At 36.4% G+C, this 140894-nt stretch overlaps 4 protein-coding genes across 8 annotated transcripts; 1 reads left to right on the top strand and 3 right to left on the bottom strand.

The window, feature by feature from the left end:
* Nucleotides 1-20590: 20590 nt before the first annotated feature.
* Nucleotides 20591-35667, bottom strand: LOC129257788 (uncharacterized). 2 transcript variants are annotated; one of them, XM_054896185.2, is made up of 11 exons: nucleotides 35222-35667; nucleotides 32509-32637; nucleotides 29512-29640; nucleotides 28923-29129; nucleotides 28337-28436; nucleotides 27097-27254; nucleotides 26238-26393; nucleotides 24728-24904; nucleotides 24285-24332; nucleotides 23917-23967; nucleotides 20591-22568 (listed from the first exon to the last, which is right to left on the bottom strand). In XM_054896185.2, exons 2-11 carry the CDS (start codon nucleotides 32635-32637, stop codon nucleotides 22476-22478), a joined length of 1248 nt encoding a protein of 415 aa, XP_054752160.2. In that variant the 5' UTR covers nucleotides 35222-35667; the 3' UTR covers nucleotides 20591-22475. The 2 variants fall into 2 exon arrangements, with proteins under 2 accessions (XP_054752160.2, XP_063952502.1); XM_064096432.1 differs by having other exon boundaries at nucleotides 20591-23225; nucleotides 35222-35630.
* Nucleotides 35668-38953: 3286 nt separating this feature from the next.
* On the bottom strand, nucleotides 38954-51265 carry LOC129257789 (carnosine N-methyltransferase-like). The gene is made up of 8 exons (XM_054896188.2): nucleotides 51063-51265; nucleotides 47737-47932; nucleotides 47042-47208; nucleotides 45794-45934; nucleotides 44779-44957; nucleotides 43289-43402; nucleotides 42300-42403; nucleotides 38954-41375 (listed from the first exon to the last, which is right to left on the bottom strand). Exons 1-8 carry the CDS (start codon nucleotides 51155-51157, stop codon nucleotides 41244-41246), a joined length of 1128 nt encoding a protein of 375 aa, XP_054752163.2. The 5' UTR covers nucleotides 51158-51265; the 3' UTR covers nucleotides 38954-41243.
* Nucleotides 51266-52539: 1274 nt separating this feature from the next.
* On the bottom strand, nucleotides 52540-57436 carry LOC129256519 (transmembrane protein 267-like). 4 transcript variants are annotated; one of them, XM_054894701.2, is made up of 3 exons: nucleotides 57355-57436; nucleotides 56293-56633; nucleotides 52540-55415 (listed from the first exon to the last, which is right to left on the bottom strand). In XM_054894701.2, the coding sequence occupies exons 2-3, from the start codon at nucleotides 56620-56622 to the stop codon at nucleotides 55065-55067; spliced, it is 681 nt and encodes a 226-aa protein (XP_054750676.1). In that variant the 5' UTR covers nucleotides 56623-56633; nucleotides 57355-57436; the 3' UTR covers nucleotides 52540-55064. The 4 variants fall into 4 exon arrangements, with proteins under 4 accessions (XP_054750676.1, XP_054750675.1, XP_063952500.1 ...); XM_054894700.2 differs by having other exon boundaries at nucleotides 57359-57435; XM_064096430.1 differs by lacking the exon at nucleotides 57355-57436 and adding an exon at nucleotides 57050-57267.
* A 1688-nt stretch (nucleotides 57437-59124) lies between these two features.
* On the top strand, nucleotides 59125-80502 carry LOC129257790 (protein adenylyltransferase SelO, mitochondrial-like). Its single transcript, XM_054896189.2, has 13 exons — nucleotides 59125-59207; nucleotides 62496-62933; nucleotides 63966-64138; nucleotides 65238-65349; nucleotides 66276-66399; nucleotides 67205-67320; nucleotides 68382-68485; nucleotides 70154-70358; nucleotides 70894-71094; nucleotides 72877-72997; nucleotides 73974-74201; nucleotides 75334-75436; nucleotides 77453-80502. The coding sequence occupies exons 2-13, from the start codon at nucleotides 62608-62610 to the stop codon at nucleotides 77566-77568; spliced, it is 1929 nt and encodes a 642-aa protein (XP_054752164.2). The 5' UTR covers nucleotides 59125-59207; nucleotides 62496-62607; the 3' UTR covers nucleotides 77569-80502.
* Nucleotides 80503-140894: the final 60392 nt, after the last annotated feature.

Genomic DNA, 140894 nt, shown 5'->3' with positions numbered 1-140894 from the left:
AAAAGGTATGTCTTAAGGGAAGATTTGAAGCCAAGAATACTGGAAGCATTTCTTATTCGAAGAGGGATGGCAATCATGGCATTCCAAGTCTTGGCAGCTGCTACAGCAAAACGTTTTTCGGCAGAGGAGAGTTTCGACAAAGGAATGCAAAGTAGAGACGTGCAGTGAAGCTTTTCAACGTCATCTGGTCATGATGACGTCATCTACATGTAGGCGCCATTTTGTAAAATTTGATCATATATCTACATAATAGTAGACCGGCCAAACGTCAAAAAGGGCTCTAGATAAGGATTCAACGGCAAGTTGCAGCGGCACTTGAAAGCTCGTGAACTTGTAAGCTAGTGAAAACTTTTTGCGAGAGTGATCACGAATTTCCTAGAAAGCTAGTGAACACTTTTTGCGAGAATGATCACAAATTTCCTTGTTGACCATAGTAGATTGCGAGACAAATGAATACCCTCTAGCGATTATTTCAGTCCGCAATAATGAACCTATTTAGTATTAATAATAATAATAATAGGCATTTATATTGCACCATCTATCTAGAAATAATCTATTCCGAGGCGCACAATTATTATTACCCCAGCTTGAGCTCGAGCTGCCTCTCAGCACTCAGTGTATTCAAGGAATTTTAATCCCACCAGCTACCCATTTACCTCACCTGGGTTGAATGCAGCACATTGAGGGAAAATACGGCTGAGAGAAAACATGCCATGGCTGGGATTCAAACTCACATCCCTCTGATTAAAAGACGAGATTCATAACCACTAGACCACGACGCCCCCAAAACATATTCCAAACTCACTACGTCCATCACAAGTAATTCTGTACAAATACTCCAATATCAAATGCATCCACATAATAAAACCAATTGCTAAGCTCTGTTTAAATAGATAGCTCAATCAGTAGAGAGGGGGTTGAGAAAATCCGGTGACCCAGGTTCAATTTCCAAGGGGTGCGCTAGTGCCCTTTGGTAAGGCATTTATCCTCATTGGGCCTACCAGGTCCCTCGGAGAGGACCTTAAGACGTCAATCCCCTAGTTGCTTGCTCACAGGCATTCGTGCTTTCTTATAGCAGTCAGGTAAAAAACCTTGGTATAAAATAAATTCCGTTTACCCTCAAACCCCATACACAGAACATAGGCCTATCCACTCATCAATAGAACTGCCCACCCCCCCCCAACCCATATATTATACTCCCCATACACATTAACATAACAGAGTCATTATCAATAAACAGATGGACATTTTATTAAATCAACATTACTTCACGCCTAAGGAAAAATGAATAATGAAGGGTTGCTCTATGTTATTGTGGAGCTATCACTAGACGTACCAACCAGTGTATACATTATGTATTGCCTTTCACACACCAGTAATCAAGCATTAAAGTGATAACGCCCTCTAATGTTTCAAAATTAATCAATTTACCATAACTTTCTTGTTTCTGTTTATTCACATCTCAAACTTGCAGAGATTGTTCACGTATCAGTGTATACATTATGTACTTGCCTTTCCCACATCAGTAACCATGCATTAAAGAGATACTACCCTCTAATGTTCCAAAATTGATAAATTTGCCAAACCTTTCTTATATTTTCAGATATTGCTTGTGGACTTATTGTCCGATAATAAGCTGCATTTCATGCATGAGTAATATTAGTTATATTAATAGCGCTCCGTTATGTTTCAACATTGCTTATCTTTATTATTTCTATTCATTCGCATTCATATTTTAAAGGATTGCTTATTTGAAAAATTTCCACTTCTGAGCCAAATTTCACATACGAGTAAATCTCTCTTATATAAATAGCGCCCTCTAATGTTTAACACTTGCTTGTTTTTATAAACTTGCCATAACTTTGGTGTTTCTATGCATTCGCATTACATATTTTCAAGTCGATATTGATTATTGCTTGTTGAGTGCAAAACCTAAGAAATCACAAGCGTCAATGCATGCACATCGTTCTGATACGATCGCAGTTTTAGTTACTACTTGCTGTCATTTCATATTTAAAATGTAACAAGGAAATTTTTGTAGGCCTATATAATACTAAATTATATTCCTTTACCCTTTCCTAGACAAGATTTTAAACTTGTAGGATGTGCAAATAATCATAACTAGATCTAAATCTTCAGTTAAATCTAGATCACTACGCACAAATCATAGATTTTGCATAACTCAAATCCCCTAACAACACTCGCGACTAACGCACAGCGCCCTAACAGTATGGTAGTGGATCGTATTACCAAACACTTTTCATGAATTCAATCATATCAAACACATTATTCTTATGAAATTCACCAAACTTTCACCATAAATACGCAATTACCTACAAAATAAAGATATATGTAAAAATTTTGCCGAAATCGTTTTTCTTTTTTATGATATTAGCTTCCAATCAGTACCCCTCTTCGCATGTGAAATATTTTGGTCACTCGAAAAAGGTATCGTATTACCGAACGTGCGTTTTCTATGGGAAAATTTGAGAAAACAGCAAAATCACTGATGAGCTACTTTGAACATTTTTTATTATTTCTAGAATATTAATACTTTGAAAATGTGTTTCTGACCATTTTTCATCATCTTTCTTTTCAAGTTCCCTTTGGAGGATTTTGCAAAGTTTTGAGCATATGAAATTATTTTCTGATGCGTACGATGCGCCCGTTCGGTAATAAAAGGCCGGTCAATAATACAATCACTCGCTATACTTTCTGTGCCTTTTGAGTGGTCATTCTACCCATGTTGTTAGGGGCTGATTTGTTATTGAATAATGGTATACAGATTGTGATGTCAAGCATTGATCCCAGATGTAAATAATGCATTAGGCCTACTTTGACATTAGCCATCGCGGCGACATTTACCGGTTGTCATGGTTGTACTAAAGAGGGCCCTTTGGCTTTGTAAGCGCATGTTACGCTAAAACTGCGTTTCTGTGTGGCCAATACTGGTCTATTGCGTTTGCCTTGATGTTGGGTATATTAAAAGTCTGAAAGAGCCTAACAGTGTTTAACACTGTTTTTGTGTTAGGCTCTTAAGCTCGAGACTCTACACGATGAGGTTCACAGCCCGGGGGGGTCACTCTCCACATGGCCTGCTACGCACATGCGTCCAGAAAAAGCGTAGAAAAGGGTCCCGTTTCAGGCACTCGGGCTGCATCGACGTCTTTGGCAAAAAGGGTTGCATTTCAGCACCATTCGCTCATAAATCGCCGATAAGGGTAGCCTTTTCTTTCTCTCTTCACGCCATTTAGGGTTGCTAATTTGGTTATGAAAATTACGACATTTAGGGGTGCAAATTTGGGCAAATTTGAGGAGACCCGGGAGCAGACCTAAGCTATAAACACCATGAAAGGCAATTTACAAAACAATCCTCCCACACACCGGCGCGGCCAGCGCAGCACTTATGAGAGCATGGACCTACATGTATGTATTAGGTCCATGATGAGAGTTACCCCCGTACAGTTCTAGCTAGTCTCTTACACCTGGCTATATAAAACTACTACTAGTACTAGGCAGCATGCACAGGTATCACATTGGAGACCTTTCGTTTTCAGTGACGAGCCATGTGGACGTACGAGATTAAGGAATTTTGGGAGCGCTGCGCATGCGCGAAGTAATCTGTGACGAGCCTTCTCGTTCACTGCCCAAATCTGTGATTCGTATTTGAGGGTTTTGACGTTCGGTGTCATAGATAGTGCTCGAACGAGAGCTAGTTCGTATATGATGACGTCATCCAAGCTTAGCAAAAACGAATGAAGCCGCATCAACATTCGTGTTTCGTTGATTTAGCAGGGCTGGTAAACTGCAAATTACTGCTTGTTACCAGCTTTTCCATTACATTTAGTGTGTAGGATGGGGGGTCGGGTGTCCGGACAGTTTATCTTTTTGAAGCCTTCTTTTTTGTCTTTGTATTACACTATAAATATGAATTCAATACTTGTAATCATCTTCTATTTTGTTCTTTATAATATTTCCTAACATTTTGTACTAAAAATTGATGAAACTTCGCTTGTAATTTTTTCCAAATGACTTTCTAAAATTGATCGTCCGGAAACACAAGCTGTCCGGTCACACAACAACTGGGTATACTGACTTACTGTATTCGGACACTACATATCCGATAGGTAATTGATGTTCTATTTCCAAACAATTTTTTTTCCAGCTTTTTGCGCAAGAGTGCAAATGTTGCACCCACATTCGCCCCACTGGTTCGTAGCGTGATGCTACGCCTGATTCTCTGGCCGAGCATCGGCCCACGGCCCACTCGCTATCACGCTGGTATATGCTGGGGCCTGGTACGGGTACGTCAACTTAAAATCGAAACTGTTTTCATCAATGTACGAACGTGATACTGAATTGAACGAGCGGTGTCACCACTTCCAGTGAACTAGGTCTAGGAGTCTAGGACTACGTTGCAGTCGCAGACAATCGAAAGCTCCTTATTAATTGATTTCGATGTTTACGCCACTTAAGTTAGTCTTACTCTTAGCCTTAGGCTAATCAAGACTGGATTTCCCTGTTCACGCCACTTAGCCTTAGGGTGGGTTTTCTCATGGGTTACGCCGTTTAGGGTTGCAAATTTACATGTCATTACGCCGTTTAGGGTGCATTTCTGAGGTTGTCGGACACGGGTGGGTAGCAGTCCATGACCATGTGGAGAGTGACCCTCCCGGATCCCGGGGTTCACAGATCAGGGGTGGTATTCTGAAAACGTTCTTATCTTTGTTCTTATCTTTGTTCTTATCTCATTGAGATAAGAAGACGCTAAAATCATTGCAAATCGGTATTCTGAAAATCTTCTTAACGCGTTCTTATCTCTGTAAGGACTGCCTCCTTCTTATCTTCAACACGCCCATTTTTAGGATATTACCAATCAAAATGCGCTTTATATTGGCAGTTTAACCAATAGAAGCGTTCCTTATGTCAAGAGAATATCATGGACACTGCGCGTACACTGATTCTGGCGCATTGCGCGAAATAGGCATTTTATACGCAACAACGACTGATTATTATTTCGAGACACGTGCACAAAATAAAGAAAGAAAGTAAAGAAAAAGGTAAAGAAAGCAATTACGAATAAAGAATAAAACAGGAAGAAAGACAGTAAGTAGGTAAGTAAGAAGACAGAAAAGGGTCAGAATGAAGCAGAAATTAAAAAAATAAAAGGAACAGAGCGGAAAACAATGAAAGAAAGAAAAGGTAAACGAAAGAAAGCAAGCAAAAAGAACTTAAAAGAAAATATAAAAATCTAAAGAAATAAAAAAGGAAAGAATACAAGAAAGAAAAAGGAGGAATGAATAGAATGATAATCAATGATAAAAAGAGGAATAAAAAATTGAAGGAAAAATAAAGAAGGAAAAGGAAAGACACTTGAAGAATAAAGAAAAAGATTTTTAAAACTTAATAGAAAAAAGAGTAAAGAACAAACGAAATAAGAATGAGCGAAAAATAGAATAAAGAAAGAAATAAAGAAAAAAGAAAGTAGGCCTAAATGAGGCACACGTTTAGTGTGATAAAGCAGAAATTAAAAAAAAATGAAAGAAAGAGCAAACGAACGAGCGAATAAAAAGAACCAAAAAATAAAATGAAAGAAATTAGAAGAGAAAGAAAACAAAAAAGAATGAGGGTAAAATTTAAAAAAATTGAGTGAAAGAGGAAAGAAAGAAAAAAAGGAACAAAGAAAATTAACAAAAAAATATATAAAAACGAAAGAATGAAAGAAATAAAAAGATTGCAAAAAATAAAGTGAAGGGAGAAAGGAAAAGAAAGAAAGAGAGAAAAGGAAAAGAAAGAAAGAGAGAAAAGGGGAAAGAAAAAAAAAAAGGGAAAAATTTAAAAGGGAAAATAAAAAAAGGAAGAAAAGTAAAGAATAAATAAAATAACGCAAAAAATAAGGAAGAAGTTAAAAGATTTAAATGAAGAATGAAAGAAAGGAAGAAAGACAAACAGATAAAAATAAAGAAAAAGAGAAAATAAATAAATGAAATAAAGAAGACAGAACGAAAGGAAGAATGAAGAAAGAAACAAAGAAACAAAGAAACAAAGAAACAAAGACAAAAAAGAAAGAAAGAAAAAAGGGATAGAAAAAAGAGATGGGCAAAATAAAGGGTGAATGAAAGAAAGGGTGGGAGGAATACTTGTTACCGTACGCTGCCCAATCGTCGCTCAGTTTACGTATTTTCCTTTATGTTTCATTCAATTAGCTATGATACCCTTACTTCTATATGTCGACTGAAAGAGAAAATACTGGAAAATTGTTTCATAGGATAATAATTATATGTCTTCAAAGCACCGCTGTGTAATTCGCCGTTTTCGGCACCCCTTGCGCCTGTCCCATTCGCCGCTCACCACTGCCCTAACTCCGCTCACTTAGCGCGCGCATTCATACATGTAGTTTATAAGGCCTGATACATACCATTACCATGCATTCAAATGAACTTATATCCATGCAGAACACTCTGTTGTTTTCGATATTTAATTCAAATGAGTTGGTCAAACCTATATAGATTTTGGCATTTTCATTGTCATTTTACACCATTCATCTTTTCCCACCATAATGTTGATTTATGATGGCAATTCAATAAATGCCCCCAACGTACATGGCCAAAGTTCATTGACCTTAAATTACCTTTGACCGTGGCACGACCTGAAACTCACTATAGGATTTTCATTGACTCCCTTCTAAGTTTCATGATAGCTATAAAAACCTGTAGGCCTATTTCAAACTTATGATTACATTTCACAAACTTATCCTGTTTTAAGATTTCAATGTTTACGACGCCGCCCGCGCGGCGCCGTCGGAAAAAGCGGCGCCCTGTCTCTGCAGGCAATAAAGACAATTGTATTTTTCTGCGAGAAAGATAAGCCGTTACCATGGCAATGGATCTTTTGCAAATACTTTGATGACTTGATAGGCCTATATCTAGAAATTGAATTTGGAAGGCTTAAGAATGATAGATTGGACCATTTCAGGGTAATATGCCATATATATAGGCTCAATATGTTATTTTTTAAAAACATATTAATCAGTTGCCATGGCAACGGTGGAAGGAGGCATTTATGAAACTGGCAACAAGCGGATTAATGTTCAGCACCATCAAAATAGAGGAAATGACACAAAAAATCATATTCTAAAGAAAAGTCTACTTGAAAAATTACGACAATTCCGTTTAGGCCCATATACATACAATGATTATCATTATATACTACAATCAGGGTGAGCGGAGTTAGGGCAGGCTGCTATCTCAAGGTATGCCCTCGCTAATTCATTCACACAACAAATATTCATTCTAGAAAAATTTGTCATGACGACATATCAGGACCTCCCGCACCTGCGACTCTCACATTTTCATTCATCATATAAGAATATAACATTTTTCACTGTTTTTAGGAGTTTTTAAAGTGATTGAAAAAAACCGTAATTTGGTGCAGTTGCGGTACAGTTGATCGAAGTTCAAACAGTTATCGGGTTACTTTACATTTAAAGCAGTATTTCACGATGATTTATTAAGGGATTGATTTTATTTTTCCACACTTTGTTTTTCCATGTAATGGTCTCCTCTTGGGTGCTTAATTATGCGAGTATACTAAACCAAGGCTCGACATTAGCGGTGGCCCGGTGGCCCGGGGCCACCAGAAATTCACCTCGGGCAACCATTATTGAAAAAATATTAAGTTTTGGTGGCCCGAATCGGGCAACCATTAATTTTCAGAATAGCGCAATTTTTCTCCCCATTTTGCACGCATTTATCAACTTTTACAGTTCAAATTGCAAGCCAGTTCGTCATGCGCCCTTTTTGTTGATCTACACACAAACACACACACAAAATTGGCCTACCGCTATAGCATTAAGTAGCTTTTATCCAGCCGGCCGCGCCGGCCGGCTGGCGTGAGCTTTGCATGCTTCAAGCAGCTGTGAGTCAGCAGCCTATATATTCAGACTCAGGGAGCTGCAATACGAAATGTTGCAGCTAAGAAATCTTCCACAGAACTGTGAAAATCCAAGTCAAAGTCACATTTTACACCAATGAAAAGCCCTTCTACAGACCTTTTTGCCAAAATCTGGTGTATCCTGATTATTTTCAAGCATTTAAAAGAGGAATCATGACCTCTCTTTTGACTCAAAAAGACCGATTTCCAAATGAAAATAATGCACATAAAAACACATAGGTGAGTACATCACAGTCCCACGTGTGCATTTGTATGTATGTTGTTACTTGGTTTCTTTCGAAGCTGTGTCTTTTCCGGTCTTTTCTAGCCAAAAATAAACAGACAGTTACTTTCTTTCTTGTTTATAAATGACTTCTTAAACAACTCTTGAGAAAGTACATACTTTGGGAAGGCATTTCATTAATATGAAATGTGAATTTTTCCAACATTTTGGCAAATATAGAGAAGGAATTTTCTCACCCTTTTTTTTGCCGTTTTATTATTTTCTTTCATTTTTTTGACAGTGGTTAAAAAACCATTTATACCCATTTATTAATTTTCAATGTTTTTCTTTATATTTTTCGGGCCACCAAACTTTATTATCGGGCCACCAAAAAAAATTATTTGAAGGTTTTGGTGGCCCGAACGGGCCACCACCAAAAAAAGTTAATGTGGAGCCTTGACTAAACAATAAGGAATTTGGGAAGAATTTAAAATGATAATCATAATAAGCAGCGTGCGCATCGCGCTTGTGAGGGTGAGCGAGAATTGGGCAGCGTACTACGGTACTACCAGTGGCCATCGATTTTTAGCAAGAAAGAATGGGTAGAATGCGGACATCGTAAGATGTGATAACCCTCTAGCTATCTTAAATATTATCATAAATATCATAAAAAGATAATAAAGATAAAAGATAAGAACGTTTTCAGAATACCACTTATCTTTATTTTGTTCTTATCTTTTAGCGCGCTTTTGACTTTTGTATCATATGCGCGAATTATAAATTTACGCGCTCAGCATCGATGGAAAGCAAGATAAGAAAAAGATAAGAACAAAAGATAAGAAAAAGATAAGAACGTTTTCAGAATACCAATTTGAGAACGTGACGTAGATAAGAACAAAATTAAGATAACGTTTTCAGAATACCGCCCCAGAGCTCCGCCGCGCCGAAGACTAGAGGCTGCAGCTTGCATGGCAGACAGCAGAGCATGAGCTTTCCCGCCGACGGCTAGGGCCTAGCGGCTATGCCTATGCTGGGTCCGGTCGTCTGATGAAAAGCAGCCAGAATCAATTTCGACTCAAAAGAAATCTAACGTTAGTTACCGCTGATCTATACCGCATCGACAAAATGATAAAAAAATTCCATAAACTTACAGACTTACAGTTCAATTTTGCCATTGTTAAGTGATGATCAAATTCGAATCGAATGTCAATTCAGAACGAAAATATAGTTTTATAACAGTCGGCACACGCAAACAGCTGATCCATCCCGACTTTGAATGGGGCCGCGACGGGGGGATATGGATCGGAGAAGGGGGGGGGGGGTGGAATGTAGTGGGGGCGTTTCACAACTACATGTAGCTGTAGCTATTCTAGCTGCGTCCGTACACTTAAAAAAACCGTGATTTTACAGAAAAAAATAAGATTTTGCAGAAATCAGAATCATTCTGTAAGCCTAGTAAATTCATGAAACAGGAATTTTTCTGCAATTTATGTACCTATACCATATATCTCAGAAGCGGATCCAGGATTTTTCGAAAGGGGGGGGGGCACATTTTCCCGAGGAAAATTTTGACGAGCAAAAAAAAAGGGGGGGTTTTAACCAAAAATTCAGGGCATATATCGTCCACGAAAAAATTTGACAAGCAAAAAAAAAAAATTAGGTCTATCACTTTCAAGGGGGGGGGGGCACACTTCTGTTTTGACGGCATTTTTACATTACAAATTTTAATTGTGCCTCTCAAAAGGATGGGCACGGGCGGGCTGTGCCCCCCCCCCCTCCTGGATCAGCCAGTGATATATAGGGTGAAAGGGAGTTTGTATCTAAGGGAATTAGAAAATATATAAAGGAAAGCATGATCAACATGCATGCAGCCCAGTTTACATTTTGAAAAAGTCCTGGGGGGTTGAAAAGAACATGGGGATAATCTTCCAGTATATACATTGTCTTATTGACAGAATGTTATACTTGTATGAGCATCGTTCATTTTTGTACAGCGGCTCGCAGAAATCGGTTTGCGCAGCTCATTTTCTCCCCATTACTTCTCAGTTCTCACGCTGTGTCAAGGAAAACCCAACCGGCGAAAACAAACGTTTGTGCTTTACAATTTCTCATATTTTTCTTCTGCATTTTCATTTTCAGCCAACCAAATACATTTTAACATTTCGTAACAACTTTGCCACCCATTAAACCCATATAACACAAAGCACATTTATTTGTGCCAGCTGGATCTGAGGAGAGTTTATTTCAGACAGTGGCGTACCGTGTGTCATGGCATTGCCCGAGGCCGGGGCACCAGCAAAAATTTTGAGTCACTTTGTGAGCGCGCGAAGCGCGGTCAATTTCCAGCCAGGTATACTGACCGAAGAGAGACCTTTTAAGGACTGGACGTGCCATTAAACGAATATGCTTCTCACTTGTTTCGCCGGCGAAGCTGAACATTTTTGATATCATATGGACTTTATAAGCAATTTTTTTTAATGATATACGTCTGACAAAACAAACAATGCGAGCGCGAAGCGCGAGCTGAATTTTTTTGTGAATATTGACCACAAACAGGGAAATTTTTTAGGAATTCATGAAGAGCATATACATATCTCACCATAAATATCTAATGCAAGCGCCAAGCGCTTGCTAATTTTGTTAGAATTACATCTAAACACACGAAGCACTTTTTGTAGTCATTATGAACATATGATCAGTATCTCACTAATCAAATATCGCGAGCGCGAAGCGCGAGCTGAAAATTTTTGAAATTCAGACAAGAAGAAGGACATTCTAAGGCTGCAGGAATTCAATAAAAACCATACGTATTTCACTAATCAAATAATGCGAGGGCGAAGCGCGAGCTGAAAATTTTTGATATTCAGACAAGAAAAACTGTATTTAGGAATTCGTGAAGGGCAGACATATCTCACCAGTCCACTAATGCGAACGGAGGCAAGGACTGGAAATGTTTTATATTCAGACCTTAAAAGGGGGCAAATCACTTAAGTCACGAAAAAAAGCATATATCACTGTACATAAAACAATAATAAGTCGAAGTGCGAGGAAATATATTTGCTAGCTGTATATTGACTTGAAAACGGGATGTTAGTACAACATGATTATCTCATTAATCAGACGATGCGAGCACTGCGAATGATTTGATTTGATTTGATTTATTTATTTTCACATTCCAATAACAAAAGTATATACAAGTGTAATCATTTTTTTTCTTAGCATAACATAATAAGCAAATGACATAATTAATAACATATGCATATATATACAATCTAATTGAAATAAATTTATACCTGATAAATTTCTTTTTTTATATTATAAACACAAATCGGAAAAAAAATTATATATATTCATATACCGACATAATACATTTTGAAATGTGGGAGACCTTCATCTTAAGCTTAGAGCTTGAAATTGATAAAGGCCTCAAAGGAAAGGGGAAGGAAAATCAGACAAACAGTGCAATAAAAGAGACTTATCTTTTATTGCACAAAATAGGAATATTACCAAAAAAGTAGATAGGGAAAGAAAAATTAAAATGAGGAAGTTATAATCATGTTTATAAAAGTGAAAGTGCAAGTGCGTGGGGGGGGGGGGGGGTTGTAATATCGGTTGGTACGAAACACACAGAGATATTAGGTATTATATTTTAACAGTGTATTTCTCTTCAAAACAGCCTTGAATTAATAAAGTGTAGAGCACAAGTTAATGTCAGGAGATAAATTATTCCATAAATCTGCACCGTAATGTCTATAATTGATATGTGTGCTATTATTAGTTTTGGATTTGTCAGATGAAATTTGTCAGAGTTTCGTGTTGGATAAGAGTGGATGGTGTTGTTGATTGTGAACATATTTTGAAAAGAAGGGGGAAGTATCCCCTTTTTGTATTTGAACATGAAGATAGCAGCTTGATATGTATTTATATCTGAAATGATGATCACATAGACTCTATATAGGCCCTAAGCAAATCATGTTTCATAGAGTAATGTAAAAATATTTCTTATGTAATACAATATAATAAATGATATATTATAACATAATGTAATATACAATAATTTTGTCTAATTCCCCCACTACGTTTCTCTTTCTTTCTCCCCTTTTCTCCCCCAACCCCCGTTTTTTGCCAGTCGATTGGGGGTAGGGCACGTGCCCCCGTCCCCCGTAGTTACACCACTGATTTCAGACATTTCCAGCATTTTTTAAAACATTTTTTATTTTACTATTTTTTATCATTTGGCTTAACATTTCATTTAATTCTTGTTTCTCCAAACTTTTCTCCCAAGTATATGCCATTTTATATGAATCACAGCTCCGTGTAAAGCAGATAATTATCATCACGAGGCCTCGATCGTATGTGTGTGTGTGAAGTGTTCTGGGGAAGGAAACAAGCTAAAAAGGTAAAAGATATCTCCAAATCAATCCGTTCTTATCTGAAATCCAATGGTTATCATGATTAACTTAATCTTTACTTCTACTCTATTTTCAAGCCCTGCCTGCCCAAATCATTTTTCACGGACTATTCAAAAGTAAGTGGTGCTCACTGAAGTGGGGGGGGGGGGGGGGGGGGGGTCGACAGTAAAGCCAGCTAAATCGTCAATCGATTTAAGAGATCTTTGCCAATGTAATTTTCTTTCAGGAGTGGGTGTATGTGGAATAATTTGCTGTAGGTACAAATAAAACCATTTTCAAGTTTCGACGAAAAGGCTTACAAATGTATTATTCTATATGTATTATTTAGTAAGTGAAAACGTATAATTCAATCAAAGAAAGCATATAATGACGTTGCCCTCTATCATGGCAGCCGCTTGGCCGCCCAATTTGTTCATTGTATTCGCCATAATTAGATGGGATTGATTTAATGACATGGCTGATGCAATTAATATTGTTTTAATTTAGATAGTTGTTTCCATGTGACAAAAGAGGAATATTGACCTGAAAGAAGGCATGAATTTCACTCATCTAACAATATTTTGTTAAACTGACATGAATAGCGAAAGACTATTTGTCACACTTTCATTTTGCTTAATTTTCTTCCTCAAGTCCTCAACTACTCATACCTAGCCAGTTTCCTGACCCACAATGCTAGTGTAGTCTTGTAATATAGACCCACTTGAATGATGTTAATTAACCACTCACTACATTTATACCGCAATAATTATGTTACCAAGTAGCAAAACATGTACAATTACTTTTAATTCCTCTCAAAACATTTTAGTTTCTCTATACAAACACAATAAATATTATAGGTCAATGTATTTTCTGTAGTATAAATTAGTAGATATCTGAAAACGTATATTTTAAGACTATTTATTAACACACATTCAGTGAGAGACCACACACAGTTGACATATGCTATAATGAGAACCAAGAAATTATTTTACTAGTACTTTCCCTTATTTCACCTCAGCGACCTCAGCGCATCTGCTCCCTTATCCAAATTGGCCGCTAAACGCTGCACGAAAAGACCGAAACTGCACTTCCAAATACCAATCAAGACTAAAAGGAGCAATAACAGCACTGTAAATATCATTTTAAATATTCAGATCTCTTTAACAAACTTTTTACTCTTTATTTGCATGGATTCCACCCTAATTTAGATTTTGGTGCGTGACCTTCGAAAAAGTGCATCGTATACTCAGTCATGCCGATAAATACTGTTATTCCAACTTTTTCCAAGGTAATCGTCTGAAACCAGAAGTTCCACTCTATTTCTCTTTAATTCATATTACAAATTCTTCTTCATTGTCGGTTGATCCCACCATGGACCTATTTGTAATATGTCCATGATCCCACCCCGTGAAAATAGGAGGAACAAATTGATTGCACTACACATTAAAAAAATTATACAACGCTGTTTACTATATGAACATTACAGTAATTGTTTAAACAGTTTAAACAAGTGTTTAAATCTTAAGCAAAAAAGTTTAATTTTCAATATCTAATCTTCAATAAATTATTAAACATGATTGTTTAAACTGTTAAACAAATACTGTAAGGTTCATAGTAAACAGTGTTTAACAATCTTAAACAGCGTTTTTACTGTGGTTAGATTATTATGTTGTGCTGAATAAAATTCATTAAGTGAGATACGTATCATGTTCATAAATTTCTGCAAATAGTTCTTTAAAATGTCATTTTATTTGGGCCATTATCTGAAAAAGATTAGATCGCTCTTCGCGCTCAAATTATGTTCATAAATTTCTGCGAATATTCCAGCTCGCGCATCGCATTGGCATTATTTTTATTTTCAAAAGAGATATGTCCAAATTACATAATTCATAATGACGCTTCACTGCTGGTTCGTATTATTCATTTAGTGAGATACATCATAATGTTCATCGATTTCGAATAATACCGCTATATAATATATACCACTTTCAAATTCCTTTCACCGGGCCTGTATCAGCATAATTAATTTAGATAAAGTTGAATATAAACTCATTTTCAATTTATCATGCCCTATAAGTTTGACAATAATCGTTTATCAAGTACAGTGCAGACCAGAAATATGTATAGATGGTTGTTTTACCTACTTGAATAGACAGCTGACTTTCTGGGAACTCGGTCAAGTTTGATGACTGGGTTAGCTCGATCTCTACAAACTCAGGAGTTATCAATGGTGAATAAGAGCAATGAACTTGACTGGCATGCCGAACCGGTCTGATCGTGATCTCACGATGCACTTACTCTTTATACTGAATCGTTGAGTGTGGATGCACACCATAGAGATGAGATGCACACTCACCGAATTCCCAATAACGGCTTGTGGTATTCATCCGCAATTATAGAGAAATCATAGAGATAATGTAGGCTTATTAGACGGGTCAATATACGACCAAAAATAGCCTTACCCGGAACAAATTGCAACAAATGATTTTTCGACGGTATTTCGTACTATTTGACCTCAGGAATAACATACTAAAAATCTACCAAAATCCGCATCCGGGAAAGTGGTTATTTTCAAGATGGCGTCCAAGATGGCCGCCATTCACTGAAAATGGATACAACTGACACATTATCCACCCTAGAATACTATTTCGGTTCATATTCCATGGTCTGGGGTGCAAAAATTTATTTTGGCTAGAATGCATTATAAGCCCTCCAGTGTACCAGGCAAATCCAAGGTGGCGCCCAAAATGGCTGCCGTAGGCTGAAAATCCACAATTCATCTAAATTTGTTTTTTATTCAATGGTTTTAAGGGTGAAATAGTACATTGAAACAAGTTACAAGGACAGCCAGTGGTCTGGTGTGTCAGATGGCTTCCAAAAATAGAGTTTAAAATGGCTGGTGATAATTAAAATTGGACATAGTTCATTTCATATCCGCCTGGGACATAATGATTTTGGTGTCTAGACCATGATTTCAATGGTCAAATAAGACATTGGGATAAGTTACAAGGGCAGTCAGTGGTCCAGTATGTTCGAAAATCCAAGATGGCTTCCAAAAATCGAGTCGAAAATTGCTGTTGCTACTTAAAAAAACCGACATAGTTTGCTCAATGTCCAGAAATATGATTTTTGTGTCTATACCATGGTTAAATGGGTCAAATAATACATTGGGACAAGTTACAAGGAAAGTCAGTGGTCTGGTATGTGCAAAAATCCTCGATGGATTATAAAAATTGATTCTGAAACGGCTGCTAATACTTAAAGCGGACAAAGCTCATTTCATTTTGGTCTGGGATATGTGATTTTGATGTCTAAACCACTGGTTTCAAGGGTCAAATAATATATATTAGGATAAGTTACAAGGACAGTCAATGGTAAAGTATGTCCAAAAATCGAAGATGGCATCCAAAAATTGGTATTAAAAATATGCTGCTGATACTTAAAGCGGACAAAGCTCCTTTCATATCGGCCTGGAAATGTGATTTTGGTGTCTAAACCACTAGTTTCAAGGATCAATTAATACATTAGGGCAAGTTACAAGGACAGTCAGTGGCCTGGTCGGTCAAAAAATCTAAGTTGGCTTCCAAAAATTGATTCTAAATTGACTGCTGCTACTTAAAGCGGACATAGCTTATTTCATATCGGCATGGGAGATGCAATTTTGGTGTCTAAACCACTGGTTTAAGGGCCAAAATAATACATTAGGACATGTTTTAAGGCCAGTCAGTGGTCTGGTATGACCAAAAATCCAATGTGGCTTCCAAAACTTGATTCTTAAATGGCTGTTGATACTTAAAAGTGGCATAGCTCATTTTCAATCCGCTGTGAGATATGATTTCGGTGTCTAAACTATGGTTTCAAGGGTCAAATTATATAATAGGACAAGACAATGGCAGTCAGTGGTCTAGTATGTCAAAAATTACAAGATGGCTTCCAAAAATGGAGTAAAAATATGTCTGATGTTACTTATAAAAGGACATAGTTTGTTTAATATCTGTCTGGGGAATATGAGTTTGGTGTTAAAAGCATGGTTTTAAAGGGTCAAGTAATACACTAGGGTAAGTTACAAGACCAGTCAGTTGTCTGTATGTTAAAAAATCCAAGATTACTTCAAAAAATGGGGTGTAAACTGACTGTTGCTACTTAAAAGTATGCATAGTTTATTATAAATTCACCTTGGAGGTATGATTTTGCTGTTTATACTAGAGTTTACAGGGTCAAGCAATACATTGGGTTAAGTTGAAAGGACAGTCAGGTGTCAGGTATGTCCAAAAATCAAAGATGGCTTTAAAAATAGGGGTCTTAAATGACTGCTGTTACTTAAAAGTGGATGTAGAACATTATAAATACACCATGGGGATATTATTTTGGTGTCTACACTAGGTTTCAAGGGCCAAACAATACTTTGGGACTGGTTACCATATGCAGCTATCCATTTTGCCTTAAAATCCAAGTTGGCTTAAAAACGGGTTCTAAAGTGACTACTGTTACATAAAATATCTACCTGTTAGAAATAATCTTGGTGCCTACACTTAAATGCATGGGGACAAGTTATCATATTGTTTCATGAGTTGGTAACAGCACCCATTTTGATGAAATTTTAGAATCCATCATGGATTATTTGACAAAATGGAGTACTAACCATCCTATTTACTTGTCCGAATGTATCATTTGACCCTTCATACCACAATTTGGACACCAACATTATTTCTTGCAGATGAATATTGTAGAACTCTGACCACTATTGAATGATATGAGTCGTTTTAGATTCCTTTAAAAAAAAACCTCTTGTGTTTTAGGCGAACTGGACAACTGCATATCAATGTAACCAGTCCAAACGTATTATTTTAACCATGAAACCATAGTGTGGACACCGAAATCATATCTCCTAGGTGGATTTTAAATGAACTATGTCCATTTTAAAAGTAACAGCTGTCATTTTAGACTCCGATTTTTGGAAGCGATCTTGGATTTTCGACATACTGGACCACTGACTGTCCTTGTAACTAATTTTCTGCCTTTTGAAACCATGATATAGGCAACAAAATCATATGCCCTTGAAGGAGAAAACATGAACTATGTCCATTTTTAAATACCATTGCGGCTAATTGATACTATTTTTTAAGCCACCGTGGACTTTTGTACATACTTGACCACCAATCGTCCTTGTAACATATCCCAATTTATTATTTGACCCATTTAACCATGGTATAGGCACAAAAAATCATATTCCCGGATATTGAACAAACTATGTTGGGGTTTTTTAAAGTAGCAACAGCATTTTGCTCCATTTTTGGAAGCCATCTTGGATTTTTGAACATACCGGACCACTGACTGTCCTTGTAACTTGTCCCAATGTATTATTTGACCATTGAAACCATGGTCTAGACACCAAAATCATATCTCTCAGGTGGATGTAATATGAGCTACGTCCATTTTAAGGATTAACAGCAATTTTAAACTCAATTTTTGGAAGCCATCTTGAATTTTTGGACACACCAGACCACTGGCTGTCCTTGTAACTTGTCCCGACATACTACTTCATCATTAAAACAATCGGAAGGAAACCAAATTAAAGCCACTTAAGTAATAGATGAATTGTGGATTTTTTAGACTACGGCAGCCATTTTGGGCGCCATCTTGGATTTTCCTGGTACCCTGGAGTGCTAATATTCACTCTAACTTGTATAAATAAATTATTTTACCCATTGGACCATGGAATATGAACCCAAATAGGATTCTAGGGTGGATAATGAGTGAGTTATATCATTTTTTAGTGAATGGCGGCCATCTTGGATGCCATCTTGAAAATAACCACTTTCCCGGATGCGGATTTTGGTAGATTTTTAGTATGTTATTCCTGAGGTCAAATAGTACAAACTACCGTTGAAAAATTATTTGTTGCAATTTGTTCCGGGTCAAACCATATATTGACCCGTCTATATATAGTGCGTCCCACCAAAAAAAAAAACGAAACCGAGATTTAGCGATGATTTATCATAACTTAATCACAAATACAATAGACACGCATGCAGGAGTGAGTAAAAACAATTTGAAGAAAGGATACCAAAAAGTCATTTGGCGGGGGTATCTGCATTTCAAAAGAAAATCTTATGCGGCAACTCAGCTCTTTAATTTGATACCTCAATCACAGAAAATGGTCAAGAAATTATTTCTCTTCCTTCGAAACAATGCTTGTATTTCCACAATTTCATTAAACAAATGTGTTTTCACGGGTTTCACACCGAGCTATCGCACAGTTGACTTAAAGGGATGGTCCGCGGGCTGAAAGTATTTAAAGCTTAATAAATAGAGTAGAATTCACTGAGCAAAATGCCAAAAATTTTATCAAAATCGGATAACAAATAACAAAGTTATTGAATTTTAAAGTTTAGCAATATTTTGTGAAAACAGTCATCATGAATATTCATTAGGTGGGCTGATGATGTCACATCCCCACTTGTTCTTTTGTATTTTATTATATGAAATTATGTTTATTCAATTTTTTTCCTCCAAGAACTAGAAAAATTGGATTGACAACTGATTTAGTGCATTAAATATTTATGGTACAACTTAATTCATTATAAGGGAGACATATTATTCACACAAGTATGAAATAATGAAAAAATTATGATTTTATGTAATAACATAAGAAAACGGAAAGTGGAGATGTGACATCATCAGCTCACCTAATGAATATTCATGACGACTGTTTTCACAAAATGTTGCTAAACTTTAAACTTCAATAACTTTATTATTTGTTATCCGATTTTGATAAAATTTTCGATATTTTGCTCAGTGAATTCTACTCTATGTATTAAGATATAAATATTTTCAGCCCGGACCATCCCTTTAACACATGGCTGATCGTCAACAAAACGGAGTGCCGAGTACGTGAGTCAGTCTAAAAGCTCGCATGAAATTATCGAAATTCAATCCTTATTTCAAATAAAGAGAACTTTGTCATTTCTTTGCAATTTTCTGTGATTGAGATATCATTTTAAAGAGCAGATATTGAATTTTTAAAATATGTGATTTTCTTTTTGAAATCCAGATATCGCCCGCCAAGTGACTTTTTGGTATCCTTTCTTCAAATCGTTTTTGCTCACTCATGCGTAAATTAGAAATCTTTTATTAGGTGAAGCTTCCCAATGACGGTCATGTATTTGTTATGACTTAATTATTTTTATAGGTTATTATGATAAACCATTCATAAATCTCGGTTTCGTTTTTTGTGGGACGCACTTGATAGTAGGTTCTTAATGATAAATAAATAGATAAATAAATAAATAGAATTATATACATCAAACATTCACCTCACACATACTCCTGCACACACCCCTCACACATATACTTTCTAAGTTATGTTTGCCCTATCTAACCATACTGAGGGAATCGCTTGTAAACAATTTATTGATCACAAGTGAGTCCTCCGCAGAGGTAAGTGTAAACACAGGGAAGTTGAAAGTGGGGGGGGGGGGGGGAGGGTGCACAGGGAAAAGGGAACTTTTTCTTTCACCACAAATTTTAGGTCGTTTCCTACCCGAAAAAAAATTACAAGATAAAAAAAGGTCTTCAATTGTTTTTAAGGGAGGTTTGAATGTAAAAAAAATTAAGAGGGGGGTTGAACCCCTGTAACCACCCCCTGCGTACGCTACTGATTATTATCAATATATATTATCATTCAACACTAAAAAATGAAATGTTTAAATCAACATTTAAAAGGTTGGAGAAGTAACAACCTTTCTTAAATGTTACAATAAGCACTTATACATGGTTCGACCCAACACTTAAAAAGTTGGATTCAGCTTTATGCAAGGTTGGATGTAACATTTTGGAAGAGGTTGTCACTCCTCCAGCCTTTAAAATGGGTTTAACGTTTCATTTTTTAGAGTGAACTGATCAATCAGACAATGCAATCAACCAAGCAGGCGATCAATGATCTACACAATCAATAAATCCACCGATAAATCTATCACTCCGCGCCTTTCGATTAATCTTCATTCACCTAGCCGGCAACAACAATATCAGTCGGTGAGTAAAATTTATCATACTCTAAAATTATTAATCTTTAATAAAAAGAAATCATTCCATTTTTCTTGCATAAGATACGACGTATATATTTTTTCTGAAAATATCATCTAAACTAGATGAGTCTATAATCTATAGATATTCAAAACGTAAATAAGTTTAATGTTTACGCTCACAGTAGAGTAGAAAAATCAAATCAATGTTCGCTAAACTGATTTGAAAACAGTCATTAAAAACAAAATAGGTTGCTGAAACGATCACGCACGCAAATCCATTCATCGCGTGTATACAGCTTAATGAGAATGTAAATTATTGTGAGTTTCATACCTCTGCAAAGAAAATAATCATTGTCTAAAATTATTCTTTGTAAACCATTCCCAATATAGGTTCATTTTGAGGTTAGAACAAAAATAGTTTGTTACAAATTTATAGCTTTCAAAATGGATCACTTAGAAGTTGTAATTTTTCGAATGACCATCGCAGTGACGAAATTGTTACCGTAAAAAGAACATGAATTAAGATTTTTAAAAATTAGATTATCCTTTCTAAGCAAGTATTATATGATAATAAATTGCAATTTCAACTGCAATTAAAATATTCAAATCTTAAAAGCAAAAAAATTTAAAAACAACGCAGCAGTGTTGAATACTTAAAAATCATCACGTGTGCTCCAATCTACTTATTTCAAACCCTGCGTAACAATGTATAAAATAGTAATTATAAACATACACAAGTTTAGAAATATGTTGTTGAGTCATGTCCATTGATCTTCAATACATCGGCATATAAATAATCTATGCATAAAATGTACAATTTTCAATAAAAACACTATAAGATGATATCTATATCTATAAGATGAATCTAATAAGCTTTAGTATCTATGATATAAACATAACATTTCTGTCGAATATACAGGTATAATCACTATAATGAAATTCTGTTCCCAAAACATCCATTCATTCACAAAGCCTCTTTAACCATATTTCTTCAGAGGTATAAGCCTTCCTGTCATATACTTCAAACTAAACGAATACATACAAATGATCTCAAAATAACTTGGCATTAAACTAAATGCCACAAGCCATGCAAATCATGTGTACGGGCGATGACTAATGAATATCTTTTCCACATTGTAATGGATTGTGCTTTACAATGATAAAACACAACATTTTCAACCAATGTAAACGAACACAACGACCGAGCCTTTTCACTTTTGCATCCGATTTGTCAATAATATTCAAAATAAACTTGTAACCCAAATTGGACGTCTAAAAGCAGGGGCAAGGGGGGGGGGGGGTTGGGAAATCAGCGCGAGACTCAATCGTATCACAGTTTTATTTTACTCTACAGTATATAAATGCTCTTAAAATTATACCTTCATGGCATTTCAACCAGGTGCTATCCGGCATATAAAGATGCCATCACCATCACCCTCATAATCATGATCACCCATGATCATTATCCTCATCGTCATCCAATGCATACCTATTTTCCCTTAAAAATAAAGAACGCTGGCCCGTCTCCCTTTTTCAGAAATTAGTTCACTTTGCACTATCATTGGTGTAAAAAAAAGAACTAGAAAGAACTCACGATCATAATTATAAAACTGACATCTATATAGTAGAAGGAAGAAAAAAGAACATGTATTTCATGTCACATCACTTTGATGAAAGAAGAGAGTGGATGGTATGGACAATATACAAATTAAAAAAAAACTATACTATCTTGGTCACGTGACCAACAAGTTACATTTCAGGCAGCTCCTCCCTGTCTCGCTATTACTACATATAACTCATAACCCTAATGAAATAATAATTTGTAAGAGTGCCCTGTCTATAATAACAAGCATCTACTGATGTCATGTGTTTATATTTTTTTGAAAGCATTTGGCGCGGGATTTAAACCTGGTCATAACGGCCTCTCTCTTGGACTGTGTCAGGGTTCGACAGGGGAGCTCTCTCTTCTTGGATGCTCATTTCACCCATCGTACCCTATTATACATTGTTATAAAGATAGATGAAGAGAGAGAGAGAGATGAGGAGAAAGAAAGAGGGGTGGGAACAGAGAGAAAAGGGGAGAGGAAGAGAGGGGGCGGAATGAAGGAAGAAGAGAGATTAAGAAAGGGGGATGACGAGAGAAGAAGAAAGGGAGATGAAGAGAGAAGGGAAGAGAAAATAGAAGGAGAGGAAGTAAGAGAGAGAAGAACGATATAGGAAGGAAGAGGGGGGCGGGAATGAAAAGGAGGGACGGAAAGAGTTGCGGCAGATAGGATTAAATCACAACAGATAAAACGAATGTAGATGGGGGTAAAGATCAAGAGAAAAAAGCAAAATACAAAAGAAATACAAGAAATTAAAGATTGGCAAGAAAGACAGATTGAAAAAACAGTGAAAATTAAAACAGAAAGAAAAAACACACAGAATTTTGTTAATAAGGTTTAAAAGATTTTAATAATGCTTAAAAGGTGAAAAGCAAAGCATGCCACTTGAAATACATGCTTAGAAAATACGTCGATTGCGTTTTTTTTTTCAAATACAGTTTCGCTAACTGTGGCATCTTCGTTTGGACTCCATGTTTGAAGTGTCTTGGACGGAAAGAAAACATTACTGTCGTCCTTTTTACGGATGAGCTCACTTTAGCGGCTCTACCTGTGTGATGGTAAAGGATAGTATAATGAAAACAGAAAGGACGGGAAAATGGAAACAAATGAGAAGATGACAGAATGTGAAGAACATGCAAAAAGTTTAGCAAATGAAAGTTATTGATGAATATTAATGAGAGGGGAAATGGAGAAGGAAATATAAAAAAAAAAAATTAACGGTGTTATAATCACAATGCTTATAAAATTAATGGTTGGCTATGTCACAACAAAATAAGTATATATAAGGTAAATGTATGATGCTAAATTGAAGGATTTGTATAAAAATGCTGTGTTCAGGGCGGGATCCTTGCGTTGGGGTGTGAGGAAAAAGTGGGAGGGTGACTGGAGGAGGGTGCATTTATGGGAGTTGTGAGGGGAGGGGGGAACAAAATAATAAATCTCAGAAAAGAAATATCAGGTTGTTTAACATAATAACCTATACCAACTGTTGTTTCTAATGAGTTGACGAAAGGTTTTCTCCCTTTTTTAAATATCTTTTTAAAAGACTTAACTGAAATCTCGTGCTAATAAGATTGCTTTTAAATCAGTGTCCCATGGAGGTACAAGGCTCATACATGTTTCGGTTTCATTTAACCATGAGAATAAACCCTTTTGATTTGCAAACATAACGTGCACTTCCAGGGAGCAATGGTGCGGATTGAGTAATATCTTTCATTTAATTACGACTATATACCTACCTTGTAGTTTCTGCCTCGTCCTTTGGTCGCCTTAATCTCATCACAAAGGTCCTATTAATAAAAAAATGATAATTGTTTGTGTATATTAAAACCATCAATTATATTCCTTTCGCAAGAACTACGCAGCCAACCGATAAGCTTTTCAATTCAGAGATTTTAAAAAGTCTATCGGTAGGCTCCCTTGTCCTGAACAAACTAGCATAAAATAGTGAGATACATTTATAATTTGCTTTTAATTTTACATACGATATACTAATCTTCAAAATAGGATTTCAAATATAAATGCATCTTGAAATTATAAGAATACTAATATCTGAAAAGACAGAAATTTAAGAAAAAAGTCTTTGAAATAAACGGACAATACTTACATTGTATTTGTTGGTAGCTTCTTGCATCTGGGATCCAACTTTATGAGACTGAAGGGAAAAATAAAAGAACATAGGTAAAAATTATGTTAATTACTAATTAATTCTATATTAATTCTGTATGTATAATTATGCATTTCATCATTTTTACTTCCCTTTTTGCTTGAAGCACTGTTAATGTTTTTCATTGACGCAATGACAGCGCAATGACACAACCCATAGTCGATCCACTAGAGCAAGAATGCGATCGGAAAAGACGGCCTCTCGTGTTGGCTGGTGGAATCACCAAAAGGCAGAACCACAGAACTATATCCCATTACATAGTAAATTTCAGTGGAAAGGAATCTACTTTGCGACAACGAGGTAAATTCAATCAAAAATATCCAGTGGGGCCTGATATTATTGAATGATAAGAAATATCAAAAGACTGAGGGCGCACTACTCACCTTCCAACAAGCGACTACGATGAAAATAAAGTTGAGAAGGACGGTGAGACCGCCCAGGAAACAGAGAGAGGGTAGATCAAACTGCTCCCATACTTTATCAAGTGGAAACAAAGAAGCTACAGCATTTTGGATGACAACCCCACACAGGAACGTCATACACCAGAGAACGTAGTAATCCTATATATAGGTAATGATCATAGTATTTAAAATTTTAGTGGTAATACAATTTTGATATTATTTATAATAAAAAACAAAGTATAAAAAATAAAACAAGAGAAAACAGAATCGATAGCAATGACAATAGAGAGTAAGCATAAAAGGGGAGGGTGCTCTCTTACCTGGGGACGGGGAGGGGGGTTGGGACTTGGGAGGTAGAACATCACCTTTATTTATCTTTGTTTTTTCTCTCTTGTCATTAATTTTGATACATCTTGTTAATATTTCATTTTGTAATTGTTGAAACACATCAATATTCATTTCCAGTATCTTTGAAGTTTGATGTATAATTTGTATAATTATAGGAGATATGGATTTATTGTATAATTTATAATCGTATTTCAAATAATATGTAAAATTTGTTCATGGAATGTGTATTTTGATTTGAGAGAATACAATAAAAACATCCTTAAAACAAATAGTACTGATATTAATGAAAACATTGTACTACAATGCAGTAATAATAAGGATAATAGAATAATGGTTAAAAAATAAGAACAATAATAATAATGATGATAAAATTGACAACAATATTAGTGATTACAATACACTTCTGATATAATTAGACTATTCTTCTACTTATCCTCTTCAATTATACTACCACAATAACGGTAGTACCACTTATACTACTATTACTTACATCTAAAACGATTCAAATGAATACTGCATCAGAATAGTGCAATATACCAGTATCAATAGCAAAAATATGACTATCTTTACTGATATTTAAGTTCAATTTTATCAAATTACCCAAAGTAATTTTGAACATAGACTACCAGCAAATTTTGTGCAACACTATCTGAGAAAAAAAGATCATTTACAGAGCAGAGGATGAAATTCTAACTGCAGGCGGAAATTTAGTGAATACATTCATTATAATTGGTAAAAACCCTTAAAATGAATGGAAAAGTATTTTTAACAATGTTCACTGGAATGAAAGTGCAGCAGTTGATACCTTTGAGTCAGTAATGGTTGGTTTAATTTTTATAAGCATAATTCACTCTTTGATTTATAACAAATCAATCATAAATGAAATAACGACCATTTATACCACGTGGAAAATATTTATCTTCTAATTCCCTCTTCTGTATTTCAAATTACAATATGATGTTATACTCTCATTATGACAATGTAAAAAGCCTTTAATCAGTTTATTTCCCTTTGTTCATAAAGGGATGTCATTGTGTTACCTCTTTATGACCTGATTGGCGTAAGTCAAAATGTGTAAACTTAATAATTTGAGAAACCAAATTCATATCCTTTCTTGATAAACGAACAACTTGGTATTACTTACAAGAAGTGTTTGGTATGATGTGTTCGGTAGACTCTGTGATACGACAAACTTGAAAGCAACAGCGGTGAGAAGCAATGTTAACGTCACACTTAATCTGTCTTCCGGGGCATCGGCACCCACTGCATAAGATGTGAAGGCAAGCGGGGTGATCAGAAACTGAAACAGAAAAACGATTTTATTTGAGGTTATGTAAGCAAAACTCTGATTATAAGAGGAAATGGGATCCCATAATGGTGGTTAATTGAATTAATTGTTATAATATGGTATAGAAAGGTGTAAATGGCTTATGAGCTAATTCAGAAATTTCGTGTGTTGGTTCTGATAGAGAAGAAACCAAAACTAAACTCGAATTATGGGATCCGGAAATGCGAGAGACTGAAACATAATAATGCCTAATTATATTAATTGCAAGTGTTATGATATAAAAACGTATAAGTATCTAATTATACCACAAGGATTTGTCTCACGTTATATGCGATAGCGATTCCTAACTGGGGGTGCAAGGGAATTACTGTGTATATGAGTTTCCAATATAAATGTTTTGGGACAATATATTACGACGAATTTATAGGAAGAAACGCCAGAAAATTTTTACACATTTCGCAAATTAGCCCTAGATGAGTAATTACTTTAAGGATTGAAATGAGGGATAAATAAAAGTAATGATTACAATTCATTAAGCTAAGCTAACATAGATAAGCACAAATGGGAAAGCCTAAAAACTGTTTGTCAAAAGACCCAACATCTTGCTGAATACCATGATTGTTTTGTTAATATCTAATTTCAGATCGTTACCACAACTGGCAATTTAATGTTTAACCAAAGTTTGAAGGATGAAAAGGGATTGTTAAAGCCTTACCATGATGAGGGCAACATTCCACATGTAGTAACTGGCCTTCCTCTTGACATTGACCACGATGTTGTAGAGTGGGTAGGTATTTACAGCCCCCGATGTCATCTTCTCTTCCTCCACTTCCTTGGCAGACACGTGCTTCTGTAATTCCCATTCCTGTTCACCTGTTCACATAAAAGGTCAAGTGATCAAATCACCAAGCTATCTTGTATGTGTGTGTGTGTGTGTGAGGGGGAGTGGGGGTTGACACATCCCCGGGTACACGTCCTGTCACACCATGAATTGAGATGAAATTCAGACATGAAAGTTACAATCGATATCAATTGCTAGAATGAGGATAAAATATTGTATAATTTCATTTAGCTAAACAGAAACGACAAGTGGACTTGTGACACCATCACCCCCACTTTATATTTTTATGAACATATTTGCCCGGACAATCTTTGATGGTTTATGTGCATATGTGTGTCAGAAGGACTGGGCGGGGGGGGGGGGGGTCATTTGGATGTTGGTATATCCCTTGTAAATGCATCTGTCTGGCAACTGTCGGGAAGAAGGGGATTTAGGATGCGAGTGAGTGAGTGCGTGTGTGTGTGTTCTCACCTGCTATTGTATTATCTGTCCGGACACTGCTCTTCTTTGTGAGTGGGAGTGGGTGTGCCACGAGTGGTGATCAGTTCGTTTGTGTGTGTTCTCATCTGTTAATGTGGGTGTCTAGACAATATGTGTGTGTGTGTGCCTGGAGGTGGTGTGGTGGGGGATGTTCTTTTAGGTAAGTGTATGTGGGTGTATGCCCGGAGGGGGAAGGATGAGGGTGTGTGTTCTCACTTATAAATGTATTTGTACAGACTATGTTCTTCTGTGTGTGTGTGTGTGTGTGTGTGTGTGTGTGTGAGGGTGTGGGTGGGTGTGTTTGTGGTTATCACTTTGTGTCAGGATGCCCTGAAAGATGGGTTGGGTTGAGGGTGTGTGCTTCCACCTATCAATGTATCTGTATGGACAACATCGATCCTCATGTATGTGGGAGTGTGCCACGAGGGGGTGGGTGACTGTGTTCTCACCTCATGTATCTGTCCCGACATTGCCCTTCTGAGGGTGTGTATGTGGGTGTGTACCCGAAGAAAAGGGAGGGTTGCAGGTGTGTGTTATCATCATCTGTGTCGACAATGTCGTTCTGTGCGTGTGAATACGTGTGGGTGAGCGTGTGTGTGTCGAGAGGAGGGGCGCTGAGTGTTTCTGTTCTCACCTGTGAAAGTATCTGTCCGGACACTGTCTTTCTGACTCATGTCCTTGCAGAATTCAACTACCTTCCTTGGCCAGTCTGACATGATCTTGATCTTCAGATCCTTCGAGAATGACATAAAAAGGTATTTTTAATACAGAGATACGAGATTCCTAGAGAAAATATCTCGTAGGTACGATCTGCGAGCAACTTTCTTCATTACGATTCGGTTGCTTTTAAGCAGTCACAAGTCACATTCACGTTAATACACATTTATGAGTATTTCCGAGATGACAGTCATATAGTTCGTTTGCTTTTGCTATGAAGGTCAAAAAATCATTTAGCGTAATAGTAATTTAATGAGTCTGAGAGTAAGATGGGTAAATTCTTTGAAGTCCTGAAAAAAAGTCCGCTGAAATTCCAGAAAAAAATCAGAAATGCATTGTACGTGCATTGTTTACTTCCCATAACTCCATTCTCTTTTGAAACACGGATCATTCGACACGCCTTTGTTGGAAACAAAATCATTTACTGTTTGTATTGAGTTATTGATGTTTGAAAATGTGAAATGTTGATATGAATAAACCTTGAACCTTGATTTATAATTTACCTGGTAATCAAAAGGAAAATTGGAGAGATTCATGGACGACTTGAAAACTCCCTTCATTCTGATCGATAGCTGAGCATCAGGTATCGGATCCCCTTCATCATCGTCTGCCGATTTCAGACCGAGCCGTTTCTTGACCTCGTACTTATCAATGCTGACAGCATTGAAGAAATAGATCCTGGGATCCCATTGCTCACCCCAATCGATGTCCTATTGGTAAAAGGAAAGATGAGACGGAGAAGATTAGTATTTGCTTTTGTTTATTATCCGCAATTCATAAATTAAAAACAAAATCATGAAAATTAACATATTAGGAACATGAACAGCAAATGAAAATCAATCATTTTAACATAGAAGAAGAGGATAGAAGAGGATAGAAGAAGAAGAAGAAGAAGAAAAGGAAAAAGAAGAAACAGAAGAGGAAGAAGAAGAAAAAGAAGAAGAGGATAGAAGAAGACGAAGAAGAAGGAGGAGGAGAAGGAGAAGAAGAAAGAGGAGAAGGAGAAAAATAGTAAGAAGGAGGAGAGAAGGAGAACAGGAGGAAAAAGAAGAAGAGTCCCTAATCCGAATACATCATTAAGAAGTCTCTCACCTCTGCCTTCATTCCCCTGATGGCGGGCTCCTTCCATTTGACAGTCAGGGCGAGTTCACACGTAAACTCCTCCTTGATAGTATCGATATCACCGATCGTGATAATGTTTACTCTCATCCGACAGTAAACCTATATGTGGAATAAGATTAAGAGTCACTTTATTATTCTTTCATAGGAATCTTATTCAAAATCAAAAGCATGTAAACATTTCAATCACTTTACACTAAAAAAAGTGATTAAGAAATCATGTTCATAGCAACATATAACAATATGTACTGAATGCTATCCTATTATAGTGCAAACTTGCTCCACATTTTTTTCTCTCCCTTTCTGCAAATTGATCTGAAGCGCCTTGAGCATTTCATAATTTAGATGGAAAGTGCGCAATACAAATTCTATGTATTATTATCATTACTACTACTACTACTACTACTACTACTACTACTACTACTACTACTACTGCTACTGCTACTACTACTACTACTACTACTACTACTACTGCTACTACTACTACTACTACTACTACTGCTACTACTACTACTACTACTACTACTACTACTACTACTACTATTAACTGTACGTGTTTATTATCTAATGATAAATCAAACTTACGATTTTTTTATGAAGAACCCCTCTCTATTTCACAATAATGTTTCAGTAAATTACATAACCTATCTACCTTACAACGTGTCGATAATCTTATATTTAGCAAGGGGAATAAAACCAATTTAAGGCAAAAACTATAAAACAAAAAATAGCAAAGAAAAATCAGTGAATGGGGAATTGGCAGGGTGTCCAATGATACATTCAAGAGACTGAAAATGCCTCTAAATATAACTCTATCTAATAGTATTGTGAGGGAGCATGGCGAGCAAGCCTTTAAAAATTAATCCTCGGTCGGTTATTAATATGGGGATAAATTAAAGACAAAAGTAAAGGGGACAACAATGAAAATTAAAAAAACTGACACTTTAAAAAAGAGACTAAAAATATATCGGCTTTATTATTATCGAAAGTGAATTACCAAAAAAAAAACACAGATAAATGAACATATCAGTATTCGTTATGCAGCCCTGGTGCTACATAACTTTTTAGAAGCGCTTGCCCGGTCGGGCAAGTTAATTTTTAAATAGTTGGAATATACTTGCCCCAAAATCTATTTCACTTGCCCGAAAAAATCCTTGAAAAAAAAAGTTTTACCTGTTAAAAAGAAATTTTTGCGGTTTTATAAACCATTGACCCTTTTCTCCCTTTTGACATGAACTGATCTACCTTGTTATTGCATTTCTTTTTCCAAAGTGATTTTTATCTTGCCTGCATTACCAAAATTAGGGTCAATATCATATCATATCGACCCTAATTTTGGTCATTCTACTGTGAGAATTTTGCTTTCTACTGTGTGAATTTTGCTTGCCCAAGTCGGGCAAGTAGTTTTTGTCTTAACTTCAAAACACTTGCCCGACTCTAACTTTTACTTGCCCCGGGCAATCGGGCAAGTGCTTATGTAGCACCCTGGGTTATGTTATGAAATTGCTCTCCAACCAATTAGATTAACAAGTGGAACGCCTCTGGCAGTCTCACCTGCATTACGCAATTCAATATAGCAGCAGTGCTTCCTTTGAAAACAGCCAATGAATAATTATTCACAGAAGAAAACACTATAATGATATGATAATAAAATATTATATCCATTGACCCAAAATGACCTTTGACCATGATCATGTGACCTAGGACATGTGCAAAACAACCATTCATACTTGATTACCCTTATGTCGATGTTTCATGAGCTAGATCCATAAACTTCTAAAGTTGTGATGCCAATTCAACACATACCCCCAACACGGTCAGAGAGCATTGACCTTTAATATGATCTTTGATCTTGGCCATGTTCCTGAAATGCACACAGGGTATTCAGGGATACATTGCTGCTCTAAGTGATCTTACATGTATGTCCAAGTTTCATGAACTAGATCCATAGACTTTTAAAGTTATGATGACAATTCCACAAATATCCCCAATATTTCAATGTTGACGACGGCGCCGCCGCCGTCGGAAAAGCGGCGCCTATAGTCTCGCTTTGCTACGCATGCGAGACAAAAATGTTGTTCAAAACCCGCATGGGTGTGTATATTGTGCGGTTCATATCAGACATACCAAAAACGCCCACTTCTAATATTTTTTTCTTCTCTCTAGGCAACAACACACAAGGGAATTATAACAGCTCATATAATAATGCATGAATGATTGAGTCACGATTTCACAATTTCTTCTAAATGTTATAATCCCCACAGAGAGAGGGAAAGCAGGAAACAGAAACTTGACAATTTATGACGGCTGAAGCATAATGGTTATGATGACGATGTTATTTCATACCGCATAATTAATGATTGTAATTTAATTATACTCACAAAATATTCACTGTATGATTTGCCTCGAGGATGGAAAACGCTTAGTGAAAATCATATCAATGGTGAAATATAAAAAAAAAAAGAGTGAATTTCGGACATTCGGCAGGAGAAAACACCTCCTAATCATTTCAATTGAAGAAAAGCTACAAAGGTCTCTCTATAAGTATAACTCCATTCAAAGCGAGGTTGAAAAGTGTATAATGTATTTACGAATTCAAAGTAAATCACTCTCAATGTGCTTACGTTATAGGGCCTACCTCCACCCCCCCCCCCCCATTCCTCGTATGATTGCGGGCGTTTTTTTTTTCGGTGCGATGTTTTCTTATCTTATGATTATCACTTGTTTCTGATTTGTATTTCTGGTTTTGCTTGTCAACATACTTAGTGTTCTGCTTAGAACTACCCTGTTCGAGTCCCCCCCCCCCCCCCTTGGGAGGGGGGTAGTTTCTGTTTTTCTCTGTAAGTACTAAGTATTTACCTCTTTGCATATCTGTATTGTATTGTGTTTTATACTTGAGGAGAATAAATAATAAAACTTAAATGACGTGAACAACACTTCCCAGGGATAGCGTGAATAGCCCTTCCTTACCTTCTGGCCATCTGTACGTTTCTTGTGTACCACTTCTTCTGTTCGTCCATTATCCTCTATCTTCTCTAAGAGTTTCTCCATTCGGTTCATCGACTCCACAACCGCCGTCATATCCATTCCACTCGCCATCTTAAAATAATGATAATAATAATAATAATAAAATTAGAGATGCATGCTAGTAATTATGTCACATCGTTATTATCGTATGTCCCTAAAAGAATGTAGGCTAAATTCCCAATAGACTCTTAGGAGACGCCCCTGGTATAATTATCTAAAGCCAATTTATATTTTGCCAGTTATTGTGAAAATATTCGAGGGAAAAAAAGATAATCGATCAATTGATTTCAGTTCACAGACATTCACATTTTAGTTTGCAAAATACAAGGAATTGATATACCTTAAAGGAAAATATAATTTCAGATGTGTCCAACCCGTCTATCTTTAGAATGAATTAAAAACTTTTTGTTGTTGATTTAACTTAAAACGGGGAAGGGTAGATTAAAGTAAGTTTAGAAAAGGTGAAAAGGGGAAAAGATAAGAATGGATTTAAAGGAACCAATGTTTTCATTGATACAACGGTCGTTTGACATATTAAACACAAATAAATTTGTATCCTCGGAAAATAATAAAATAATAGTGTATACATTAAGTATTGCGCTAAAAAAGTTAGTGAACCCCACCTCAAAATGCACTCCTTCATGCCGAGTGTTAAATGTAGACAACAACATTACAAGGTCGGGTGAGCCCAAAGAAACAAACTTTGTTGAATGTAATATTTTATCGCCTGACTTCACAATTAAAGGGATGGTCAGGGCTGAAAATATTTATATCTAAATATATAGAGTAAAATTCACAAAGCAAAATGCTGAAAATTTCATCAAAATCAGATAACAAATAACGAAGTACTGAATTTTAAATTTTGTCAATATTTTGTGAAAACAGTAATTATATGCACATCGTAATGAATATTCATTAGATGGGCTGATGATGTCACATCCCCACTTTCCCTTTTCTTATGTTATTACATTAAATCATAATTGTTTCATTTTTTCATACATTTGTAAATGGTGTGTCTCCATTATGATGAAATAAGTTGCGGCAATAAATAACTATCTTAAAAATTCAATAACTTCGTTATTTATTATCAAATTTTGATCGAATTTTCAGTATTTTGCTTTGTGAATTTTACTCTATTTATTGAGATATAAATATCTCCAGCCTGGACCATCCCTTTAAATATCTAAGACATGACAGAACCTGAACACAGTTCATTTTTCTGCATGATGGGGTTCACTAACTTCCAGCCTGCAGACGTCACGTTTGTTTCAATAAAAAAAATATCAGAAGAAGGTTTGAGAAAAATTCAGATCATGGTTTTATGGGATCACTTGGATGGAACCATGATAAATATAATTAAATGGGGAATTCCAGCATGACGTCACACGTTCATTTCAATACAAAAAGCAAATAACAAATATCAAAGGAGGCTTGAGAATTAAGATCCATTCCCAGGTTTGTTTGATTTATTTCTTTTTTTAACATTACAGCTTTCCCACATTCCATGAAATATGAACCCGATAAATCTACATTTTAGCTCACCTCATGTAATATTTGCCATAAATAGTGTTACATTATATATCAAATGCACATTATTAAAAATGGAATTTAATCTTTTCAAGAAAGAAAAATATGGAATTTATAGGTCTTTGTTATGAATGATATGAGGGATGTTGATGTCATGTAAATTAACTGCTACTTTATTATGTATACCACACCAGTAACATTCAGTTTTAAATGGCCCAATGCATATTCTCTATATTTTCTGCTTAAATTGTGAAAAATTCAACTTCCAGGTTAACTCTCTTCTATAATGCTTCTCTATGCACAGTAAAAACGATGTTTAAAATATTATACAAACTGTTTACCTTACAGTATAGTTGTTTAACATTTTAAACAACCATGTTTAATCTATTACAAATTAAACTTTCAAGTTTAAGAATTTAACCACTTGTTTAAACTGCTTTAACAACAAACCCGAGAGCTCAAGGCGCAATGTTGGAAATTGTGTACTTTCATAGAAGAAAATATACAGCAAGAATAATAATTAAGAGTCAAAGTAAGAAAGCTTGTCTGCAGTTTCGTATTTACAATTTTCTTATAAATGCTATATAGGCCTACAATGCTAATATTGACCCACGTTAATGTGGGAACAGGCATGCAGGATATGGTATAGTAGTTGATAACGAGAAGATGATATACGGTATACCAGATAATACAAGAGAGTCGCGGAGAAGACATATATTACATGTATTACCCGGAAGATATAGACCGAGGGAGACAGAGGTGATATATACAAGCACAGTATGCCTTTTTCTCATATTCAATCACACAACATGACAACACCATGTCTACAGTAATCATCAGATCAGAACATTGATTAGTAACCTTATTCTCAAACAGGATAGTTTGAGCAGAAAAATGGATTGAACATTTAATACCGCAAGGCAATATTATAAGGTTTTATAACACGGAAGATGATACATTCCACAGATACCCCCTATCAAGTACATGTATATTCTTATTATCTCTCTCTCTCGGCAATTTAGGAGTAGGACATCCTCTAATCATCATGATCAGTATAGAATAGAATTATCAATCTTGATCATAATCATACCATCAATGAAAAGACGAAGGATGTAGATGCAAGACTTACCTTGGGCTTTATAATAGCGAAAAATCAAGCAAAAATCCCAGATATATACCGCTTTAGTTTATCAGCTAGCCGCCCGAGTCCTGTGTATACAGCAATTCTGATATGGACTGTATTTTACATACATGCACACGGTACGGTGAATTTCTTGTTGTGGAGAGTGGATCGGAGCGTGTACGATCGACCGTACACATATATATCGCGGAGGAGGAGAATGCTTTTTATGCTTCTCTCACGGGCTACTGGTTTCTTTGAATGGAGAGTAAAGACAGAGTTCAAGAGAACAGCAGAGATATGAACTGCATATTGAAAATAGTTTACCGAGCTCGTAACAAGGGGGGGGGGGGGGGGCGGGGAGTGTCAGAAGAATTTTTATTAGCTGCACAACCCCATACGCCCCCACGGCTACTACAGATATCATGAATAACAATATAAAATCGATACCGAGTGGGCGGGGTATGCAATTGGTGAAGACATATATTATCAAATATGAAAAGCATTTAGGTCAAGCGAGCAATCAAAAACAGAATGGAGCGAAAACACACACGCGAATATAACTACAGAAAACACAACAGATCCCCCTTTTACAAAGATTTATTGAAATATCACTATCTATATTCCGTTAATCAAAATATAAAATCCATTTTCATTTTGTAAATAGGCCATGAATGTGGTATCATTACATCCACTCTCTTAAAAAATAGTGAATTTTCACTCCCTTGGGAGTGACGTGAAGTATCACTTACTTTGGAGTGAATTTAGAGTGAGGCATATGAATCTTTCATATAAATTTCACTAGTTAAAAATTCACTCAACCTGTCAGAGTTTGCCAGCTAGGCCTCGAATCTCGTGAAGATATAGGCTATCCAATTCGGTCGGGTTTTTTAAAGAGAGAGTATGAATGCCTAGCTAGTATAGCACATTCGAACTTTTTTAAATGAAGTTTTGAGATTTAAAATGATTAAATAAGAATAAAAACATGCCACATGGACGATATATGATAGCAGCTAGGATAAGGAATCGGAAGAAATCAGTGTCACTGCGTTCTGAATGGATCTCCCTAAGTCCCACTTTGTTTCATAGATGATATTCTATTTTCTTCCTTATCTGGAAACTATACACAAAAACTCCGGTGTTGATTTAACACGGGATTTAACACCAGCCCGGAATCTATATGTCCATACCAGAGAAGTATTGAAACAACACCAGTTTGGAATCAAACCGATGCTGTTTTAATACTAATTGGTGTCGTATAAACACATATCTGCCGTACGTTAGACCAAAGCGAAACTGGTGTTGTTTAACACTTTTCTGGTTATATCAATTCAACACTATAGAGTTTTTGCAGTGTAACATAAATTAGAGGGAAAGACAAAGAGATGGTGGATTAGGAGAATGACTGATCGTCTTTTACACTATAACATGCACTGAGTTTGATTTTACCCAACTTTTGGGGTAGAATTTAAGCGAACATACATGTTTGCTGAGTATTTTGTTTCATCCCATATGGGGCTATTTCAACGCAACATTGCGTAAAATTTACAAAATATGAGGTATATAAAATATACTCTTTACCCAACCAACTTGCATGTTCCCATTTTACCCAATGTTGGGTAACCATTTTTAGTGCAGAGAGTATAGACTTTATAGACACGCTCACCAGCACACCATATTCGTGATCTGTACTACAGCTAGGGGAGCATTTCATGAATATCCGACAAGTACTGTTTTATCCTACAGTTACCATGGTAACTAGTGACTCTCAGCCAGTCATTCTCAAGGAAAGATGCCAGACCTGACAACTTGTCGGATGAAAACCTTGATAACGCTCTCCTGATCTGCAGTCATCAGTGCCTCCCGCAGTGCCTACATGGTGTACCAAACATAAGGTACATTTGAATAAAAAGACAAAAACCAAACCAGTGAAATGCTGAAAATTTTGTTTGTCATTTTCACTTATTTTTCACAAAAGATTTATATGCACATCCAGGGGAGTGTTTCATCACTTTTCATCTGACTAGTTGTCAGATCTGACAACTTTCCTTGGTTTTGATTGGCTGAGAGGCACTGTTACTATGGTAACTGTCGCATAATATGGGACTTGTCAGAAAAAGCGTCCGACAAGTCCTTCATGAAACGCCCCCCCCCCCCCCTGGTCTGTCTGCGAAATGAGTGACCCGATTACCTCACTCACCTATTGTATGTCATGTTATGATTATAGGTCTGTGAAATTTCTTATTTTTACTCATTATAATGTGGAACAAAGTTATATTTTCCATGAAAATGTGGGATTGCAATTGAAGTAAGACTGCAGTAATATTGTTACAGCCCATTGTGATTATTAATGCTTCGTTATTATAAAATCTGCAACAGTTCCCGTGATATTCTATATTTCAAAACAAAAGAGGATTTGTGACATCACTGACTCACTCATTTGCATATCACTAGGTTGTTCATAATAACGAAACGCTCATTTTACATCCGAGTTCTGTTAAATTTTCAGCATTTATGTTTGTCTGCTTTAGCTCTTTTTATCTCCACTTTTTGTTGGGATGTACTTGCTGACAGATAAGGAATAAAACTTGGATCCAAGAACAGATCAATCGTCTTTTAACTTGGTAAGCTCCAGCCTCTTTGTATCAATGCCTATTCCCGCTCATTTCCCTCTTCATAAACGTTTCCTCGTCCTTTCTTTCCCCCTCAATCCATTTCAATTCAATTCAAACTCATTAAATTCTTGATAATCAATTCAAAACATCCTAAAATGTATATATAAAAACACATAGGACAACAAATGATATACACACAAGTGTAAGAAGTCTCCAAAATGTTTCTCATTCTTTTTTATTCTTTGGGGTTTTTTTCTTCCCGTTCGTTTTTCCTCTTTCTTCTATTCTTCCTTCTGTAACTCATTATTTTTTTAATCTGTTCTCCTTTCTTTCTTTTCTGTCTATATCCATCGTCCTGCTTTCTCTTCTACACTCTTTCCCCGTTCCTTGTATTCTTTTTATTTTCATTTCTTCTATCTCTTCTTTCTCCCTTTTACCCCTCCCCCTGATATTATTTTGGTTCATTTCACTGTCCTCTCGCTTTTCTACTCACTTCTCCCCTCCCCCGAAATTGTTTTGCTTCTTATTTTTACTGTTTTACTCATTTTGTTTTGAGAACCGCACGCTATAACTACCAGCATCATCAAAGCATGATCCGTCACATACCAATACACCGATTTTACTAGATAAACAATATATATTAGGGCAATTCCGTAAACTAATCAACCTTTTTTTACATCCGACCCCATTTTTCTCAAGTTTTACTTCACTTCATAAACTGGTCATGGTCATTTGAGAGCATTACAGACTGTCAAAAGAACGTGAAAATTTCATGGAGATCTGGGGTCGGACCTACATATTACGGAACTGTCTATTAGGAGTTTATCACCTTTATTCCTGAAGAAGGGAAAGGCCCCTGAAAATTCGGTGAAAAAAATTAGCATTGGCAAAAATGCATTGGCTGATTTGTCATGTTGAAAAGTGTAATATCAGTTATGATGAACTGAATAAAGACCAAAACTTGAAATAGAATAAATAATCATTTCAGATTTGGCTATCTCAGGCTAAGCCCTTTGTCTTGAAATGACAAAATTCATTGAGCATCAGTGATGCATTATGGGAAGTATAACAAAATGGTCACATAGAAACATATATTTTTTTAAAGGACAGAGACCACATCGTGATGTAAAAATAATGTATAATTTAATGTTGAATTTCTTCCTTTTTCACAAATTCCAAAAAAGGGAAATTTATCAAAATAAGTCAGACAGAACAATCAAATGACAAATATGATTTTTTTTTCTTTACACATGGATGTAGTTAATCCTTTGATATAACCTGTTTCTAATCAAGTCCAATACAGTTATAAACTTCATAAATTAACATACATCAAAGGGAAAAAAAATCACACTAACATGATCGTTACTTCCATTCATGGACCAATAAAATAATCTTGGATTTCCTTCATCTAATAATTCCTAATTCAAATTTAAAATCTACAGAAAAGTATATGTCCCACCAAATCACTTTTTCATTTTAAAAGTTATTTCATTCGCTTGCTCTATCATACATGCACGATTAAATTATATCAAACAAGATTTTTGATAGAAGAGAACTTAGGAACTTGATCATATTATTATGTACAGTCAAGACCCCCCCCCCCCCGGAAAAACAGTAATGTTATATTAGCATAAAATTTAGGCTATCCTCTGATTTGATATCTATATTCATTGTGTACCACTCATTGTTTGTACATGTTCTTCAAAGGATTTCTTTTTTTTTTCAAAAAATAAAACAAACAAATAAATAATAATAAAAAATTACAATAACCCGGATCATGAAAAAATAATGCATTAAAAAATTAAACCAAGCAAAATAAAAGAGGAATATATTGCATTATATTATCATACATGAAAACAAAATGTCCATAGGTATCATTCGCACAAATATTTGTTTAAAAAAATCATATAACACTGTAAAGGAGAAGAACTATGCTGTAAATAAAAATGCCTACCCTGACTATCATAGGATCTAATAATCAATTGTAAATCCTATGAAATATGTATACTCTTTGTTTTGCACCTAATTGTGATCAATGATGAATGATATGAATTGTTAAATGAAAGAGAGAAACATCTTCTAAAGACTCAGGGAGGGAGTTCCATAGATGAGGACCATGGTGTCTAATATGGATCTCTACATAAGTGTTACTCAGAATTTTTCAATGATTGTGACATATTTCTCACTTTTTTCCTCGAGATGAGATGATGTCCTGTCATTTTATATACAATTCTTGGTATATCAATTTGTATCGGTGTCATTAAATTCATTGTACAATCAATTTATCAGATCATTTTGTACAGATGCAAATACAAACTATCCCCACTTTAACAAAATAGGCCCCCCAAACTTCTGTCTTCTATAAGGTCAGCCACTATGACTGATTATCTCAGACATAAAATGTTTCCTATATAATTGTTATATTAGGCCGGCTTGGCTGGAAGTTACTTCAACAGAAACAGAAACAATAAATATTCATTTTCATCAAAATTATCCAGATATATTTCATCCATTACACATAAAGATGAAATATGAGTTCAAATGGAAATAATCCATAGAAATACATTGCAAATTGACTAATAAAATGATCCACTACAAATGCAATTAACAATATTAATTTTCATTATATCCTAATATATTTCCTCCATCACACATAGCGACGTGGTGTAGCGGTTCTGACTCTCACCTTGTAATCAGAGGGTCATGTGATTGAATCCCACCATGGCCTAGCGTCCTTTGGCAAGGCGTGAATCCACAATTGCCACTCTCCACCAAGGTGTTAAATGGGTACCCGGTAGAATGCGAAAGCCTATGTAGTATGACTAGCAATTGAGTCTTGGAACTCTTGTTGGAATGCTCCCCAGGGAGTGGAGGTGCATACATTGTATGCGGGCATGCAAGGATCCGACGACCGGGGTAATAATATATCGCTTAGAGACGTCGTTCCGATGTGTTAAGTGTTATATAAATGCGGAATATTATTATTATTATTATATATTTTTTTAATGAAATGAGTTTACTTAGAAATAATCAATTTGAACTCATTACAAATTAATTAATCAGATCATTTCATAGAAATGCAAATACACAATGAATATTCAATTTCATTATATCTTAAAATATTTAATCCAGCACACGGTCACATACATATGCACATGGACAAAATATGAGATCAATAGGAAATAATCCACCTAAATTCATTGCAGATTGATTAATCAGATCTCTTCATATTAATCCAAATAAACAATGATTATAAATTTCCTCATATCCTAAAATATTTTACATCCATCAAACATACATAGTCACACTCACCCATACACACAAAATATGAATGGTTACGGAATAATGGAAATATATATATTTGACAACAACTAGAGGCAGACTTGGCATGTAAATGAATTGAGGGGGGAGTACTGTCATAATTGCTCCTGTGCTCTTTCATGAGGGGAAGCTGGTTTTTGACAGACGAAGAAAACACATTCATAGGAGTATCTCATCATGGATTCTGGATCTTGGATGTAGGTTGATCTTACACAGGGGTTCTCTTTCTGCAATAATACAAACAAGAGTTCAATTTGGATGTCTTCAATCAATCAGCAAGAATCATGAAAGTTAATAACATATGTTGTCAAGTCCTAAGCCTCTTGGAATATGAAAACAAATTCAGATAAGTCATTTTTCAAAAACAAAAGATCATAATAAGTTATTCAATAATAAAACCAAAATTCATTGACCTCTAAACCTTTGATATTGACTTGGAAACAAGTTTTTCATATAATATCAATTGTGTTATAGCCAATACTAACTCATTTGATTACATACTTTTTTAAGACAATAAACAAAAAATTAATTTATATCAAAGTAAATTGGTCTGGAATGACCGTTGACATTGACGAAGTGACTAAACATTATGCCATCTGACAAACTTTATTCAAGTTCAAGAGGATAGATTTCAAAACTATATTTTAGGTAAGTTAACAGTAGGTCCTTGACCCCCAAATGACCTTTGACCTCAGCCCTGTGACCAGAAATTGCATTCATCCATTTGCTAATACTTGATAACCTTAACATATAGCTTTATGGACTAGCGACTTTCAAATCATCTTTAAAATTCCAAATCTTAACCTTGGTTCAGCTTTTGATGCTGATACCACAACATAGTGAAAGGTCATTGACCATGAACCTTTTTGGCCTTGATCACATGACCTGCAACCTATGCCAATGATCAGGTTTAAAATTTGAAATAGGTCCTCATACTTTCAGAATTTTAATATCATAAAAAAAATTTAGCCCTGGTTAAGATTTTACATCGCCACTACCATCGGAAAAAGCGGTGCCTATGTTGTGTTTTTGTTATGCCGACTGGAAAAAAACTTGGAATGGGCTACGTTTTAAAGTGAATCATGGAAAAAAACTGGAAACAAGAAGATGGACAAACAACCAAGATGAGGCAAATTATATAATGATCTTACCAGAATCTTGAAGCCCATATCTAGAATGACCCTCTGTAGAACATCATAACTGATCTCTATGGAATCCTCATTAGGCATGTTTTCAAAATGATAAAGAAGAGGACCTGTTAACAAAAGAATATAAAGATAATATAGAATGAATGATACTCTGAACACATATCCATGTGTTGGAGAGAGAGATTCTCCCCTGCCTACAGTATAAGTGACAGTGGCCAGAAAGATGGCCTTGATGGTTAGATGGTGAGACAAGGTGTTACACAAAGAGTGGCTTTGAAAAGTGTCTCGAGAATCCTCATTAGTTATGTGCTCTGATAGGGTAGGGGATCTATTAACAACAAAATATAAAGTTTATATAAAAGTATCAAGAAAATATGATTCCTTGCACACACACATTCCATTGTATGGAGGGAGATTCTTACACAAATGCTCAGAGTGAGGCTTGACATAGGGGTATTTCTAGTAAGCTAATACCCCTTTCATAAACCCAATAAAACCCAATTATGTGGCTAATAGCAGCATAATTTGGTCGTAAAATCAGAGGACAAGAGTTATCCGCCTTATTCTGATGCTGCTATTATCCGCATAATAGCGGCACCGGGACAAGATTTTGAGTTTATGAACGTATTTCCAAATAATGCGGATAATTGCCATGGTGCGGTCACAAGGTCACCCTTTTCCAACACAACCGCATCGGAGGGGGCGTGTCCAGTTGTCATGACAATTATCCGCCTTTTTCAGGACCCACGCTCGTAAAAATAATGCGGATAATTTTCGGAGTCTGTGAACGCAATTTTTATTGAATTATCCGCATTACTCTTAGGCGGCTAATTGGAGGATAGGTTTTATTGGGTTTATGAAGGTCATCTTTTTACCCCCAAAAAATCATTGCATACCTCTGCTACATCAAATGGATTAGATTCCCCAAATACTAAAGCTCTTTTGCGGGTGGTGGCGAATCAATCGATTGCTTGTAAATATTACTTACTTACCTAAATTAACCCAGTGTCCACCAGGTTTCAGAATACGGTATATCTTCTCTATGTACGCTAGGATGTTCTTGGCTGTGTCAATGAAATATGAGGTGGCTACACAGTCCCATAGATCTGTCACAAGAAAGAAATCCATTATGAACCCAAGCAATCATAAAACAAAACAGAAAGTCCACTCTATGTATATTTAGTTAATCTTTGATATACACTCACTGCCCTTCGAATGTCTGGAATACTCACGTAAATTTGCAATTTTTAGTTTATTTGCTGGCATTGTATTTTCTTGTCAAGGAAGTTGATCTATTGAATCATTGAAGCATTATAAACTACAATACAGCAACATATGCTTAGGCATTGGGTGATTTCAAGTACGGTGTTGAAATCTGGTGTTGATGTTGTGACAACACCAACACCAGCCACAACACTGTACTTGAAATAAGGCTGGTGTTGGGATTGACCTCGGAAAATATGACGTATTTCCGGCAGTTCGTGTTGAATGCTGGTGTTGAATGTCGTCTGCTGAACCCAGCACTGCGGCTGGTGCTGATGATCTACGTGCAATTTCCCCATTCACCAACACCAACCCCCAGGGATTGGGAAAATCATGATTTCAAGTTCGGTGTTGGTGTCGGTGTTGGCAATCTCAAGCTCGTGAACAGGCGGCGAACACGATGAAACATCCCCGTAAAATTAGCTTTTACAGTTAAGATGAGTACAAATCATTTGAGCTGTATATATTTTGATGAAGAATAATGTTCACTCTTTCGAATTCTTGAATTAATTAAAACATTGGTATTCTGTACGATGAGAATTTAATGCATTTCTCTCCGATTTCATTTTCGTCGTCGAGACTTCTCGCGTGAAGTTGAGATGATTTAGCAGCGCAGCGCAGAGGCGTGACGTCATGTGCTATCGATAACGCAATCGGTATCATTCGTCTGAACCCAGCTCGGTGTTGGAGCTCGGTTCAGCGGCCTTTTTACGCTCTCAACACCAACACCAACACCGAACACCGAACTTGAAATCACCCATTTCCCATATAACCTTTGACCTGGAGTAAAGATGTAGATTCTCACTCTGATACCTTACTAACCTTCCATGGTGTAATTTTGGATACCCAAATCATATGTTACCCCTAAACTATCAAGTAAGGTTTTCTAAGTTGGGTTTAATTGCTAAAGATGCATAATTATTGTTCTGTTAGGAAATTGGAGGTGGTGATTTTTTTCACCTGATTGCCAGGATAGCAATAATGCTTGTAAGCAACCAACCAGAGGTCTGAAGGCTTACAGTCCTCTCTGAGGGACCAGGTAATGAGGATGAATGCCTTACCAAAGGGTACTAAGGCACCAAGTGGGAATCGAACCCAGGTCATCAGAATCCGAAACCCCTGCTTTATATAATTTGCTTTTATAACAATTTTTAGTTGTATTTCAATTGATACATTCAAACGCAACATACATGAAATGAACATAAACTGGCATGCTAACCTTCGTCTGTGTAGACTTCAAGGAAATCCCCAGCTACCATAGAAAAATGTGCATCGGGTGAAAGGAGCATGGGATTGATGTCAGGGAAGTGGATAGGCCTGATCTGATTGGCTGACGATTTGTTGTTGCTGAATGCATGTATCCATGGATACAATGTAAACATGTTTGTTTCTGTAGACCTGGAAATATATACAAAGAAACAAATATAAAATACTGGTATGCAAGCATAACTCCTGGATCCCAGGATGGTAATTAAGTATACAAATATAGACCAATATCAATTTTCTATTTCATCTTCTTTTCATCCATTATTCCCTCAGTGCATAGAGGTGCTCAATAAGCGAGATATGCTATAAAAGCATTATAGTATTGTTATCATAAATTCAAGCATTATACTATTGCTATAATTAATTCTGAAGAAAATAATATCTTAATTTTTCTTATAATATGTATAAGGATAAACAGTACATAATAACTTTACTATTCACCTTTCAGAGAGAATTCGCTAAGGAGGGAGATATTCCTTGATCACACACAATCCAATGAAAGAAATCAATACATGAATCTGGGAGATATCGAAAATCTCTAGTTTTTCACTTGATAATCAGTCAATTTTCAGGGATTAGACTTGGCAGTTTCAAGTAAATACAAGGACCATGTGTAGTAACCACTTGGTCAAACACCAATAGTCAATATAGACAGATTTTTAAACACCTAATTTTTAGTCGACACAGTACACATTTTACCAACTTTGCTGGGCATTAGACTAAATGAGAATTAGACTAAGTGGGTTAATAAGCTAGACCACATGTAATGTAGACCAAATTCATATATTAGACCAAATGGGTTTAGCCCATTCGCTATTAGACTATCTGAAAAGTATACCAACTTCTTGTGGACCATGTGAATATAAACTTTTAAACTTTGATATCAAACATAATTTTAGATGAATTAATGATTGAATTTCAATTCTAAGAAGAGAAAGTTTATTGAAGTGTGGTATATACTCACTTACTTGTTGAGGATAAAGTGTGAGGCAATGAGCATGAACAGACTGAATTCATTGCCCTGGCAACGGTATCCGTTGCTTGCAATCTCAAAGGCTAACCGACCTAACCCTGCACCTGGAACCAACACATCCACTTCATCTGGTTTACTGAAGGAGAAATCAGAGGGGCATGTCATGAAGCAAACAGTCATTGATTGTTCACAGGTTAATTGTTTCTGAGCCAATCAGATGCAAGCATTTCCGTAGCTTATTACAGTTGTCAGTGAAAAATCACTGATTATTTGTTTCATGAAATATTCCCCAGAAGGATTATGCTGGCCGGTAATTATGTGAAGATGGCATCAAAACTTAACATATCAATATAAATGGAACAGAGATATAACAAATGTTGATAATTACAAACATTACTCCTATTCAGGCGAGAAGTGCATTAAGATCATTTCACAAGTTTGCTGCAGTACGATAAGCGCATGTCCTGACACCATTTTAGGACGCAAATTGTGTAAACCATGACATCATTGGTTTTTTTTTAAGGCTTAATCAGAATATTTGTTTGGGAAGGCTTTGAAGAGCGAACTATCCTGAAAGATATCTACCATCAAAATTGGAGTTAAAAGTCAGAAGGCTAAACTTTTAATATAAACATTTTCAATGTTTGGCCAGGCTGAATAAATTCATGGTCAGTAATCTGTAGATTTTGACATTCTAGCTTTTAGTGGAGAGGTCAATATCCCTACCCTACAATTTGAAATCTCCAAAGGCATGAATAAAACTTTTTTACAACTTTAAAAACTTCATTGCTTTCTTAAATAATTATTCAATTTCAATAATTATATTTTCCTCACAAAGATGTTTTGGACAACATTGTGAAAAGATCAACTCAACAAATTTAAGCAGTTTTCAGCTCATTAAAGTATGGGCTTATATTATTTTCATATAAGTTTGTGATTAGGAAATATTTTAGGTAATGTATGAAGGTCAGCTAGGTGGTATATCAACAATAGCGGAAGTGGTTTACGGTACAACATTCTGTAAAGTCCAGGAAAGGACTAAGAGAAAGTGGTAGAAGTGAAATGGAGAGGCGAGAAAGTAAAGGTTAGTAAATACACTGAATTCGGCTAATGTGAGCACTGTAATGAAAAATAATTACATTACAATTCCCAACAAAGATTGTTCTCAATTAAATAAACTTAGACATAAGAATTCATAACTGAGTGAAACAGTGAATTTGTAAGTTGCAATAAATATCCTTACCATTTTCCCTTTGGGTATAACTGTTTGATCTCGTCAATGATAGGCTTATAACATCCATCCCTCTCTTCCTTGCCATCTGAACTCCAATCTCTGAAGAACTGCTTCAAGGTTGTTAGTACTTTATCCATGTCCATCTTCACAACAGCTTTAGCCCCAGCACTCTCACCCTACAGGAGAGAAAGTGGAAATGTTGATATTTTATTGGCTTGCTATCCAGATATTCAACATGAACCCATCGACTGAATTATTTTGTAATTTCAGCAATTTTTTGTACTGATACCACTCAGTTCCAGTTGACAATGGGACTGGGTTAACAGTAATTTACTTGATTGCGCATCTGCATTACAAATATGCATGATTGACCATTGTTCATAAAAAGATGCAATTATAATCTCATTTTCAAGGGAATAACACAGAAAATTAATTTCAATTTCCCAAAAGTGGGGCACTTTGTGGAATTTACGTGTTTGGGGTAAATAATCTTATCAGCTAAAAATCCATTTCTCTGTAATGGTTTGATGGAATTAATTGAAACCTTTAGGTTTTCTTTTACTTTCATCAAACTGACTTGATGTCACAAAGGACAATGTCCTATGAAGAAGAAACCATTTCTGACTTTATAATTGAAGTCTTTGGTCCACCCCCTTATTTATTCAGCCTAAACATGATTGATGTGTAATCCCCAATATACTTACATTTGTTATCACTGAGCTGTTCTCAAACATATCTCTTGTACTGTCTAGCATAAGCTGAATGATGATGAAGTTATGGTCAATGCAGTGTTTGATCTGTTTGAGATGTGGTATAAAGTCTGGCAACAGGTCTTGGTGATGCTGTGGAATAGACTTGAATGATGCATGTGCATGATCAACTCGACTCGAAGCATAGGTTCTGTTTAAAGAAATGGGGTTTAAGATCAAAATAAATTAATTGTGAATTAGTTATTATTTGGGAATCATATTCTATAGTTTAGGACCTACATAGCTCAATGATTTAGCTTTGTGCCTAAACTTAATAGACCATAAATAAAATTCACTGGAAGAACGGGTATTATGAACTCGATAATCATATTGAAGGTCTGAAAAAGGAGTGGGTAACAACATCTATTACCATGTCTACTTAAATATTGCGAGTTCTTGCATATTAATATAATATATATTAAGTGTTTTGAAGTGTGAATGAGAATATAAGAAATAATGAGTGTACAATGAGGAAGTATCAAGAATGGCATATTGTGATATGCGTGCTGTCATCTTTTTTCTTGGCAAAAAACCAAGAAAACAAGATGGCAACATAAACACGGTGTCAAGTTTTCCCCGTCTTTTCATATTTTCCTCGGTTTTTTAATTAATTCTTGTTTAAAATGAAATCAATATCGTAGAAATGTCGGAAATGAAGTTGAATCTCATTTACATGATTTAGGGCTAGATCTCACGTCTTTCTTTCAAGGAGCACATTTCTAAAGTGGTGTCAAAGTCTAATAGACTGCTTGGTATTATAAGAAGAACTTTTGTACATTTGGATAAGACCTCTATTAAGCTTTTGTTTAAGGTTATTAATCGCCCAATCTTAGTATGGCCAGGCTGTGTGGTCACCGTATAAGCTGGGAGAGCAGAGGCGGTTAGAGAGTGTCCAACGTAGAGCTACTAAATTGATCCCAGGTATTAAGCACCTATCATACTCTGAACGTCTTCGCCTCCTGAAATTGCCATCACTCAGTCACAGACGTAAAAGAGGTGACATGATTGACGTGTTCAAATATCTGCATGGTTACTATGATACAAGTTCTGAGCTTTTATGTCTAAGAAATGGTGGTAAAACATGTGATCATTCCTTAAAGCTAGAGAAAAGATATTCACGTCTTGATGTGCTTAAGTTTTTCTTTGCTAAACGAGTGATAGATGTGTGGAACAGTCTCCCAGAAGATGTAGTTACTGCTTGTTCAGTGATTGCATTTAATAGACTGGATAAGCATTGGGAGAAGATTGCCTATGATTTTGAGTGATTTTCAATTCTTGTGTTTTCATGGAATTTTTTGCTGGTCTACGATGCCCCTGCCACCCCTCCCTGCCAACATAAGTAGCGTATCTAATTTTGTCTGAAGGAGAGCAGCAATAGACATTCTACTTTGATCGATGAACAGGCTTAGTCCTACAACATCGTTGGAGTAAACTATATTAAACTTTTTGAAGGAAAGTAGAAATCTCGGGGAGAAAGTTTCGGTTTTTTTCGCGGTACAGGCACATGAAAGTGGGACACGATCTCACTTCACTACAAAGTATGACAATCCACACATCGTGACTGCTCTTGACTCCATCACACGCGATCGTACCCCTCGCCCGCGCCCCTTGGCCGGCAACGGGGTCGGCCGTATCGAAAACATTCACATGCACACATCGTTTGATTTAACAACACGGTCGTGTCTTGCTGCCCTCTACGTTTGAAGATGTAACAGCACGATATTCTGGTCTTGAAATTCAAAATGGCGGATAGGCTAAAGTAGTTGACTGCTCAAAACCATGTCCAAAAAACCCCAAAATTATCGATAAAATTTCATTCAACCGTAAAATAATGCTAATAATGTGAAAGGTGATGTATTTATGTTAAATGTGTTTGTCAATATATATTTTGTGTACCCGCATAGATCCGATTAGAGCGGATTCTACTGCGTTGTTGGTACAGTGGCAGATATGGGGAAACAGAATTTCCGTTTTCTGACATGTTAAGGACGTTCCACAGTTAAAGTGAAATCCATGTCATTTTCACCAAACTTTTCACATAGATACTTTAGAACCTGAATATTCGAAATATGCAAAAAATAACATAGGTCCATGTGCTTCATTTTTTGCTATAGAGCTTCAAAGTTCACCCAACTGGATGTTCTTAAGAATTGCGCATTCAAAATAATTTGGCATTTTTAGACATCGCAAGATCACTACAATGAGTTTAAACCTCTATTACTCAGTCAAAATACATGAAAAGGACATCAAATTTCGCAAGAGAGTTAATAATTGTATCGTTAGAATGGAGAATCTCTTTATAGTGCTATTCTTTTTGCAATTTTAAGTCTAACAGCACTGTCAGTTCTTAAAAATGGCGTAAAAGATAACAAAAACCCAATCTCAAAAATGTGAAATTTCAATAACAAACTACAAAAGTACAATAAATGCTGCACTTTACTCAAAATCCATGTCATTTTCACCAAAATTTGCAAAGTTGTAGAAGAAGGTATACCTAAGTAAGAGGTTCAAACATTAAAAAATAGGGGTTCATGTGCTTGTTTTCAAACTATCAGCATTTTTATTTGAGCAAATGTGTTTTTAAAAACACAAAAAATGCGCCAAATGCTTTGTATCTATGTGAAGAAAAAGTCAAAACCACTCTACCATTTATTCAAACTCGGGGTCATATTCGTGATTCTTGGCAGCACTGCAGAGTAAAGTATTTTGAAATTGTAGAGATATTTTTAAAAATGGTCCATGGAATAATTCCATTTTTTAGCTTCATAAAATAACGCATCGGATCTGCAGTTAGAGTACAGATGATGAGAAAAATCGGCTCATACCCACAGCTAATTAATCACCTGTTCATCCATTGTGACGTCAGCGCGCAGAGTGTAAAATATGCGCAGATCATAATGCGCACAAACATAACTGTGGAACGTCCTTACAACGGAATTTAAGATTTTCTGAAACGGAAAAGGCAATTTTTTTAAAAGGAAAATCACTGTCCCTACTCCTGGCTAGGCATATTGACCTTTAAATGTGATTGAGAGACTTGCTACATGTATAACATTTGCGAATAATTACTGGTGGGCAAATTCTCTCGAAGTCGGCCGGTGCAAAACTGCATTAGCGCCTCTTCCTGTTCACGTTAGTCCACTACGCCTCGACCTCGAGCTCCGCCGCCAGAGCTTCTGGCGCGATGGCGGAGCTCCTTGACGTTGACTCGGCATGGCTCATGGAGAGTCACGGTAAGATGACCCGATATCTCTAACAACAAACAGACAGACAGTACTCACTTGTAATACATAAATGCTGCTAGAATTCGCATAAAATGTTTCCTTTCAAGATCTTCTTCATTCGAAATGTTTGTTTCTGTTTCTTTCCCAGCCATTTTAGACTTTTTTCTTGATTCCTCGTCTGATGTCGATCTTCCCCTCGATCTCTCGGCTTCGTCGGTGATGGCTATGGAGTGCCAGGGTAGGACCCTACTTCTTTTTTTTTAATCCTAAAATTTAGTAAAATGAACACTAAAAGTTTCTGGATTTTCATCAGATTTCTTCACAATGTTAACTTGATTTTCTGCTATATTTTTTTCTAACGAGCTAAGTAACATGCAAAATGAATGGAACTATCAAATTTAAATGAATTATGTAAAATTTTGTTTACAATGATAGTTTATCAGTTTGGCACTTTGGACTCTCATCGTTCAAAATGTTCAATCTCTGGAATAATCATTTAAAACTTTAATAAACTCGTTAAAATTGGGAGTTGAAGCAACTGTCAAGTACATGTAAATGTAGACACAAGACAATTGATTGAGTGGGGACTAAAATAAGTTAAAAAAAAAAAAAAAAACCAGCTAGAAGAGACAAGAAAAGAAGAAAGTGATACATAAAAACTTTTATAGGGGGGAAATATAGTAAAGAAAAAGAACGGAAAAGAAAAAGAACAGGAAAAACGAAGGAAATGTGAAAAAAATACAGAAAGGAAAGATAACCAAAGTGAAAAGGACAATAGCATTTGAGAAGTAATAGATGAAAGGTATAAAAGAAAAAAGTGGAAGGATAGAGAGAGAGAGAGAGAGCATGCCATGGCCACACCTGCACATACATTTTGCCGGGGGGGGGGGGGGGAGCAGGACACATAAACTTTTTCTAAAATTCCAAAGCCAGGGAGCAAAAGTGACCGATCTTGTCATTGGGGTACTTTTGCATTTCCTAAAGTGAAATTAAAAGACATTGTGCATATTTTTGATGCATTTTGTGAAAATTTTCAGTAAAAATTTTAGCTTTAAAAATTGTACCCCCTGCTGCTTATGCCATTAGAGAGAGGGGGGATCAGGGAAAGATCAATTCCTTAGTATTTTTTCTGGGTAATTGGTATGCATCTCGCCCTCTTTTGTATAGTTTCTTCCCCCAAGATATTATTTTTTTTACTTGATTATACATCCAACCTTTTTCTTATTTTCTGATTCACCTATTCTCAAGTTTTTTTACCAATCAAGAGAAAAATATGGCTTCATAGTTTAATTTTTGCCAAATTATTACCAGGTATGAATTTTTGTAAATCATCTCTCTCTCTTAATCCACTATTCCACTGTCTCCCTTTTCTAATCACATATGTTTTGGCTTAAGCCCTAAAGTGCAAAGTTCTTTATTCAACTCTCTCCCATCCTCGCCACCCTTTCTCCACACAGTATATAAACTGGGTTATAAAAGAAACTAATCAAACTTTACAAGGGCACTGCACAGATTCTACTCAGTCAAAATGAACAATATTTTTACACAAGCTAGCTTCAATAATCTTTTATAAGCACATATGTCAATAATTAAAAAGATCTTTTCAATCATACAGAGGCTATAGCCCCTCACATCAATTGGTTTCTGAATCCAAAGTCACAAAATGGCAAAAGAAGACCGATGAAAATGAGATGGGATTAAACTTCCCAGCTTATTACACAATACACATGTCCTTCAAGGGCATGTTTAAGTAATTGACTCAATCACAAAGAAGTTACAGGAATTGAACATAAAGTTTTTAAATGACTGGAATAATCACACAGCCACACAGAGATCCCCAGGGGATGTTCTGTTTAGTGGGGGATAATCTGAACACGGTGTGGATCTGTGTGCATCTAACTAAGCCACATTGGCAATGGTACAAATGGCCTATAACTGATTTGAATCTATAGACATATCACCTGAACAAAAAAAAAATCGGTTGGAGGGGGCTGCACCCTAAGGCCCCTGCCCCTGGATCAGCCTATGTCCGTGTTAAATTGAAATATCACAAGAACAAAACCAAAAAAAATTACCCATAATACCACAGAAATTTAGAGATGATTATTTCTTCAACATGACTATATAATGAGACTGAAGTGTTTACAATATGCCCTTGCAAGCACCCACAAGGAATCAAACTCCTGTGATGAATTTGGTAATTTATTTACTTATAATAATTATTCATTTTTATTTCCCCAGCAAGATAAAGAGAGCTTCAAATGATTGATTCAAACACATGAATACAATAACATTGAGCACCAGCCCGAGGATGAAAAAAATAAAATTCTTTCCTATTGAAAAGCTCTCCATACTGGCTGGTGCATTGACATGAAGCAGAATAGATAATATATAATACAAACATGGTTAATTCAAATATTGAAATAAACCTTCATGAAAGCAATAGTATTCAAGTACATAGATGTCATATTATCTTTGATATTGCACAGTTATATCATTCTTGAAACTTAATATGCCAATTCATTTTGTTATGAATTAAGAAAAACGGTTGTTATTACCAGATAGTTAATGATTAATGAAAAAAGGCAAACATTTTGCAACATTATGGGTGTGGAACACATGATTTTTTGTGAAGTTAGAAATCAAATTAAAGAATCAAATTAAAAACGAACAGAGAAAGCATATAGAACCAGCAATTTATAAGATTTGAAAACAAAACAAAGTATTTCAGAGCGAAATAAATTATTGACTTTATGATGGTAAAAAAAAGGAACGGTCATGAATTTATGCAGGTTTATTGGGACAAATCCGATAAAAGTATACTTAAAATATTTTCTATAAATGTATTAAAAAATAAAAATAAACATTAAGTGAAAGGTACGATACAAAAGCCTAAAAAATATAGAACAATTAGTAAGCCTCTACAAAGAGGGGCATTTAAAGAGGAAAGTTTGGTGTTCAAATCAGGGAAGTACAAGCATTAATTGGTACCAACGACAAACTAGAATGTTTCTACAGTTTATTCATTTTGGTCTAATGCCAGTTAGTCCAATTTCCAATTTGTCTACTTTCATTTGGTCTACTATCAGTTCGTCCATTATCCACATGGTCTAATGGCCATTTCGTCCATTCACCATTTTGTCTAATAACCAGCTGGTCCAATAACCATTTAGTTCATATACCATTTGGTCTAATTGGACTAAGTGTTCAATTGTGCAAAATGAATGAAAATGAAATGGATATTAGACCAACTGGTTATGAGACGAAATGGTCATAGACGAACTGGTGATTAGACGAAGTGCTATTGGACCAAATGGTTGTTAGACAAAATGTTGATGGATGGAATGGCATTAGACTAAATGAAGGTAGACCATGTGGTGAGTGGACGGGTTGGCAGTAGACGTATTGGCAATTTAACTGTTTCTACTAGGGACGGGGGGGGGGGGGGGGGGGGGAGGGTGTTACCAAGAACAAACTACATTGTAGTATACTTCTACAAGGGAAGTGAGTGATGATTTAAAGAATTAGGATAGGGACGGCATTGGGACCCAAAACAACTATGCTTTTACAGGCATGGCAGGGAAGGGGGTAAAAGAGCATTAAAAGGTGTTAAAGGGGAGGCCATGTCAACATTAGTGACATTATTGGACAAAAAAAAATCAGACAAGCTAATCCTCCTTGAAAAGGCTGATTTCACCGCTGATAATTCAGAAGTCAATCATGTTCAAAGTTTTCAATATACATATAGATAAGAACTTATGAAGTTGGGAACATGGAGGAAACCCATGACTTTTAAATGTTTTGTTCCAGATATCAAATCGGAATGTGGCATTCCAACTGAGAAGAAGCCCTCGAATATCTCTGGATCTGAATATGCCATCATACCCCTGGCCACCATAATTCCCGAATTTGAATGAATATCTTTTGTAGAACCTGTATAAAAAAGCTAGTGGCCACTTTTTCTGTTTCACCTAGGTGGGCTTATAGATGTGTTTGAATGTACTCATTCCTTGTCTCTCTGTGTAACATTGTAGACAACTGAAGCGAAAGACTGGTCTCTCAGACGTGTTCGATTATTACATTTTTTGGAATGTGCTTGGAGTCTAACAAACGACTGTGCCAATAACTCGTGCCATTCATAAATGCTATGACCAAGTAAGGTAGGACGGCAATCACAAAAATGTACGACAGGTATGGCAGCCTCGACATGCTATTCCATGGCCACAACCAAAATCCTCTCCGTGTCGCATCCCTCGTCAGGTGCGAGAACCAGGCAACAAATAGGATGAGTGGTAGATGTTGTAGCCTTGGCATCTTTGACAGGCTTACAACGAGGAGCAGTAGGACACAGAAGACCGGGATCAGTGTTGCTGCATGGAGTGGCGGTCTTGACTGCATGGATAATGCTTTCTGAAATTGAACGTGAAAGAACAGGAGGATCAATAAGGTTATGCATTTTCAAGTCTGAACTCACCCCAATTGTGTTACCTCACACAAAACTAATATAACAGATGAATTCATGGACATACAAGTTATGGAATATGGAGCACCAACATATGAAGCTATCATGCCTAAAATAATTACCCTTTTTTCCACTTCAGTATTTTCTTTTTAATAGTGCATGATGGAATACATATGAATCTGTTCATGGTAACCCATGGTAATATGAAATTGAATTCAGAAACTCCAAAGTTGGATTTAGTAATTCTATCTTTTGTTATGCAAATGATAAGAAACCAGAAATATATTCATTTATTAACAACAATTATGACAATGAGTTATAAACCAATGTGCAAGTAATTGCAGATTTACCATTAAACTTTAAGAATGGAAAAACAAAACCCAAGGAGCATACTTGTAAAGATATGTTGTTTTACTTTATGTCCTTTGGAATGGGACCAGAGTGGCCACTTTCCGATACATTTCTAATTTCCTACCACATCTGTTATAAACCAAGAAACCACCCCCCCTGGCCCCTCGAGTGGGTAAGAGTTTGTACTGCCAATTGCTAGTGTGCACTCTAATCCCGGAGAAAGGAATTGTGAGGGGTGGCCTGGTACGGGTGGGTGTGGTTGACAGTAGTAGACCTACACACTTCTAGTTTTTAATTGTTATTGAATATCCAAGCCCTAATGTACAGAATGTCAAATAGAAAATCTGAGTTTTTTTTAATAATATCATTGCATATTTGCATTTACTATCAACCAATCAAATTTAATGATTTCAGTAGTTCTTAACCCTTATTGTAAATTTGTTATCAAAACAGGTTTTATGAAATCGGTCCCACCTGTAAGTTGAGAGTTCCAGCTGCTGCAAAATGATCAAGATCTACCAAAGAAGACAAGATGCCACATAGGATGATTTCCCAAAGGAATTCATTGTCCAGCAATGCTCCGAAGGGTAGCAGAGTTGGGTTGATAACAATTGTCCAAGATAGGAGACCAACTAGACCATGAGTTCCATTGTCTACAAGTGCTCTATACCAGTTCGATGGCCTGGGTGGATGTATCTTTGACAGCAAGAAATCTCCAGTAATGCATGTCACTATCAAAATGGCAGTGAGAACAAACCTTTGATGTATAAGTATGTGTCTGTTGTAATAGTCTATCAGAGCCATGACCTCTCGTTCTGAAAGAATGATAGCAAAACATGATACTGGGAGTAAATTATTACTATTATTATCCAAAACTTGTACAATGTAAAGACAAAAATACAATTTGAAATTGAATAAGTGATGATTGGACCAAATGGTTGTTAGACGAAATGTTGATGGACGGAATAGCATTAGACTAAATGAAGGTGGTAGACCATGTGGTGAGTGGACGAGTTGGCAATTTACCCCAGCCAAGATTAGAACCTATGGCTATGCAAATTTCAAATTTGAGAAATTGAAGTAGAAGATATGCCCCAAAATAAATGCCTAACATTAGATTTAGAAATGCACTTTTGCCCCAGATAATAATAGTAATACCAAGCGAATTATGAGTACAAGTACATAAGTAAGATTCCGCAATGGATGTAAAAAATCACTGGCATTTATGCACCGGTTATATTATCATGCACGGCTAGCGGCTATAGATGCTATGGCCTTCTGTGGCCAAGCGCCAGCCTATATAGCAAGCCCCCGGCCCCCGCCAGCCGGTCCGGGATGAAACCGCGAGTAGGTTGTGGCATGGGTTTCGCCGGGCTGGCGCTGGTTAACTCAACCGGTCATGCGATGCATAGCAGGGCCCTTCTGTTTCGGGCATAAACGCATCGGATAAGACCTTGTTTGATATGAGAAAGCGCACTAGCGCCTTCGATTAAAAGAATGTTTTCAAAATATACATGTAATCAAGTTGAAATATACCTACAAATCGAAAACATTACGACAAACACTCTTCACCGCACCGGACGTAATTCCTGTAGACGTCATAGTAAAGGGAAATCCCCTTGCTACTCATTGATGTTAATGCGCATCATGATCTGCGCATATATAACATAGTCCTCCCACAGACCCTCGGCCTACTATAACTGTGCTCTGTCGTCTGAAAAGTTTGGAATGGGGGATTGGGGGGGGGGGGGGGGGGCTTTCCTCACAAGGACTCTAGCTGAGATACTACAGAGGGTCGATAAGCCTGTGGATGGGATTTTGACCCGGGAAGGGGGGGGGGGTGGGCTAATCCAATCAACATGTTGCACGTACACACCAAAGTCGAAATAGGGGCTCTGGAAATCTAAGTCTTGGTCTTAAAATGGAGGTCTCTGGAACGGCTCTTGGATCAACGATTGCTTAAATCAAGGAACTCCTTGCTAAAATTGCAATGCTCTTTAACTGACCACATCAAAAATGGGGTTCTCCGGAGCTCAGTATAGCATGGTAGCGGCTGCGGAGGAACGAGAAACACAAATTTGAGGCTGAAACGGGGAAGATAGGAATTTCTAATGGCTTTCTGAATTGGGGCTAGCACCCCCCCTCAGGATTTGGACGTGATCCCTCCAAGCTGAAGCGGCGTCCATTTCCGTCCCGCGTCGCGCGTGGTCTGCTGTCCACAGTATGCGAAAGCAAATCTGAATGATTTTCTTGTAAATGAGGAAAATGTTCCATTGTTGTTGTGTTTTTTTGTTGAAAAACACAAAGTTACTACACTTAATTGGTTCAAGTGAAACGTCTATATTTCAGAAAACGGGGTTTATGTTATATGCATTTTAATTATTTTAAAAGCCACCTATTTTGTAAAAAAATATTGCGACAATTCAGAATTCCTGATGCTATCGTGAATAATGTATCAAATTATTTTGTAGACCTAATCTGTAAATCAAGTTATTTGTAACCGCATGATTTATATGAATAAATACCAGTATTAGTATATGTGACTCCAATCGTGTTGAGGATTGAGTAATACCTAATAAATCCAGTTAAAAAAACCAAAACAGAGTTGCTCAGTGGATGGGAGATACCATCAGCCACGAGTGAGGCGTTGACCAATATGTTCAATCAATATTTTGGTCTATAATTTAGTATCAAACTTTGAATGTTAATTTATGGTATATATTTATTGATTTTTTTATGATTAGTTTGAAGTATTGTTAGAGTAGGTCATAATTTAGATAAAAATTTAGCGAACGAAATAGAACACAAGAGAATATTGGAAAAAAATAAGTTTAAGTATATTATTCTTGTTCATGTTCCATTTGATTTACGTTGTTCGAAAGACATAAGATTTTACTGGCAAATCCACAGTAAAGATATAGAATTAAAAAATAAAATCCTTTACCAAATTTCAAGTGTCAAAATAACACCGTAGCTACTTTTAATATTATACTTTTATGCAAATACATTTTTTGAAAAGCTTACTTGGAAAAAGTTTTCTTATTTTTCCAATTTGATTGACTCAGAAATGTTCTGAAAAAGTGGAAAGTTTTTCAAAAGTACCCAATGCCTGCAAATAATATGGACCGTTTTCTCATCATTTCTAGCTGTTGTTACGTTCGCTCATTTCGTCATATTTCATATGAGATGAGTCTGATCAAGTTTCAGAGATATTCAAAAAGAGTGGTAGGTTCTTCGTTTTTGTCTCTGTCAGTCAGAATGCTGGCACTGTCTCTGCTCTGATTGTTGCATGTTGCCCTCTTGTGGCGTGATACCGCATCATTGCGTAACACCATGAACAAGATTTCGTCGAAAGTCGGTGTTGCGTAAGTTGGTCTTTTGAAGATGAGGTAAATATGAATTAGAGTGTTTTGGTCTTGTGATTTATAAACTGGAGTGTGATCAATTCATGGGTAGTGATATGACCTTGATAAGTTGTGGATTATTGTGTTTACTGCTGCCTATATTATATAGACTGAGGCAAGTTTGAACTACACACATGCTTGCTTTGTTTACTTCGGTCCCGCGTGATGTTTTCCCCGTCAGTCAGCAGATCGCGTTATTTCTGGGGCCTGCACCGGGGGGGGGGGGGGGGGGGGGGGCTGGGGCTAGAGCACCTAACTAAGGATAAGCAAAGTCTAAATAAGATGGAAATCATTAATTTCAAAATGATAATGCAGCAGGAAACTAGTATGGGAAAGACTAAATGTAAAGAGTTCCTCTTGATCTTGTCATGCTTGTGACAGCTCGACAGCCATCCAAAATAATAAAAAGATTGTCGAGACAATCCTTAATCAGTAGAGGCGCTGGTCAGAAAATTGGGATCGTCCCAGTTTACAGGGACTGTCTCAGTTTATAAGGATTTTTTCACACAAGAAATCTAGGAAAGTTCATTCACCTGTCAAGTGCCGACACCAATCAAGTGTGCTAGTCAATGTAAACGTATCGGGTTTCATAACAAGATTATTGGAAGACAGTAAGTCATGAAAAATAGACGGTGAACTGGGGGGAATTGAGGTCACTGAATCTATTTTTAGCACTCTCAATTCCCGTAATTGCTGTCTTTGTCCCGTAGGGGGAAGTGAAAAAAAAACGTCCCCATAAACAAGGACAGTCTCAATTTATCAAGACATGATTTGTCTTGGTTTATGAGGATATCCTCGTTTTCTGGGACAATCCCAATTTTTTGACCAGCGCCTCTACTGTTAATTTATTTTATTTGGGTGGGGGAGAGATAGAATGCTAGGGAAGCTGGAAGAGATGGACTGGCTACGAAGTAGCTCCCACTAGCCTAGGGGAAGAGTTCCTTTTGTGAAGAGTTCCTCTCACAACAGCCATCCAAAATAAAAGATTGTCGAGATATATTTTTTTGAACCTTCTCTATATTTTTATATTCAATTTTGGGTGGCTTTCCCAAAAGGAACTCTTCCCCTAGACAAGTGGGAGCTACTTCATAGCCAGTCCATCTCTTCCGGCTTCCCTAGCATTCTATCTCTCCCACCGCCACACTGGCCACCATCCAATCCTGCCAATCTCTCTCTTTTAATCCCATCCATCTAACGGTCCTATCTCACCATCTCCCATCTCTCTCCTACCATCTCATCTCTCCTACCATCCCATCTCTCTCCTACCATCCCTTCTTACCATCCCATCTCTCTCCTACCATCCCATCTCTCTCCTACCATCCCATCTTTCTCCTACCCTCTCATCTCTCTCCTACCATCCCATCTCTCTCCTACCAATCCCATCTCTCCTACCATCTCATCTCTCTCCTACCATCCCATCTCTCTCCTACCATCCCATCTCTCCTACCATCTCATCTCTCTCCTACCATCCCATCTCTCTCCTACCATCCCATCTCTCTCCTACAATCCCATCTCTCTCCTACCATCCCATCTCTCCTACCATCTCATCTCTCTCCTACCATCTCATCTCTCTCCTACCATCCCATCTCTCCTACCATCTCATCTCTCTCCTACCATCCCATCTCTCCTACCATCCTATCTCTCTCCTACCATCCTATCTCTCTCCTACCATCTTATCTCTCTCCTACCTTCCAAGCCCTCTCCTACCATCCCAACTATATTCTACATGGACCATCCCATCTCTCTCCTACCATCCAGACCCCCGTCAGGTCGCACCTCCGATGCAACTAGCCTAGGGGAAGAGTTCCTTTTGTGAAGAGTTCCTCTCACAACAGCCATCCAAAATAAAAGATTGTCGAGATATATTTTTTTGAACCTTCTCTATATTTTTATATTCAATTTTGGGTGGCTTTCCCAAAAGGAACTCTTCCCCTAGACAAGTGGGAGCTACTTCATAGCCAGTCCATCTCTTCCGGCTTCCCTAGCATTCTATCTCTCCCACCGCCACACTGGCCACCATCCAATCCTGCCAATCTCTCTCTTTTAATCCCATCCATCTAACGGTCCTATCTCACCATCTCCCATCTCTCTCCTACCATCTCATCTCTCCTACCATCCCATCTCTCTCCTACCATCCCTTCTTACCATCCCATCTCTCTCCTACCATCCCATCTCTCTCCTACCATCCCATCTTTCTCCTACCCTCTCATCTCTCTCCTACCATCCCATCTCTCTCCTACCAATCCCATCTCTCCTACCATCTCATCTCTCTCCTACCATCCCATCTCTCTCCTACCATCCCATCTCTCTCCTACCATCCCATCTCTCCTACCATCTTATCTCTCTCCTACCATCCCATCTCTCCTACCATCCTATCTCTCTCCTACCATTTCATCTCTCTCCTACAATCCCATCTCTCCTACCATCTCATCTCTCTCCTACCATCCCATCTCTCTCCTACCATCTCATCTCTCCTACCATCCCATCTCTCTCCTACCATCCCATCTCTCTCCTACAATCCCATCTCTCTCCTACCATCCCATCTCTCCTACCATCTCATCTCTCTCCTACCATCCCATCTCTCTCCTACCATCCCATCTCTCTCCTACAATCCCATCTCTCTCCTACCATCCCATCTCTCCTACCATCTCATCTCTCTCCTACCATCTCATCTCTCTCCTACCATCCCATCTCTCCTACCATCTCATCTCTCTCCTACCATCCCATCTCTCCTACCATCCTATCTCTCTCCTACCATCCTATCTCTCTCCTACCATCTTATCTCTCTCCTACCTTCCAAGCCCTCTCCTACCATCCCAACTATATTCTACATGGACCATCCCATCTCTCTCCTACCATCCAGACCCCCGTCAGGTCGCACCTCCGATGCAAAAAAATCCTGAATCCTGAATCCAAAAATTCCTGAATCCGCTCCTGTCTCCTATCATCCCTTCTCTCTCCTACTTTCCCAACTCTATCCTATTATCCTTACTCTCCTACCATCCCATCTCTCCTAGATGGTAACACTTCCCCTACCATCTTCTCTCTCCTACCATCTCATTTCTCTCTTAACCATCCCATCTCTGAACAAAACCTTTTTATTTCCCGTATTTCGCAAGTACATGTATTCTACATGTATGTATTTTTATCATGATGATCACATTTTTCTGCACGAACATTGTGATCATGATAATGTCCCGCAGACCAATTAAATGTCTAGTTAATATTCATTTTCTTCTTTTGTGATTGATTATGCTTCTCTTTATCTTGCAGATTTGAATGCTGAAACAGCAAGATAGGTAACACAACAAGTAGATTACCCCCAACTCTTTCGTGGGGCCACCTTAGACTTTCCAATAGTCACAGTATCAGCCAGTCCTCTAAAATGGCTCGTATCGATAAGCTGAACTTTGACAACCGTGTCTTGAGAACCTTGCCGATTGATCCAGAGACTGAGAATTTCACCCGGCAGGTTGCTGGGGCTTGCTTCTCTCGTGTGAAACCGACCCCTGTGGCCAACCCAAAGACAGTTGCATACTCCGTTCCTGCGATGCAACTACTGGACTTGCCAGAGGAGGAGCTGAACAGAGGGGATTTCCCTGCATATTTCTCAGGAACCAAGCTCTTACCAGGGAGCGAACCTGCAGCCCACTGTTACTGTGGCCACCAGTTTGGGAGCTTTGCTGGGCAACTAGGAGATGGTGCAGCCATGTTAGTTTGTATTTAGTTGCATCGCTAAATAAAGGAAAAATATCTATCTTGATGTAGATAAGATCTAATCAGTCTTAGAAAATTATTCATTGATTGTGTACACTGTAGTTGTCCCAAAATTATTTATTAATAATAAATAGTTCTTGTATAGCGCATATCACAATTATGAATAATGTCTCTATGCGCTTCCAAAGGACTTGGATATTATTACCCCAGCTGTAGCTGTATTAAGGGGAGTTTCTCATCTGTTTTCATTGATTGATTACATTATGGTCGTCCCAACATTATTTATTCAAGGGGAATTGTCATCTTTTTTCATCATTGGGACTTTGACACCATTCGGATATAGAACATACATGTACATGGTAGAAAAAGATTTATGACAGGCAGGCTCCACTGGAAAATGCTACATTATTATCTCACTTTCCCTGGCCTGGCGGTTGTCTGAGGCAAATCAGGCCTGGTCTAAGAATTTCTAGACATTCTAGCCGGTACATAGAGTCTTCTGTCCCCTAACGTGTCTCTGTTATAGATATTTCCAATGCTTTTCACAAATTCTGGGGTCAGCAAATAGCAATACACTCCCCGTGGAAGCCGACACGTGTCCTGTTGCATAAAAGTTGCTATTATAGTAACTTTGCCATCCAGTGGTAACTACCGTGGTAACGATGATCATCAGCCAACCAGAATCAAGGATTCCATGCAAGTTACTATTGGATTGCAAAGTTACCATATTTGTAACTTTTATCCAGCGGGGCCCTGACTTTAATCTGCAATATCTTACTCTCCTTCCATTATTAAGACTACTGAAATTAAATCACAGCGTACAAAAAAGTGTTGATGTTTTTATATTGTAGATTGAATATAACAAATTTATTTATCAAAATAAGGTTATTTGTAAATAAAACTTTTTTTATCATTTATCAAAATTTATCAAAATGAGGTTATTTGTAAATAAAACTGATTTTGGATACCTAAACAGCTGTTCTTTGTGATTAAAAATCCTCTCTTCCTTTTATTCAAACATGATAGGTATTTAGGAGAAGTTGTCAACCAAGCGGGTGAGCGATGGGAGATTCAGTTTAAAGGTTCCGGTTTAACCCCTTACTCCCGGACAGCTGACGGTAGGAAGGTACTGAGGTCTACCATTAGAGAATTCCTCTGCAGTGAAGCGATGCATCATCTTGGCATATCGACCACAAGAGGTAAAGCTACATCCAATCTCAAAAAAATAGTTTGAATCGGGACGCAAATATTTTTTTAGAAAGAACCGGCAGATGAAAATAATAAAACAGCAACTACAAGTTTTTATTACGAGACTCGAGTATACATGTAATTCACATTATTAACCTCTTACCAAAGCTAAATATGGGCTTTAATACAATGTTCTTTAGCATTGCATGTTATTACCCTGGCTTTAGCACGATATCAGGTGCAGGACTGTTTCATGGAATTCCTTTTAACAGGTGTCCATTTACTGTACCTTGGTGGAGGGTGGCAAGTGTACATTTAGATAAATGTACCGCTGCCCACTTTCTTTCTACGTAATGTACACTGCTCTTCTCTGTTCCTCCCCTCTTCTCCCCCTCACCTCCCCCTCTCTCTCTAATGTTATAAAACAAAATATTTCTCACACGATCCATCAGTTACTTTTTTTGTAAAGTGCACTAAAGTTGTTTGTATTCATTTTTGAACAAAAGTTCTATATATCATTACGACCCAATATTTCTTTGTTGTAATTTTGTAATGAAATTAAGTTAGGGGCTTACCTTTTGTACATGGTTTTCTGTTTTTCGGCTAGACCCTCCATTTTACTTTTAAATACAAATGTCATCTTAGGTAAAATTTATTGAATTGTGTTCCTTAAATCTAAGATTATGTTATATATATTTTATTGTGTCTTGTAATATTCTCGACCTTGATATGTTATCATAAATATGTACAATTGTGAAACGGAAATCAATAAATCAAATCAAATAAATGCCTTGCCAGAGAATGTGATTGCTGCAGTGGGATTCAAGTCCGTAGAGTAAGCAACCAGATCATAACACATCTACATAACTTCAATAAGCCTGATGCTGACCAGCAAAAATTGCATGAAAATTAAATCAGGCAAAAATGGAAAGAGAGATAAATGAGTTTTGGAAAATAGATAAATTATAGCAATTTGGTGAATTTAAAGAATTTAAATGTGATCTCATAAATAACTCATTGAATCCCCAAGAACGCCACACTATTCATATATATTTTTTTTATGTGGAATCTAAACATTTATATTTCTATATCATTTCATTGCTTTACTAGCTGGGAGCTGTGTGACCTCTGACACTAAAGTAGTACGTGATATCTTCTATAGTGGTAATCCTATCCAAGAGAGGGTCACCATTGTACTTCGCATTGCTCCAACGTTTCTTAGGTTAGTAGAAATACTGTGGCATGTAAGAGTGTTGAATCACTTATGACAAATTTCAATATCTTTGGTTCTGGCACTCAAACTATTAGGGAGTAGATTTCAAAAGTTGGAAAATTGTTGAATGCATTATTCCTTACAAATACTTGGCTTACTGATTTTTCCAATAATGTAAAAAAAAAGATTCTTGGCTTCTGAAACTCATATGGAACTTTAAGCAAGGTAGGAAGTTTTGCATCCCATTGCTATGCTTGAAAATCTCAAACATGAAATACAAAATTTACATTCCTTCTGTTACACTTCCCTGTAATAAAAATTATAAATCATGATAATTGAGATTGCTGTATCTTTACCTTCTCCGCAAATACTGGAAGAGTTGTAGCTGCAGTCGAGCCTCCAGGGCCCCGTCTTACAAATAGTTACAATTGATCCGCTCAATCTAAATTATATGGATATCCAACAAACCAGGAAATTTAAACTATGTCCTTTGTAAACAAAGTTGTAAACAAAGAGAAGCACAACGAATTTTCAAGAAAAGAATGGATGCATGATTATACGACATATCCAAAAAATATTTGTAACAAAAATGAATTTTAGATGGTGACGTTGCTGGCTTTCCATAGGTGTGGTTGTTTGGATCAATCGCAACTCTTTGTAAGCTGAGGGCCCAGGGCCCTGTCTTAACAAAGAGTTGCGATTGATCCTATGATGTATATTCATGCATTCATTGTTTTCTTGAAAATTCACTGTGCTTCTCTTTGTTTACAAAGGACGTGCAAATTTCCTGTAGAAAAAATTATGACAATTATGACACTTTGTAAGACGGAGCCCTGGTCTGTCTTCTTGTCAGCTACGTGCATTTATGCTTCAATGAGTTTGAGGAGGCAGTTATTAATCTCTTTATATTGTCATTGTTTTATTTTCACCGTCAGGTTTGGTTCATTTGAAATCGTAAAGCCTGCTGATGAGACGACAGGAAGGAAAGGTCCTAGTGCTGGAAAAAAGGATATTTTAGAAAAGATGCTTGATTACTCCATTCAGTCGTTTTATCCAAAGGTAAATTTCCTCTTTGTTTTTTTTCTGCGATAGTCTTTTAATGCACCAAAAATGAATTCATGTGAGTGTATCTTCATGGCGATGATTTCTTATTAATTTTAAGGGAAATTAAATATTGCATCAAGATTAGTTTAATGTAGAAGCAGAAAAATGAGAGAAAATATTTCAGCTTTGGCAAAAGAATCCATCATGAATAGCAGAGTTAAGATATTTTTTAAGTTTGATATCACAGGTGAGCAGCTTTACCATGTATCATTTGATATATATTCTAAACATTACAATAATTTATGATTAGGTCCGAGTTATTTAGTTTTTTTTTTATTAGTATAAAAGTGAATCATTTCTAAAACAGTACAGTGCAATATATAGTAGACTGAATATAAAGTTGACCTATAATTCCAATAATCGCCTTACTCAGATCAGAATAGGCAAAACATTTTCTAAAGTCAAATTTCACCTAAGCCAAACAAATATATATGGTCCCAAGGGACTTGACATAGACAGAGTCACTCATGTTTCAGATCTTGCAATGGTAGAAGGGTAATTTTTGTTTGCATATAGTCAAGAATCAATCTCGTTTTTGCATTGGTATTGGTAATGAGTACTACTGATGATAGGCATTTATATAGCACCACCTGTCTAGAAGCAATCTATTCCAAGGCTCACCCTGGTTCTAGCTCGAGCTAACCGTTTAAAGCGCTCAGTGCATTCAGGAAATAAATCCTTGCCTGGTACCCATCCACCTCACCTGGGTTGAGTGCAGCACTATGATGGTAAATTTCTTGCGGGTATTTCTATTTCTCAGATCTACGAGGAGTTTAGTGAGGACCTGGTCCAGAGGAACCTTGCCTTCTATCGAGAGGTGGTGAAATCAACGGCCAAGATGGTTGCTGAATGGCAGTGTGTCGGGTTTTGTCATGGGTAAGAATTGCGGTTGGTCGTTACGCCTCCTGGTACTGTAGGCAATGGCCTGTATTCTTCAGAAGCAATACGCAGACCTGCCAACCAGTACGTTTTAGCCGTATTTAGTACGTTTTTGCAACCAAAATACGGCAGTACGTTTTTTCTTTGAAAAATACGTTTTTTTTTTTTTACTAAGTCGTAATTTATTGAGAAAAATAATCTCTATATGTCTCTATTTCATAAAACGTACACAAATATGGTTATTAGATCAATGTAATTTCAGGTAACTTGTTTTTTTTTTCAATCATTTTGTTAAAACCAGGGTGATGATATGTTTTAATGTTTTTTTTTTCATCTGCAAGAGCAGTGCGCATTTTAGCTTGCATGCAGCTTGAGCGCCGCGATGAGCGAGTGCGCCAAGCATTTTATTATGAAATACACTTTTTTGGGGAAAAATAAAGTTTTTTTTATCACAGAATACAGTTTTTCATTCCCAGAGGTTGGCAGGTCTGAATACGGTGTAAACAAATCTTTGACACCTATCGCTTCCCATACTTGAAGCCCAGACATAGACCATGACCTAAGTTAAACTGGAGTTCAGGCTACGGCTCTATAATGTTTTAGGGACAGCAGTATGTCCTATATGATTCTCGCGATTACTTTAAGGACGTCTTTAATGGATCAACGTTGGACTATGTGTACACATGCATATGGACATGTTAAATGATATTAGACTTATGCAGGGCAAGAATTAACATTTAAGGAGTATTTTTTGTATTTTAGTATTTTTTTTGGGGGGGTTGATTATTATTAAATTTTAGGGGCAGTTCATTCTATTTCACTCGTTAATTTTTCACTGCACGTCGGACAGTTAAATGTCCCTTGAAGTAGTCAATATTTGTTTAAATAATATTGACTGTTATTTATTTTGTGTTTTATTTCCTCTCTTAATTGTTCAGGTTACTTTATCCTTTCAAATACAAGTTGTTGTCTTTCCACATCCCATGATAAATTTGATTACTTCCTTTGTTATATGTTATTTTCTCCTTCTTTCTGTTTTTAATTCCACTTTGATTCAGGGTGCTGAATACAGATAACATGAGTATCTTGGGTATCACTATTGATTATGGTCCTTTTGGTTTCTTGGATGGTTATGATCCAGATCACATATGTAATACAACTGGTGAGTATTATTAGTATAGTAAATAGGTCTCCGCACACCTTGCAACTGGTCAACAATCCGATTTTGGATCGAATTGCATTTTGCTTATTTTTTTGAAAATGTGAATGAAAAGTATCTTTTTATTTGAGGTTCGAATTAACTGTAAGAAATACAAATATAATGATTTTGGATAAACTTGCCTTCATTTTGGAGCAAATGGGTTTCAAATCATAGCCAATCGTACGATTGCTATGCCGTCATTACAACTCCATATTCAATTCGCTTTTATTTTAGTAAGGATTGTAGCATATTCGTAGATATGGATATAAGTATTTGTGTGATTATTTAGAGTTTAAAACAGTAAGATGTTCCATATCTCAATATTTGCATCAAATTTTAATAAGATTTATTTGAAAATCTGGTCATACACCAATCGTAAGGTGGAATTGAAATAGTATAGGCCTACATCGGAGAATGCATAGTATACATCGTAGAACCTTATAATTAGAAATTAGAAATTAGACAAAGTGGTAAGTGCACTATATAGCAATTAGACCAAATCATTAGAAGATGAAAGGGATGGTCCAGGCTGGAGATATTGATATCTTAATAAATAGAGCAAAATTCACAGAGCAAAATGCTGAAAATTTCATCAAAATCGGATTACAAATAACAAAGTTATTGAATTTTAAAGATTTGCATTATTTTGGTGAAACAATTCTAGGCATGTCTTTATGAATATTCATTAGGTGGGCTGATGATGTCATATCCCCACTTGTTCTTTTGTATTTTATTGTATGAAACTAGAAATTCAATTTTTTTCTACCAAGAACTGAAACAATTGGATTGACAACTGGTTAAGTGCATTAGTTATTTATTGCCACAACTTATTTAATTTAAAGGAGACACATCATTTACACATGTATGAAAAATTGAAAGAATTATGATTTCATGTAATAAAATAAGAAAAAGGAAAGTGGGGAAGTGACATCATCAGTCCACCTAATGAATATTCATGACTATGTGCATATAACTGTTTTCACAAAATATTGATAGACTTTAAAATTCAATAACTTTGTTATTTGTTATCCGATTTTGATAAAATTTGCAGCATTTTGCTCTGTGAATTTGACTATATTTATTTAGATATAAATATTTTCAGCCCGGACCATCCCTTGAACTGGTTGCAGATGAATCAGGGCTATACAGAGTGGCAGTGTACCATTCTAATATTCTAATAGGAATTAGGGGTCCCATGCAAATATTCTATATGCATGGTGACACATGTGCAACTGTTTCACTGAATCAATGTCAAACTTTAAAATTCAGTCACTTTGTTATTTTTCATCAGTGTTTTGCTCATTTAAGTTTACTCTTTTGTTTCAAATCAAATATAATTTTGGCCTGGTGTACCCTCCACGGGTAATTAGAATAATCAAATCAAATTTCTTTCTTTCTCTCTGTAAAAAAAGAACAATTTTTCTGTTTCAAAGTTCTTTAATGGTGTGTTAATTATCTAGTATGTTGAAATTAACCTGTAATTAGATGCTGTTTTAGGTATTTATGTATCAGTTATAACTATTTTATATGGAGTTCAATTGCGTGGGGTCTGAAAAATGCATGTTTTAGTGAACTCGTATCATCCACAACATGTCAAATCAAGATTGTAAATTTGTTCCTTTTTTTCAGATGATAGGGGGCGCTATACATTTACGCGGCAGGCTGAAATGTGTCGATGGAACTTGGGCAAATTTGCAGAAGCCCTCTCAATGTGCCTTCCAGAAGAAGTGTCCAAAAAAGAGTTGGAGCTCTTTGACCAGACATTTGAGGAACATTATATTACCAAGATGAGAAAGAAACTAGGGTTGATTCAGAAAAATCTATCTCAAGACAGGTATTCTTTTATTTATTTGTTCAATTCAGTTTTAATTTAAAAAATACAACGAAATGGTTTTGTTGCAGATTATTTCCAAAGACAGTATATTGGTGTAGATGGATTGAAATGTATGTGTAAGTTTAATTCATATTTTCAAAGATATGTGTTTATTTATGGCTATTTGTGTTTTACAAACATGTTATAGTGTTTTGGTTCGAAGTCGTGCAAGGATTAGGATTAAGTTAAGGTTTGAATTTCAGCTTTACGTTTGCTCAAAGTTCGCATTCTCAGGAAGAGCAATTATCGCATGTCATAGAATCAATGCAGGTAAACTAAGCAGATTTCCCGAATGTTTTTTACTCCCTCTGCCAAGGTCACCATATGATATTTAAATGGTTTATTTTCATTGAAACTAGGGCTCTAATAGACATTACACAAGGCCGCCATGCAGGTAACTAGAGCAGACTTCACCAATGTGTTCCATTCACTGAGTACCCTCCCTCTGCCTAGCTCACCATGTTATATTTAAATGGTTTATTTTCATTGAAACCAGAGCTCTGATAGACTCATTACACATGGCCATGCAGACAACTAGAGCAGACTTCACCAATGTATTCCGTTCACTGAGTACACTCCCTCTGCCTGGTTCACCGGGATTTGATGAACAATGCAGCAAGCTACAGGATTATTTGCTCTCACAGTGCTGTGGTGTGGAGGAACTCAGGAAGGCAAACTCACCTCGTATTCATCCAAGGTAAAAATATGCCTTTCTCAACTCCGTAAATTGCCTATTCGTCTTCTGTCAATTTCTCCACTCACCACATGGTCCAGCTTCATTTAATCTTATGCCATTCCGTCCATCAACATTTGGTGTAACAACCATTTGGTCCAATCATTCACTTTGTCTAATCACCAGTTCGTCTATGACCATTTCATCTCAAAACCAGTTGGTCTATAAATATCCATTTTATTTTCATTTATTTCGCCCAATTAACGCTTATAGGGACAGCGATTTTCCGTTTCCAAAAATTGCCTTCTCCGTTTCAGAAAATCTCGAATTCCATTTCAGCATGTCAGTAAACGGAAATTCCGTTTCCCCATAGACTTTGTGTACATAAAAAAAGAGAATTCCGTTTACCCATTGACACTCGCGCTGGTCCAAATTTGTATCTGCCACTGTACCAGCAACGCAATAGAATCCGTTCTAATCGGATCTATGCGGGTACACAAACTATTCTGACAAACATATTTAACATAAATACATCCTCACCTTTCGAATTATTAGCATTATTTCACGGTTAAATGAAATTTCGTCGATTATTTTGGGGGTTTTAGGACATCGTTTTCAGCAGTCAACGAGTTTCGCCTATCCTCCATTTTGGATTTCAAGACCCCGATATCGTGCTGTTACATCTTGGAACGTAGAGGCAGCAACACACGACTGTGTTGTTGAAATCAAGCGTGTGCATGTGAATGTTTTCGATAAGCCCAATCCAACCCCGCCCGGGCCGGCGCCGGGTACGGGCGGCGAGTGGTTCGATCGAGTGTGATGAAGTCGAGTGCTGTCACGATGTGTGAATTGTCATGATTGTAGCGAAGTGAGATCGTGTTTTCTGAGGTTTTGTGGTCATTTAATATTCATATTTTGTTGAGATTTTGAGTAATTTCTGTTGCTGTTCTGTGTGTTTTGAGGAAAATATGTTTTCTGTAATGTTCCGTTTGAAATGCCACTTTCCGTTTTAAAATGCCCTTTCCGCGGAAAATCACTGTCCCTACACTTGGTCCAATTAGACCAAATGGTGTATGGACTAAATAGCTATTGAACCAACTGGTTATTAGACGAAAAGGTGAGTGGACGTAATGGCAAATAGACCTTTTGGATAGTGGACGAAGTGATGGTAGACCAAATGATAGTAGATGAGTTGGTAATTAGATGAATTGGCATTTGACCAACAGAAAATAAACCCTCAACTCCACCCCGACAACATGTGGACTTTAATTGATAGAGAAATATCAGACAAGCATAACATTAGAAATTCCATCAGAATCAAAAGTAAAATAAGAAGTTATGGGTGTTTTAATTTTGATTTATTTTTACAAAACAGTTATAAAATGCACAACACTCACCCACCCACTCACTATTCATACTTTACTGTACGAAATGTGAAACTTTTCAAGTTTCATTCTTTATAATGAAAAACTTAATTCCTCTGTCAACGTATGTTATTGTGTAGTCTATTGTGAACCAATCCAGAACTTCCTTGTCAAATTTACCAAAAATAGATAATTCTATTTCTCATGTATACGTATTTTTGGAGATAAAACTTCAATTTTGGTATTATCATTTATTTATTTTTATTTACTTTTTATTATCATTATTATTATTATATTATTATTAGTCTGTTGTCTCACGATGCGGCAACCTGAAATTTCCGTTTGCCGCATCGTGAGACAACAGACTATTTCCTTTACAGACTCTATACTACCACGATGATCAACATCGTCCGTAATATTTGCCTTTCTTTGTATTCTTCAGCCAACTGCAGATGCTCATGATGATATCACAGAGCAACCCGTCCTTACTTGAGCAACTATTTGGTGGCAGTTCAACCCTCAGGAAAGAGCTAGCCAAACTAGAAAAGGCCAAAGAACTCATCGTAAGTATGAAATTTATCATGTCGTTGCAGGAACACCCTTAAAAACCATCCTTTCCTGCATTGCATTCGTGCAAAAACGCCCCTGACTGGACGTATGAGGGCATTGCGCAAGGGCGTTTCTGCACTGACATGACATATTATCCTGGTAGACAGAAGGCAGGTGGGCGTTTCATAACGCTGTTCATAAAATCATGCATGACTTTACGCACGACTAGAACATGTTCTTAGGTGCTAAGTCAGTTACATGGGATAATTGCCAAGTTTTCCTATTGAATAGGAATATTCCTTTCTTGGTGAAAAGGAAATTGCCATTTTAACCTGTGTTACTTTATCTGTGAAAATATCTTTGTAGCATTGAATAGGAAACTTGATATTGTTTCTATTTCTGAAATTTTCTCAGAAATTTGTTTCTTCTTCATGGCTGTAAGGGCTGGCAGGTATTATAGCACAAGAAAGGGTCACCAGCCGTTCGTAAGTGATTTGTAACTTACAAATTACTTTCTGAAACACCCACAGGGATCATAAACAAGTGTTCAGTGTGGATTAGAGAGTGACAGTGGTACCAGAACAATCTGGGGGCCATTTCATAAAGCTGTTTGTAAGTTAAGAGTGACTTCAAGAACGACTGGTGAACCTTTCTTGTGGTAAATGATATTCACAATGAAATGTTCATTGGTGATAATTTAGAACATAAGAAAGGTTCACCAGTCCTGGTGGGCGTTTCATAAAGCTGTTTGTAAGTTAAGAGCGACTTTAAGAATGACTGGTGATCCTTTCTTGTGGTGAATGGTATACACCAAAACGTTCAGTGGTGATGATTCAATTCATAAGAAAGGTTCACCAGTCGTTCTTAAAGTCGCTCTTAACTTACGAACAGCTTTGTGAAACGGCCCCCAGGATGGAGAGTGGCAAATATAGATAAATGCCTTGCCAAAGAGACTTATTTACTAAGCCTCATTCACTTAATTTTTGATAGAGCCTTACTGAGGAGCAGAAGAGAAGTGACGATTCAGCAGTCTGGTCCAAGTGGTTAGATGAGTACAAGCTAAGGTTGATGAAGGAGACCGAGGATACATCTACTGATCTGAAGGAACTCAACCAAAGGAGAGTTGAAGTCATGAACGCCACCAATCCAAGGTTCATTCTGCGTAACTACATAGCAGAGAACGCCATAAACGAAGCAGAAAATGGGAACTTCTCAGAGGTAGGTCTTAGAATTTGAATTTACATACAGGTGAATCTGTCTTTAGAGGTCAAAGCTCTCAGCCAGTGTAGTGACCAAGTGGTCCAAGACTCTGACTGCACCATGTTAAGTCTGGGTTTCAATTCCCGGCACGGCCCTCGACCAAGGTATTTTAATCTACATTGGTCTTTTATCTTCCATAATATAAATGAAAATGCTTCCTGCGTTATTGATATCAACATGTGCATGTGTTTAGTGTAGTTGCATGAAAAAAATAGCTTCCACTTGGCCAATAATTTGACTTGTAGAAGGTCAACTTAGGCAGATTTGACTCCATGTATTTATTTATTTACTTTTTTTCATTTTATTCATTTATTGTGTATTTTACGAAACAAATATTCAGTAATTTTTACTTACATCTTTTCTAAGCTACTGAAATGCTTGCAGCTGATTGGCTTAGAGCAAATTTTTTTAGTGAAAATCAATGACAAGATTATTCATGAAACACTCCCATTTGTGTATACATGTGCATTTCCAATATTCTTTTGTTTTCTCACTCTGGAGACCATGGAGCTGTGTCATTGTACATTTTGTTTACTTTCAATTGAAGTACATCTCATGATTATCAATTTGAGAATTTTCTATTAAACACAAATATTGTGTTTCCTATTTATGATTGATCATCATCATCAGCATTTAAAGTCCATTTTCCCTCTTTGTGGGCGGGTGGGACAGTTCATTTCCTTGATGGCTCCCCTCCATACTGTCCCGTTATTTGGGCCAATGTGGGTAATATGTATTGGTACACCCTGTATACGAACATTTCTATAAACAGTTTTCATCTTCTTGAGACCTTGGAGTTGTGTCGTGGAAATTAGTGTATTGCCCCCCCCCCCCCCAATCAAAACATTAAAGGAGCCTTTCCACAATGACTACCTGCTCATTAGGACCACTTTTCTTGTCTCCCTTTGGTCATCATTTTGTAGAGGTTTCACTGTTGTAGGTGTACAATGTATATTGAAATTTGTGTGGTCATCATTTAACTGTGTAATGGTTTCCTATATTGTTAAATTGTGTAGAGTTAAAATGAAATAAACCAAACTTGAAACTTGAAACAGGGTATTAGAATTTGTTGTGATATTATTCAACCCAGGTTCAAAGAGTGTTAAAGCTATTGGAATCTCCATTCAGTGATGACGTAGTCTTGCCAACCGTTGAAGATCAACAAACAGAGTGTGCTTCTGATGAAGATACAGGTAGGAGTCCCATTACTCACATTATTGATTCATATTGTATTGTCTTTTTTTTTCTAGTTTGTTTTTTGGATGTATTCAATTCAATTTAACTGTACTTCAACAATTAAATATATACAACAAAATCATTGACATAAAAAGGTGTTACTTTCATTCAAGGAAGCTCAGTTGCTTGTATAAATTGGCCCCATAATAGATATCAAATCAATTATGTCAAATTTAGAAAGAAAGGAAAGCCTTGTTTTCATGAGTTTGGTCCTGGAGGCATGTTTGTTATAATTCGTTTTAAGATATATGCGAGGATCTTGTGTGAATGTTTTGGGGATGTTGCGGCGATCAAAAAAAAAAATTCAAACTTTATTTCAGTGGATCATTATTGATGCGAGAGAATGTTTTGGGACATTTCCAACATGAATGTTGTCTTCATGCAAGTGAGCCAGCTAGTGTATTATAAAAGACGTGATGTATATAATTCAATGAATGTTAAAATAAATATAACTGATTAATATAATCAGTCCCAGTCATCTTTATACTGCCAAATGGCACCTGACTGGTTTGATTGTTTACTGTCTTAGACTTTCAATTATTTAATATCAAAACTACCTTGTCTTTTAGATGTTATGAATGAGCTATTTAGGCGAGGAAAGCAAAAACCCTTAGTGATGATAGTTCTGTCATTCGATATCAAAATACAGAGTAAACAAAGGTAATTAGTTTAGCAAAATAATGCATGTGTCCTCTCTATTGGTTCAACTTGCTTGAGGAATCTGTTTGCCTCCTGAACCATCCTATATCCAATTATTAGGACCTGAGCATGCAGGAAATCTGTACACTTTTACTTATGCACATTAACGCTATCGGGGGGGGGGGGGGGGGGCACAGAGGCCCCCCTCAACTATTTCCGCAATATTTTCTCAGCACAAATTTTTTTGGCCGCACCACTCATTGACTTTTTTCTTTCAAGTCTTGCGCATCTTTTGAGACCAAATTTGCTATGCTCGACTACGCGGTTCCAAAATTAAGCAATATTTGTAAGTGCATGTCAGACCAAAAATTGCTCAAAAACGTGATTTCGTGTACAAAGTCAATGCAAATTGTGTTTTCAACCAAAAATTATAAATGTATGATTATTTTTAATTTTGCTAGTCTAAATGAATTTATTTTATGCTGTTTATGATCTTAAAAGAGTCCCTGTTAAAGTTCTTCGAAAAAACAGCGAAAAACAAAGAAATTCATAAGAAATTGCAAAAAAAACAATATAATACATAAGAAATTGATATGATATCGCATTTTTTTTTCACATTCATTTGCTAAGAACACCACAAAGAGCATCTGCACCAAAAATTAGAAGGTTTGGAGCTTTTTTTTAGGGAATCAGAAGAAAAAGTATGATTTTGCATACTAATTGCGCATAAATTAGCATTATCAATTAATAGTGATTTAAATAAAATAAATTGATACAGAATTTTGTAGCTTATGTCCCAGGCAACCTGCATGCCAATTTTCGGCATGATTGCGTGATCGACGGCCAAGATCCCAAGAGGAGCCACCACCCCCCCCCCCCCCCGGCCTTATGATCTCCCAATATACCCCGGCCTAGATAGGGTTAAGGGCAACATTGGATGTTACGGATTGACAAAGTTCAAAGGCACATTAAGACTGTCATGATTGTAAATAGGTTCATAAAAATATTCCAATTCACGTCTAATTCCAACTCCAAAAGAAAAACAACTTTTATTTCTACTTTGAAAGGGGAATTTACAAAATATCTACATTTTAACATGCCATGTTAAATCTGCTTCCTGCTTGCCTGCTGGAACCATCTTTGTATCTCATAGAAAATTACTCAAATAGGAAGATATGTGCCAAGTTAAGTTTACCGTAAATGGATTCCATGTTATCAGAAGATGGGTCTTTATGTTCCATGTAGGCAGTCTTGTGTGTGTTGCAAAGACAACTTTTCAGTTGTTCAAAATTCATCAATCAAATCAATCTATTTTGTACGTTTCTTCTGTACAGGAGCGAGCAAGCCTTCTGGGTCGTCCACTCTGCAGTCCCCTAAAGTGAAGAGTTGTACTGGTGAAGCTTATGACAGCAGGCCTCCTGCATCAGCTATGGAGCTTAGAGTCAGCTGATCTTCATAATTTCCTCCACTTATCAAGTCACAGCTCATCGAGTTTTTAAAATGGACAGGTCAATTGAGAGCAAGAATCCTGTTTTACTCATTTCTATCGATCATTGTTTAATATGTACAGTAAATCTGGTATTGTACCTCTCCTAGTTTGAATCTATTTTGTGAATTTGAGCAATGATGTATGTACTCGTGAGCTGTGACTTAAGCTGGAGGATAATTTTTAAATGTCACAAGGTATGTCAAGGTATGGTATTTTGTAAACGCTCAACTTGTATTTATGAAGATTTGCATACAAAACTCATTTTTTGAGAGGATGCAAATCTGATGTTGATACCTTGATGATGTTTAGTAATCTTAGAATTTTCAGGACTTGTGTCCCATCTTAATTTATGTCTGCCCAGTGTATTATGAAACCCAAGGCTGCAAGATTATGTTCCGAGATGATGTGGCCAACCAGAAAGTGATGTAGATTTTACTTTGAAAGTTGAATGAAGTCAATGATTTAAAGAGCAATAAATAAATAATATAGTACATTATGATAACTTGTGGGAAACTATGTAAACAAATTTGCCACTATACATATATGTAACTGTTTGTGTGCAATGTTAATGTACATGCCTGTCATATTGAGAGTGCAGAATTACGAGTCTTAATAATTATGTGTTAATGATTTCATGTGTTGTGTGTTTTATACAGGTGCTTGATGCCTTGATTTTGTTAAGAAATAGTGATTTTTATATCTAAATCAAACTTTAAATAGCCGAGATAAACATGACTAAAACAAATCCCTATTTCTTCAGGAATTTGGCCTGTTCTGCAGCCTCATCATGCAGTATTCCACTCCCTCTGTCTGTGTTGGGGAGAAACAAAAAAGTTTTTTTTTTTAAATTCTTCAAAACAGGCAGATTTTTTAAAATGTTATAGCTGCCTGAACTTCTGTGGAGGAAGTGAGGCTGTGAAGGCCTAGGTTCTGGTGATTTGCCATTTCTGAGAGTTCACATACCAATGTTTATTGGAAAACTGCAGTTATGATTTGATTACCTCACTGTACTGTATATAGAAGTCAATGACTGGTATGTTCTCATCTCAATATAACATACTTCATGACCATTAGTCATTTGAACAAGTACATATGTAGCAGTATCATAAAACTTTAATAGTTATCATTACGTGTATAACGCAAATAACCAACAAACGAGGTGCTTACATTATTGAATGAAAAAAAACTTGATTTTGAACATCTGAATATACTGCATTATTTCATGAGGCATGTGTATCAAACTATTTGATATTCACTTTACAGAAAATATGCTACTACAAGTATTTAAAAAAAAATGTTAGTGAGCTTTTGGATTAAAAACTAATCGTTCCTATAAGTATCATGGAATGTACTACTAAGACTATTTCAGAGAAATTGATCAGTTAGCTTTCATAAAAAATATATACATATATATTTTAATATTGGAGACTGCCTATGTCCTGGAAGGATCTCCGACACCAATGACTGTCTTTCGAGTGTTTATTCGCAGAAGGAATTGCATTGGAACACAACTCAACTATATACTATAAATATACATTTTTAGATAACCATCCATATAAATAGAATGAGTAAGCATAACATTTTTTTTTCATGAAGAGATACTGAATGTTTTTGGGAGGAAAGTACTTGGTTTGCTACTTGATAATATAAATAGTATCGTATGAATGTATTGAATTGATAATTTATTGACTTGATAATATAAATAGTATCGTATGAATTTATTGAGTGGTGAGTTTACTGAGTTACTATGTTATCATTCTAGTGGGTCTATGTTATAAGACTACACAGCTCGGAATGTTGCATTATGATGGCCTGATGTTAGTTGTCGAAGACTTGAAGTGGTGCGATTAAGGCTAAAGATAAAATACTTTAGAAGATCGCACCATCTCGCTCTCACACAGCAAGCCGAAAAATCATCCCTCTATTGGCAGTCAGAATACCTTCCCCTTGCATGACAAAAGTGGGACTTTCTTCTACAGTCAGCATGGATCTAGGTCCCGTTTCATAAAGACTTATAATAAGTGCATGATTTCTATAACAAATTTATTATCAGCCAATCAGATTGAATAATTTCAGTAGCTTTTAACCGTTATTGCAGTTTTGCTATTTTGACAAGTAATATGAAACAGTCCCCAGCTCACATGAGCCTCCTCTCACTGTCCCTCAAACACCATATCATGCTCCAAGTAATTAACCCAAACCACATGACCATGTTTCTTTTGCAATCACTTCATTTCCCTATATGGTGGTCTACCAAAGCTCAGAACCAAAATAAGGCAAAGGAGACTGAGAATGCTGGTGTACTTAGCCCAACATCCGGTAACGTCCCGTATTTCTATGGGAACTGATACAAGGAAAAAGAGGAAGAAAATTTGGTCTACATAAATTTCCAGGGATACTGGCATCAGCAATTCACCTGACTTTAAAACCATGACTTTAATTCACCTGACTTTAAAACCATGAGACAGCTTGGATATATCTCGTTCATGACTCCCGAAGTTCACATAGGATTGTCCTATGACACTTGAAATAGTAATACTAGTATTATGTAGTAATTACCTTAACAGCAACCCAGAATTGTATACGTTTTATTTGACAGGGTCATAATTCTATCGCACAAATATGTAATTTCCTCACTATGTCCTTTCAGCAGCAATGATCAAGGACATTTCTATGAAAGCCTGCTAATTTGCATTTTTTTTTTAAATATGAGGAATCCATAGCCATGCTTACTTTTAATGGCAAAATTCATATTTTACATCTCGTAGATTTTATTTTATGTATTTGGCCGATCATTTTACCACGTTTGTATGTACATATATCTGCTATTTTGAAAGTACTATGATGGTTTGAATGAATAATCAATGAAGAAATAAAATTACCGTGTTTATAGTATTTTGTGTTCTTTCCTTGTCTTCGATATAAAGGGGGAGTGAACTGTGTGTGGTCTCTCATTGACTGTGTGTTATAACTACATAGTCTTATAAAATATACGTTTTTCAGATATCTACTAATACTACAGAGAATAAATTGACCTATAATCGTATTTGTATAGAGAAACTAAAATGGTTTGAGAGGAAAAGTGACTGTTTTGCTACTTGGTACATAATTATTGCAGTATAAATGTATTGAGTAGTTAGTTAGCATGTTCCAGAAAACTAGCCAGGTATGAGTAGTTGAGGACTTGAGATGGCGGTATTGGTTCGTATCTGCTTTTATAATTAGGTGCAGTGGCCGAGTGGTCTAAGGCGCCGACTATACAATTGAAAGTCCGCCAGGGTTCGATCCTCAGCCACGGCACCTATGCCCGTGAGCAAAGCAATTAATCGACAGTGCTCTTTTATCCTGTATTCAAATAAATGGAAAATGCTATATGCATTCTTGAAACTAGGTGTGGACCTTTTAAAAAAAAAAAAAAAAAAAAAAAAAAAAAATTAATTGACACACTTGAATATATATTTGAAGCATCTGTTGGCAATAGCTGCAAATTTGTCCAACATGCATCATCAAATTGACTGCAACCCAACCCTTACTAGTAAAGGGTTAAACTCCTATCACAAAACTACTTATACCACAAAAAAAAACCAAATTCATTTCATTCTCATGTCTACAACAATTTCATTTCTAAATCTCATATTTATTGCTACTTTGTGATAGTTATAAATCCCTGTCTACATGTATTCAAAGGCAAAGCACATCTTGACTTTGGCATCAATATTTTGTACATTATCTCTGTCACACACTTGTAAGTTCTACACCAATGACACGTACATGTATACTGCTGAAAATTGATATTGAATTCAAGATGTACATCATAGCTCCCTGGCATAGAATTACACAACAACAAAAAATGTCTGTTTGGTCAGTTAATAATAACAATAACGGTATATTTACCCAGGGTAGCGACTTCAGTTCCGTAAACTATTCTCCCAGCGGGCCCTGCTATTATTATTACCCGTCTAAGCTAGGCTACCTATTCAGGTGCACACAGCTTTTTGAGGAATTACTTCCTGCCGGTACCCATTTACCTCACCTGGGTCAAGTGCAGCACACGGTGGATAAATTCCTTGTTGAAGGAAATTACGCCATGGCTGGGATTTGTACCCACGACCCTCTGTTAAGTCTGTTAAGTCATTGTAGTTTCTGACCCAGCAAAGAATAAACTTTCCCAGTCTTTCACTAATCCGGGAAGAATTTTCAGTAAGTAAATACAAACAACCTTTGAGAGTGTCAAACAATACCTTAACTATAAGTACTTCTTGGGAATTGCTAAATAGGAATCAAATGTTGTTCGTTCCTTCAAAAGTATTTAAAAGAAATGAAATGTAAAAAGTGTTAAAAAACAAAAATAAATGAATTTTGCTTTGACAAATTCTAGGAATGTTTATTTTCAATAACTCTAAAATACAAATTTCGAGTAGTACAAAATAAAAAAAATGTATCATTATACCAAATGTTTTTTCATAAAAATTGATGAAATGAAAAGTAAATATTCCCACTAAATAAGAATTGAAGCCTCACAACTTGACAATGAGTACATGGATAGTATATGATATTGTAAAGAACACACAAGAACTTAATGTCCCTGAAGTAAATGAAGTTTAACCTGAGCTGTTAAAAGAGCACAAAATGTCAAATGCGATTTGATATTCAACCAATCAAATAAACGCATTTAGGCTTGCTCATAAATGAATTTTACAATCGAGTTTAATTGCAACTCTCACAGCAAATGCCCCCAGGATAGTTAAGTTTGATATAACAAGGAATGAGTTCTTCCATCACTTATGGCCTAAATCAACCCGGGCTTACTGCAAACCAGGGTTTCGGTTGTCTACCATACTTCACTTAATGCCAGCATGCGCACTGAATATAAAGCAAACACATATAAAATCTCCATAGAAGGTAATTTTTGTTCCACCTTAATAGAAAAGTTTAATAGCCGAAGTGGAAACCTCTCCTACTACTGTCCTGTTTGATTTATACTCGTTGGTTTCTCCTAAAAGAATTCTGGCTTAGATATTCTTATAAATACTGAGATTTACCATCTCTTCATTCAAAATAATCATTTAGTACTGTTTTCAACCAAATTGATCTTGCACAGGTTACTTCTTACATCAGAAACAATCAAGAAATTCATAAAGCAAGAGACTCATAAACTTCACACTTGGAAGTTGAGATATTACACAGAATGAAATTTGAAAAAGTGTTACAAATGCACCTTTATATTTATGTGGCGAGTTCAAAACTCATAGCCATGTAAAGTACATGTACATTCGTTTTGTTGTACTGTGTTTGCTAGAGCACATGGTATGGAACAGAAAAAAAAATAGAAAGGATAATAAAATTATATTTTCACTGTAATACTATATCAACATTATCATGCACGCCTTGTAGTAGAAGCTCTCCATTGTAGTGCACTATCTTCTTCCTCTTGGCAGCTCTCAGGGTTCCAACGAGAGCCTCAAATATGTTGGCACATCGATCATCAGCAAAAAGGACTCCAAACTTGACAACGATCTTTCCATCAGCATCTGAAAAAATAAAGCAACGCTTCCTATTACTTCACCGACTTTATAATTACTTTCTTGTTATGAATTTGCTCGATCATAATATTTCTTGTTTAAATGCTCATAGAGAATTACAATAGTTATCATTTGTTCAAGGAACACCTCAGATTGGAATTTATGATGATTATCCTTGTGGTCACAATTGAAACATTTATAATGCTGAAAGAGAATGACATCTAAAGCACAACATGAACACATTCTTCGTTCAAATGTCTACCCATTTATTCACCTTGTGAAACAAACACAAACAAAAATGATATAAATGTGCCTAAAATCCAAAAAGAGAGTGATATCACTGATACAGTATTATGTAGTAATAAGTTGAAAATTAAAGGAATGTATTTCCATCCATTTTCAAAATGATACTATCATTTTAAGCGGTATTTTAAGTGGCCTCATTACATTTGGTATGTATCAGTTTCCATGAGTTGGCTCAGGATGTCTTGTAATTAATAATTAGATGATTATTCAAATTATGGAAGGTCTACCTGTACTTAAGCAGTCTACTGCCAAAATATTACAATAATGATAGGCTAATGATGATAATAATAATAACAGTAATAATAATAATAGTAATAACAATGATAATAATGAAAATAATAATCATCATCATATCAATGAAAATAATAACAATTAGACTTGCTAAATCACTTTAATATTAAGTATACATACTTGGTTGCCCTAAACGCTTCATCTCCTCAACAAGAAGTTCCACCTCATGTTCAACATTCATCATGCAGTATTATGCTGTAGAGAAATAATAAAATAAATCAATAAATTTGCAGCAGCCATAAAAAAATTTAGAAAACAAGTTAAATGTCTGTGTCACATTTTTTTCACAGGATCGAATCTTGTCATAAGGGCACTATGATGTTTTTATAGCAGCTTTTCTGCATTCCCCGTTTTTTCTTATAAAATGTGAGGACTGGTATTGAAAAAAAAATGTTAGCATAGGCTAGCTTAGACTAAAAGCTCCATTCTCTGTAAATTGGTTGTTCCGCTGAACTACGTGTCGTGGACTCCACTCACAAAAGGGGATGACCGGCAATAAAATGTCAAAAATTGTAGAATAAATCCCCAGAAACGATGGTTATTCTTTGGCTAACTAAACCCCCTTTTTGACTACCGGCCTATGTCTCTGTTCACCATCAATTGTTCTGCTAAAATGGGCTCCACTTACTTCTGTACATAGCCAAGTAATATCTGAAATTTACAAATAAACACGTCCCAAGAAAAGACTAATTCCTGTCAAATAGACTGAGAATGCTGAATGCCTTCTAATATGAGAGAGGGAAGTCCTTTGGACTGTTTAGTTTTACAGAATCAAGGATGATATATAGAGAAATATGATCAATTTTAATGTTCAGATTTAATGTTAAGTTAAACATGAAGAGGGTATTAAAGGCGAATTGTAGTATTGTACAATATGATCATGTCATCAATGTGTTTCTTCTTATTTTTTTGTAAGAGAAAAGGGGACCTAATTATGTTGGACATGTCTAATTAAAAAAAAGTATAATTCAAAGTAATAAATAAAAGAATTACTCAAACTCAAGTCTTGATTTTTTTTAATAACTCATGACATGATGTAGTTCAACTTCAACTTCAAGTAACTAGTGATTAATTTTAATCGTTTACCTACTGTTATTGATGACCTAGAGTCTTAGAAGTTAGAGAGAGTACTTCCACACCAACGTGCCAGACCTAAAATCTTGAAATTGCTAAAAATTAGAACTTCGATTTAGAACGAAAACTCTTTCCTGTGTCCAATCCGGCCTGATGTTTTGAGAAAGATCATGTCCCAGCTAGTAGACAGTGTACAATAAACTCGACAGATCGAGCTCGAGAGAGTGAGTCTCCGCTGTTTGAATAAAGTTCACTTCCGGGTTTCCTCCCGTTGAATCAGCTGATTTCATACGCTGACTCGACTCCCTCCTAACGAGTGACTCACACACATATCATCCAAGTACCAGACCGCAGTACCGTATACTATCGTGCAGCCTTGCTCGCGAGTAGCGACCATTAAGGATTGCAAGGTTTATAGCAGACCAAGAATTCGAGTACGGTGTTGCTGAGAAGAAACATAGAGGTGGATAATTTTATCCAACTCTAAAACTGAAAATCAAGTAATTGATGCAAATTGGGGGTAAAGGTGATTGTTTGTTGTTTGTTTGTTTATATCTATTCATAATTCCTCCTCCTCCTCTTCTTCTTTTTCTTCTTCTTCGTCTTCTTCTTCATCTTCTTCTTTTTCTTCTTCTTCTTCTTCTAAGTTCTTCTTCTCCTCAGTCTTTACAATTAACTCGATCATATTCAAATGAATGAGTAGATCATGCTATGTCCTTTGTTTATTGTTTGAAAAATTTGAATTATGCATCATTGAATTTTTACAGATTTGACATGCAATGGACCTATTAAAGCCGGGCCAACTCGACTGAACCACAAAATATTAAAGCATTCATTATTCTACATTTTCAAGGAGGAATACAACTTCGATCACAATCATGATCGATAATTATGAGAAACTTAAAATATTTCATATATATAGGCCAATACTGAAATATATAATAGAAATAATGAGTGGGTGATATCATCAGTCCCCTTACCGACGAGAATGTGAATATAACAGTTTTGTGAAATTAATCAAATGTTTAAAATGCCATAACTAAAGTCCGAATAGCTGAAAATTATTATGTTCACAGACCTGAAAACTGCAAGATGTGAAAATTTGATAAAGAACAATGATATTGCGAGCGTACTAAAGCACTGACGAGCTGATTTTTGTGGCTGCATAGCAGAGTGAGACTCAGTTATAAAGGCGCATGGTAATTGTTCTGCACTCACCTGGGTTGAGTGCAGAACAAAGCTCCGGAGCCAGGCTGTGATTCGAACCCACCCTCTTTTTCAAAGTCTATACTAGGCCACAACGCTCCATGTCAAACATATTGGTTGGTTGCCAAATAATAAGAAGCCCCGGCCTCCCCCTTCTCGTGGCTCTGGGAAGCGGGGTGCTGCATGGGCGTCGATCCGCTCATGCTTTCTATTCATTAAGGGGGATGGTGTTTTGTACTATTAACCCCCCCCCCCCCAGATGAATAGAATTGGATCGACACCATTGATGCTGGTGGTGCTGGTGCGTGTATTATTGTCCAACGGGCAGCACCCCCTGGAATTCTGGTGGGTGTTAGAAATTTGAGTATGTAACCAAAATAACGTAGCTTTTGTAGTCAAAACCCCCCCCTTTTTTTTTGGGGGGGGGGGTTGCCTTGTCAAATTCCTCTGGACCAGAATAACTTTCATTCTCTAGTGAACCCCCTTTTTTTCAGCACGATCAGCATCATCAGCATGCACTCAGCAAGGGCCCCCAGTCAAAAATCTCCATAAGATTTCAACTTTGAGGAAGGGTAAAGCATATATTCCAAACGTGTTAATCATCCACAGGCTTTAAAGATTGTAATGATTTATTCAATTTTTTGAAAAAAAATGCTTAGTTCATATTTTTTATTTCCCTACATAATAGAGATTTAGATAATATTTTCTTCTGGGTTTTGTTGGAGACACAATACAAGTTTTTTTCCTCGACGTGCATGCTTGGTTAGTGGTCGCCAGTTTACACCCATGCACAGAATTTTTGTTGGAGCAGTAAACAACGGTCAGTTTTTTAACTGCGAACAGGGATTGCAAATCATATTTGTTTCTTACTTTTGCTTTGGAATTCCATAAATGGATTATTATCGTTCCTGATCCCGCGACTATGATGCAACAATGAATATGATGAATGTCCACAATCTGGAACTCTTAAATTCTCGGGCTGTTCGGGAGGAAATCCAGCGGTTTGAGAGCGTACATCCCCATATTTATGCGATTTATGACTTGCTGGAACAAGTGGAGGACCCTTGTCTGCAGGACCAGCTACGGGAGCATGTCGTGTGTATTGAAGGTAGCTAGAGTCCTAGACTTCTTCTTAACTAAGTTATGCTAATAATATCATAATATGATAATTTACATCGATGAAATTATCATATTATGATAGCATGACCGTACTTCTTATATTGATAGTTTGTTGATAGAGGTCTAATATGAACAAAATTGAGTTAGGACGGTCTGAGTGAATTCTTGAGTGAACTTCTCGACTTTTTTTATTTTTGTCTTTTTGATAATCTTACTTCTTAGTCACCTGTTAGTTTTTCAGTTTCGATAAACTAATTTTTTTTAAATTTTGATTAGGCCTGGCTAAAGTACTTCTCTGTTAAGATTCTGACTTCATTTAAACTAAGTTGTTTGATTTTGATAAACTTGATCTTTCGCTTTTGATGAACTTAGTTTTCTGATAAATTTATCTTTTTTTTATTGTTTTTCAGATTTTATTTTAATTTAAGAAAACTTTATTTAGACTCTATTTTGGTAGATTAATCTTTTTTTCATTTAAAAGTAAGTTTTTAGATTCAACAAACTAAGTTTTTCAATTTTGTTAGGTCAAATTTTTGTTATTTTCATAAATTGTTTAAAATTTTATTTCAAAGAATTCTATGATTAGATCCATCTAGACGTGTTGGTTGTGCGGGTTTAAGCAATGAGGGGGTGGGGACATCGTCGTTGGGTCCATGGGCACGGGAAATGGGGGGGGGCAGAGGAGGTACTTGCCCTCTGCCCCTCCCCATCATTTTTTTTTTTTGGTGGGAGGGGTTCATGACTAGCCTGGAGGCTCCTGGAGAGTAAAAATCAGTCTACTATACGTAGGCTTACTCCCCATGGAGCCTGGAATTGCTTCCCATACGGCTACACATACGGCCCCAAAACCTGAAACTTTCGCCCCGAAATTTCTACTTTCCCTCTAAAAGATCTAGCCCTAAATCATGTACATGGGGTACAACTTCATTTCCGATATTGATTTCATTTCTAAACAAGAATTCATTAAAAAAACGAGAAAAATGTTATGAAAAGACGGGAAGAGCGTACGGCCTTGTTTACCATCTTGATTTCTTTGTCTTTCGCTTGGCGACAGCACGCAAACCAATGAGAGAGTCGATGATGTCACTTACTCACTACCGGGTATTTCTTTTGTTTTTTATTGTTTGAATTATACAATATATCAATTTTTACGAATTTGACGATTAGGACCTCCTTGCCTGAACCACAAAATGTTAAAATAATGGAATTCCCGGTGTTCAGGAATGAAACTTCATTTCACATGACAATGACGAGAATATAAAAATATTTCATATTTCATATAATAAAATACAAAAGAAATAGTGAGTGAGTGACGTCATCAGTCTCCACATTTGCCTACCGACCTGGATGTGCATATAACTGTTTTGTGAAATTAAGCGAAACTTGCCATAACTTTCTTATTTTACATGCGATTTTGATGAAATTTTCAGTGCTAGGCTTGTTGGATTTTTCTCTTTTTATTTAAATCAACATTTTGTTGGGGTAGACTTGTCCTTTAAAAGTGAGATCATTTCACCAAGCACACCATAGTAGAGCAGGGTATGGGATTGTGACCATAGGTGAATGGAGAGCAAACTGGGTTTTTGCTGACAACACATTATTTACGCACGTACATGTACCTGGTGGATGTTTCATAAAGCTGTTTGTAAGTTAATAGTGACTTTAAAGGTATTGTTTAACTTTGTGAGCAGCCGATTTAAAAAATTCTCTAACCAAGATGAAACATGTGTACAAGTGCATGTATTAGAACTTATAAACCCAGAAAAAACAACCATTATTGAGAATGAAAAGCTAAAACTACAAGGCAAACCCCGATTTTGTAAATAGGCGTCTTATAGACGCCTAAATAGTACACATAAGTGTATGGGATGAAATTAGGATGGTGTTTTCGGTCACTTTATATTTCAATTTTTGAAGCACTAAATAATTATTTTCGAACGCAATTTTTTCTGGGCTTCATTTTTGTAACATATCACAGACACAGGTGACAAGTGTGACCTTCTAGCTCAGATTTTTAAAAAGTCAAACCAATGTTAACCAATCACTTTAAGAACGAATGCCATTGGTGACCCTTTTTTGTGGTAAATGAAAATGATACATGTATTTATACCAAAATGGTCATTGGCGATGATGCAGCATGTACGAAAGGTTCACCAGTCTTTCTTAAAGTTGCTCTTAACTTATGAACTGGTGGGTGTTTCATAAAGCTGTTCGTAATTTAAGAGCGACTTTAAGAACGACTGGTGATCCTTTCTTGTGGTAAATGGTATACACAAAAATGTTCATTGGCAATGGTTTAGGGCATAAGAAAGGTTCACCAGTCGTTCTTGAAGTTGTTCTTAACTTACGAATAGCTTTATGAAACGGCCCCCAGGTTTATGAAACACCCCCCTATTGTCCCATGTGTCTGTAGGCCTACTGTCCAATAAAGAACATTGTCTCTCTGGTGATTGTTTCAGTTGCTGAAAATTCAAATTTTGCATGGTTCTGTTGTAATTAGCTCTCGCTAAATGGCCAAATTTCAAAATATACTGTTTTTCGATGTAACTTGGAAAATTTTATTCGGATTTATATTGATACCTGTACTAGTTTTGAATATTGGGGAGACATTGTTTTCTGTATCAGCTTGTTCAATTCCTTGGACTCTCGAGTTATTGTTGATGAGCATCAGACTGGAAAAATCCTATCCACATTTGTACTCTAAAATCTTTTTGCAGTTTTTGCATCAAGGTTTTTATATGCAGGTGGCATTACTAAGTGCATGGACTTTTAGAACGTAATACAATAACATTGTTCTGTACTTGTACACTGTACTTATTGTGATATTCCTTGTGGCAACTGATAAGTAATTAAAGACTTGTCACCAATTCCAACTTCTAACAGCTGAGAAGACATTATTCCATCAGTTATACTACCACTTGATGAATTATTTTCTTGTAATTGCCATATTTTTGTGTTTTAACTCCAGTCTTGTCAACAATTTTGCCAGCCAATTATCAAGTTGAATGTAATTGCCCTTAACTCATAATTTCTTGATTTCTCCATGTAGCTCTTAGTGACTTTTCTTGTTCTGCTTACTCTTTGAACACAGTAGATCTCCCCAATGAGTAAGCTCTGCTTGCATAAAACTGTTGTACTGAAACAGATTTTGTCAGTCCTTAACTGAATGGATACCATATTAAAGGGATACTCCAGGCTGAAAATTATTAAAGTCGAATTCTTCAAGTAACGAGCTGAAAATTTCATAAAAATCTGATAACAAGTACATGTAATAAAGTTATTGAATTTTGAAGTTTACCAATATTTTGTGAAAACAGTTATGCACATCATCATGAACATTCATTAGGTGGGCTGATGATGTCACATCCTCACTTTCCTCTTTCTTATGTTATTACAAATTTACATGAAAATCGTAATTATCTCATATTTTCATACATGTGCATATACACGTATGGTACAGTATGTATGTCTCCCTTATAAAATAAGTTGCTGCAATAAATATCTCATGCATTAAATCCGTTGTCAACCCAATTTTTTTAATTCTTGGAGGACAACATTTTGATAAACATGATTTCATAAAATACAAAAGCACAAAGTGCAGATATGACATTATCAGTTTGCTCATTGAATATTCATGAAGACATTCATAGAACTACATGTATTTCACCAAAATAATGCAAATTTTTAGAATGTCATAACTTTGCTATTCCTTGTCCGATTTTTGATGAAATTTTCAGTGTTTTGTGTGTCTCATTTTTCTCTATCTATTCAAATTGGATTATATTTTCAGCTTGAAATACCCCTTTAAAGTATTTTATTACAACTTATGAAATAAACCTACTACACAAAGAAAAAAAAACATGCATAGCAAATTGTGATCGGATATTCAGGAAATGAATGCCTACCATCACATAAAAAGTTAAAGACACCGTTCTCATTATACTTTCTAAAACTAGTTTACTGGAAACCGGTTCAGGAAACCAGTTTGGAAGATCGCTTTGCTAGCATTCCCATTTGATCACCCGAGAGTGGTTTTCAAAATCACTTCACGTAAAGCCATCTTGTTGCTACGGGAACGCTCACCACAGTGGGGTGACACACTTCGCGCGATATTTGAAACGGCAGCGTAGGCATTCTACACACAGTGTGTAGAGTAGCGCTCTCAAACTGTGCGAAGATCGCTTCCCGAAGAACGGTCGTGTCCTCATTTACGCTATAACCAGTTTAACAAGGCAAAGCGATCGTCAAAACTACATCGCAAGGTGGTTTTCCGAACTGGTTTGGAAGATTGCTTCCAGTTCCAAGACCGCTTCGACCATTCTCACTACGCGTCAAACTAGTTTCCAGTAAACTAGTTTTAGGAAGGACAAGGTAGTGAGAACAACTAATTCTACCCCCAGCAGCACAGGTACAGATAGAAGTACAGATTCAGGTAGAAGTACAGATTCAGGTAGAAGCACACTGCTCAATGGTTGAAAATATATTTCCTAGTATTCCAGTTGTTTCCCAGTGTTAACCATTATTTTGTGGGAAATTGGCAACTCTGTAAAAATAGATGAGGGTGTAACGGTTCTTTCATTTTACATGTAACTGTGATTTTTTGGGGGTCAACATCGCATTTAAGATCTGTAAGTTGGATTATTTGGTGAGACACTACATGTAGGCCAACATCTATTTTGGTAGAAATACAGATATATTTTAATTCATTTTGTTTTCACATACAGTGTATATGGAAATAAATGGAGCCTAGGGTCAAGGCATCCTTGTGATGAAGAATTTAGTTGAAATCTACTTGTGGGGTGGGGGTGCACTGCCATTGCAAGGTCGAGTTCATGCTGCATGTATAGTACACAAAGCAGTGTGTCAATATTCAAACTATTGTTTCACCAAACCTCAAAACCGGACAATAGCAATATATATTCTGGGATTAATTTACAGCATACAGACTTTACAGAGTGTAAAGGAAATATTTTGTTTACTAGTACTGTATATTCAGTATAACTCTTTAAAAGTCTGAGAAGTAAAACTATGCTCGAAGTGAAAGATTCTCAACCTGGCTTTCATAAAATCTATAACATATGAAAGAAAAAAGTATATAGCCTTTGTTTTTTACCTTGTTACAAATTTTTCTTAGTCATTAGAATCATTAGAGTGGTTTGAGTGTATTAAACTCGCAGTGCTTTGATGATCAAGACTTTTTTTCCTGTGGGAAGGTCTGAAACACATTTATTGCATATTATATAGCATGGCTGATCACACTTTGTAAATAGGTACAAAACAAAGCCAATATTTTTTTTCTTTCATATGATATTCAACATGTTTCTATATGTTTTTTCTGCTATTTTTACAAGAAACTTGTCGTCAGGGTGAACTTCCCCTTTTACAGGTACAGTGTATGGTGCGGTATGGTGTTCAAATAATTCCTTGGGACACTCTACCAGGGAGTTGGGAGTAGATTTTCTAAACCAGATGGACATGTACAGTAGTCATGTACATTGCATGTACATGTTCAGATACCACAGTCTGCCCATATACCGGTGCCACCCACTTTTGGTCTTCTTGACTTCCATATGATCTCCCACTCACAAACAAGAGAGAGGTGCAGATGTACATTGTACAGGATACACAGGAGATCAGATCGGCAGGTGATACTAGGGGGGATAACGTTGACATTCCATTTAGATGTGTCATGTCATTTCTCATGTGACATTTGGTTTTGTGTAAAGTTCAAAGTATTCAATATCATTTTAGAAAAAAAAGATTTATGTATAATTTTTTTATAAAGTGAATTTATACATTTATACATGTACATGTATTGTACAGAGGACATTTGAAAACAAATCAATCTTTTAATTTCATTTGATACACTGTAAAGTACACTGTATAAATTTAAGTTCTTTGTTGTTTGTGAGTTTTGCATTTCTATTCTGGTATTGGGGTGAATCGCCAATTCTTTCCAGCTTTTAGTAAGTCTAAAGAAATTGACCTACATGTAGAAGATAGTAGAAATCAACAACTTAGACACATAAAACCCCCAAACAATTGTCATCATTTCATCTGCTATTTTAGAACATTATTTATAGGTCAAGTCCACTCCAAGAAAAGGTTGATTTGAATAGATAAAAACAAACAAGTATACCGGTAGTTCATCTATAGAAAATTTCATCAAAATTCTAAAATAAAAATTAAATGATTAAATCTCTAAGTATCTCTTATTCTTGGAAAATGTTGTATAAGATCATCGCTTCTCAACCTTTTTTTACTCGAGGACCACTGACTGTCAGATTTTTCTTCAAGGCCCGACTACCAATATCTTACGAAAAAACGTCAATTTTGATGAAAACATGTTTTGTGAAATTTGAACACAAAGCTCTGAAGCACATTCAAAACAGCTTGAGAACTAATCTTCATTCGCAATTGTCCAGTAAATGGGTGACAATGAACTACATACATACACAAAATGCATGCACATGAGGTTCACGATCATACATGTAGTGTACATGTGCATGCTTTGCTACAGTCATACTTAAGTGTGCATGCTTTTTTGTTTGACCCACGTAGACTGATCGGATGTACAGTACCATGTTCGGACAGGTCTGTGAAATTTTTTGTGAATTTTTTTTCTCCCTCTGGAGCTTCTCGTGGCTACCTGAGCGAGCTTTGCGGCCCACCATTTGAGAAGCATATACCGGTACCTTAATTTTATCCATGAAACAAAATATCAAAATGACTATGGTATGACATTATTTAAGGTTAAGATCCAAGAAAATAAAGGAATGGGATTCTTAAAGATCTATATGTAGTGTAATTTTAATGGTAATAAAATCAATGATGAATCAGACCTTTCACGTTTTTGTGGATATATTTTATGTGCGTAGGATGTTTTGCATGTACCTGTAGGCCTATTATTGCTTGTTATACTGGTTAGTGAAATTCCATGGGACAACGCAAGTACTATTAACATGTGCCAGTATAGATAAGCCCACAATTGCACGCAAAGTAAATTCTTCATGATAGTAAATATCAAATTTGGCTTTTCTGTTGAAAGTTCTGTTTTCCCACTTTTGTAGAGATAGTTTGGTCTGCATTGATGATTCGTCCCTTTGCACAGCCTTCAAACAGGCGTGTCACCCGCTCACCAATGAAGAGTCATGACTTGGCTATTCCGAATCCCTACAGTACATGTCTGCACACTGATCCAAATGGTTGCCAATGGATTCTACTAAATTCATCAATCCCCTGATTAATCAGTGTACATAAATGAAATTTGCTTATTTTAGATTTTTGATCTGTTACAACTCGCTAAGAGTCGCTACATGTATGTCATTGTAGAGGGTTAAAATCTGGGAATACCTGTATGAACAGTATACCTGGAGCCCTAAGATTCTTATTTGAATTTTGATTCGGTACATGTACGGTAATAATAATAATAAAGAACTATAATGATAATGATGATAATGATAATGAAAATGGTGAAATAATAATGAGAATAATTATAATGATAATATTATAACAAGAACAACAACAACAACAATAATAATAACAATAACGATAGTAATAATAATGATAATAATAATAATAATAATTAAGATAGTGATGATATTAATAATATAGTTGATAATAATAGTAATTAATAATAATCATAATTTGAAATGTGGACAGATAGAGAAAGACACAAGAAAAACCAAATTGCATGTACAGTACATGTACATGTATGTATGTACAACTAGGAAATAATTTTCCATGTACAGCATGTGTACCACACATACAGAGAGCATGTTCCTTGCTGATTATAATATTTCTTTCTATGATTAGAATTCAATGACTTTTCATGTTCTACTCTGGAATAAACCTCAGGCTAATAGCCATTTATTTCGTACCTCAGAAAGAAGACATCATTGTATATATGCACACTGGTAAATAGATTTGGCATGGCATTTAATAGTTATCTACTCAGCGTGTGTCAACATGAACTAATTGACCATCATCAGCTGCAAGCCTATAACCAGCTTGTAAAGAGATCTTCCAAGGCTTTTGTAAGCCAATGATCTGCATTACATTTTGTATGTCTGTGTGCATCTTGAATTTCCCTTTAAAGACAGCTTAAAGCCTGGGTACACTCTGAATAATGTAAAGAAGCCCCCCCCCCCTCCTTTCCCACTCAGCAAGGAGTGTGATTTGGTACCAATCTTTTTAGACTATTAGAGTGAAATGCGGAGTGAAACTTGAAATTCAGAGTGAAAACATTCAGCTCATCTGGAGAGTGAAAACAATTTCATCTTTTGAGATTGAATGAATTTTTAATACATGGAGCTCCTTAATTGAAACAATTTTTCATTTAATAGTCTTTGTTTTAGGGAAATACTTGTAGGCCAGTCGTCACATCTGGATTTGATTTTTGGATGCACATTTCTTGCTCTTTTTTATTGAAAAAATATAAGGTACGTAAAAAAAAAAAATCAATTTTCACATTCTTAGAAACCTGCTTGGAGCTTGCATGATCTTTAAAGAGTATGCCCAGAATATCCATCATGATTAGACCATTTGGCTTGGCAACACATACATGTACATGTAAGAACAAATATCTGTCCTAATTTCCTTGTCAATGGTCAATTTGTTTACATTCAGATATCGCTGAGAATCACAAGTTCAATATTGACACAAGAATGTGTGTTAACTGTTTTGGAAAATTGCTGGTAGTCATTATCAACATAGCCTCTTGTCGAGGCCCTGGCAGTTGCTTCCCGAGCGAAGCGAGGGCTTTCCTAATTCGCAAAGCGAATTAGGCCTGGCGCGAGCCAGGGCCTCTTGACATCTGAACTGAATTATATATTCATGAGGAACGTCTTCCTAATGAATATACATGAGTCATGATATTACCGGTCACCGAGTAAACCAATGAAATGTCAGAGCTGTTTCGTCTTGGGTTCGGAATACTATATAGTAGTACACTATTCTGCGGGGGATTCATTTAATTGCGGGACACTAAAGGGGATATAACCAGCAAAATGCTACAAGTAGTGGTACTACTACTACTACTACTACTATTACTACTGGCCGTAACAGACCCATCACCGCCCCGAAACTTCCCGGGAGATACTGCTCAGCCGCTGGTCAGACTCGAGTCAACTCCCAGCAACTCCACTCCAGCTTCCCTCACTGCACTGCACAGCGGAGATCGATAATCGACGCCCCGGATCGACCGGTGGAATCGCATGAAATATTACTTTTTTTTCCATATCCTGTGGGTAGATTTACAAAGACATCTCGTCCTTTCAGTGCAGAGTTAATTTCATCGACTTGCAAATCCTTAAATCGGTCAATATTCAGCATTTTAGAGGCATATTCAGTGCTCTCGTCGTCACTCTTCGCCAAGAATCCAAGGGTCGCCATTCAAGATGAGCTCATGAATATGACGTCATAGCAGCTCGCGCTCTCATTGGATGATTTTCACCGACCAGTTTTTGGTCGGTGAATTGGTAAAAACAATAAAAAACAAAAGAAAGTCGGTGAAATTCGGTACAGATGTCCAGAGGCCCTGTCTCGCGGCGCTCTGCTTCGCTCTCTCCCGTGCTTTGCCATGTTCGCTCGGAAAGCAGCCGACAGGGCCTCGACAAGAGGCTATTATCAACAAGGATGTGAATTCACACACACAAAAAGAGTTATACATTTACTTTTATAGGGCAAAAAACCAGCAGTCTTAACCTGAAATCTACTACCATACTCATATGTGGCCTGTTTCATTACCCATGATGCAACATTCTGAACACAGTGCAGTCTTGTGATGTAGTTCCACTTGAATTGTAACACATTTATTCACTGCTCAATACATGGATTATAATAATTATGTTATCAAGAATCAAATTCAAAACAGGTACCTTTCCTCTCAGAATAATTTTAGTCTATCTATGAAAATAAAATTACAAGCCAATTTATCCTCTGTGTTCTTTATTATTTTGATAGGTAGATTTCAAGAATAGTCATTTATAACACAGTCAATGAGAGATGACATGTAGTTCACTCCCCCTTTAAAAGCATTTTCCTTTGAATTGTATTTGGTGTGAACTTGGGATATTCGCCAGTTCAAAAGACCCGGCGAATCATACATGTATCAGCAGTACATATACATGCATGAAAAAAATAAATGTCATGACATTCTTTGGATTAAATTAGTGACACAAAAGGGCATAGAGACTGATCTAACCATTTCTGTTTCTAACAATTGCAATTTCAGTTTTTGTTTCCTGCAAGTACTACATGTTATTGGAAGAATGTCGAAATGTGGAGTAAAAATGTCACTTTTTTTGGGCAAATTGAAACCGATTTGTCAAATTTTGATGAAATTTGTAGTGTTGCGATTTTCTTTATTTATTCAAGTCAGCTTGTTGTTACGGTAGACTGGTAATGGTAAAAGTTTGTGCCTCATCGAATTTATCAGCTTGACTAACTTTGATTTCCTGTTGATATTGTTTTTTAAACTGTGAATTTACTCATGTGTGCGATCAAATGCTACTTGTTTGTGACTTGATACCTGGTAGGTATTTCATAACGCCGTTCGTAGGTTACGAGCGACTTTACGAACAACTGGTGATACTATCTTAGCTTTGAAATCAACATCAATGAACAGTTGGCTTATAACCATTTACCACGAAAAAGGATCACCGGTTGTTGTGAAGTCGCTTGTAACTTACAACCAGCTTAATGAAACACCCACTCACTGGGATTAATATCTCTGTACTTGTTCTTTTGATCACAAGATGCTAAGGCCTATATGTAAGTGGAGGGGGCAGAAGGAACAGGGCAGGTGACATTTTCCCCCCTTTTGGCTCAAATTTGTGCACAAATAGTAACGTGTAGTCCAGGGGGCTGTTTCATAAAGCTGTTCGTAAGTTGAGAACGACTGGGGAACCTTTCTTACGCGCTAAACCATCGCCTATGAACTTTGGTTTATACATGTAGGCCTGCCATTTACCACAAGAAAGTATCACCAGTGGTTCATAAAGTCACTCTTAAAGGAGAATGAAACCCTTGAAACCAGCTGAATCCATATCAAAGAGAAAAATCAAAGAAACATATTGTTGAAAGTTTGAGGAAGATTGAATGAATAATAAGAAAGTTATGAGCATTTGAATATTGAGATCACTAATGCCATGTAGATCCTCCCATTGGCAATGCGACCAAGATCTGTGATGTCACACACGTACAACTCCCTCATTACTTTAGTACTTATTTCACTTATATTCTCACTTTTATAGAGTCTATCACAAGGTGAGGTGTTCTCTTTATGAGAGGACAAGTACAGAGGTTTCACAACATTATATCAATGCTGAATCGTTTGTCATATGATATAATGTTGTGAAACCTCTGTACTTGTCCTCTCATAAAGAGAACACCTCACCTTGTGATAGGCTCTATAAAAGTGAGAATATAAGTGAAATAAGTACTAAAGTAATGAGGGAGTTGTACGTGTGTGACATCACAGATCTTGGTCGCATTGCCAATGGGAGGATCTACATGGCATTAGTGATCTCAATATTCAAATGCTCATAACTTTCTTATTATTCATTCAACCTTCCTCAAACTTTCAACAATATGTTTCTTTGATTTTTCTCTTTTATATGGATTCAGCTGGGTTCAAGGGTTTCAGGGTTTCATTCTCCTTTAACCTACGAACGGCTTTATGAAATGCCCCCCCCCCACATGTATTTAGTGTCCCCCCCCCCTCTCTTCCCCTGTTTGGGGAGTGAAGATAGAAATATATCCCTTTTTGGCAGTGTTTACTGAAGATATAAGACCTTTGCTATTATATATGTAGTTCTAGAGACAGCTAAAAGCATCATGCAATCTATAGACACAACAAGCTTTACTGCAAAGGTCAAAGATTATTATGGTCACATTCTGCTCACATACTGTACCTGGTAGGAGAGAAGGCAAATGGGATTCCAGGTGTGTGATAATGGAGACATGTATATGAGATGTAGATGTAGATTGACATATTGATCTTCTACACCTGCCCTGCTTCTGTCAGCCTCTATTGTAGCCCAAGTCACACTAGAATGTTTAGCAGACTGTATCCTGCTTCTATCATATTGTAGCATTAGTCACACTAGAATGTTTAGCATCATTCATTTTTGTTATGAATTTGTCAGATTTCACTTTCATACTGACACTTTATGACAGCCAAAGTGGAGTTACTCCGGAGTCCAGAAGGAGTAACTCCACTTTGGAGGGCAGTATGAAAATTCTAGGATTATTTCGATCCGGATTCAAAGTGGAGTAGTCAACCCACTTCGCGAAGAGGGTTACAAACGGAGTTAGTCCACACCGTAAGTGCGGTATCGCCTATCTCGCGCGTAACTTCATTCATTTCCGCATGGGGCAGATTCAGCGCGCCACACATATGGCGCAAATTCGCTTGGAAACCGCGGAAATGACTGCAGATACACTGCTGCGGAGCTTGCCAGTTTGAAAGGGGGTGTAATATCGGTCCACAGTACAAGCGTATCGCCTCAATCCAGAGTTACTCTTTGAGTATCCACTTCGCCTTCAGTATGAAAACACCCCAAGTTGATTACACTCTAAATTCAAGGATTCAAAATAAATTTAGATCGGCTGTGAATAGTGACCAGCTGAAAATTTGATTTATTTTCAATCCAAAGGATTGACATTTGAATTTCAAAATAATTGAATTATTTTTTAATTATAGGCAATCTGGATTTCATTTTAAATCCTTGAAATTTAGAGCATAACTATATGTTGATCATGAAAATCAGTAAAACACACAATTATTATCCCCTTCCCCAAACCACCTCATATGCCCCTTTCCAGGCTATAGTTTGTATCATTATGTAATAGTAATAGGCATTAAAAGTCTATAATACCAATAGATCTATAGAACTATATCTAGTCCGAGGCACACTATTATTGTTACCCTAGCTTAAGCTTGAGCTGCCATTTCCAGTGCTGTGTGTTCAAGGAATTAATCCTGCCAGGTACCCACCTGGGTTGAGTGCAGCAAAACGTTGGTAAATTTTCTTGCTGAAGGAAAACATGCTGTGTCTTGAAAACCTATGGCTCTCTAATTGGAAGAATAGAGTCAGAACCACTAGACTGCATTGTACATTGTATATAGGCCCTATATTTTTAGGGCCTATATACAATGCATTTGTGTAGAAAATGGCCCATTCTAGATGATTTCCATGTTTTCATATCAATTCTACATACATGGAGGAGTATCCCTTTTGCTGGAAACAAATGATAAACACAGCCTTCACTAGTAAAGACTGACTTAAAAAAGCTTGCTAAAATAAAAAGTATGGTGATAGTGAGAACATAGCCTTTTGACTTTATTTTATAGACAAGGCTCTGTGTCTGTTATGATGTTTATCGTGCAATACTGAATGAAAAAAGGCTATTAAAATCGTGAAAGGCCTTTGACTACGAGCTCAGCCACAGAGTGAAGTCGCTCGATTGCGAATTCGCTCAGTCTTGCCAATTCTCTTCGTCGAATTCTACATATGTAGTCTCTTCTCAGCCACTACTTGACAAGGAATATGGCCAAGGCACTAGGCATTGTTGTCAAAAGACTAGTGAGAACATGGCGTACAAACTGAGGCAGTGTCGTCATGATGTCTAGCGAAGAGTGCCGTTTGGAGAGGATGTTTTGCATTTTGTACCCAATGCATAACCAGAGATGGTTTATATGTATACACTGCAAGGTTGATTCTCTTGAATCCTGATGAATAAAATGCAGAGTATGAGTACTTCTTATGCCCTTTTAAATAGTGGCCTTCAGATTATGGATTTTTTAAAAATCTCTCATGAAATGAAATTTCGTACGAGGCAATTAATTCATGCAATTCTTTGGATTTAGAAACTGAGAGGCTGAATTCTGTGTAAGAATGTTTGAATACCATGGAAAGTGAAAAACTCTATTAAAAAAATCTTATATAGATCTGAAAAGGTCATATCATAGTCAGTCTGCAGTATTTTTTTTTCTTTACTTTATTGAATTATTGATAGGAAACAGGAAAATAGGCCTAGATTCATAATAAATTATGTCTTTGAGATGGCTACACTCCCATGCAGTATAGCAACAACAACAACGATGATAATAATATGTATAGAAAATAACTATGATAAAATCAGTAAAAGTCTCAATGTATTTGCTTTTAATAACAGGAAAGATAAGAATAGAGAATGTTTTTCTGATATTCATGTACACAGGTGTGGTATTTTCATTTCTGTGGTACATGTACACGTAATTGAGTCAAAGTGAGACGAACCTAATTAATGGCGTGCCAGGGAGTATTAATATTGAAATCAAGGTGAATTGTTATCATGCATAAACATGTCCAATCACAGATATAGATTTTAATTTAGATAAATTCATTGTGGCAGATCTGACATCCTCATTCAGTAATACAGCCAGACTTGGTAAGGAACTTCTCAGGTAAACTCTATAAAACGATTGCTGATTTCAGTCATAGTAGATTTGAGATAATTGGATGATATGCATACAGGTATGTCAATACACTCATTCTTAATATCGCTAATTACATGTACAGGCATACGTGTACTTTGCCAGCCATTTTAAGTTTGTTGCTTTGGCAATTTTCAATAATTAAATTCTCTCCTGTTAGAAAAATCTGAGGTGGCTATTAAAACAATTATTTTGAATTTTTATCACTTCTGACAGTTTGTGGATTTGCTCCAATGCACAAAATCACTACAGGGCCGTCTGCACCATCCCGAGTTTTCAAATTAGAGCACGCTATTTCTGATCCGGCAAATTATCCCGATCTGAACAATCTCAAGATTATTTGCAATCCCAAGTCAACTTTGGATAATTTGCAAAATAGCGCGCTATTTTACGAATTATCGCGCTAATTCGTAGGTGCAGACGCTCTCGGGATTATTTATTCACGGCGTCAGACCATAATGCATCGATGCCTCGCTCGAGCAGGAATCGCTCTTCTTGCGATGGTGGAGACGGGGTTTCTTGAATCTCGAGATTAATCGCAAAGAGGGCCGATCGGGCTAAAATCTCGAGATTGAGCAAACTCGGGATGGTGCAGCACCGCCTTACAAGGTATTTGAAAGACCACTCTTGTGTGAGTTGTGTCCCAACAATAGTGTCAAATTCCTACACATGTTGATCATATCTTTTCTCCTTGAAATACGACTCTGGCGGAATGTGCTCCCCCTGAGAAGACAATGATATCTAATGTGACCTTTGACCTGAGAGGAAACTGATCCTGCTCTTGAAATGTGTGAAAGAGAAAGTAGGACAACAGGGGTCAGGAGCACCCCAGTGAGAAGTCAAAGTCAGGTTTGATCTGCCCTGGTTGGATAAAGGGGGGCATTTCATGAAACAAATAATCACTTACAACTGTTAAAAGCTACCGAAATCATTGCTTCTGATTGGCTCAGAGCATATAAGTAGTGAAAATAACTGACTCTTCACTTCATGAATGAAACATCCCCGGGAAGATGGGCCTCCAAAAGCACTAAAAGGTACTTCCAATGCTCGGGTTGCATTCTGCACATATTAGGCTCTTGGTGCGTGTTTATGTAACTTTACATATAGTATTAGCAGTGCTTAAATTCCTATTGTTTTTGTAGGGCAAGGCCAATTTTACACAGGTTGCGTTTACCATATTTACAGCTCAAATGGAAAATATAAACAAAGGCTTAATAAATCTTCAAGGTCAATGCATGGGGGGGGGGGGGGGGGCTCTGAGACCAATACAGAGCATCTACATGTATGGCCATGGCCTTTGATGACCTTGGTCTAAATTAAGCCTTAATTCATTGATACATGTACCATGCAAAGTGGGAACTTTGTATGTAGTACATTGAATTATATGTCAAATGATTCTCTCATAAAACAAAGGCCATCATTGCATATTTTGATTAACATAACCCCCCACCCCCCCATTAAAAGAAAAAGATGGGGTGTATAAAGTTATTGTCCTGTTTTTCTTTGGTTCTGCCAAATAGACTTTAAAAAACACACTTTGTTCAGTATTTCACGTTTGGAATTTGTAATAAGTTTTACAGCCAACCCCAAAAATATTGATTAAATGAACGAAACATCCCTGATTCTTTAGTGAAAAAAAAAGAGTTGATGAAAATCATTAGATGTACATGTAGTTGAAGAGAGATAAACAAAGTTTGGGAGTTGTTGCTGAAGAAAATTGGTCGTCAGATATCAGGGCCCCTCCCACCTCCTTACACAAATCCTTCTAAAAATTGCTGGTATGTAGGAAGTTTAGATTAGATTAGAACCGTCATGATAAAAGGAAGTAAAAAGGAATAACTACTAAATTTCATGGACGAATGGAGATGAATATCTTGAAGGAAAGGGACAAATAATTGTTACCTGTTCATAGATTGTGTCAGCCTTACCAACAAAACACCCATTACATAATTATATACCCCGAAACTGCTATAAATTTCCTTTCTATTTTGTTTACAAAGTGAGATTCTGTTCTATTGTATTGCTGTTTTTTTAGGTACAGTATTCCAGCATTGTTAGACCCAACCTTATTTTGTTGAATTGGGTGGTTTAGCGAAAACCACAATCTCGACCATTTTTATTATTAAAGTTGTATGATCTTGCGACATGTGACTTTCCGTACGGATCCAGTCATCATGGTTACATGTGAAAAATAAAAGGTTATTTGCGTCATAACATGAAACATTGCACCAGTATTTGGAACAGGTAGCCACTCTATGCTTGGGTGAGTGTCCCTGTATGGTGTAAATGGACACATGCTCGAACACAAGAATGCCTATGAGAAGACTAGTTTTTCTGATTGAGATATGTTTTATAACTAACATACATGTGTGACTCATTTGAATTGTCAAAGTTAGCATCAAAATCATCAAATTGTATATTTTTTTCCAGTTAAGAAGCAAATTCAAAATAAAACGATACATCTCTTGTGTTTATCGATTCATATGTGTACATGTAGGATATCTTTCCCCCTTTATGTTTGTCTGGATAGGATTCCGTTATTTGCTACTAATGAATTGGGGAAAAGAATGATGGCTTTGAGAAACGTCTGTGAAAAAATAAATTTCAGTATATATTGATACATTCTTCTTTGTGCGATTTCATATTTTTGTAAACATTCTTTCTAAGAACTTGACTTGTCATCGTTGACTTGTAGACCTTGACTGTGGATCCCACAGATCTAGTCTGGTTTTGCTCTTTTGTTCCAAGATAATGATAGGAATTTATGTGGAAGGTATTACAGTTCAAGAACTAGGGTAATTTATTTACCACAATTGACACATTTAATCAGGCATGGATTTGCATAGCAAACAGTCCTTGCCTTGGTATGTAGATAATATAAATTGCTTTGTGCAGTGGGACAACACTCGAAAATGATGACTGCTTGCACATTATACCTATGGGTGTGTACATGTAGTGCTGTATTGAGGAGAAAATATCATTTGCATGACATCAAGACATGATTTCTTAATGATGCAAAAAATTATTGAAGAATCATTCTGGTTAATTAGAAAATCTTTTTAACTTAAACAGAAAATGATAGTTCGAATGCAAATCAAGGTGTTGTATTGTAATGATCTCAAAATACAAAGTCCAATGAAATTTTTTTTGTCTAATATCATGATGATATTGACTAAAAATTTTTGTAGTCCTTTAGTTACGGTCTCACTCAATTTCTTAGATATTATGATTTGTACTATAGTATAGAACATGGTATTGGTATGAAAATTTATTTCAAATCACATGTAGGCCTACTTTTAGCCCTATAAAATAGCTGCAAAATAGGAAAAGCTAAGATAGGCAATAATGTACGATGCATTTATCTTCAGGGGGGGGGGAGTCTTGGGGAAGTTTCTCTCATGCAGGGGCGGATCCAGGATTTTCCAAAAGGGGGGCAAATTTTTCGGAGGAAAATTTTGACAAGCCCCCCCCCCCCAAAAAAAAAAGGTTTTCAACGACAAGTTAAGGATATTTCGTACCCGAAAAAATTTAACAAGCAAAAAAAATGTAAAAAAAAGGTCTTCAACCACAAATAAAGGATATTTCGTACCCGAAAAATTTGACAAGCAAAGGTTTTCAAACGTTTCATGGCATTTTTACATTACAAATTTTTAATTTTGCTCTCAAAGGGGGGGGGGGCACGTGCCCCCCCCCCTGGATCCGCGCCTGCTCTCATGGGATGGTTCATGAAAATAGTGACAGATTAAAAATCACAGGCCTGCTTTATCCAGTCTGCTCACCCAAATATCCTGTATACAATAGTTTTTCTTCATTAATGTGGACATGGCAGACCCAGTTCTCACTTGAAGTGGCTTCCATGAAGCCAGTTTAGGAAACTGTTTAAAAGATCGCTTTGCAAACATCCTCGTCACCCTATCCTGAACTGGTTTCCAGAACCACTTCACGTTAGTGGCCTTGTTGCTATGGTGACGATCTCAGTGGAGCCGCATGTTTCGCAAGAAATTTCGAACAGGGTCATGTATTGCAATGAGCTGGACACATTTTGTGTAGATTTTATCATGATCATAGATGCCCTACATATTTCATTCATCTCTGCTATCAATTCCCCATTTATCCAAAACTGAGTTCCCCAAATTACAGTGATGCTTTCACAAATGAAGCCAGGTATTTTACATGTATATTCTGTCTATGAAAAACATAGTGAGTAGTCAATCAAATTGTTATGTCAAGTGTGGCTTGCATCCATGCATACATGCAGGAGGCATGGATGGAAGGATACATGCATACATGTATGCGGATAGAGAGGAAAGGAGAGATGAATTGGTTGACTGTGTACATGTATGTAGGCTATCGCACCTCTCAAAAAACGCTCAAATATATTTTTGAGAAATTATGCAGAACAAAGGTCAGAATTGTTGTGGTGGGTTTTCTTAATACTATTCTTTTATTCAGTGTATGATTGATTTTGATCGTTCAACTCCTAAAAGTTCTGATGATTGAAATATGAAATTATGAAGAACAAAGGTTCAGAAATTGTGTGGTGTTTATTTACTGTTCCTAAATATTCTGTATAACTTATTATCATTTAGCTCCTTAAACTTCTGATGATTGAAATGTGAAAATATGAAGAAAAATGTCAGAAATGTTTTTTTTCTCTCTTTTTATATGGTATGTTTCTTTTCTCTCTTTTTATATGGTATGTTTCTTGTGATCATTCCACTCCTTTATAGCCAATGAAATAATATTAAAAATATTGCATTCATCAGTTATACAAGATGCAGTATATAGTGTCTGAGCGTATTCTTGATGTTATTTTTACAGAAAAGTGGTGTGTGTTTTTTTTTCTCATCTACATGTAGGCCTACTTTTAATACTTCTGCATTTCTGTATGGTTTCAATTGAAATCATCACTGCTCACCACTTCATTGTGTAATACATACATGTATATTTTTAAGCTTTAGTTTGGTAGAATTCTTGAGCATTTGATCATTTTCAAGGGATGACTAATTCCAAGAAATGCATCATGACACCCAGCCAGAGAGAAAATGCATTTCCTTGAAAACTAATTTAGCCATTCGTTTATTCATATATTTCAGTTTATGATTTTAAAAAAGGAAAAAAAAAAGTAACCATAGTGAAAAGAGCTGAAAGCTTAAGAGACTGACCAGTACAAAGAAATATGAATAGCACGCAGATTGCATTACAATACATACATGTTTGTTTATATTACAGGAAGTGCTAGTCTGTCCTTTCACTTTAAATAATGATAATAATGTTTTATTTATACCCAAGGTAGTCAATTCAGTTATGAAACTGCTATACCAGCAGGCTCAGCATATATTTAAATCATTATTCCCTTCTCCAATGATACCCCTTTCATACTGCCCTCTTCATTTTTCACCGGCGAACTTCTCTGCCTCGCATTCCTCACTTCCCCGGCGAAGAAAAAAATGTACCCTTTCGCACTGACATTTCTTCCCCGGCGAAAGTCAACGGGCGATTGCAGAACAAACGAAAGAAAATTGTAAACATTACTTCTTACCTATTACAAAAGGTATAAAAAAAATAATTACAACATTATCACCTTGTTTTTATATTTTAGCGCATTTTATACATGTAAAAATTGCTTTTTAATAAATATTGTTAGTAAAAAAAAAAATATGTTCGAGGGTATCTACTTGGCCATAGCATTCAGCTGAGCTTGCAACTATATCGCGCGCGGAATCTCGGTACAGGGGACTTCGGGAGAGAAAAAATTGAACTCTGACGTCATTAAAGAGGAGAAGTTCTCTGGTTTGCTTTCATACTGGCCTTTTCACCGGCGAACTTCGCCGGTGAAACAGTTTCGCCGGCGAAGTTCTCCACCTCTAGAGGTGGAGAAGTTCACCGGCGAACTTCACCGGTGAAGTTCTCCTGTGTACCTTTCATACTGGACACTTTCCCCTTCGCTGGCGAACTTCGCCGGTGAAAAGCGCAATATGAAAGGGGTATGAAAGTGCTGAGCGCCGAGCAAGAAGGCAAAAGGTCCAAGTTTTGTAAACCTTTTATTGTATCACTTGGCCGGGAATTGAACCTACATGTACAATCTCCTGTTCATGAGCTTCAGTGGCACTTTACCACTGAACCACAATGCCCAGTGCAAATTGACAGTCATATTTCACCAACAATCCTTATTCATTAGAGTTCTTTTTATACATGTCCCAATACAAAGAATAACTGTATGTAATATTTAATTCTTTCTGTTTTCTCTTTGTTTCGTTATACAGGTAAGTGCTATAATTGGTTCTCAACTCCCACAAAGCCAAGCGTCAGGTAAGGTGTTCCAAGCAAAGTGATAATGCTATACCTCACCTCAGAATGGAATTTGATCTGATTTTGTAATGAAATGTTATATTTAATCTAACATTAAAGATAAAGGTACTCGAAACTAATGATTGGTCAAAACTTTGTCACCTGACCTGAGCAGTAAAAATCTCTGAAGATACGCTTAGCAATTTTCATTATTATTATCATTAATATTTTATTCGGCATAATCAACAAACTTACAGGGCAAATGCATGTACAAGCAATAAAGGATAGTCGCATGGATGCAGGGAAAAGGAAAAGATGAACTAAATTAATAACCCGGAGGCCCTCTTTTCCAATCTATGTTACTTGACATCAACAACACAGTAAAACACAATTAGTTAAATTCATAAAATAATAGAGGAAGAAACAGTTGAACACTACAAAAAAAGATAGAAAGAAGTGTCACCCTGGGTAGGATATAGTCTGCAGGCACAGACCCTCATTGGAACTTTGATCAACAAGTGTGCCTCCACGCAAAGACTAGCACATACAAAACTTCCTGTTAGAGAGCCTTCAGTACACAAGGCATGAGTAGGCTGCACATTCAGACCCTTAACTCGAGCGAAGGGTTTGCCCAGCAGACTAGGTAGGATATGAGTCCACCTCAGTCTGTCATATTGGACCGATGATCACCATCACTCAAGGGTGCATCATTGTGAAACACCCCCCTGCTATGGTAATTTCCTCTCATATTTGATGAATAATCATCCACACTGATAATTGTATGGCTTGCAGTTCATACAATCCATTTCACTTAATTGTGTAAACAGGGATGTATCATAGTCTATCTATTTACAACATTTATTGCCTTGTGTATCATTTCAATGACTATGATTTCATTTCCTTTCTGTAGTTCTGTTTTTCCGATATGAAAAAAAGATTAAATTATATAATTTCAGTAAAATATCGTTGACCTTATTGGCCTATTTCCTTGGGAATGGAATAAAGGAAATGAAATGTTAATACACTGTAAACCTCTATGCAGACGATATTTCTCTGATAGACCTTGTGAACACTGAAACAGGAAAATTGGAAAATAATATACTACAGCGTAACTGTCCAAGTACTAGTATAATCCACGCTTGAACATGTTGAATGTGAAATCATCAATCTTTCTTGTCTCTAATAACGTATTCATTCCTACTTGTGATGTCATAGCAGTTGTACAATTAGCTATATAATTCGAAGCCTATGTGATATTTGCTTTTACCAGGAGGCTTGATATATCATTAAAATATTATTTTATTAAATGAACGACCATGACATGCTTGTTAAATTTGAAGAGTGAAAAAGAAGTAGACTTGTAGAGATACATACTGTACATGTAGTGGAGTGGAGTGACTGACCGAGGAACGGGGGGGGGGGGGGGATGTCTTGGATTTGCTTTGATAATAATTTTATGAAAAATATCATTTAAATTGATATCAGCATCAGGGGGAAAAAAACTATATGGGGGCTAAGGGGTAATTGAGCCCCCGAAATGCTTAAAAGATCCCCGGAAAATCCCCATTCATTGCAATGTTGAAGCTTATCTAATGTTGGGCGAATTCCATACGTGTCGTACGTGACATTTCGACAACAATATCTAGTCTCTTAGCTGATTGCTTGAGCAATAACAATTTATTTCTTGTCAATAACAAAGTTGTAGTGGGTAATCATGTGAAAAACTGATTACCAACAAAAAATGTTTGATTATGGGTGAATTACAGGTGAAATTGGTGAATTACAGGTGAATTCACCCATGGACAACATATTTTTGTTGGTTGTCATTTTTTTACATGACTACCCAGTAGTACTTTATTATTACCGGTACCACAAAATACATTGAAGTTCCTTGTTTGTTTGGACAGTAGGTTGAAAACGTTTTGAAAATGGCTAATTTTTCTAGCATGGAATCGCCCTGTTGCAGATTTAGGCAATTGGGAGTGAAAAGTAGCCCCCGAAAATAAAATGAAATACATAGTACAGGCTAGTAGTAATTTTTTGCCTGATTGTCAGCATTTTGTCATTTTAGTCCTGTACTGAAGTTGCAGTCTGTGCAAGATTGTGATTTAGTGGTGGTGGTGGTGGTGAGGGGGGGGGGGATATTCAGCATCTAGCATATCTTGTACAATGAAGTTGTTATCCATGCATACCTGTGAATGAGTAGTGGCGGGGATAGGAGGATCTTCATTCATAGAAATCAAATAATTCCTTGGTCCAGAATAGACAGTGACCTATCCCAGGCATCAAGTCAGATTAGACGTTGCATTTGTTAAACAGGACTTACATGTATATTAATGGTGATGTATATTCAGAAGTGCATTGACATTTATAGTTGCACAGTAGGCATACATACAGTATGGATACATTGTGTATGAATTTATTTGTTAAGATGGAGATGTATTTATTACAACCTTTATGGTTGCAATATCGAATAGTGTACATTTATGTACATGTATGGTATTATTTCAAATTGACAAATGCATACTTTCTTCTCAATTAATACAAGGACTACATGTAGAAGTAACTGTAGGACCACAAATATTTCAGAACACTTTGATTTTTAAAATACATGTAGCCTGAAATGCATATTTTCCATATTTGCAAAATTTACTATAATCATGTACATGTACTTCTTTATTTCCTTTCAAGTGTACAATTTGTGTGTGTTTATAAAACATATTAAATGGTGGAGGGTGGCTCTTGATTTACAAACCACAGGTACATGTAACCTCCAGTATTGTATTCTTATTCTTCATGTTACGGATGACTCTCCAGACAAATTATAATACTATGCAGATGTGGCTGCATAGATCTCTAGTGGCACAGGGTTGCTCATGTGATTAATGTCTTGAAAGCCAATTTCATGTGCACGGTGCTTACGTCGATTGGAGTATAAATTACGGAAGCTTCTTCTTGCGAGGAGCTGCTGTAGTACGTGATCGTGGATCGAATGAAGAACTTAAAACATGAGCATTTGGGCCATAAAACTTCCATCGTAAAATCCCCACACTGAATGTTTCTCCAGGGTTTTCATTTTATAACTTGCTATAAAATAGTCTGCTTAAATGTGCACAAAGAGAAGATGATTAATGTTTTTGAATGTGCATCTGTGCATCTGCAAGTTTTATAATGATGAGAAATTCAAACTGAACCTTCATAATTGAGAATATGTGCGGTCACCTATCAGAAATATTTTTATTCAAAAAGGCCTATAAGAGTATTTAGGATAATAACTTTAGATCTGATGAAGAAAGCTGTTGGATTCTTTGAATATCTGATCAATACAAACGTAACTTCTTGTTACATGATGGTGACATGAACCCAACAATCTTTTACAGGACAATAACTTCACATCTGATGAAGAAAGCTGTTGAGTCCCTTGAAATTCTGATCAATAATGAACTCTCAACTTCTTTCGATTGGCAGAATTCTGTATGTGAACAACACAAGCTTTAGCAAGTATTTAAAGGCCAAGGGTACTTGGAAGTGTGCACAGTATTATGCATTTGCTCGTGTTCATAGCCCGATTGCGAATAATCCAAAAAAGGTGGATGTATTAAAGTATGCATTGTACATGTATCTGTACAGCATGTGAGTTTTCTGCCATACTAGTAAATGTACGCAAGGGGGTTCCAGGATTTCATATGAGGGGGCAGATTATTCCATTATACCCATATAGGATCTATTGCCACCCTGTAGCATTGGATAAGGGGGAGGGTGGCAAATGCTCTGTATGCCATTGTTGATATTGGCCAATATGTCTGTATCTGCACAAAACATAACATCTTTCTTTAAGAATGGAAGCCTCTGTTTCACCATGGAGATGGTACTTATGTAGATTGAATGATATACGAGAGCTCACAGGGAAAATAATCATCTCGCCTCACAATTTTCTCTAGAACCCAGAGATGCTTTGATAATATTCATACGTCCAAAATGCTAGCTACATGTAGACCGTAGCAGGTTTTTATGTCCAACATCTTCCCTTAAACACTGTATGATCTAAAAATGAAGGTAATTTGTATCCAATTTGATACATGTAAATAGATGACAAAAATTGCATGACTTTCTTCTGTCAGGTCTCAAAATTAGCAGTTGCCCAGTCGGCATTGGCCACCTTAAATGCCACTGGGCAACCTGAAGATCCGTCTTCGATGCCAGGTTAGCAACCAGAACCAGTAAATGCTAACAATACAAATCTATTCATACAAATTCAGTTTATGTAAATTGTCAAGAATGGCTGGCACATTTTATTTTTCACAAGGTCCAGCCACGATTCAATTTGATTCAAATCAAACACAATAAACAGCTCTACTGATACATGTAATTTATTTCTGAGTGGGCCATTTTTCTCATGGATTCTGTAATCTGATTATTAGTGGATTTGTTTGTGAGAGACAAACCTGTATTTATGTATTTTACTTGGTCACAAAGATCAAACAGGTATTATGAGCCTTTATCTCTTAGTGGGTCATTCTTCTGAAATCTGATTGGTTGATTTGTTTGTGAGTCAAACCCGTTAGCTTTTTTACTTGGTCAAAAAGATCAAATGCTTGGTCAAAAAGATCAAATGGGTAATATGAGCCTGTATCACCTGTTTGGTGTATGGCTGTTTTTTTAATGTTGTTTTCATTGTACGTGCATGCCCAGTGCTGATTTTAACCACGTAATATGAGACCGTATTACGTGCATATGTAAGCATCGCAGTGTGCACTACTATTTGCGCATCAATTTCAATGGCAAAATGCGCATTCTCTTTACTGTGATCATTGTTATGTCATGAATGAATTCTTTTCAAAAATCACTCTCCAATTTTTGTACTTGTTGAATTTCTAAATTTATTGATTTTCCTTATTTTGCAATGATATAAGGATACACCTAAAGAGATAAAATCGTTACACCCTGCTTGTGCTTGCAAAATACGAGAAATATATACGTTCTGGTTCCATATTCTATTCGGCCTCTGGCCTCATGGATTATGGAACCAGAACGTAGATATTTCCCGTGTGTGTAAGAAGAAGCAGGGTTGAACTATTAGTATTCTGGCTATACAACTTCAAATGCTCAGCTGATCTGAATTATGATGAATGAATGCAAAGCGATGTTCTTACATATTCACACACAGTCACTATACAAATCATCCTACAGATCATACCAGGCCTGAATCATACAAACGTGAGCTGTCAAGCATGCATGCTGAGCAGCACCACTTTCGATGTCAATTTAAAGACGGAAATCAGTACACCAATCACTACGTATGCCTACTGAGAGGGCTAACCGTCTCCAGTAGTGTTTGTAGACATCAGTGGAAATAGTATGATGAATAGCCGTCTGCAGGAAATAATTTTGCTTTTAATACCAAATTTGATTTGCATTTGATTTGCCATAAAAAAGTTCTCAGCTATGTTCTGTACAATCCTATACTGTTAAAACCTTAAATACAAACAGAATGTAAATTATGGAGAAAATTACAATGCGATACCAAGACAATTATTAATCAACCTTATTTGCAACTATGGGATTTACACAATAGGCAATGCTATTTAAATATAATCACTGTGACCACCTAAACTGCCATTTTTTGGCGACATTTAAGACCCTGCTCTCATCTTTCTTAGACTAGTTGGGAACCAGTTTAACATGTACATGATAGGAACGCCCAGAGTGGTCTTGAAAGCGATCTTAAGTGGTCTTCCTAACCAGTTCGGAAAACCACCCTTGCAATGTGGTTTTTAAGACTGATTTGTCTCGTTATAAACTGGTTTCAGCGTAGGTGATGACACAACCGTTAAAGGGAAGCGATCATGGCGTGGAAGTATGAAAATGTGTGCATGATGGGGCGCTACTCAGTGCACTCTGTGTGTAGAATGCCTATGCTACGCTTTCAATCTCTTGGGAAACGTGAAACCATTTTATGTGAAATGGATCTTGGAAACCAGTTCAAGAGACGGTGATGAGAATGCTAGCGAGTAACGAAACAATCTTCAAAACTGGTTTAAGGAAACCCAGTTCATCAAAGTAGATGCATGTGAAAGGGGTCTCGGTGCTTTATGCTGTTTATTTTACTCTGAGCCAATCAGATGCCAGGATTTCAATAGCTTATTAAAATATTAGAAATCACTGACTGTTCTGTTTCATGAACCCCCCCCCCCCCCCCCCCGGACAGGTCAGTGACAACCCAACAAATCATTTTTACTTTGTCTAGATTACATCAGGGGAAAAAATACATGGGGGCTTGGGGCAATATACCCCTGAAATGCTCAAAGGAGCTCTGGAAATCCCCATTCATTGCAATGTTAAATCTTACCCAATGTTGCAGATTTAGGCAGTAAGTTTGTGAAAAGTAGCCCTCGAAAATAAAAAAAAGATAATCTTTTTGCCTGGACTACACTGTTAAAAAAAACCCGATTTTACAGGAAAAAACCCCGGGATTTTGCAGAAAGCAATAACAGAATCATTCTGTAAATTCATAAAACAGGAATTTTTCTACAATTTAACAGAACAGGTCTGTTTAAAAAGGGGAAAATAGTGTTTAATTTAAGGAAATTCGTAAGGTTCCATACACCAAATACCAATTTCCTGTAATTTTACATGATATAATGTAAGATTACACAATCTGGTAAGATTACAGGTGTTCTCGAGACTCTGCTGCAGGAACTTCTTTTATTTTAAGGATAAATTTTCTAACAGTGTACATGACATTCTAAAGTAATGCTTTACTGATGAAAGTGACAGATGACTCAAGTAAATGTACTTTGGTCATAAAGTGCACATATTTTGATGCTCATATCTGAATAGATATGATTGATGTAAGTTTCACTCTGTAGTTATTGTCAATTATACAACTCTGAAGTATGAAACATTCTCTGAAGTGTGGTATTAATTCATGTAATGTGATAGTTTAACTGTCAAGTGGACAAATTGATGTTAATGTGAAAGTTTGGTAAGGAAACATAAGGTACTCTACAAGCAGATTGAGATGTAGGCCTACATGTAGGTGATATTATAATGTCCAGTCTATTGAAAGACCTTGTTTTGAGAGATATGATTAAAGTCTGGTTAAAAATTCAAACTTGCAAAGTTCTTTTTTATTCCATTGTAAACAATCAAATTTAATTTGGTAACTCTTCTTCAAGGTATACATGTATGTTTTGGCTGTTATATTGGCTGTATTTGAAAATGTTCAAAATTTGAAATTTTCCACTTTGCATTATTTATTGTATTTTCAATGCATACAAGTACACCTAGGTTATCAAGAGCAAACTATTCAAATATAATTCCTTTTATTTCATCTCGTAATTGACAAAACAATGAAAAATGTTGATCTCTTAATATAGAATAAGCAAAAGTTTATTAATTATTATCTGACACCCTAACTTCTGTGATAAACACATTGAGCAAGATAACATTAAAAAATGAGTGAAATAACATCATATGAAAAAATCATTTATACGGTAACAATTGGTACTGCCACATGATATAATTGATTAATTTTAACTGATTGGATAGATATTTCTCCCTTTTTTTGATACACCCTGTATATTTACAATTTGATTGATGATGATGTATGATGGAAGTAGATGAGTCATGCGTATGAACAAATACCAAGCGGAGGATGCAGATGCTCTAGCTTTCAGTTTCCATCTCACCCCCCCCCCACGTCCTCTCACTCTCTAATCCAGGGAATTTTAATATAGGATGGCATCTTTCTTGCATCTGCTTTCCTCTTCCTACTGGTGTCTCACAGATACTTTATTGCTGCTCTTTAAAAAAAAAAAGAATTCTGAATGATCAATTATTGATTGTTCAATCAAATGTCTTTTGTGACGGTGTCTCATACTAGATTTTGTCATGTATGTTTAAGGCTTTTCTGTCCATCTCTAGTTAGACACCATTCTCTTTATACTTTCTAAAACTGGTTTACTGGAAACAGGTTCAGGAACCAGTTTGGAAGATCGTTGCTAGCGTTCCCATTTGATCACCCGTAAGTGGTTTTCAAAACCACTTCACGTAAAGCGGTCTTGTTGCTATGGGAACACTCAGTGGGGTGACATATGTTTCGCACGAAATTTGAAACCGCAGCGTGGGCATTCTACATACAGTGTGTGGAGTAGCGCGCTCAAAATGTGCGAAGATCGTCCTGAAGAACAGTTGTGTCCTCACTGACGCTAAAACCAGTATAACGAGGCAAAGCGATCTTCAAAACTACATCGCAAGGTGGTTTTCTGAACCAGTTTGGAAGACCGCTTAGACCGTTCTAATTTCACGTTAAACTAGTTTCCACTAAATTATTTTCCAGTAAACTAGTTTTAGGACGGTAGTGAGAACGGTGTCTTGCACTAACTATTTCTTCATAGTTTCTTCCATCTAATCACAGTGTCACTTACAGAGGTCATCTATAAATTATGTTCAGGCAGCACAATCTGTCGGGCATAAGATTGTAAATGTACATGTACTTCTGTAAAAATATGACAGTCAATTTTCACCCGACATGGTGGCTCAGAGGTACCGTACTTGCCTCACGAACGGGAGGTCATGGGTTCGATCCCCGGTCAAGTCATACCAAAGACTAGAAAATGGGACCTTCTACCTTCTTGTCAGGCACTCGACATATTATAATGGACAAGGGAAATAAAAACATCATGTTTAATATGGAGGGCCTGCAAGACAGTTAATAAAAATAAGTGGAGGAGCCATGGTGTAGTGGTTCTGACTCTCGCCTTGTAAACAGAGGGTCGTGTGTTCGAATCCCACCGCGGTCTGGCATCCTTTGGCAAGGCGTTAATCCACACTTTGCCACTCTCGACCCAGGTGCTAAATGGGTACCCGGTAGGATGTGAAAGTCATTGTAGCTTGTCCAGTACTGTGTGCGCCTCACCGGCGACTGACTGGAATACTCCCCAGGGAGTGGAGGATGTGCACACATTGTGTGCGGGAATGACTGATTGAATCCGATGACCGGGGTAATAATATATCTGTAAAGTGCTTAGACACGTCGTTCCGATGTATTAAGCGCTATATAAAAAACGGATTATTATTATTATAAGAACTGAATTTGCTCTGCTTGATAAACATTAATTATTATATTTATCATCAATACTATTCCCCTATATCTTTTATCATCAATACTATTCCCCTATATCTTCTGATTTATTTATCACCTTTCACAGTGAAATTCTTTAATCCTTTCCTCAAACTAGACATTTTTCTTTTATTTTTGCCTTTGATTTCCATCTTTCACATTCAATTTACAATCACCCATTGCATGTAAGTCCTCAGCCCCACTCCCGCTTTTATGCCCATCTCTAGTCCAGCAGTACCTTGAGACTCATAAAGTAAATATCGGGAGCCATTGGAAATTGATTTTCTATCAGTAAGATTAATTTCATGCTTGCTGAATGATTGGTTAGTGTTGACTAAGGGTGTGTTTATGCTTCCATTGCGAGGACAGAATCAGCGTTTTCAAACGTCGTTTCAAAACGCCGATTGTAAACGTGGTTCTGGGAGTGCTGTTTATGCTTAACTTTTTAGAGGAGAAATCACAAACTCCAGCATCATTTAAACACGTTTGCGATCGTGGTTCTGTTTATACTTCCCCAGAAAGCCTGATTCTTGTCAAGCGACGTTTACAAACGCACCTTTTTGTGAGTTTACGATCAGCATTTTGAAACGTCGTTTAAATGAAAGTATGCATGGACGCAACCGTGTTTTGGACTAATCACGTATGGAAACGCTGATTCTGGCCTGAAAAGTGGAAGCATAAACACGGCCTAAATGGAATCTATTGAGGTCTTTGCTAGCAACAAATAGCTTCGGTGTTGAGCTGTACTGAAGCACATCTCGTCTCGTATTGTGCAGTAGGTACGTGTATTGTCAACATACTCTTTCAAACTATTTTACCTCACTACAACATGCTCCTTGATTCCTGATTGTTTTGACGTGATTAAAGGTCATAAGATGTGTACATGCAGTTATTACTGAAAAAAATCGATTAATTAGGCAGGCATTATTCTTCTTCCTTATTCCATCCTTGTCATCAACAAGATCTGATCAAGGGAAATTTTGTCGAGCAAAGATCCATTACGGTAACTTATAATCATGATAATGATGATGTGGTTATTTATGAAGGTACTTCAAGCGCTCGCAATCACTTGAGACAGTTTAGAAGTGTTCAGTCACTGTCTGCAAATTAAATTTCATCTGGTTGCCATGGGAACGCTCATTAGTGCTGGGTAGCAGGGTCAAAGGTTGGCTTGAAATTCAGCAAACATTTTTCATGACCACCCTATACGCTGTTTAGTCGTAATTTTGGTAAATCTACCATATAAAACCAGCTTTCAACCAGTCTGGTTCAGTTAGATTTAACTCATTATTCTACATCAATAAAGTGATTTTCATTCTAGCTAACATAAAAATTAAACACGACCAAAAAACTATCTTTCACTCCTGAAACTCCTGTATATGTACACATTGTTTGAAACGGAATGAAACTGTTTATATTGTTGTTTTGTAACCTGCCATGATGTTGGAAATACAAACTGTTATGAAATCCAACTTTAGACAGTTGTTGCCATTTATAAACAAAATTTTAATGGCCAGTCTTCAAAGGCCAGATTGACCCCAAGAAAGGTTGAATTTTTTACCGATGAAGATTGAACACTGACAGTCTTATCAAAATCGGATGTAAAATAGATTATAATATGAGTACATGTAATTACTGATTTTCTGTGGAATGTTGCATTATCTTAATTTTTTAATCCAAACGGTCAAGTTGCTGGTCATTTTTGTTGGCTACTGTTAGAGTTCACTTTGTGATTATGACTACAAGTAAAATTATTGTCCACGTTGGACCAAAATGCTGTGTTTTATAGTCCCGGAGGGGCTACTTCCATTGACGAGTGGATACCATGGGCGACCATGGGGTCTCGAAAAGCACCCTAAACACGTATTTTCCATACTCTGAAAATGCACCCCTTAACATGTATTGGCGTGTGAAACCCTACCCTTAACAATTATTGAAAACAAAATGATACTATTGGCAAGTGAATTGAACCCCTAAACAAGTACAGCGATATTTCAATTGTTATGTCACGGACATCGGTCGTCGGTTTTACCTTTACCTCATCATTGGGTTTAGTACAGCCCCACCTCCCACACATCGCGCAAATCATACTTCTAAACACGAAGTGTTGACTCTTGGGGCAAAAAGTACATCCTTTGTAAAACAATTTAGTCTTAATTTTTTATACCCTCGCAAATTTGACCCAAAACACGTAGCCTTCCTACCGAAAATAAATACCCTTTTTTCATTATTTTAGTGTTTTGACACCCTTATTACGTTACGTACGTAACGTGCCCTATCTTGAAAAAGACATCCTTTTTATGTGTTTTTTTTGTCGCGCATGGTATCCACTCGTCAATGTAAGAGGCCCCCCGGGTTTATAGTCACTTGTGGTAGGTGATGCATTCTAAAACCTCTCCTGCGCTAAGCCCGAGGAGACACTTGCTATTTCAGTCTCTCATTGAGATTACATGTGAATACTGTATGTCCTAGTACCATTCACTACATTGCATGTGTATTGGTAATATAACAGTACATTTTAATACTGCATGATGGCTTGGTCAACTTGAAGAAATAAAGGAATATTGTGAGCATAGTATTTATATCAAAACATCCAAGTACGGATGAAATATGTACTGTATATAGGCCTATCGAACTTTGTATTTTTCTAAATAAAACAGGTCTGAAATCAACTAAAAATGAATGAATTGTATTAGATATAGGCCTATAGATAAACATGTACATGTATAGTCCTAGGTTGAAAAGAGAGATTTTGAGAATACATCCCCCCTAGGAGATAAAATTCAACCTGCCATTGGGATGATTATAGTAAGACATCTTTCATTTGAAATTACATGGTATTCTACAAGTGTTGCTCAGGTTTATTAAGAGTGCCTCCTTTAGATGTTAATATGTTGAAATAATGCCAAATTGTATTTGTAGCTGAAACAGGGCTGTCTCTTGAAGCATTTTTTTGCGGGATCTGTTTGTAAACATTTTATTTGATTCACTTTAAATGTAAATATTTCAAGACATTCCTTGGAGTGGTTTACAATTTTATCTTAGATGCTATAAAACTAAAGCATGCATAATAATAATAATATCCGTACACCTCCACCCTAACACACACACATTACAGCATAAACTGTGGGCTGGGAAAAAAATGCACAAAGACACTAAAAATGCAGACAAGCAGGAAACACACTTCTAGTCCGGGGAAAATTGTATAAATGTGTGTTTGCATACTGGGATAATTGGGGATGCTTACAATTTCATCCACCCCCCTTTTTTTCAAAACATTTTATTCTTTTTAATTATCTGCATTTGATTTAAAGCCATTTGAGAGGCTATAAAAACAAGGACCATCGCATCTGATTGGCGTGCGAATTAAAACCCGAAATACAGTGTAACAACACCAACATCCACATTTTACCAAATGTCCACAGTTTGATAGTGTCACTATCATACTTATGTCCACGGTTGATGGGAATGATGGCATTCACCTATGATCACATGATATCTTTATACACTCTCACACACATGTGTTTCTTTCAAGTTCACACTGGGAGCTCTGAATGCTGAGGCAATTACGATGTTAACTCTATCTACATGTCAGTGCTGTAATACAGTATGTATACTAGCACATATAACCCATGGTCAACATATCTTGCATACCAGAGCCCTATAGGATGCATTTGATGATGGTTTCAGGTGTACTAAGGTAGGAGGAAGATAGGGCCGATGCAAGGAGTGTCCTGATTGACCTTGTACTCGGCATCTACACTCAGATAAATCATTGTTTAACTGTATATGAAAAAGAAGAAAGATTATTTTAGTTTCAGGTTCTCATCATGGGCGTTTCAGACGTTATTACCATTCCAGAGTAAATTTCGACCCGGAAATGCCCAAAAGAGCCCTGGATAACCCCCATTTACTGCAATGTTAAAGCTTATCTAGTGTTGCAGACTAATAAAGCAGTAGATTAGGTTGTGGGAAGTAGCCCCCCCCCCCCCACCCATGAAGAATGATTTTTTTTTTGTCCCTGCACCATTCTTGATGGAGAGTGAGAAATCACCCATTGATGACTAGTATTAAACATGTCATTTAAATGGTATCATCACTTGACTGAGATAGTATTGCAACAGGCAGTCGGTAACATGCCATTCAGATGTTATCACTAGGTCTAGTTATCATCATGTGTTTTATGTACAGCATTTGTTTTAAGGTGCACAGTGCATATTTACTACTAGTATTAATATGCAAGCTCAGATTCATATTTGACACTTGAAGCAATTATGCCATGTCTAGAGCGAAGACTAGATGCCAAACTCTCTTGTCTGTATACATGCATGCAGTACATAGTGAATATAGTCTCACTACTTCAGACTCTGCATTATGCACTATGTGAATTGCAAAAAACAAGAGTCTGTGCCTGTAGACTACACACATATTTACAGTGCACAATGCATATTTTCAACGGTGATGTATATAATACGTCACAATGCAAAGTAAAAAAAAAAATCTCACTCTATTATGTGATCTATCACGTTCCGGTAAAAAACATTTTGCTCTCATTGGCAGTGTGGGTGTTGTATAATGTGTCACGGTGCACGCTGCACATTCTACATGATGACATGAAATATGTCACAATGCAACAAAAATAGGGCACTGTGTTACGTGCGATCTGTAAAGCTCTGCCCAGTTATCACCAATAGCGATCAGTATAATGTCATTGAGATGTTATTGAGTGCAATTTCTAAATAGTCTGAAAGGGGGGGGGGGGGTATGATGCAATGTTTGGTTTCATCTGATTCCTTTCCCATTCCAGACGCTGTTTTTTATTTCAATCACCGATGTTTAATAGATAATGCTTTCTTTAAAAAAAAATATTTTTCTTATTAAAACGAGCCATTAAAACTGGTAAGTGTTTCATAAAACTGTTGGTAAGTTACGAGTGACTTTAAGAATGACTGGTGATCCCTTCTTATGGGCTAAATCCATATCAATAGAAATCTGGTGCGCAAAAAAAGCATCACCAGTTATTCTTGAAGTTGCTTGTATCTTTGATATGAACCGCTTTATGAAACACTCACCTGGGGTGAGACATTTGATATGATTTTTTATTTATTTGATGCTTATGAAATAATAACTATGACCAACCATACTTATGTGTGTGTAATAAGTAAGTAAGCTGCATCCAAATTTCACCTGGTCTGAACAGGGTCAGAATTCCCGATCTGGTGCTATGCCAAGTTCATGGACAATTCCCCTATTACTAATCTTCTTCCTGACTGACTACTTATCAACAGACACACATGCATGTTTGTTACTAGTCAGGTGATGAGAAAGGGACCCTTGTTGACTCTCCTCTACCTGACCAAAGGACATTGACACAAGGAAAGACTGTCAAAATCTGTCTCAAGAAATTTCATAAAAGATGCTATATGCTAATACAAAGAATACCTTTCATTTCATTTACTGTATAAGCTGTTGCTTTCGCTACTTTTGCAGTTTGCCAATCAGATGCGATTTTAATTTAATTTTCAAAAAATATTTGCACTTTTCGAAGCCAAACCAATTTGGCCAACAGCAAATAAAGCAAGTGTAGGCTTGACTGTGTGGTACATAATGTACACACAGTACGACACCCTTCTCACTACCTTCTTAAAACTAGTTTACTGGAAACTAGTTTATCATGTAATGAGAACGGTTGAAACGATCATCCAAAACGGTTAAAAAAACCACCTCGCGATGTAGTTTTCAAGATCGCTTTGCCTCTTTAAACTGGTTTTAGCGTGAGGACACAACCGTTCTTCGGGAAGCGATCTTCGCACATTTTGAGCTTGCTTCTCCACACGACAGGTGTGGAATGCCTACGCTGTGGTTTAATTTCGCGCGAAACATGTCACCCCAATGAGATCATTTCCATAGCAACAAGATCGCTTTACGTGAAGTGATTTTGAAAACCGAATTTCTTGTGATCAAATGAGAACGCTAGCAAAGCGATCTTCCAAACTGGTTTCCTGAACTGGATTCCAGTATATAAACTAGTTTTAGAAAGCGTAATGAGAACGGTGTCTACATGTACATATGAGTTGGTGTGCTTACATGTACAACCTCATACATGAATTTGTGGGTGTGAATTATTTCCTATTCATTGAATTTGAGGACCAGGGGGTGTTTCACAAAGATTTAAGTATGACTTAAGTCTCACTTAAATCTCACTTAAATGCAGACGCATACATGATATGCAGTGCGCAATCTCGCTGATCAGTACGCAGGAGTGCGCGTCCTCTTCGCATGATCTGACCAATGTCGTCATGTCTCTTATACGGCACGCAACTAGACATTTAAGTGCGACTCTAAGTCACACTTAAATTTTACGTGGAGCGTTGTGGCCCAGTGGATTAGTCTTCGGACTTTGAAACAGAGGGTCGTGGGTTCGAATCCCAGCCATGGCGTAATTTCCTTCAGCAAGAAACTGATCCACAGTGTGCTGCACTCAACCCAGGTGAGGTAAATGGGTACCGGTAGGAAGTAATTCCTTAAAAAGCTGTGTGCGCTATGAACGCCTAGCTTAGCCGGGTAATATAGGAGCGCCTTGAGCACCTAACAAGGTGGATATGTGCGCAATATAAATACCCTATATTATTATTATTATTAAATCTTTGTGAAACACCCCCCCCCCCCCAGAATATTCTGGAATATTTGAATACTACTGGTAAAGGGGAAGTTTGCCCTGACAAAAAGTTTGTTGTAAAAATAGCAGAAAAAAATATTGGTGAAGGTTTGAGGGAAATTTAATCTTGTGCAAAATCAGATTGTGGCAAGCATTTTGTTAAGCTGTTCAAGCTAAACAAATATGAAATTCAAGCCCCTTACATATTTTCAAGAGTCTACAAATTTTTACATGGCAGTATACTATCTACACTAGAACACGACAGACAATTAAGCACTGAGTACTGATAATGTTACCTATTCGTGGGGATCGCATGCCTACATGTACTGTTTACTGTATATGTACTTGATTGCAGCTTATATCCATGTTCAAGTAAAAAACAAACGACCAAGGGCACGATAGTCACTATGATAACACATTAAGATGTAGTGGACCATTTGTCTATCACATACTGAGCTAATATCTAAAAAAGGAATGTGAAATTTATATATATTATAACTGAAAATTACAAGTTTCAAGTATCCTATTAATCAGTCTCAGCATAAAATATAAAGTCCAATTATTCATCTTGCAAAAATTCCTTGTTGTGCATATATTTCTTGTCTAGTTTCTAAGAGAAATTGATCAGAAAAATGTTGTCATAGATTAATCAGGTGAAGAGTGCTGTGTCTTCTATATTGTGTCATTATTATTTTTACTTGAATTTTTATTATTACATAAATATGGACAAAAATATTTACTACTGATTGTAACTTTTTGGGTATGATTTGCCAGAAACCTTGAGATATGCAATAATTGAGCCATCGATTGTATCTTTGTATGAGTTAATACAGGGACTGGTCTCCTGACAGTTTGAACTCAATTTACCCTTCACAGAAATAGTGTTATGTCTCCCTCTGTTGTTGAATATCATTCATTCCCTTGCATGCTTGGTACAAAATCCAAGTGAATGCTGATTTTGGCCCAACAGCATACATTTTGTGGGATTTTCACCCCATTTATATTCTTTAAAATAAAAGCTTGTATTATTTTCAGTAAAGATCATTAATTTTCAAGTTTGAATTTATTCCTTGTGGGATAAAATGGAAGAAAATATGATAAAATAATACATGAAAAAGACAAATGTAAAAGATGTGATCTAAAAATTTTTGATATAATTTGTGGATGGAATCTGAAATTCAAATGTTTGAATTAAAAAAAATCAACATGCTACCTTAATACATGAATAATATTTTTTTCTTTTCTGCTTGAAGGGATATTTTCTAGTAAAGCAGAAACTTTCCTTTTGATGCCAACCTTAATTTTGATTTCCTTTTGAGGCACACCTCACACAATCTGAATGACCCCCCCCCCCTTGAAATAAGATTTAAAATCATAATAAAAAAATATTTTGTGAACTAGGATTATTTTTCCTACTTTTGTTTTTTGCCAGATATATCAAACCCAGAAGCAGTTAGGCTATTTTGGGCATTTTTTTTTTTTGGGGGGGGGGGGTGTAAGGGCAAATTGGTGTAATCCAGTCCAGTGAAAATGTACTTTTTTCCTGTTTGTAGTTATTTGAAACAAAACAATGATTTCATTTACCCATCCTAATCTTCTAAAGAAATGTTTAATTAACATGAGTTCACAGTGAATTGATAATAATGATCATAAATTGTTAAGTTTGCACAAATTTGACGGGAGGTTGAATCCAAGATCAGTCAGTAACATATTCTGAAAAATTACAAATCTTATTCAATATATTATTTCAAAATTATTTTGTCTGACTTTGTGGCCAACGTAAGAAGGGGTCCAACCGCGAGCTACATTAATTTTATCTGCAGACCACTTATTCAGAAGCACTATACTGTATTACAGAAATTGTACCAAAGCCAATGAAATTAAATGTATTTAAAGTGAATATGAGAAGAAAATAAAAGCTTTCTGCATGCTATGTCAATGTAGCTTCCATGTTAGAATGGAGAAGGAAAACACATGGTTCTTTGGCCCTGGGGGGGCCACTTCCATTGACGAGTGGATACCATGCGCGACCACGGGGTCTCGAAAAGCACCCTAAACACGTATTTTCCATGTTCTGAAAATGCACCCCTTAACAAGTGTTGGCGTCTGAAACCCTACCCTTAACAAGTATTGGAAACAAAACTATACTCTTGGCAAGTATTCCCTGAAATGAACCCCTAAACAAGTATATTTTGTTGTGTCACGGGTCCGTCGGTCGTCGGTTTTACCCCCGGGGTTTTACCTAATTTACACTTGGTTTAGTAAGGCCCCACCTTCCTCACCTCGCGCTAATCGGGACTCTAAACACGTAGTGTTGGGGCAAAAAGGACATCCTTTATACAACATTTTAATTTTGTTTTATCATCCCCGCAAATGTGACCCTAAACACGTAGCTTTCCTAGCGAAATAGATACCCTTTTTTCATTATTTTTGTGTTTTTGACACCCTTATCACGTTACGTACGTAACGTGCCCTATCTTGAAAAAGACATCCTTTTTACGTGTTTTCTTGGTCGCGCATGGTATCCACTCGTCAATGTAAGTGGCCCCCCCGGGTCTTTGGCCCATGTTTTAACTAATCCATTGAATACGGTAGTAGGTCCATGGTCCAAGTGAGAGAATGACTCATGATCAAGGGAGAGCTTTGATGTCATGTGTGTGAGAAACGCACTGTCAATCATCACTACATAGTGTTCACACTTGCCTGAACAGCTAATCTCATAGGTAATCAACCTGATCATGCCTTTGTCCAAATTATGTGCATAGTTATAGTTTATTTGCATCCAGCTACATGTAGCCCTATATTTGATATTTGACTATAGAGCATTCTTTTGTCAGAGGTGACATTAAAGGGGTGGTCCAGGCCAGCTCCAAAAAATATTTAGCCCGTAGTAAATAATTACAGGAGCCATTTCAAAAAGTATTATCTCCTTACTCGACTTTGGAGATTTTTAAGAGCATTTCTTGTAACGGTTATTTGGGGCAAAAAGAATTAAATTTCGCGCACATGATATGTAGCGAGATCGGTCACGTGACTGTGACGTACCATCTCCACTTTGGTTTCGCAACAATCCAGCGCGCGACGTCTCACAGCTGCAATATGCCTATGTGTCAGGCATACGGCTGCTCGGTTCGGCCGGGAGAAAATAACCATAAAAGTGCGTTTTCTATACCAAATCCGATCCGAGATCGAGAGAGATGTGCCCAGTGGCTTCACAATATTGGGACTGACAAGTTTGACATAAAAACATACAAATATAACGCGAGTAGAGTCGTTTGCGAGGACCAAATGCTCTCTCTGGTCGTCGGCATCACCGGGCAGTTCCCGCACCGACACCAGTAATTTCTCCCCACTCGATCGGCCGCTGGCTGCGGTACGATCGGATCTTCCTCCACCTCTTCTTCTTCTATTCTTCGACGGTTCTCCAACTCTTCCGCATTCCACCTTGGTTGGAATGCATATCCCGCAGGACCCGACATATTAATTGTTCAAATTATGAAATAAACGGCGAGAAACAAACAAATTGTGAATTACAGGGTCGACGGTGGCCGCAATCAATGCAAGTCGAAAACTACATGTAGCTAATATACCGTACGTATGCGGCCGGCGCTGATGATCTATACGCATACGTGCGAGCGATAGCTAGCTAGCTAGCTAGCTCGCTCGCGCTCGTAGCAGCAGCCAGCGAAGCCAAAGTGGAGATGCTACGTCACAGAAAAAGCTGCGCATTGCATTCTGGGATCGTACAGACTCGTGCCAGAATATGATTTTGGCAAAATTGAAAATTCAATAAAAAATAACTGTGCCTCTTATTTCTTTAAAAAAATATAGTATAGGAAAGAGAAGGTTTTTGTCTATCTAGTGGATATAAATTAAACCTGGCCTGGACCACCCCTTTAAGTGCTCTTTTGTGGAGGAGATGGTTGTCTTTTTAGAAAGGATGACACTCTACAAAGCAACAACCAGTGTTTACCGGTGTACATATATAGAGGACCACACCAGTCATTTTTTTATACTCCGGTGTTAATCATACGACACCCATACGACACCCAATGTTGTTATTGCAACATCTTTGGTGTTCAAACTCGAAACTGAGCGAGCGAAGCGAGCGAGCAAAAGTTTCGACATTATAAAAAAAATCAAATTATGTGATAGATTTTGAAATAATATTCAGAAAATGATATCATATTTTCTCCTCTCTTTCCTTTTCTCCTTTTTTTTTTGGGGGGGGGAGTACCCCCGAGCCCCCCATCTGTATGCCACTGAAGGTTTGTAATTAATAAACATTAGAAGTACTAGTAATTATGCATTACTCATCTGTCTATTGATTGATATTCATTGGACGTTGCATTGATAGAGTAGCTCCATATTTTCGAATGCTGTTCAATTGGGCCTGAAGGGTTAATCATTATGCCATCCTCAACTTGTTATCACCTCGTTAGCCTAACATATGAATCATTATCTACGGGGGGGGGGGAGTCATTAAGAGCTTAAGTCAATACCAGATAGGACAATTTTACTGTTTGGCTTGACATTATTAAGAGCAATATTGCTCTTTGGAACTTATTGTGATCACTGCTTGCATTTGAATAACAAGCTCATTATTATTCTAATGGCATTATTGTTTTTAGGAACTAAATGGGATCAGTGCTCACATTAGGAGGGGGCGAATGAATTGAGGGTTAAAATCAATACCACTTAGGACTAATTTACGGTTTGGCTGAATATTATTCATAAGAGCAATATCATGTTTAAGAACTGAACAGGATCAGCGCTCGCATTAAAATTGTTTCTGTTATTTCCAACCACATGTTCGGTAGTCACCAACAGCCATTGTACTGCATTTCCACCTTGTCTTCACTGTATGGAGTGAAGCAATAACTGAATACTCATAAACAAAAAACTTAAACAACAGATGTGTTACAATATTATTCTTCTGTTTGTCAGCTGATATCATCGACTATCTCTCCTTTTTTTCTCATGGACCATGGTGGTAGGTCCATGGTTGAGTACATGTTGATTACAATGTAGCTACAGTATTATTTATCAAAGCTGGCTATATCCAGGGAATTAAAAATTCGCTGCTATATCCTTACGATAATAAACTCATGCAAGCTTCCAGCTCAAGATTCTCTAGTAGACTGCCCTCTTAGCTACTTTATTTACATTCTCTAGCAGACGATGCTGTGAGTGTGAGTGACCCACATATACACACACACTCCTGTTATCATGTGTATCTGCGTACTGTGTATGACAGATGTATGGAAGATACACAAAGCGTGAAATGTGTTGGTTATGTTAGACGCGAGGACCTCAGGTATGACTCAGTCAGTGCTCCTGTATGGCTTGAGTTGCCAAAGCATCGCATCCCCCTAGAATTACCCATTCATCGGTCTGCCCTTACTTTATCTTTCATTCATTCTCCAGCTGAGCTGAGCTAAAGCTAAGCCTTTGCTTGATTTCCCTGGATTGTATACTTTCGTTTGGATGCAATGTCAGGAATAACGCTTGACATGAGTATGATATGTTCATGTTTATCGTGCGGGAGAGTTCACGGATCTTTTATATTGTAGTTCTCTAAGTTCATGCCATAAAATAATTCAGGCCAACGAAATATTTAGAATGCACTCATGGATGTAATACACCTATTGATGATTGTGTTGCGGAGGCTTTAACGTCTATACCTCTTTCCAAATGAGGAAGAAAGCTAATTTGCTGCATAATTGGATGTATCAATCTCATGGATTACTACTGTCTGGAAGTCTGTCGAACCTTTACAGATCGTTTTTTTCCTTCTAAGCTGCAACCATTCCAATCTTGAAACATTCCTTGGGAAACATACATCGATTCAGGAAATTTACATAGATGCTGCACATGCCATTATGGATTTATATCTCTCAATTCCATCGAAGAAGCATATATGTTAGGGTTAAACTAGAAAAGTCTTTCTTCATCTCAGTTCATTCCCTTACAATGATTATTGAAGTGTGTGTATAGATTCCTGTATTCTAAACAATCAAAATGATGCGGACATCACTATCCAGCGTCTTGCTATCTGAATCAAGCCCCCACAACGGGGTCGATGAAGGGGCCAAAAATAAAGACGGTGGAGGTACTTCGTCCAGGAGATCATTGAGTTTTAGACGCAAGAAACGTAGCCTGAGCTGGCGAAAGAACAGGTGTCTGAGTGACATAATCAATGTCGGTAAGCATCATAGTGTTCATTTCCTTTCATTCTCAGCTTGGCGAGATGGCTTAGAGGTTCTGAATATTGATTCTTGAGGAACAACTTTGAATAAAATGTAACTTTGATGTTTTCAATAACATACATGTATCAGCAGGTCAATGGTTACAGCGTATTTAAAATTCTAAGACATTACATGCAGGTTAACACTTCTAGTAAATAATAATAAAATGAAATAAATCCTGCTTATACATAAGTGGGAAAGATAATTTTTAGATTTTTTCATGAATTTTTTTTTTGACTTGGTGCCTAATTAAGATGAAATTTTAAGTATTGTTTATTTGTTTTTTTATATAAAACTAAACAAATTCTCATGCCTGGAATGCGCTAAAGAAGTAGATTATTTTTTTTTGTCTGTGCTGTAGCTATCTGATATCCAATGACTCGATTTGTAATTTCTACTTCACTTTCATTTTGTAGCAATCATACTCTGCTCACTTGGAACCCTAATAATACTACCCATATATGTTCATTAAAATTTAATGGATTCAGACAAGCACATTCCTCTGATCAAAATAACAACTTAATCAATGTTTATGAGCAATCAGTGAAGCTATCGCATCCTCTTTCCCGAGGATAATCTATTCAACCTTTTTACATCTATATTATTTATAATTGACTACCAGGGGCTTCTTAGCCTTGTGGCTTCATGCATTATTCCACTAGTAGTATATTCCTGGTTAAGTCTGTTATTGGAATAAAGGCCACCAGAATAAAGAGAGCCACTACACTCTGAAAATCAAGGATTTAAAATAAATCCAGATCGGCTGTGAATAGTGACCAGCCGAATATTAGATTTAGTTTTAAACCTTGAAGATTTGAGTATAAATCGAAAAGATTTGAATTTAAATCTTTTGAGATTTGAAAGTTAATCCTAAAGATTTGAAATAAATCCAACATTCGTCTGGTCACTATCCATAGCCGATCTGGATTTATTTGAAATCCTTTATTTTTAGAGTGTGTATTATTCATTGAATAAAGACGTTTTGCAATTTTAGGATATTTACTTATACTATATTCACTGTAATGAATGATGTGACATAAGCATTTCACCGAGTGTAAGTTTAGAATTTACCATAAATTAACATCTTTTTCCAGTGAATGAAGAACTTATTCTCATAAAATTATTTTTCATGTAGGATTTAGCATTACTCTATAATATCAGTTTTAGTTCTCTTTTTTAATATCATTTGCCACATTTCCAATGGCAGTGTCAAGGATTTACATAAAATTATCAAAAGAAAAAGATATGCTTTTATACCTGAATAGTATTAAATGCTTATTGCAAATTCATGGATTTTTCTTCCAAGCAAATGTATTTTTCTATTGCATTGCTTCGAGTCATATGAACAGGGAAATCAGAACAGACAAAGCATATTCCCCATCATTCTGTTTGATACACGCAATCTGCTTTATTTTATGGACCAATCATTTGCATGCAATATGCAAGTATTGATCTAAGAAATATTGATTTTACTCGCACAACACTGCTTTTTTTGTACTCCACTGCTTGTTTGCTTTTGGTATAGTAATGATACGTGAACCTTGGACTTCAAAAAACTATTCATTGATGATCAATCTTTTAGCAGTCCAATTCTCTAATGTAGGTGGAAGGTATAGGCCTACACATTTTCTGGTAGACTGCAATTAAAGGGGAATGAAACCTTTGGATCAAGTGGGCTTGTGTGGAAAGAGAAAGATCAAAGAAAGTTTGAGAAAAATCTGACAAATAATGAGAAAGTTATGAGCATTTGAATATTGCGATCACTACCTTAATGCTAAGGAGATCCTGCCATTGGCAATGCGACAAAGATGTGTGATGTCACATGTGAACAACTTTCCCTGTGAGGGACTGTAAGATACCCCTAAAATGTCCTTTTTTGCTCTTTCCTATGGTGATACAAACTCTTTATCCATAATGTATTCTTTAAAAATCCGTATTAGATGCCCTCTTATAGAAAGAATACATGACCTACTGAAAGATGTGATAAAAGAGCCAGTTTAAGACTTTAAGTGAAATATATAAAAAAGTAATGGGAAAGTTGTTCACAAGTGACATCACACATCTTTGTCGCATTGCCAATTGGAGGATCTACATGTACATTATGATTATGATCTAAACTTCAAATGCTCATAACTTTCTTATTTTTATTCAATTTTTCTCAAACTTTTGTTGATCTGTTTCTTTGATTTTTATGTTTTAACACAGGCTATCTTGTTTCAAAGGTTTTATTCTCCTTTAAGAGAAATTTCCATTCATGCATATATACTCATCCTTTGGAATAGAAATCTTTGAGAAATTGGAAACAGTATTTGCTTCACTGATTATTTTCATCTTTTTTTCACTATTATTTCATTCTGGTTTTGGTGGTTATTATGGAAAGGTTGGATTGGCAGTAACTGTCTTCACTACATTATTTTCCTTTTTTTTGGGGGGGGGGGGTGGTTGAAAGCATTTTTTCACCACCATGTTACGTGTACATGCTCTTCCATGTTTATGAATCCCTTTTTAGCAGAGCTCAGTTCCTTAATTGGTGCAAACGAGTCATGATGATTTTCATAAATGCTACGACCTTGAGCATCAGCAGCAAATATAAATCTATATTCTATATTACAGGGTTTTAAAATAAATTCCAGATTGAATGTGGTTATAAGAACCAGTCTAATTCTGTGTTTTAATTTGAATCTTAAAGATTTATTTAAGATCTCAAAGGACTGCATTTCAAAACTTTTAAGATTTAGATTTGAAATCTAATTCTAAATCCATTGTTCAGCGAGTCACTTACAACAGCTGATCTTGATTAATTTTGAATCCATAGAGTGTAAACAAAAAATATGCAGCTGTTACATTATTCATTGATGACTATATAGGTACATATTCCTTATGAAAGATGATAATCAATATTCTGGACCTTGTCATTATATGCTCCGGCCGAATGCATAGAAAATGGCAAATCCTTACTATAGGCGTAATGTATTCAGACCGCTTCGAAGTTTGTGAGTTCCAGGTATTTTTGCCAATCTGAAAGTGAAATACCAGTATTATCCCTGAAAGAAATACCTGCTAAATAGTATTTAGGTATTTGCTGATAGTATGAGAACTTATCGCAAGGATTTTTCCAAGGTCGCAGGTATTTTGGCAGTGTGAAAGCAAATTATGAGAACTTTTTCAAACCAGCTAGTTTTCGGTCATGAGCGCTGTGGCGTCGCCTGCTAATCCGACCATACTGCGCATGATTGTAACTTTGAGAACCTAACCGAAAGCGCTGACTTTGGACAGTATGAATGTGGAAAATATTTTTTAGCCTGAATATTTTCTCGTCATTTAACAGACCAGGTGGGTGTTTCATAAAGCTGTTCGTAAGTTAAGAGCGACTTTAAGAACGACTGGTGATCCTCTCTTGTTTATGGTAGATTCATTGGCGATGGTTTAGCGTGTATATAAGAAAGGATCACCAGTCGTTCTTAAAGTCGCTCTTAACTTACGAACAACTTTATGAAACGGCCCCCTGTACTCTGATGATCGAGGCGGTTTGAATACACGTCATGTTCGCTGAAAAGTGTAGGGTTCAAAATTAATCTATTACAAACACATTTATTTCTTCTTTATATAGTGAAGTAACCTCTTAACTGCAATCCTCAATTAAAAAAATAACCCTTATCTGCATAGAGCCTGGGGTTGTTACAGTGGACTATTATTACATTCTTATTTGATAAGATGATCATGAAGTCAAGAATAGAAATTTATGTATGTGGTTTTGTATTAGAATTACATTCAATATCGATCCAAGTAAACTCTTCGACCCCTGTTATTGGTAGTAAGGTTTTTCTACTGTGTAAGGACCAACGTGACTCATGCTCCATTTTCTCATTTCTTTTTACCACATATTAATCTCCTTTGTACTATATGTTTCATTTTCTTCAAATGGGCACAGTGCATTAACAGTTGAGTAGCTTCATTACTAGTTCCATTGTAGGTCTGCCCCTTGGCTTGACAATTTTGGATTTCACCGGATTAATGAAACAAACCATGAAAAATGGCCAGCTTAATTTGTTTGATGGAAATGGACATTGTGTGATTAAGTGACAGTTGCCTTGCCTCCGACAGGCAACGATTTTTCAATTGTACGGTTTGATTTTGTGGTGAATTCATAAATATATGGTTTTCTGTTCTGAGATGGGGAGTCAGTGAATGGCATTGTTCAGGAGAAAACAGTCTATTTTTGTTGAGAAAAAAAAAGATTTGTTCTTATTGTTAAATTCAGTGAGAAGGGGGGAAGTCTCTCTTTCTTGTGCAAAAGGTCAGCATTCTGTGTATTTTGTAGAAGAATAGTTTAAAGGTCAAGATAACCCCAATAAATAGAGAGGAATAACACAAGAAAATTTGAAATAGCGCAACACTGAAATTGTCATCAAAATTGGATATAACATTAAAAAAATCCTATCAAATTGGATGTAATGTAAAAAAATTAGAATGTTGTATCCATATATTTTATCCAGTTCATAAAATATCAAAATACCAGCTATTTCGCTCTTGTGGAAGTTAACTATTATCTCTGAAAGAAAATTAGTGCGTACTTTTCAATATTAAAAGAACTTTCGAAGTGATCATTTATGGTGTGAAAGCATTGGTTTGATTTGGTGCACATACTTGTATGGAAACTTCATCTCGGTCAGGTGGGTGCGACTGTGATCGCACAAGATGAATTCAGGTTAACTAATTTGAGACCTGAATAAATTTGCATACATTACAATATTCTTGTGATTGAGAGGTATGAAAGTAACTACATACTTGTATTATTCATATTTGGGTAAAAGTTTGGGTAGATACCTCCTTTAATAGCCCTTATTATGTGAAGCCTTCTACCAGCCAAGGATCGGAAGATAATATTCTCTATCAGCTTGCGATGCCATTCTTTCCCCCTGAGACTATCGGGTTAATATGACCTAGTAAATCCACTCCAGATCAATATATTTTGCTGCTGAGAAATAGAATCCCCTGTAACAGTAGTAGCCATGATGGAGGTCAAGTTCATGATGCACTCTACAACTCTCTATCAAAGACCTTGTTCACAATCACAATTTGTGGCTGGGCTGATAAAACCTTGAATCTCAAAATTAAAATTGAGGGCAGCTATATAGCAACGGTGGCAGTCTCATATATTGTCTGAAAACTGTCTCCTGATACCTGTGATGAACTCATTTGAGGCACAAGAAGGTTGCTACCCATCTTATAAGTTCTCTAAAATCATGCTTATTCTGAGCTGCATCAAAATATTTAAATTTTGAGATACAAGGTTTTATCTGTACATCTGTGGTAACTTTGCCATTATTGTATTACCATGGAAACCTTAATTGTGATGGACTGTTACCATGGTAGTTGCTATAATGGCAGAGTTACCATAGCAGTATGCACAACAGGCCCTTGAACCGGTTTTCAGTTCATTAAACCAATTCAGTGAGGCATTGGAACACTGTCACACTGAACCTTCAGAGCGATCTTATGATGTGTTCAATTTCCATTGTCACATTTTAATAGCATCATGAATCATGATAGAAAATGTGATTACAAACACGATCAGCGTTCAGTGCCGATACCATATTAGCCGACTATACGTTGATCGTCTTTGAATTTCCCGCTTTCGTTAGGGCAACTTTATTGTGCACTTTGACCCATCACCAAAAACAGGTCATTTCTGGCACATGCTTGTGTAGGCTTCCACTGCTAAAGCAAATGTAAAGATATTTCAAAACTCAATTGTGTTCAGTGTCACATTTACGATACTGAAGGTTTTGAAAATCTGAGCTGATCTCATATCCAAATGTATCTTTTTTGGCATTTAAATTTTCCTCCCACTCCGATCTGAAAGATATTTGCTTTACGACTAGGAATGGGGGACATTGAACACACCCATTGTTTCTCCTATTCCGTTAAACGTGTTTTTCAATCATAATTCATGTTGCTGTTTAAATTTGAAAATCGAAATTGAATACACGGGTCCATATCTGTTGGCTACTGGTTGGCTGCAGCAAAGACATGGTCGATGCAGTGTGCCAAGTACATTTTAATCACATTCTAGAAGAAAATAAAAAACAAATGCAGATTTCTTTTTTACTGTTGGCTGTTAACAATGTTAACCTGTTGGCTCCTGGAAAGACATGATCAACGCAGTGCGCACCCAGATTTACTCCATAGTTTGATCTGCGAGGGGGGGGGGGGGACTCGACCAAAAAAGTGGTAGGTATGTGCTGCGGGCGAGGCACAAAACGGGGGCTGTGGAGCGGGCTTATTGTAAAAAGGAGGGTCCTCGAAACAGGCTTAGGAACTACAAATGTTTGTGAAGACGGGGGTCCTTGGAACGGGTCACCTGCGTGTGAGTGCGTATGCATCCCTATGGAACGGGCATACGTGCATGCAGCTAGCTCGGCGGCACGGGCGCCAGGTGCGCTCAGGCAGAAGCGATGGTCGAACAGCGTTCTGTGGCTGCTTTTCACCAAAATTGCAGCTCATTGTAGCAGATCAATGCGGTCGGAACGGGGTTACAAAAAATATGCGAAGCTTTGGAACAGATTTCTTTCTTTTTTTCTAGATGAGAAGAAGATGCTATGCTTTGGAGCGGCTTTAATGTTCTTTTTCTCAATAAGATAAAAATGCTATGCCTTGGAACGGAAATTTGAGTGTAAAAATGGGGGTCCCCTCCGCGGCACATACCCACCACGCATTATATACTGAGTGCCCCCCCCCCCCTTTCCAGGGTTTGATCATGGAGCTCCATGGTTTAATCCAGGAATACCATTCAGTATTCATAACCACAACCATCCTGTATATCATACGAAGCTATTTGGTATGAATCTTCAACCAAATTCATCAGGCATGCCTAAATTCATTAATAATGCATGTATAACTCCAAATGACCAGGTATAGTGCTTGATTTAATTCATTACTCATCTGAAGCATTGGTGTATTGATTACAATACAACTTGATGCTCTTTCATTCCTATCTTTCCAGTGTTATAGCGTATTGTTTTGAAGTCGGGAGATTGTAGAGGTTATGATACTGAGCTGTCATTATCCATAAACCAAAAATCTGTACACAACACTGATGCTGTCCATGTTGAAAGTAGGAGAGATCTTCGAAATTTCTCTTTTTTCTTCAAAAACTGTTTGCTTTTTTTCTAATATCACAGATAAGAAAACAGACACCATTAAACATTGGAAAGGAAATTCTTTTGTTTCAAATTTTCTTTTTAAACTTGATTAAAATGTACATGTACATGATGATGACATTCTCTGCGTTGACATGTAATGGGGAATTCCCTTAATTTCTCGGAAATGCTTGGAACTCCCCTCAAAGTTGTCAGGATCATAGGTCATAATTAGTTTTGCTTTGATTGCAGTTCACAAAGTGTGAACTGCAGAGTCATTAATTTTTTGTTTTGCTTTTATTGGTCATTATTATCATATGATGTCCTTTCATTTCTTATGTACATGTATGTTTTGTAGATGAAAGTGGACTTTCTATTCTGCTATTTTTGGAGTATGATTTAAACATTTCTTAAAACTTTCGTGTGATTTAGGTTTGGTTATTTCCAAACATCATTTTCCAACATGACTCTGATAAAGAAGGTTTATAGAAACTTGTTGAGAACAATGGGCATTTTAAAGGGTAAGAACTTCATCATTTTTTATTGTTTGAGGATGATTTTACTTTGAAAATATGCATATTATGCATGTAGGTATAAATGTAAGGTAATGATTACACAAATTTTGAATTCAGTGCTAGATGAAATGAAAGATTATTCTGGAACACATGTACAAATGTGATGTAAAATCTGATAGGCTTAAGATTAAAGTTAGCTATTTTGGGGGAAATTATTGGAAATAATTTGGGTCTCCAATAATAACAAATTGCCTTTTTTTGTAAAACCTCTTGAGCAAGATTAAAATAGGATTAAAACTCAGGATGCACTGTTTGTATTAAAATTGAATGTCTGTCTGATGAGTGGTAACTAAATAAATCAGTGTCTAAAGAGCATTTATTTCTTCTTTTTTTATTTTTTTATGAAGAGTTTTCAAAATAATCAGAGCCTATAGTTGAAAAAAAAATATACAGTATGTTCAACAGTTTGTCCTTGTAATGGCAATTTCAACTTCACTTCTTGTGGTTTAGAAATTTAAATATAAATCTAAAAAATGAATAAAAATCTACTTTGAAAGTAGATTTTTACTTTCCAAATTCATAAATTTTAAGGAAAATAGTTTAGTGAATGTCTGGACGAACGCTTGAAAAATGATATATGTATTTGATGTATAATGTTTGATTCTTTTTAAAAGTTTCATGAAAATTCTGAATGTCTTAGTAAGAATAAATAATCAAATATCTAAATATTGTATTGTTTTTTGTTGTTTCAGAGGGTTTTACTTTCTTTCCTAATTACGTGCCAGCAATATCTCCTGTGTGTCTTTGATTATTTCGAGTATATTTATTCTCTCTTCAAAATGTAGCTTTTTTCATTTCCCTGATTTTATTAAAATATAACTCTTTTCAACCCTTCCTTTTTGTGAGGAATTGAGACCCAGTCTCCAGTTGAAAACCAAATACATCCACGGCTCCACCAGAATTGAGGAATTTCCCATGGTTTTTAGTTACACCTTTGGACACCCCCCTGAATAGAAAACTTGAAGAAATGAAAACACATTTGCAAGGACTATTTCTGTTTATACTGTGGATTAAAGGCACCATTGTTAGAATTTCCAGTGGTAGCTTGCTTGAAAATTTTCTTCTTTTTGTACTTTTTTCAACAATTCATTACCCTCAAGTCCCAAATGCCTCCCTTTTATATTTTCTTCACTAAAAGACATTGTGTTCTTTAAAACCCATGGTTACAACATTTTTAAGAACATTTTTGTTCAGCTTGGTTTGTTATTTCTTTTAGCCTGTAGCTTGAATTGCAATGGTATAAAGTAGTATTTTAGTAAAGCTTTGAGCTATGCTGTTCTCTTATTTTCATATTTTGATGCAGAACATGTAGTTGTAACCTTACAAAAATTGATTTTATCATTTCAGAGTTAGTGGATACAATTTTTTACTAAAATTTAATGATTACAAACATTATTAGTCATAACAACTAAATAACAGTAAGATATGGAACATGATACAAGTCCTATTTTTATAAGAATGATTACCCTTTCTTGGGGGTGGACAAATTACAAATATTTTTGCAACTGATTTGTTGCTTTATCTGACCCAACTTTAGAGTTGACAAAGTGATGAAAATGAGAATATTTCTAGAAAGATAGCTTAGTCAACACCAAACATTTGAAGCTTGTTTTCTTGATAGTTGTTGTATAATTATTTTATCAATAAAAACTGAATTATATAAAAAAAAAATTGAAGCTATGATTTCTAATGGAATAGAAAGCAACGGGAAGGGCATGAAGAGAATAGCCGGATGAAGGATTTATGGAATGTTTATGAAAAAATATGTTTTATCCTCCAAATTACTTAAGCAGTTGGTATTGTTCACTCTTGTGGAAAATGATTTATTCTGAAGTGAATACTGGGATTTGCTATGTTGATATACTGAGTTCAGCTAAGGTCATGCATGAAATAATGAAAATGAAAATGAAAACGTTTTACCGAACGTACTATTGGTTTTCATGATTTAGTGCATGTAATGTATAGGTCTTATTGATTTGCCTGCAAATATACTAGTCATGGCAGTTGGCATAAACGCTGGGGAAGCAAATCACCGAGCTGTGTATATACTATTATGTGTAGCCAATAACCAAATCTCAGAATTTTGACAACTCTAATTCAAAAGTTGCCAATTTGTTTTTAAATAGAGATTTCATTGTTTTCACAGCATTACCAATTTATGAAGAGTAGCTGAATTTAATGACTTCTCTTCAGCAATGGTAAAACCCATTGCACTGGAAATAATCACAGGTTTTTTTTAATATCTAGATTAGTATAATTCTCCCATTCTAATCATCTTCCATTTTAGGCGGTTTCAGAACGCCTCGAAGTTCGTCAGTTCTAGGTATTTTCTGATCGGGAAATCTACCCCGATCAGAAAATACCAGGTAATATTGGCAATGTGAAAGCAAATTACGCGTAATCTCCCCGAAAGAAAATACCCACTAAATAGTATGTACTTGTAAAAATTACGAGAACTATCGCGGGGATTTTTCCAAGGTCGCAGGTATTTTGGCAATGTGAAAGCAATTTACGGGAACTTTTAGCCGAGCGTGTAGTTGGGCGCTGGCGCCGTGGGTGGCTGCTGAGCTAGTGATTTTGAATCTCGCGCCTTGCCTGCTGATCAGACCATACTGCGCATGCTTGTAACTTCAGGAACTTATCCCGAAGGGTATGTTTCGGGCGGTGTGAATGCAGGAATAATTAATGGGTATTTTTTAGCCTAAAAAAGTTCTCGTAATTTAACGGGGATTCTTATGATCGAGGCGGTTTTAAACCACCTAGTGATTGCAATAGAATTCAGGAAAAAAAATGGAAACTGTAAGAACTAAGTTAATGTGGACGAACTGCACCTCTATGCGCTTTATATAAAATTTCCACAAGCTATTGTATAATTGTAACACAAAAGTTGTTTTTAAAACATAGAAATTGCATATGGTGCACTCTTTTATGATTTTTTAATGATATTCAGTGATGCTTTGGACACAAGGTCAATGAAGAAAAAAAATGTTTTTCTTAATGAAATTCTCTGTCAGCCATAATTCAATGAAAGTTTTTACCATCCAATTTTTTCCTTTAAATTGATGTCAGTGATGAAAATATCCAAATAAATGAAACGAGACTCTTTATATCAAACATAAAGCACAAAACACATCATGTTTACCTTTTCTTCTCAATTGCACTGGTTTTGCTCGAAAAATTATTTGATCAGCGTTATGATTCACTGAATTGGCGACAGCTGTATTTTCCTCGAATAGGAATTGACAATGA

The sequence above is a fragment of the Lytechinus pictus genome, chromosome 3, assembly GCF_037042905.1.
Source record: "Lytechinus pictus isolate F3 Inbred chromosome 3, Lp3.0, whole genome shotgun sequence".
Taxonomy (NCBI): Eukaryota; Metazoa; Echinodermata; class Echinoidea; order Temnopleuroida; family Toxopneustidae; genus Lytechinus; species Lytechinus pictus.
The sequence above is the reverse complement of the archived record's forward strand: the minus strand, read 5'-3'. Positions and strand labels throughout refer to the sequence as shown.

Coding starts and splice junctions, on each gene's coding strand:
- LOC129257788 (XM_054896185.2), bottom strand. CDS start 32,637: ATGGCGAGTGGAATGGATATGACGGCGGTTGTGGAGTCGATGAACCGA. Junction 28,437..28,922: donor ATTTTCCTTTTGATTACCAG/GTAAATTATAAA, acceptor TCATTCTCGAAG/GATCTGAAGATCAAGATCAT. Junction 27,255..28,336: donor CCGGACAGATACTTTCACAG/GTGAGAACAGAA, acceptor TTATGTGAACAG/GTGAACAGGAATGGGAATTA.
- LOC129257789 (XM_054896188.2), bottom strand. CDS start 51,157: ATGGCTGGGAAAGAAACAGAAACAAACATTTCGAATGAAGAAGATCTT. Junction 47,209..47,736: donor ACAGCTCAGTGATAACAAAT/GTAAGTATATTG, acceptor TCTCTCCTGTAG/GGTGAGAGTGCTGGGGCTAA. Junction 41,376..42,299: donor ATATGGGCTTCAAGATTCTG/GTAAGATCATTA, acceptor GTATTATTGCAG/AAAGAGAACCCCTGTGTAAG.
- LOC129256519 (XM_054894701.2), bottom strand. CDS start 56,622: ATGGCTCTGATAGACTATTACAACAGACACATACTTATACATCAAAGG. Junction 55,416..56,292: donor CTGGAACTCTCAACTTACAG/GTGGGACCGATT, acceptor GTTCAATTTCAG/AAAGCATTATCCATGCAGTC.
- LOC129257790 (XM_054896189.2), top strand. CDS start 62,608: ATGGCTCGTATCGATAAGCTGAACTTTGACAACCGTGTCTTGAGAACC. Junction 66,400..67,204: donor TTCAGTCGTTTTATCCAAAG/GTAAATTTCCTC, acceptor TCTATTTCTCAG/ATCTACGAGGAGTTTAGTGA. Junction 67,321..68,381: donor TGTGTCGGGTTTTGTCATGG/GTAAGAATTGCG, acceptor ACTTTGATTCAG/GGTGCTGAATACAGATAACA.